Below are 144,179 nucleotides of genomic sequence, written 5' to 3' on the forward strand. Positions count from 1 at the left end.
ACAATCAGATTGGGATTTCCAGTGAAATGATGAACTCGTTTTACCAGGTGTATAAACAAAACATTTTGGATTGGTCTCCTAGTAGATTGTTACTGTTGTCATTTATATATTCATATTTGTCACCACACAGTGGTCACTGTTTTTTGTTGGGGTGCACTAATGGTCACTCACTTTTGTGCAAAAACATGATTTTTCGATTGAGGAGGGGCATATGCCTTAGGCAATGTCATCAAGATGTTAAGAGAAGTTTAATTATTTTTAAATGTTATGCTGTGTTATATGGTGTTTACATGTAAAACATAAATTGAAGAGAGAATTCTCCATTTATTGTTGCCATGCAATTGATTTGTGTGCTCTGACTGAACGTCATAGTCTGTATCTGTTTGAATGACTGATTAAGGAAATGGGTGAGGAACCTTTTGTGTATATGCTGCTAGAAAGTTGCCATTTTCTTGTCCTGATGATTTGGTGCCTGCTGCCTATGTCCTAGGTCACATGACTGTAAAATAGCTTAGCTGTTGGGCTTTGTGTATTCCTCCCAATCAGTGAGACAAATTGGGACCTGGTGCTGGCAACATGGTTGGGGCATACCTGTTCCATGCCATGCTTACATTTCTAAGTGCTATCTTTAGTCCGCACAAAAAGGAACCTGACACAATAATTTTGTCCAATTCAATTCAAAATACTTTATTTGGTTGTAAATCCATAAAGCACATATATCCTCACGAACAATACAAACATATAAATAACATGCATATTAAAAATAGAGAATAATACATAGTGTTTACAGAGTGACTTGTCCCGGGGACACCTGCCATGGAGATCCACAATCATTTTGTCACCCTAGCCTTCTCAGAGCCTTGGCAGGGGAAGGAATGAACTTTCCAGAACCAGATGTGGAGCTAGCCTAGAAAATTATCCTACTTCAAAGGCTGCCACCAGGTATAAATATTGGACCTCTTGAACCACTCATCAGTACACTTCGGGACCTGTGCACATTACAGAAGGACTGCCTTATTACCCAGAGGACTGCCCTGCTGCTTGAGGCCTCCCCTCGTCTCTGAGAAGGAAGACGGGACCTGCTTCCTTCATACCAGGCTAACCTGACGACTCCAAGGATCAAGTAGATGAAACCTGTTCTGAGCTACTGGGACACAATATGCTTCTGAGGCATCCCTGCAACTGCCCAGCTGACCTGGTGCAACAGGACCTGTGTGAGCCCTGCTGGCTTCTGCTAGAGTGCGCCCCTGATCCCCAAGGGATACCTGATACCTTAGCTGGCATCAGAGTGCACTCCTCTGGAAGAAAAGGAAAAATCCTGGCCCATTTTCATTGACAATCTACCACCCATGCTGCTCGCCAATGTGATGCTCCGGAGAACCTGACACTTCATGCTACAGTGACTGCCAGCGACAAATGGCAATGCCTGATCTGTACTTTGTGCAAAAACAGGAACAACCGTCCAAGGTGACCCCCAATGCGAAGCTCCGGCAACCATCATCCACAATGCCTGACTGGATCTTTGCAATGCAGCAACACCCGACCTTGTTGCTAGGCCTGCTATTTGCACTACAGTGATGACCATCCGCACACAGGACTAACCTGGTCCCTGTATTCTACCTGTGCTCTAATGTGATTAGCCTGAAGTTGTGACTTTCCTTGGTCTAGCTCGACCAGATGACTGTGAGTGGTGTGTTGCACTTTTAGGTGCTACTTCTACCTAAACGTTTGAGACTACATTTCTCTGGTTCTATTGGTTAGATTTTTGTTGTTCTGGTCCATTTTTTTTTTATTAAAATGTATTCTATTTTTGTAAGTTGGTTTGGGATTTTTCTTGGTTGGTGTTTTCACTTTATTATTGTTTGTGTGCTGCAACACTACTTTACTCTTTGCCTCTAAATAAAGCCTGACTGCTTGTGTGCCAAGCTACCAGAGGGTTAAGCACATGATAGTTTTGGGGATTTTTGTGGTTTACCCTGGCAATGATTGTGGTTGTTGCTTGAGAAGGGTATTCACTCAGCTCAATCAAAAACCTTATTTCTTACAGAAATATTTTCAAATGGCCTCCAATCAGCACCCAGAAAACAATCACACATGCCCTTGTCACAAGCAAGCTGCACTATGGGAACACTCTCTATGCCAGGATCAACAAAAAACTCACCTGGAGAGAACAGATCATTCACAACTCGGTGTCCAGAATCACTCTAAAACTCCCATGCTGCACTCACATCACACCAGAGGGAGCTCTGCGGGCTCCCCATACACAAATAAACACAATGCAGACTCCTCATCTATACTTTTAAGGCATTATAAACAAATGGCCCACCATGCCTCAACACCCACATTCGCCTTCACAAACCATCCAGACACCTTTGCTCATCTGGAGACCTACTTGCATACATACCATGCATACGGAAAACCAGATTAGGCGATTGAGCCTTCTCCTACATCACTCCTAAAGCGTGAAACTGCCTACTGTTACACCTAAGACCCTCCTCCTCACTTCTTGAAACCTGCAAGAAACTTAAGACCTGGCTTTTTGAGTAGTCCCACTAGGCACTAGGTTTGGTTAGATTCACACATGCTAAGCGCCAGGATACCCTGCCAGGGAATAGCACGCTCTACAACTCTGCATAACATTACATTTCTGCTGTTACTAGGGGTAGGCGCCTCATGCATTCTCACTGTGCACGTGACGCAGGTCTGGGGTTACATCTTACTTGTCCATTACGTCGTTTGGTCAACTTTCTAGGAATGAGGCAGCAAGTAACGTGTAGCAGCGTCATGTTCACATCCTGGAGCCTCGGGGATGGGCTGGTCCGTAGGCAGCTTCCGCGCTGCGTAGCAAAAAGGAGTGGCGTCACCGTACCCGCCTCGCCCTGGCCCCCTACATGTGCGGTGGGACTGGGCAGGGAACTCTAGGGAGCTTGAAAGGACATCCGACAACCCAGCCAACCCAATCCGGACATCAAACCAACGAGACCTGTCCCAGCAACGGGACGCCAGGAACCCCCGCGAAGCCAGCGTGAGCCCTGCAACGCACAACGACAGCACAATACTCACACTTCAACACAGTTAAACAAGAACTTGAGTAACCCAACGGTCCTGGCACTGACTTTTATACGCCCGCGAAAAAATCAGTAAATTAGCTGTGCGGACCTGACGGGAACCGGGAAGATCGCAGCAGTAGCAGCGTAAATAAACAGGAATTTAACCATCTAGAGCCGCCGGGGCTCGACGACGTCAGCGCCGGATAGGTAAGCCTACCATCTGGGTCGGATCGTTGGTTGTTTGCGGAGGTTAGGGACAGAGGTACGAAGAGAAGATAAAGGGACAAACATAGAAATGAGAGAAAAGATAAGGGGAGAAAAGGAAAATCGTACTCTACTACAGGTCTCCACCCTTTTAGTTTTGCAGGTTAAACCTTTTCTTTCTACAGCTTTCCCATGGACGTAATTTAGGGGTCGCAAGAGGTCGCAGCTGCGACCCTTGGCTTGCCCTTTGCGACACCTGGTACTGCCTGTGCTACCCCTGGCTTCAGAGGTAGCAAATTCAGTTCCAGGAACACAGAGGCAGCTCTGTCTTCGTGGCAGTCAGTTGGGGCTCACTCTGTTTGTTTTCTGTTAATTTTTATTACCCTAATAGCGAGTAATAGTATATTATTAACTATTAGGGTAATACAAATGGGATACAGTTAGCTGGCAAAATACCCTCCCACTTCCAGCTGGGGTAGGTGAAATGCGTTTAAATAGATGTGTGTGTGATTGCGGGAGAGAGTGTTCACGTGAGAGAGTGTGTGTAAGTGTCAGTGTGTGTGTAAGTATATGTGTGTAAGTGAAAGTGGGGGTCAAAGTGCGTGTGATGTCCCTTCCGCTACCCCTTGCAATTTGGTGAATTGACGTCGATGAGTTTTCCTTCGACATCTTGCTGTAAGTTTACATTCTTATGTGCATTACTATTGTAATGATGAATTGTTTGAGGGTTGAGCAAGGTTTGCTGGCAAGAGGTAGGATATTATAAGTCGCGTGAGCGTAGTTCGAGAGATTTGTCTTGTGTTACGTGAAAATACAGACCAAAAAACACAATTGCAGCAAAAACGTAGTGACATCCACATCTACTGACAAATTAACCACCATGCACAAATACATGCCTTCAAAAATGTCAACATGTTTGAAAGTCCTAAATTCAGGCACTTTGTGCCTATTGGAGGACTGGGTCAATTACTGTTCAAACTCACGTCATCTCATATTTGGGTCAGGTGCTTGCTATGGTTGTAAGGGCATGCCATGTTTGTGCTAGAAGAAATGTACGTAGAGTAGATATTTTGCTAGTAAATGGTTTTGAACCTGTTTTCAGGTGGCAGCCTAGTTTTTGCACCTTCTCTTTCTCATATCTGTGGATTTCTAGCTTGCACATGATACTCTCCACATAGTGGTCGGAGGTGTAGGTAGGTTTTGTGAAGCTGAGGTCTTTGTATAGGAAGTCAAATGTTTTGATGAAAATTAAAGCTGGACTGGAAACTAGAAGAGTGTGCTTTGTGCGTGCGTGTGTGTGGTTGGGTTTGATGAGCTTTTATTTGAAAAAATTGCTAATATTTTGAGGTGTGGCACGAAGAAGTCCCTTCATGGGGGAATGGGGAGAATTCTGACAGACATTAAAGAAGCAAGCTGCTGCCATCTGTTTTCAAGATAAGATCCTAGAGTTTGTGGTAAAAGTTGATCGGCGGAACATACAATTGTTTGAGCAAATCAGGTTGGTACAAATGGATTCATATCTGTGCAAACCCAAATAATTTGGCTCAGGTGTGAATGTGGATGACAAGTTGTTAAGTTTCTTGTTGACAAGCCACATGTAGATGGCCCGGGAGGAGGGTAGAATTAACTCCGTTTTTTGGGTCTGAGTTTGAGGTACCTTGAACACATCCCTGATTGAGTTGTGACAAGGAAGACATTAAGGTAATGTTGGGTTACATGTCTTGTGTGTCATCTTTTATTTAGAGGAGAATTTCTAAGCATTTCACGGAAACCATTACAAAACTGAGCAAGGCATAACGTTTCCTGTCACCACAATAACTAAACACGAGCAAAAGAGCATTGATTTCTGTAGTTCGATTGTTGGCCTTCCCAGAACTGTGTGATAGGTCACCGATACATAGATTTTGCTGTGATGCCAACATAATAGTAATTGGCTCTATAAAAATTAGAGTAATTTAAATTAACATATAGAAGTTGAAAACAAGATTGTGAAGTTAAATGTTAGTATGAAGCCAGTAATCCAGAAGTAATTGTTTGAGAGGGGAGGGAACTGGGATGTTCCCATTACAATGATTTGGGAGATTCCTTTGAGAAAAGAGGCAATCAAGGCTGATTCATTGTATATCCATACAGGCAGCAAGAGGTCTGTGAAAGAAGCAGTGGTCCACCATGTAGAAGTAATGTAAAACTGTATCAGGACAAGTGGGAATGGTTGGCTGTAGTGTTGCCTCTGGCACCTACTCATAATGCAAGAGGCTGTGTATGTCCTGGCGTGCTTGGATTTGATTAACAACTGCCTTTTCAGTTTTTTCGACATTGAATGGGAGATGAGTTATGGTATAGGAATTTCTGAGGTCAAAAGACTCAGACGTTGATTCTTTTAAGAGTGGGGAGATCTGGTTTGTGTCTGGACAAGAGTTGAAGGTGTCTGTTGAGGCATTAATGACGAGGAGTAGTGAGTTGATGGCTTCTCTGTGAGGATTAGATCACGGATGAAGAAAGACGTCATTCATATGACATGTCTTGACAGGAGAAAGTACGGAATAGTATAAGGTTTTGCTTTTACACTAGGGCCCTTTGGTGCTGGGAATTAAGAAGAGGAGTGGTGTTAAGATGGTTGCAAGAAGAGGAAAGTTTTGAGTTTCTTCATGAACAATAGTTGGAAGATGGTAATTTTCAGTTCAAGTTGCAGTTTTTTCCATGAATCAAGGTGGAAAACGCTTTTCCTTTGTATGAGATTTTTTTTGCGGTACTGAACAAGAAGATCATCAGAGGACGATAAGCTAATGCATGTGTGTGTGGGGCTAGAAACCTAAGGGCCAGATCTACAAGAAAGTGGCGCATCGATCCTGATGCTCCACATTTCTTGTGCCGCCCCACCTAACAACACCATGGGTGCACCGTATTTACAATATAGCACATCATGGCTCTCGTTTACACTATAGAGTAATAATTTATGAGGCTTTTGTGGTGCTTTGCTGGATTAGCGCCATAAATTATGGAGTTAGTGCAGCAAAGCACTAGGGAGGCCCATAGGCTACTATAGGCCCGTCTCTTTAACACCTGCCTGAGCAGGTGTATATGCAGTTTAAATTTGCTGGAATAGCGGATCCTCCAGTTGTGCTCGGCTCGTCTGTCTTTTTACTTTAGTTTTGAAAGTGTGTGTCTCTTTGATTTTGTTGACAAAGACATCAGCTTTCGGTATTGACCATAGCGTGTAATTTGAATAACTTGTTGCAGACAGTTGAACAAGGGGGAGAGGAGAAGACTTTTCACAGATGGCTGGGACCTACCCGCTGCCAAGGTCTTATAAGAGTATTGGTTTTAAGGGAAGGTTTAAGTTAAAAAGGTACATTTTTATAGTAGTTACAGCATTGAAGACAGGAGAGGGTGCAGAATGATACCTATAGAGGGGTAGAATAAAGGTTAATGGGGGCCTCAGCGTCTGAACTATGCCACAGATCTTATTGATTGTTTCAGTAAAGAATTTGTTGTTCACTATTGATCCTTCCTGTAGCGTGTAAGTTGGAGGGGATAGAATTCAAAATTAATTTGTGAGAGTTGGAGCTACTGGCATTGTCTTTTACCCGTGTATTTTGGTTTGGTCCCCTCCAACTCACAGGAATGACCATCGAGCCCCGCCTCCTGCCCCTGAATACTAGAGTGTAGTTGTGACTGTACACCCACTTTGTTGGAGATGCAGTAGCCCTGAATTGCCATCAAGGCTTCCCACTTTCCCCCACTGATGAGGTTGAGCCCACATTGTTGAGCCAGCATTGTGTGATGCACTCACTCAGCTAGACCCAAAAAGCCTGATCCTCAAGCATCCTGGGGTTGAAGCGCATGGTAGGGACACTAGGTCTAGGCAAGGACCACCTGAAGAAACACAATACAGGGGAATGATCGGAGTATGTTTTTCCCTGATACTTTACCCCCACCTCCCTGAAGTTCAGCACCCTGCAAATATAAATTCTGTCAAGTCGGACCTCAAAGTCGTGCAAGCCAGAGCGGTATGAATATACTCAAGCCTCGGTTGGGCCCCCTGCAGCAACCTACCAGATCCCATTGTACAACCCAGGAGTGGGCAGTGTCCACCAGCCTGCCCGCCTGTGCACCACTCAGGGGTGGATGTGATTTATCCAAGCTCAGGTCCACTAACAGTTAAAATTGCCCCCAATTACTCTTCTATATGGGACCATTAGCGACAGGAGAGGGACCAGTCCAGTGAGGAATGATGGCTGGTTTACTTTCAGGCCATAAATATACAGCGGGGCAATATCCCAACTGTCCAAAAAACCTAATACCACGACGTAATGCCCCCCAGGTCAGTAACTGCTCTGCAATTGAAAGGAGTCCCCAGGGCGGATCCAAATAAGAGCCCCCCGCGAAAAAGCGGGGTAAGAGGTAGCGTATAGTAAGCCTCACCAGTGCCCTCTGAAATCCGACCGTCAGTCCCTGTAAGATGTGTCTCCTGGAGGAATACAAGGTGCACTCCTCTAGGTTTCAAATAAGACAGGACATTATAACTTCTAGAGGGGGAAGAGAGGCTTTGCACATTCCACATGGGCAATTTAACTTGTGCTGTCATGGAAAATGAACTAAAAAGGGGGAACATATGAGTACTCCACACTCATCTGCCCCCAGTAAAGACAGTGGAACCTCACCATACCAAACATAGAAATTCCACAGCCATATTGGCTCCACAGACAAGAGATAAAAATGCAAAACAAAGCACAGTACTATAGAAAAAAATCCCCCCTACCCCCCTCTTCCCCCCCCCGGGACGGAGGCATACAACCATCCTGTCCAAACAGCACACCACACAAGGCACATCAAGGAGCCAATGAAGGGCTGAAAGGGAAACTAGTTCCTTAATGGAAGACTATGTGTAGGGAAGGAGCTGCCAGCTGGAGCGGAAAGACCAACACTCAAGCAGTCAAACAAATTCTATTGGACACATCCTGCAAGTCTCTTCCTGCCCACCTTCCCCCCCCACAGACCACCCAAACAGGAATAAACACATCAACACAGGAGAAATCAACCACACCTTCACCCCCTCCCTCATACTACAAAAAGGAAACCAGTGCAAGATATCCGTGGGATGCCAGGTTGGTAGCATCAGACAAGATCACCCACTGGCCCCATGGCGACCCCTAACAGAGTATTCTCAAGTCCTGGAGCAACTGAATCCTCCAAGTCAGAAGTAGAGCTGTACTGTTTCAGGGATGGGCACTGAGAGGAGCCCTCACTAACCCCAGTGGAGGTGGTGGTTTTAATTGCTTTTGTTTGCTCCACTGCCACCTGCGATTTAGTAATTTGAGATGCCTCCCTGCGCCGGGATCGTTGTCGCCTTGGGAGCAAAGCCGCCTCAGGCCTGGCACCTCAGGCTGCACAGTGCCCTTGTCATAGAGCTAAAGCCAGTACCATGCCGCAAACGGGTCAGTGAAGAACTGTACATTATCAGCAGCCTGAACTCTCAGCCAAGCAGGGATGAGCAAGGAGTAAAGCAGACCCAGGTCGCGCAGTTGATCCCCATGCAGCAAGTAAGGATCTGTGTAAATCCACCCTCGGACCATTGATTAGTTGAGAATATAGGCTCAACAGGCCAAATGCTGGCGTCCACGCCCCCGCAGGATCCCCACAGCCAGCGATACCTCCCCACAGCCCGCCGATACCTCCAATGTGGGCCAACCGCCCAGTCAAAAGTGCGTGGGTAGCTCTAACCCCCACCTTTTCTGCAGCCTCCCCTGGGGCCTGGGAACCTCCAACACAACTCGCCTCTGAATCCAGGAGAGGCGAGGCACCAACAGAAGAAGACGAGCTGGGGAAGCGAAATGCATTTGTAGCCACCACAGTCAGAGTGTGGCTGCCATCTTGGTTGAGGGCGGAGACTGGCTGCGGTTAATCCACACCACATGCTGGCTCTGTCGAAGTTTGTTGCGCCTTCCTAACCGCACACGTAGTTAAACTTTGCTGGAAAATGGCCTCTCTGAAGGTTCACGCCAAACTTTTTGCCTTCCTCCTTCTCTTTTTCTAACCTCATTTTTGTTGACTTTAGAACTCTGGACACTTTACCACTGCTAACCGGTACTAAAGTGCATGAGCTCTCTCCCTAAAACATGGTAACATCGGCTCATACCCATTGGCATAATTAATTTACTTGTAAGTCCCTAGTAAAGTGCACTACATGTGCCCAGGGCCTGTAAATTAAATGCTACTACTAGACTGCAGTACTGGTTGTGCCACCAACATAAGTAGCCCCTTAACCATGTCTTAGGCCTGCCTTTGCAAGGCGAGTGTGTGCAGTTTCACTACCACTTCGACTTGGCATTTACAACTACTTGCCAAGACTTAAACTCCCCTTTTTCTACATATAAGTACCCCCTAAAGTAGCCCCTAAGTAGCCCATATGGCAGGGAGCTATATAAGTATAAGGGAGGACATGTATTTATGTGTTTCACTGGTAGTGTAAAACTCAAAAATTTGTTTTCCTCTACTGTGAGGCCTGCTCCTCACATATACTAGCATTAGAAATGCCCTCATATACTTTTAAATGGTAGATTCTGATCTGGAAGGAGTAGCCCTGTCATTTTTAGTATGGCCAGAATGGTAATAGGAAATCCTGCTTGCTGGTGAAGCTGGATTTAATATTACTAATTTAGAAATGCCACTTTTAGAAAATGGACATTTCTCTGCACATACAGCCATCTGTGCCTTACAACCCGTCTCCAATCCACATCTGGTCTGTGCTGGTTGACAACTCCCCTTGTGCATTCCACACAGACAGCCATCATCACAGGACACTGTCACGTCTGCATTCATGTGCATACTGAATGCGTCTCCCTGGGCAGGAAGGGTGGAGGAGCTCTCTCTTACTCTTCAAAGGCCAGTGGTCTGCCCACACACAAAGGACTGATAACCACCCACAGAGATCCAGGCAGACAGGACTGGGCTGAAAGGAGAACTTGTGCACTTCAAAATCAGTCTTTGAACTTTCCCTTACTTCAAAGGCACTTTTGGGTATGTATAATAGGTCTTTGACCTCACCAAATCAGACACTTCTGGATCTAAACACAAACTCTGTTAAAGGATCTGCTTAGGTGCCCAAAGGACTCATCTTGACGGCTTTGCTGAGAATGACTGCTGGCCTGGTTGTTGCCCTGCTGCCTGCTGGCCGCTGACTTTGCTGGAAGGACTCTGCCTTCCCCAAAAGTGCTCTCCAAGGGCTTGGAGTGAGCTTCCCTCCTGTTGTGAAGTCTCAGAGCCGACAAAGGCTTCTAGCTAGTTCACCGACTTCAACTACGCCAGTACCGACTTCAGTGACTCCATCACCAACGCTGCTGCCTGATGCCACACTGCTGCCTGCTCCGGTTCCGTGGTCCTCACTGCACACAACGACTGCGGCTTGAAATGCAAGTCTGACGTCGCTGCGCCGCTGCTGACGGCCCGCATTGTGATCGGGACACTGTGAAGTCGACACATCACATCTTGACCAACTGGATCCATCGACCCCCCCCGCCCCCGGGTCACAAGGAACCAATGCCTCACCACCGACACAGCACCAGCTTCCCCTGCAACCAGACGGAACCACCACCTCGCCTCCTTTATCTCACAGTATGGAACCAATGCCTCACCTGCCAGGACGCCATAAGGGACTGATGCTGCACCGGCTCCAGCAATGCAACACCTCCACGACTGTGTGCAATGTCTTTGTTTCTTCGTTCTCAAAGGTACTGTGCCTGGGGGTCCGTGCAACTCCATGACTGGAGCCTGTGGTGTTGGACCATTGGGAACAAGTCTGTCAATGACGCCGTGATCGCCTCAGTTGGAGCTATTGTGTTTCTAAGTGCTTTAGTGGAATTTCATCTTTAAAAATTCATAACTTTGCTTGTGTACATTGGATTTTCATTGTTTTTACCATATTTTATTCAGATAAATATTATGTATTTTTGTAAACATGTGTGGTGTATTTTTGTGGTGTTTTCTCTGGGTTACTGTTGAGTTATTGCACAAATACTTTACAAATTGCCTTCTAAGTTAAGCCTGTCTGCTCTGTGCTAAGCTACCAGAGGGTGAGCAGAGGATAATTTGGGTTGTGTTGTGACTTACCATGACTAGGTTTGTGGTCCCGACTTGGACAAGGGTGCATGCCTCTGCTAACTAGAGATCCATTTTCTAACAATGTTTCATTGAGATAGCTAGATATAGGAACATTTGGTTGACATTTGACACAAGAGAGAGAGATTGAAGTCCATGATTACCCGTAGGATCCGTCCATGGGCCGAGTGGCTTGTTTGAGGCTATAATTCTTGTGGCCAGATGTTCAAGAAGTAGTAGTTGGTCGGATTTCCAGAAACAATATTTCGGTTTTGTACTTCTTTTGCTTGAGGTAGGTGGATAACATCAAATGGTCAGCTGCTTCAAGGTATTGATCAAAGTAACAGTAGTCAGGATTGGATGTATTTTCTAGCTTTGCTATGATTTGCTTATTATTTGTGTATTTAAAGCCTCGAGGTTGAAGGAAGAGTCAGACAGTGTCAGGATCTTACAATTGATGACTGAGTCAGAAGTTAGATAGTTCCAGCACCTGGGTTGCAGTTTGTTGCATTAGAATTTGAGCCTAAACAGGCAATTTAATGCAACTGAGGGAAAAGGAGGACATAGGGGGATACAACAAAAAAAGAACACTGCTACCAATGTGAGACGGCCTTATTCTGAGGTAGCCATTCTAAACCACAGATAAAAGCCAAGTTTAGCACACAGCAAGGCACAATTAATAATAACTAGTTAGGATATGTATTCTGTGCAGGAGCTCAACTGGTTCAATTAGGGAAGGCACAATGGTCATGGGAATCTCTTTGAAGATGAAGAGAAACCGTCATCAGAAAAAGTAAATGTCTGGGGGTATGGCTGACGCTGATGCTTGTGTGACGATTTGCACTAGGGTTGTGTTGCTGTCTGGACCTTTTTGACACCCGACATATAGCGGGCACGTCTGCCCCTTATCCGGGAGAATTGAAGGGGAATTGAATGAGCTAATAGTGCTGGAAAGTAAAATCGAGCTGACGCATGCTCAACTGTAGAATTGTAGTTAACTTGCTGAGGCAAAGGAAGCTGTGCCAGGCTTAGCAGGCAGCAACCTAGAGTGCGAGGAAGGCTACACTCACAGACATGTGACCTTATCAAGGGTAGAGTGACCAGGCTAAACTGGCGACTCTGCACAATACCAGGAGGCTATGAGCCACAGAGCACCACATAATTGGAATGGATAGCAGATGCAACTTAACGGTTAAGGTACACTTATTATGAGAGAGCTCAAACGTACTCTCAGAGACTCTTCTACTTTCACCAGTCATGGTTTGGAAACTACAGCCTAAGCAAGGGCTGGGCCTTTGCCCCTATGGGAACACAACCTTCTGTTAATCACAGGAGTAGCAGGATCATTAAGCCTACCCAAATTGTGAGACTGAGACGATCTGGCCCTGGAGGGAAAACATCAGAAAAGAATTGGAGGCCTGAGGAGGATCATTGTCAGTTCACTTTAAACTCTACACTAAGACCCACAAGGGGCAATGCGTCACATGAAGAAATCCGACATTTCTAAAAATGCATAGAGGCCTTCAAACCTGTTGGTACTCTGAAGAACCCAGAAGACATGCCGCATTTGTCAACAGGTCCACTATGGTGACATCCAAAGGAGGGAACAGCAACCACTGACCAAACAAGATTGCATGGCCTGCCTATCATAGACGCAAAAAACACAATGATGGACTCTTAGAAGCCCATATGTATACAGCCCAAAAAACGGAATGGACTTTATGTGAAACATTGACGAAAGAGATAGAGATGCAAGCCATTAGAAAAGGAGTGTGCGAACAAGGATGCAATTAGCTCATTACAATATAAACCAAAGAACCTCAGGTGGCTTTCTGGGTGCTAACAGAAGAAGTAGAAGTCATAAAAAGAAAATGTGATGACCTGAGGACAGAGCACGTCTAGGTAACAAAAGAATCCAGAACACCAGAGAAAACAAGGAAGGACCAGGTGTGAGACAATACTGTAAGGATCTTTTTAACTAAACTCTGGGTGCAGATACCACTAACAACAGTGAAATTGTGAGAGCATAAAGGGTGGATCTGTCAAGCTTGGAATCCTGAGGCCTCCCTTGCTACATTCTGGCCAAACCAGCTGGATTAGATGAAAAGGTTAAGATTGTACTAGCTGCCTGCAGGAAGCCATGACATATATTGGATGCACATTGCAACTATTCCAGGATATTTCCCTGGCTATCTTGGCCAGAAGAAGAGCCCTTAGAGACATTACAATGGAACTTAGAAACAGGTAAACTAAATACAGAAGGACCTACCCTTGTGTCTTACTTTGTACAATTGATGGCTAATTCAGGATGATTAGCCCTGTGAACAAAGAAGGAAGGATCTTGGGCACAAACACTACAATCTCAAGGCCACCAATCCCTTTAACGGCTCCACAAAGCCATTTGGACACTTCAAGTGGGCAAGGATGGCTAAACAAATGCAAAGAGGAAACCGGCGAGAACAAGTTAACCAAACAAAGTGTGCCCTATGAACATTTCAATATCAGAATCTAATACTTCATTGCCAAGTGGCCTTCATAATGACAGATTGAGACAGGCCTACGTGTAAGATGGTTGGGGGTACGGGTAACGGCCAGGGAGGAAGGTATTCCAACACCTCAAATGCATAATTCCTATTTGAAATTAGACATAACTTGTTACACATTAATGTTATGCTTATTTTGGGGTGAAGGGCCGGGGGAAGGGAGGAAATAGAAACCGTGGCTCCTAGATGAACAGGGAAAGGAAACATGCATGCACCAGCGGCAAATGTGAAGATACTCAACAACCTGCTAGAACTTCTTCAATAAGAGATTTTGTTTAGAATTCTGTCATGGAATGTGTGGGTTTCAGTTCACCCCTTAAGAGGCAAAAAGTGTGGAAGATCATAATGCAATAAGCACAAACATAATTTGTCTTCAAGAAACGCATCTTTTCTCTAGGGCACAAGACTCACAGACTATATTTAAAACAATACTTTGCCAATAATAAAGACATTAAACTCTAGTGAGTGCTTCTAGCATTGCAAAAACATATTCTAGAAGTGCTAGAAACGAATTCTGACACCAAGGAGATTGTAGTCCCATTTCCCACTAATAACAATCAGGAACTCGTATAACTAATCCTAGACCAGCTCTATAAGGAAGCTATAGGTGTGATCGCTTGGGCAGGATATTTTAATAAGGCACACAGCCCCATTTGAAACAACACCCGCTAGACATTTTTAGAAGAATTTGTATGGACACACTAAACAAAATGAAAATCTTAGGTCTAGCCGACCTCTGAAAAGAAATACCCGTCAGACAAGGGGTACACATTTTACTCACATAGGTATTGTTCATTAGGGAGAACCCCACAAGTGACAACCCATCATGAAATTCGACTATGCCACATTTAAAGAAGGATACATGAGAAAGTGCTAAAAAGGAAATTAGTTTCTCTTTTACCTAAATGAGAAAGGAGACACAAACCCAGCAAACAATTTGTTCACTTTTAAAGTAGTCATAAGGTGGAAAGCAATAGTGATAAAAACGCATGAGAGACAAATTTGACTAAACCAAAACTAGAAGCAGGTCTGAAAAACATGTAGCAACAAATACGGGGAGAAGAAAACCCTAACCCTAATGAGAGGGATAAATATGGTTGAATTTATAACTTTTCCAAAAATCTTAAAGTGCCCAATTATATACAAAACAAAATTATTTGAAAAAGCCAATAAGGCTGACAAAATGCTAGCCACAAGGCTGAGGTGTGCAAAAGAAAGTCATTTATTCCTGTCACAAGACAAGGGAATGGAACTTTAACAAATAGTGAAACTGCTAAATATGACACGTTCCTGGAATACTAATATAAACTCTATAAAAGCAAATCCCCAGAAGAGACTTAATAGAATAATTAAAGAATGGCCATCTTCCCACCTTACCATCATCTATGAAAGAGGACTTGGAACTTGAAATTACATGTCAAGAGGCCGAAAACATAATTAAAAATCTTCCATCTATGATAACAGTGTGCCCGAGATGACCAAATAGTTTCTACAAACGCCTGGAGTTTAGTTATATATTGAACAAAACTATTTAAGCCCTTCCGGGATGCGGGCACAGTTACTAAATACATGTGCGAAGCAGATATAGGGGGTCATTCTGACCCTGGCGGTCTCCGACCGCCAGGGCCACGAACGACTGAAGCACCGCCAACAGGCTGGCGGTGCTTCATTGCCCATTCCGACTGCGGCTGTAAAGCCGCAGTCGGAAAACCGGGTCCGGCGGTTTCCTGACGGATTAGCCCCGGCTGGGTGAATCCTCCATGGCGGCGCTGCAAGCAGCGCCGCCATGGGGATTCCGACCCCCTTCCCGCCAGCCTGTTTCTGGCGGTTCTCACTGCCAGAAACAGGATGGCGGGAAAGGGTGTCCTGGGGGCCCCTGCACTGCCCATGCCACTGGCATGGGCAGTGCAGGGGCCCCCTAACAGGGCCACAGTATGCTTTTCACTGTCTGCTTAGCAGACAGTGAAAAGCGCGATGGGTGCAACTGCACCCGTCGCACACCTGCAACACCGCCGGCTCCATTCGGAGCCGGCTTCAGTGTTGCAGGCCCTTTCCCGCTGGGCCGGCGGGCGCTCCCTTGGCGGGCGCCCGCCGGCCCAGCGGGAAAGTCAGAATGGCCCCCGCGGTCTTCTGACCGCGGAGCGGCCAATTGGCGGTTCCCGCTTGGCGGGCGGCAACCGCCACCCGCCAAACTCGGAATGACCCCCATAATCTTTAATCAGGGAAAGCTAAAGAACAATGGCCCTCATTAGGACCTTGTCGGTACATACATCCTACCGCCGCGGCGACGGCTGCCAAAAGACCATCACCGCGGCTAGCAGCTGTCCGCTGTATCATGACCACAGCCAGATTTCCGTCAGAAGGACGGCGGGAATCCGGCTGTGGCCATGCTGGCGGATGGCGGTAAGGCGGCGCTGCTCCCACCAGCAGCGCCATGCCAGTAGACCGCCGCCGGCCGTATTATGAGAATTAATAGAGCCTGGCTGTGTTCTGCTGGAGGACGCTGCTGCTGGCAGCAGTGCCTCATCCCGTCTCCTGCCGGAGGATCCCCTGGATCCAGGTAAGTGGGTGCTCCGATGGGGGGGCGGGGCGTGCTGTGTGTGGGGGGGGCGGTGTATGTCTGTGCGTGCGTGTTTGCGGGTGTGTGTTGCATGTTGTATGTGTGTGCATGTTTGGGGGTGTGCATGCGTGTATGTTGAGTTGTGTGAATGCGAGTATGTATGTAAGTGTGTGGATGTGTGTGTGAATGGATGTATACATGTGTGGATGAATGTTGGAATGGGTGTGTGTATGCGTGTGTGAAGGGAGGGGCGTGTATGAGGAGGGTCTGGAGAGGAAGTGGGGGGCGGGGAAGACACCTATCAGTGACCGGAAAGTGCTTCCCTGTCACTGATAGTGCCTACCGCCATGGTTTTCGTGGCGGTAAGGATGCCACGAAAATCATGGCGGTAGGTGGGGTCATAATCCCACAGGCGGGCAAGTGACAGCCACCGGGCTGGAGATTTAAATCTCCAGTCCGGCGGTCGTTACCGCCGTGGCAGTCGGTGTGGTACATTGGCGGTTTGGCTGCAGCCAATGTCATAATATGGAGGAAAGTACCGCCAGCCTGTTGGCAGTACTTTCCTTCATATTAACGCCGACCGCCGGGGTCGTAATGACCCCCAATGTGCCTCTTACAGGCCCACCAATTACTTAATGCAGATCTAGAAATCAATATGAATGTCTTGGCTAAAAGACACGGCAAAAATGCCTGTGAAGTAGACCCAGATCAGTCTGGATTATCCTGAGCAGCCAAATGTTTGATAAGAATGGAGAGTCCTACAATGAGCAGAGAAGGCAAATAGACAGTCAAACCCAGTGCTTGTATTAGTGATCAATCCTGAAATAAAACATTTGATCAGAGTGAATAGCCATTTCCCCAGTAGGTGCTTAAGGAGATGGGGCGAGCTTGTTTATGCAAAAAAATTATCTGGGCTAGCTACCAACAATAAGAAGCTAGGATAATGGTGAATAGGGCCAGGTTTTGAGGCTTTGCTCTCACAAGATGAATGCTTCAGGTGTGCCCCATGTCACCTCTCCTCTTTGCACTCTTCATTGAAGCTGTAACCCAATTGATACTCTTAGACCCGAGAGTGACAGGGATGACCTTTGGAGGACTCAACGTAACATTCACTGAATCGCAGATGATAGACTAATGACTGTATCCAAACCAGAGGAATCAACAGAAGCTGTCCCACTGTTACTTCAGCACTATATTTGGGCTTTGGGCTTTAAAATTAACTTCGCAAAATTGAAAATCATGGGGATCAAAATTGACCCTGTTGCTAGGGAAAGATTAAAGGAATCCTCCCCATTCAAGTGGTCGAAAAAGGCCTTGAAATATTTAGCCATCCACATTGCCCCATTTCTTAGGGATATTTATTACGCAATGATCTACCCCTAGTAATATTAAAAGTACACCATATGGGGTATTTTGAATATATCGTTCACATCCCTAGAGATTAATATACTGCTGAGACTTGTATTTATACAGACCCTTCCATTCATGATGCCTAAACAGGACTTGAAACAATTACAACAGGCCTCTGACCGATTTAAGTGGCTGAATAATCAAAGGTGGCTAGAACAATACCGTAATCCATTATGCTGTCAGAAGATGGGCCTCTCAGTCCTGGAGGTGTAGTTAATTGTGGCCCAAATATGAAGCACATGGGAATGGTCTCTAAGGAAAACAGAACAACATCGGCTTAATATGGAAATGCACTTGCCACTTATATGAACTCTTGCCCCCAAACATCATATACCAAAAATGGCATATGTGTCTGTTGTAACAAGACCACTGATGGAGACCTGTTGCTCACTCATCTAATCCACAGCAATCGTGACATTATCTTCACAATTTACACCCATATTAAATAATCTGGATTTCCCACTGGACTAAAAATAATTCACAATTTGGAGGGAGTGTGAATGAACTATGCTTCGAAATCTGTTCATAGACAAGATAAAAATAATTTTTTAGGTGTAAATTGAACTTTGAGTTTACAGACCTGAACAGGCTATTTGAGAACCTATTTCCCCAGTTATAAAACAACTAAAGGATTACTAGTGACCATTTACTCTTCACTCAAAATAGTACCACATAATCACGTTTTCATATATGCAGAAATTGAAAAGGGAGTAAGGATTTGAAATTAAAGAGGAAGCATGAACAAGATTATGGTGGGACATCCCAAAGCTGTCACACAATGCACAGGCAACAGAGACCTCGTACAAGATTAAATATGACTGATATTTCATGCCTCAAAATGTTAAATGGCTATTCCCAAGCATGGATAGGAAATTCTTGAGAGGGTGTGAGAATTATGGCTTGATGTTACATATATGGGGCTCCTGACCGACAATGAAAAAATTATGGAAAGGGAGATTAAACCATATTTGAAATACTACAATCTACCAATACCAAATGAGCCACTGGTGACAGTTCCAGGAGTGAGTCAGAGACAATGAGAGGGTCTAAGAAAATGCAACTGGCTGGTAGTGTCTCAAATGCTCCAGCCATGAAATAAGAAATAGCCACCCATTGGAAAAGGGCAAAAACGGGAGGAAGCAGTATCAGGGCCAAAAGACTATGGGATGTGATTGGAATAGAAATGATTACCTGGGAACTGCAAGCTGGATATAAAAATATGAACAAAGCTGAAAGCCAAAAATACACTATTTTCAGGAAGAATCATCTAATTTGAGAATGCTAAGAGCATTGACATTGTGTTGGAATCCTGAATTGTAACCTAGAAAAATGTAATTTTAGTTAATGATAATGTTAGGTGTTGTGAGGCTAAGGATGTAGTAGTAGATAAACGTTGGAGGGTGCACGGTGTTAGGGTGCGGGTATAATTCTTGCAGTATGCCCATTTCTCATGTTACCAGTACCACCTACAATGATCACAGGCTCTGACACACCCATCTGAACAGAGTTAATAACCCTCTACGTGCAGGAAAGAGTGCAGCCAAGATCTGTGGATATGAACACCACATTACTGTGTATGTCTGCAGCATGTATAGCTGTAGATCACATGCTTGGCAACATTGTACTGCCTAGTGTTGGGATTAGAATACAACAACCCGTTTTTCTTCATAGAAGGGTTTTCGAGGTGACTCATGGTACCTACTCTGAAACAAAAAATGCACCAAGGCACAGATTACGACTTAGATTGGGTTTTTTTCAGCCATCAGGTTCGAATGTCTTTCAGTGGCTCTGTTACCTATGTGTATGCGAGAAAAACTTCAGCATCAGAGAACAGAGAAAGCAAAACCATTGGACATGGCATTGAGAATTATAGAGTAACTGCGTAGGCTCAGGGAGGAGCCTGAGGCCAGTTATATGAGAATGAGTCATTGGTGTTGGAGAATATGACTTTTACATTTTTGCCCTTCCTTGTTAAAAGAGGTGCACATGATGTGACCAACAGTGGGTCTGTAATCTGTGTATTCCCAGAGACTATAGCCAAAGTGTGAAATGCCTACTGTTCAAAAAAGAGGGTTTGACACCTATGGGAGAGAAGGGCTCCCTACACAGAAATGCAGTGCCACGACTCTACAAAGTGCTTTACAAGCAGTAGCCAAGGACAGTGAGGGCTGTGATTCTGAGGAACAGCTTGGAGGTGGGGAGTGCATCTGGTACCACAGAGGTCCATGGGGAGCTACGTCCCGTTTCTTTCTTCCTTGATGACTGTGGACACGAAAGCCCTCTAGCTGCCTTATGACACTTAGGATGAAGATTATTCAAGGATTTTGGGGCTCAGTACAACGGAATAGTGACAACACACACAGCTTCAAACGGACACGCTAAATTTTCATACTGAGGATTTTCTCTCGGGTAATCAAACTGGAAAATACCTACAGGTCTACAGTAAGGAATGGCCTGACGACACCATGCCTAAAATGACCAGCCACCTCCAAAGAAAACTCAATAGCCGGCCACACTTTACTCAAGACCATTTACTGCTGAATAGCACTTTCGACATCAGAGGTTACTCTAGTAGATGAGATGGTCTTGTTGCACTTTCGACACTGAATATGGCGTTGACTTCAAAAGATAATTTTTTAACTCCAGGTAGAGAGTGAGCTACCCATATAGCCAGCTGTTCAACAAAGCGCTACATATGTGAGGTCGGGCGTGGGGCACATTGTTGCTCGACCGCCTAAATGTTGTCAGGTGATGCACAAGAAGCCTCACATTTGAGGAGGCATTGTTTGCCTATCTAGAAGTCTATAGCTGCTTTGCATCATAAGGTGCCGCTTCGTGTAGAGGAAGAGGAGTAGGGCTTCTTCATAAAACAGTTCACAGAAACAGACCCTAGCGGACAGCCTTTGCCTATGTTAAAGGCAATGTTAAAATATTCAGTGAGAAATTTTAAAGACATTGTTAGTGTGGGGGTTACAGCACCACAGGTGGAGAAAAAACTGTAAAACTTCAGAAAAGATAACATGTTAATCTGTGGCATATGCTTCCTGATTCCCTAGTAGTGCACGTAACACGTGGCACGTACAAAGGCATTAATGCAAAGGGGGACTCCCTGTCATACACTATCAGGATACCTCAACAAGTAAACTCAACCTGCACGACCAGAGCCCCTCCTTGAGGGGGACAGAGGGGCCGCTTCTTTAATGATTAGTATCCCTATTTGCCTGGACAGAGGAACACGCTAATCTGATAATGAAGATGCAAACCTAATGATAGTTCAAGTTAATGTACATATTACCACCACCTTACACACCACAATATTGAAGGCCAACATCACAAGATTACAAAGCGACGTATGCAGTATTAAGCCTTAGCTCAAGATGTTGTTAGCAGAATTGTGGAGATTTCACAAGTTGTCCCTATGTCGTTTAATGCTTTTATTTTTATTTTTAGAAGAGGGAAGACTCAGTATGGTCAACACGGAGCAAGAGGCAGATATTAACGGGGGGAGTAGAGGGAGAACGAATCCCTTATGTATATTTGTGGGGCTTTGGAGTATGGTCCCAAGGGAATGGAGGGGTAGACAACTGTCTGCCCCAATGTCAACTTCTGTGATAAGACTGTACCCCTGACATTATTATGGTAGTGACGCTGATTACTTGGAATATTAAAGAACTAACTCACCAGCGAAATGCCATAAAATGTGGAAATACTTAACGGACCAACACTATGATGAAATACCGCTGCATGAGAACCATCTTAGTTTGAGGGAGAATGGGGGGAGGACCATAGGCTCAAACATAAATAATACCCACAATTTTTTAAATCATCAGCCACGACTAAACATAATGGAGTGGCACTTACGTTTCATCAAGCTTTACAATTCCAACCCACCGGCCACCACACAGACAAAGAAGGGCGGTACATTATGGTGAAAGGGGAAATACGGGGACGCCAAGCCACTTTTGCCTCAGTATATATACCCAACACTAACCAAGAACGATTCCTATATGGGTGCTTAGAGGTACTGGGGGCCTTTGCGGAGGGAGATGTGTTTATGATGGGTGACTTTAACCTCACTTGGCACGCGATCCATGATAGCACACACCCTCACCACTCAACAACGGGGAACTTCTCACATGCACTGAAACAAGGAATGAAAGAGATAGGGCTGGTGGACTCCTGGAGGACACTCCACCCTAACAATAAAGACTACACATTTTTCTCACACACTCAGCGCACATATTCTAGGATTGACTATGTATTCTCTAGTCAGGGGGTGGTCCAGGAGCTTCATAAGGCAGGGATTCACTCTATCACCCTCTCAGACCATGTCCCAGTGGAGGTCACACTGGACTGGAGAGGAAACAGATCAAAAGCCCCGCGATGATACCTCCCCCTCCTCCCTAATAAGAGATAAGCCTTCCAGAAATGACATACGCAGCACCATCAGGGAATATTTTACACTCAACAACCCTGAGGACATTAACCTGAGCATAACATGGGATGCATTTAAAGCAGTGCTCTGAGGAAAATGTATTTCTCTAATGGCAGCACTGAACAAACAGAGGAAAGGGGAGGGCCGCGCATTAGAGGCGGAACTGTGCAGTGCCGAAGAAGCACACAAAACACGCCCAACCATACCCCTCCAACGCTCGGGAGGGCTGTAAGAGGCAAATTGAATGCTATATACACGATCAATGCAGAAATCACACTGCTGCGTCTACAGAGAATGTCTTGTGAGCAAGGGAATAAGGTGAGATCACATCTAGCTAGATTGCTACAGGCGGAAAGGGAAAGAATACATAGGTGAAAGATGACAACCTACCAATGAATTGACTAGTTCAGATGTGGAGACGGCTAACATATTTGACAGCGGCACCCTCCTCTGCTACTTCCCAAATAGAGTATGTAGGAAATATTGGCCTTCCCAAGGTCACGCCCATTGAGGAGACTGAGATACAGATGGGGATAAACCTCCTCAAACCACACATGTCACCTGAGCCAGATGGTCTTACAGCTCAGTTCTATAAAACCTATATCTCAGTGCTGATGCCCTACCTGACCGCCCTATTTAACCACATAAGCAGGTCAGGAGCCACCACAAATACAATAGGTGAGGCTCTTATCTCGGTGATTCCCAAACCGGGAAAATACCTTATGCCTGTAGCTCCTATAGACCCATAGCACTCCTGAATTTGGATGCAAAACTCTATGCTAGGATATTAACATCTCGACTCGAGGATTTGCTACCTGATTTGGTTCACCCGGACCAGTCAGAATTTGTAAAGGGTCGTCAGACACACAACAACATTCGCAGGATGATACACCTACTTGAAAAAACTCATAAGAAAAAGGACCTGGCCATTTTACTGAGTCTGAATGACAAAAAGACGTTTGATTGGGTAGACTGGGCCTTTATCGCCCATGTCCCTAGGACCTGTGGGTTCTGTGAGCGATTCATCAGGATGGTTAGGGCCAACTATGTAGCTCTACACTCCAGAGTTACGGTGAACGGTACCAGCTCAGGGCCAATGCGTTGACAAGGGGGACGAGACAAGGATGTCCTCTCTTCCCATTGTTGTTTGCCTTCAGTATAGAGCCTTTAGCTGCATGTATTCGTGCATCACCCACCATTCATAGGGTCACCTTTGGGACGACAGTATATAAAATATCGCTATGCGCGGATGATGTTCTTTTGACATCGAAAGATCCTGCATCCTCAAGCTCTTCCCTTCAGGAGGAACTTCAACTTTTCGAAGAGGTAGCAGGATTCAAAGTTAATCTTTCCAAGTCCTACATGATGAATCTGACCATGCCCCCATCGGAAATGGAAATGCCGGCAACCTCCACACCTTTCAAATGGGCAAAGAAGGAAATAACCCATCTAGGAATTAAAATCACACCAAATATAGCTGATCTCTACAAGGCAAATTATCCCCATGCTGACAAGCATATCGGAGGTCCTGAAACGGTGGGCACTGTCTTATCTCACATGTTTGGGGAGGATTAATGCCATAAAAATGACACTTTTGCCCAAGATACTTTACCTATTTCAGAACCTTCCACCAGACGTTGACCGTGCATTTTTCTCAACTCTCCGTACCCTTTTTGTACAGTTTATATGGCAAGGGAGACATGCCAGATTATCTTATAAAATGTTAGGCACGCCAAAGAAAATAGGTGGTCCTAGTCTACCAGACTTCCAGTGATATTACAAAGCAGCCCAACCTAGATTAATCATGGAATGGTCCCTTAGAGAGTCCGACAAACACTGGCTACACAGGGCCATAGTGAGGAAGGTAATCTGGGACTTACTGTGGAAGCCTAAGGTAGATCACCCCCATAATGCATATCTTAACACACCAATAAAAACCACGTTAAAGGTGTGGGACGAGGTGACAAAAACAAAAGGATGGATGACCTTCCCCTCCCCACAAACACCATTACATTACAACCCCGCTTTTCCCCCAGCCCTGCAACCGGGACCATTTGATAAGTGGAGGGAGGAAGGCTGCTTTGTGTTAGTGGACCTGTTCAACAATACTGACGTTTGAAAACTGCAAAAGAGAATTCAGTGTCCCACACACAGAAATCTATTGCTACGCACAACTGGGCACTAAAGCCAGAGAATCAGTTTGCTGCCACAAGGGATTTAACACCATTTGAACAATTCATTTGCCAGGCACGGCCCCCTAGTGGGACTATTGCCCACCTTTATGTCCTACTATTTACCACAGAGAGTTCGATACAACCACACCCTCTGGGGGCGTGAGCTGGGGGAAGACATTCCTGACACACAGTGGGACAGACTATATCGAGACATATGAAAATGTAATCGCTCTATGGCCTTGAGAGAAGCCCAATATAAGATTCTGTATGATTGGTACGTCTACCCTACCAAACTGACAAAAATATTCCTGGCTACATCGGATCTGTGTGGAGAGGGTGTGGGATCCGGGGTGACTTCAGACATATATGGTGGGATTGCCCTACGATTCGTCCCTTTTGGAATTACATTTTGGCTCACATCATAGACATACTGGGGTACCCCATTCCGAATATAGGGTGCTGCGTCCTCTTTGGAGTAAGAGATGAAACTCTCCAGTATCAAACGGGGTCAGATAGGTCAACCATGTGGATGTGTCTAGGTGCAGCCAAAATGGCGACAGCGGCAGCCTGGAAAAAGAAAGAAGCCCCAGCGCTTACTCTATGACATGCCCGCCTTTGGATAGCACTGACAATGGAAAGGATGGTGGACATTTTTTTTGGATGAGTTTAAAAACTTCGAATATAAATGTGGTCCCTTAGTGTCATATTTGTTCAGGGGTCTCCCATTGTTTGCTTGATCCACTAGAACTTGAGCACTGCACTTATTTCAAATTTAGAGGGGTGGACCACTCGTTGAGTGGTATCCCTCCGCCAGCCCGGATGACCATGAAGTATGAACTACGATCATCCCCAGAGTCTTTCTTAGAAGAGGACCTACATGACTACTTCGTCTGCCCTAGAACAATCAGATTCAGTACGTGGCCTTATTACTTCCCAACTCCATTTTATATTTTTATACTGTTATGTGTTCTATGGTTTTTCTTTCTTTCTTCTTGTTCTTATTAACTAATGGAAATGGTTGAAAACTCGATATATGACAATGTAGATGAGGATCGCTGTCTCGTAAAACACTGTATACTTCTACAGTAACTGCGTTCAGACAGGCCTCATAAAGTCAATTTTCTAATGTACCGCATGTACCAAATTTCAAACTAATTAAAACACGTTTGACCAACAAAAAAAACACACACACAGTCTCTCTCTCTCTCTCTCCCCCAACTGTCTTGACTTTCCCAGACAATTTAGTATTGGACATTGTGCCATCATACACACTTGTTGGCAGAACACCTCAAAAGGCTGGGCAGCGAATTGGCAGCTCTCCTGACCATGGCACAACAGGAAACATGTGAGTTGGAGATCAACTTCTAGGTTGTCAGTCAGTAAATTCAATGCTAGGAGAGACCAACAATAGACTTGTTCATCCCTCACAAGACTGCCAATGCCCAACCTTTGCATCCAGGCACCCACACCCACAGTCTCTGGGCATTGCTCTTCAGATTATCTGATGAACGATATTTGCTTATGCTTTTAACCAATTGCTGTTGATTCCAAATGTACTACTGCAATTGTGTCAGGCACCAAAGGAGCTAGTTCTTACCGACCCATAATGGACATGTCGTTCTTATTATCCTTCACTCAAGAGAGCTTTATTGTCATGCTTATGAAAAACTACAACTTTTCCCAAACCTGCTCAGTCAGCATCATGGGATACTACTACATTACAACCTTTAATTGCTATGTCTTGCACTTTGGTGCATGACATTGTAGAGATTGTATATTTGAAGTTGGTGATCGAAACTTTGTTAGTCTTAAAATAAGATTTATGTCCTGCTACTTGAATGTCTTATGTAGTTAAGTGGAAATGTTTTATCGTATATGTTCAAATCAATTGTACTACTGATTATTAACACCAACAATGTTGTGGTACAAGCATATTGAGGACAGAACATTAAGGGACAAAATATTGAAACATAAGTGTATATTGGGAAGTATAGATTTACTATTCCTGACTTCACATTTATGTACCTTGAAGATATATGTACCATGTAGCTACATATATGTGGATTTAGGTCTAGAAAATGTAGTCTTGCTTACTATCATTATTTTATTTTCGATATTCTGACCTCAATATTGTGCCCATCCATATTGTGGTTTTGATATTCAGGTCACACCATTCACAACTTCAGATATAATCTTTAGCAGCTACAGGTCAACATAATTTATGCAACATTTTATATTTACAAAAGGCTGGCTAAACCTGAACGTCCATACAAGTACATTTATCAACAATTGCTGCATACCTTCAAAATAGTGAACACATCTATTTTTAGAATGACTTCTTGGGATCTCATCTATGTCCTAACTTGAAATATGGAAACTCCCTATGAGCCATAACATTCATGCCCATTGCAGTTCTTATCTTGGAAAGGAGTTCTTTTTGTAGTCGTTACTTCTCGTAGATGATGGAAGGAACTTTATTAATGAAGGAACCATTTATAAAGGTTCACAAAACAGAGTTGTGCATTACCATTTACTTTTGTCAAAAAGTATATCGTCATTCCATGTCAATCAGCTTATAGAATTACATTGGAGGTCGGGGGATACCATGTACTATAATGACTGTACTTATTACAGTATTAAAACACCTTTTTATTGCATTTGCACAGTTTTATCGTGGCAACCTCATCGCACAGATAAGTTTAGCAAGATGGATTCTCAGATGCATTCAATTATGTTACACGAAAGCAAAATACACATTAAATTCTAAACCAAGCTAACATTTCACTCAAAGAAAGGTGCCAGAGTGGCCTTCCCAGAGATCATCTCTTTGGCAGATATTCATAAAGCTGCTAAATGGAGTTCTCCACTCACATATTTATTAAACATTACTGTATGCATATTCCGGATTCACAAGAGGCATTATTTGGAAAACAGTACCTAGAACACTGTTCCAAATTGCTTGCATTTCTGCTCTGCTCTGAAGCCACTGCGTTAATATTGTGGGCACTACTTTTCAGTCTTTGCAGAGCATGTGATCTGCAGCTACACACAGAAAGAGTAACATGCCAGTAGCAATCAGTTTGTGGTGCGGTAGCTTTCCATTAGCCCCACCCACTTCCCAGGAAGCACAGTGATAACACATTATAAGAAATATGGAAGCCACCATTTCAAACTACTTATCCAGTACATAGACCTTGTAGCATTCCACTTCTGCACATCTATATTACCCATGGGTAAAAACAATCTAAGATGGAGTAGCTGTTCTGGTGGATTGTGGATTTTAGGGGAGATACCACGAGTCACCTTAACATTGAAACCATTTCTTCAAAGGAAAATAAGTTAAGAGTTTAACCCTCCTAGGTGATGAGCATGTCATGTTGACATCCTCAGCACTGCAGTAGTGTTCTGGACGTTAATGGGTCATTCACAACCTTAATAAAAATGCATTGGTTTTTTAAATCAGAAACATTTTCTTCTTCCTTGCGTCTTGAGTTTGATTTTTGTTTTTGTTTTGATGTAACGCAAACGCATACGGTGAGCTCACGACACAGCAAAACAGAATGAAAGGAGACCATGCTAATGGCACACCCTGCTTTAACTTTTGATAAGTGCTAGAGGCATGACTCTGCTGCTGAGCACCAATTAGGGAGAAGTAGCTTTGGAAAAGGGACAAAGTTCCCTCTTCAGTGTGGCCTTTCCCTGCTGGATCCCTGCTTGGGGATTCCACTGGGCATGTAATCACCAAGCAGGAATCCATTCCACTTTACTCCAGGGTTCATGATTGTGGTTAGGAGTGTCCTCCCTGGGCATGGGCCTGTGCTTCCCCCCATGCCCAGGCCATGGTAATATTTCTGCCCCCTCTGGAGACAGATAGGGTGTCACCCCCAGTCTGCACCCCTGGGGGGCAGGAAGCCCAGTAGACAACAGGGATTTATAAACGTCAGTATTTTTGGGTGGCTAGAGAGAGGCCCCAGTAGCATGGTTTCTGCCTCTCCACCCCATGTATGGGATAAATCAGTCTTTATGCCTTCCTCCCCTTGGGGGGCGGATAGGGGGTGTTCACCCCCAGTCTGCTCACCTGGCTGGGGGGCGAAAGTCCCACTGGACACCAGAGATTTTTGCAAGACAGTATGTTTTGGAGAGGAGAAGCCTGCTATGTCATGCCCCAGGCCCAGGTAATCTTTATTTTCCCCAGAAAGATCAGTATTATTTTGGGTGGTGGAGCGACCCCCCCTTGCATGGGCCTGTGCTCTATCCCTAACTTGGGAAAAATCAGTCTTTCTACCCCCCTGTGGTGTGGATAGGGGGTGTTCACCCCCAGTCTGCTCCTCCCAGGACAGAAAGCCCTGTAAAGCCTGGGGATTGATAAGCATCTGTATTTTAGGGGTCGAGGAGTGCGCCATCCCACAGGCATCACCTGTGCTCCTCCTCTGCCCCAGCCACCGTAAATCTTTCTGTCCATTTGGGGGCAGATTGGGATGCTCCTGGTTTGCAGAAAGTCCACTGCTCACCAGGGATAAATAAACGTCAGCACTTTTTGTGGGAGGTAGGGCCCCCATGGCATGAGGCTGGGCTCCCCAACAGACAACAACTTCTGCCTGTCCCCAGAGGGGCCAGACAAGGTGGTGTTCACCCCAATCTGACCCACGGGGCAGCAGAAGGCCCACTAGCCAGCAGAGATTTTTGAAAAGCACACTTTTTTTTAGGTGGGCTGCCCCAGTGGACTGGCCCTGTGCTATGCCTCTGCACAAGGACCCAGTTAGTCTTTCAGCCCCCACGGGAGGGGGAGCACACATTGGTGTTTTCTCCAGTGCAACCCCTAGGATGGGCATAAAGCCCATTAGGCACCAGGGATTTACAGATTTCAGCATATTTGTACACAGGGGAGTGGCCCCAATGGTAGGCCCACTAAACGCCAGGAATTTGGAAACGTCAGCATTTTTGCAGGAATCGGCGGCCCACATGACATGGGCCTGTGCTCCCCGAGGCACAAAAAAGTATTTCTTTCCCCACAGGGGAAGGCAAGGGGTGTTCATCCCCAGTCTGACTCCCAGAGCAGGCAGAAAGCCCTCTAGATACAGATTTACAAACGTCAGTCTTTTGTTGTGAGGGCGAACTGCCTTAATGGCATGGGCATGTTCTCCCCACCAGACCCGGGGCCAGTTAGTCTTTCTGCCCCCCTTGGGACATGTATTGGAGTTTTCAACCCCATTCTGCCCCCCCGGATGGCATAAAGCCTATTGGACAACAGGGATTTATAAACATCAGCAGTATATGGGAGTGGGGAATCGCCTGTCCTCCCACCCTGCCCTGGGGCACATCAGTCTTTCTACCTGCCCCTGAGAGCAGGTAGTGGGTGATCACCCACAGTCTGCCACCAGGTTGGCAGAAAGCCATTCATTTTCAGCATTTTGTTGGTGGGTGGAGCGGCCCCCATGGCATGGGTCTTTGTCCTCCTCCATCCCCACCTGGGACAAATCAGTCTTTCTACCCCACCCTCCCCCGTGGGTGGATAATGGATGTTCACCCCAATCTACCAGTGCCAGGGAGATAGAAAGCCCGCTAGACAACAGTCATTTTTGAATGGCAGTATTTTTTTTTGGGGGGGGGGGAAGCGCCTCCCCGTAATATGGCCATGTGGCCGCCCTTCCCTTTGCCAAATGAGTCTTTCTACCCCACAAGTGGGATGAACATGGGGTGTTCACTCCCAGTCTGCCCCCATGAGGGGGTAGAAAGACCACTAGACACCAGAGATGTAGGAAAAACACTATTTTTGGGGGGAAGGTTAGAGCTTCCAAGGCATGGACCTGTGGTCCTGATGTCTTGTGCCCTATTAGTCTTTTGGCCCCACCTGGATGGCAGATGGAGGTGTTCAGCCCCAATATGCCTCCCCGTTTGAGCAGAAAGCTCGAAAGACACTAGCGTTTTTTGAAAGGTAGTATTTCTTTTGAGGTGTGAGCTGCTCTCAGTGCATGGGCCTGGGCTCCCAACACTCCCGCATAGCAGACTTTCTGCCCTCTTGTGGCAGATTTGGGGAGGTTACCCCCAATCTGCCCCGCAGTGGGCAGAAAGCCTGCTAGACTTCAAGGGGACATATAGTTATATCACATAAAAGGGTGAGGGACCCTTGTCCAGTCAGTGGGCTGTACCCATACCCCCGAATGGGTCCAATAGTCTTTTTGCCTCTTCTGGGTGTAGATGAGAGAGTTTATTTTCACTCGCCCCCTGAAAGACAAAAGCCCATTAGACACAAGGGAAATATTTTTTGTTGGAGAAGAAATGGCATGTGGGTGGACTATCCCAGGGTTGGTTCTTTCCTCAAATCCTAAACACCCAATAGCCTTTCTTCCCACCTCGTGTGCAGAGCATCCCCATTTCCATGGCAAGTAAAAGGAAATTATGACATTCTGGCCATAAATTTGGTATATGTACTGGCAGAGTTGGAGTGAATCCAAATTTCCTCCTACTTGCCATTGTGAATGGTTGTTGTATTGTGGCTAGCGGTCTGCCAACCAGGGAAACAAACTAAACCCAGAACATTTGAAAACAAGACACCCAGGGGTCTCCAGGGTGCTGTGCCTTGCATGGATCCCACAAGGTTTTCTTACCCACAATGCCCTGCACTGCAAATCTTAAACCTGGCCAAACATAAGGCATTTTCCTCTCATTTCTGTGAAGGAAAGGTTCGGAATCTATGGCTAATCACAAATCTATTGCCACCCAGAGTTCTCCCACTTGTCCCAGTAAAAATGGTACATCACCTGTGTGGCTGGACCTAGCACTCACAACACAAAATGACCCAAAGCCTAACATGGAGAAATCAGCAATTGGGATAGCAGCAGTAATAAGGCCCGGGCAGGGTGGCTACCCAGGGAAACCTACTAAACTCAAACATTTCTAGGCACCAGAGAGTCCAGAGTGTGCTGCCTCAAGTGGGTCCTGCAAGATATTCTTCCCCACAATGCCCTGCAAACCTCAACCATTACCTACAATTTCACATTTTCTTTCATTTCCATGGAGTAAACTTTCAGAATCTGCAGTGATCCACAAAGTTCCTACCACTGAGTATTTCCCTACCTGTCCTGATAAAAATACTACCCCACTAGGTGGCTAAGCCTAGTGTCTGAGACAGGAACAGATCAAACCAAGGTCAGTTGGAAGTCCCGCTTTCTCCTCCTGCGCATGTCCCATCTCTTCTTCCTGGAAGGTTTCTCCCACATCTCCTGCAAGTTCCCATCAAAACCTTTTCAGAGGTTTTCACCCCTTTTCGTTTTCTGCTGTTCTTGTTATATTTTCTCCAACTCCTCTTGAAGCTTTCTGGCCTCCTTCAGACGTTCGTCTTTTCCTTCCTGCACTTATCCATTCTCTCTCCTCAGATTTCCACACTTTCAATCCTGCAAGTTTCTTCCTCTTCGTTCTAGTGGTATTCTTGCTCTACCCACAGACTTCCATATTCCCCCACCTAGATCCTTCCATCTCTAGCGTTATGCCTCCTTCATTCTCCTGTTGGCATGCTGCCATCTCATCCTCTACACGTCCATTCCCAGTTCATGTTTCCATCATGTACATGTAGGTTTCCTGCCTTTTCCCAAGACTTGCTTCCTGTTATTCTTACATTTGTTGTTCAACTTTTCAGTAGGTTTCTGCCGACATCCACTCCATGAAAGTTCCATTCTTTTTACTCCTACAGGCACACATCTCTGTCCTGCACCTGCAGTTTTCCATCCCACTCCTACTATTCCATCCTCCTCTTTTTGTTGTAGGCCTTCATCCTTTTCCTCTGCAAGGTTTCATCACACTCTTTCGTACTAAATTGCTGTTATCTGCTCTCCTTCAATTTGCCTTCCCATCCTGTGGCACATTCCGACTCCTTTCCCTGTATTTTGCCACCCTGACTTCCATGTCTCCCTCCTCTTTTGTTTCTTTTTTAGATTGTTGTGCTTGAAGTCTGAAAATCCAAAGATCCAACAGAGGGAGTCAGAATGAAGGGAGAGGCTAAACATTACAATGGTGAGTTCCTCTGATTTTATTTTTATGTGCTACCCCTGTGCTACATTGTATTTGCCAAAAGAACCCATACAACGGGTGTCTTGAAGCTGGAAACTATACAAGCCCTCTAGAATTGTACCCTGACTGGATGTCTTGGAGCTGCTGCTTAAGTCCCTTGAAGATATAAGTTGGTTGAGTCTCTTGGGTAGTCTAAGTTGGCTGAATTTCTCAGCTGTGTATCTTGGTTGATATTCAAAAAAGCAACAAGAGGAGGGGCCAAAAAATGGGATATTTGGAGACAGAGCTCCTGGTCCCGTGTGTGAAGCTCCCAGAATAGTACGAATCAAAAATTGCACACACGATTCCAAAAAGAAAGTTTCTTTTAGACCGAAAGGTTCTGCATACCAAAGAAAACAAAATTTTTCTTTTTAAGCACGAGCCCTCACTCACCTACCGGTGACATGCTTCATCATAATAGGGCTGTGCTCCTCGTCAGGCTGGCGCTGCAATGCCTGACGGGCCCCACATGGGGGCTCTTTGCCGGAGATCTTTTAGAGGAAAATGCACAACCGGTCAGAAGAATTCTAGGATTGGTATAGTAATGGTTAAAAATGCCTAGAGGTAACATATGATCATAAATTTAATTCAATATTGGTACCTCTGGCAAGATTAAAAACAATAAATAGGGATATAGTGAAATAATGTCTACACTCCCCATAAAAAGAAGGATTTATTATTACAACTACTAACTCTCACATTGGGGAGTAGTAGGAACAAAACAAGGAAACACAGGGTCCCCTGTGTTACTCTACATCATAGGTCAACATGTTTCTCGCTAATTTATAGTCAATAAATGATCTTACGCGATTCGTCAGGACCTTAAAGGCGTACCTAATCCTTTACACACTTGGAACACCCATATTAGGGAGAGCAAAGCCTATAAGAGTAAAAGTAACATGTATCAAAAGAAATAATTGTTGATAAAGGTGACATGTGTTCGATGTCGCATACACTCGTGAGAAACCCCAAAGGTGCCATGTGCTTAACATCCAACAAGTGAAATGATGTAGCATTCCTATACATGTATATCACAATGCTTACCCACAAAAAATTATATGCAGGGCATCATCGGGAGAGCATCTATTTGAAGCAATCCACTCTAGTCTAGGATTACATATAAGAATACAAATTAAAATTGAAAATGAACAGACCTGACATTACACATTAGTATGGTTCGTAGTCAAGGTGTTATTCAAAGAAAATTATGTGAAAATGATGGCAAACAAAGTAAAACAAACCCTTTCTCCTATCCTAGAAGCAATCAGAAGTCATATCATAGTCACGTAGGACTGTGCCGCTCAAATCAGGAAAGTAATAAAGTAGCACTGGCGGGATAAGGTGCTTCACTGAGCTTATGTATGTATGTGTTAAGCAAAGTATAATCAGTATCCCACCTAGTCTCATATGAACATTTCTTGTAGTGACGGGATATTTGTCAAAAATGGTCGATAGAGAGATACTAGACGACGGTACTTAAAGGTCAAAATAATTATATGTAGTTAAATCTATTCGTCGATTACATGTGAAAAAACGCTCTGCTCGAGGGTTGATTGACACCCTTGGTTAGGGGACGGGAACTAACAGAGAGTATCGAGAAAAACATTTTAAGTTAGCAAAAAAGGAATGCGTCAGTGGGCGTGTCTGACATTTGTTATGGTGCAAGTCGCAACAATAGTCCTTCCACCGGCTCTGACCCGTGGATGGGTGTAGCCAAAGCCGGGACAGAGAATAAGTTCGGTGGAGAACGAAGTTCGTCTCTAATTGGCTCCGGTCCGCAACTGAAAGTCGGACGGAGCTCGGATATCCCGCGCTGAATAGCGCGGTATCGATCTTTCAACTGGCATATGACTAATTGCTTCAAAATTAAAAACAGGTACCGAGGCTCAGGTCTAGCGCGCTGAATAGCGCGGTATCGGTCTTTTGTCTGACGGTTTTCTGATTGCCTCAAAAATAAAAAAGATGCATAGGCAGTACAAATACCAGCCGTAGTAAAAAAACAACGCGCTAAATAGCGCGGTTCAGAGCGTCATAAAACTTGTCTCGAGGTAACGGTCCCCGGAGGCATAAAAAGGCCCTTAGAGAAGCACTTACTTGATGGTGGAACCGACCTCACTGGGTAACCTACTTTCAACGATGTTCCCCGGAACTCAGGGGAGTGAATTCAGTCGGGGTTATAAAAAGAGGAGAGAGTAACTAAAAGAGAAGAAGGACTCTCGTGAAAAATGTAAAGATACGGACAGAGTCGTGTCGGCCATTATTAAACAGGGAGTCAAAACAACAGATATGGATGTAATGGTTGACTCATAAGGGCTATAGGGATACAAATATGAACCCAGTCAGCGTATCTTAAACTAAAAAAGGGATATATTATTCAAAATCCGGACCCCAAGATGGTAGGTAGTGGAAAAAGAATAGAGACACCCACTGTATAAAATAATCAGTGGATGAAACTGGTCCATTGAATATCATAATTGAGTCCAGTGATATGGGTCTTAAGTCTAAAAACCCACCGCTGTTCCTTCTCAAAAAGTCTTGTAGTACAATCTCTATTGTCTTTAATGGTCTCAAGAACAATCCATTTAATGTCATCAGGAGTGTGTTGTTTATCAATATAGTGATTAGTCAGTTTTGTGGAGGACCTCTTACATCTGATAGTGCTGCGATGCTCATTAATGCGGATTTTCACCATTCTAGTTGTCATACCTATATACCTAAGGTCGCAAGGACATGTGATCATATAGATACAGTCTTTTGTGCGGCAATTGGTATGAGTTCTCAATTGCCAAGTCTTTGCTTCACCTAAATCCACCTCTTGTATATTGCTGGTCAAAGGGCAGATATTACACCCACCACAAGGGTGGTGTCCCTTAACTTTCAACCATTGGCTAGGGCCTGTGTTGTCCGGGTGGCGATACGTCATAGGTCTTGTGTGAACCACCAGATCTTTGATATTATGAGTCCTTTTAAATGCAAAAAGGGGACGTTCTAAAGTTTCGCCTGCACTTGTGAGGATCGGCCAGAGTTTGCAGACCACATTCTTAATCCGATTGCTTAGAGGAGTGAAAGTGGTCACGCAGGTAAGTCTAGATTGTGGTGTGCGGATGTTGTCAATCAGTAGCGACTCCCTGGGGATGTTACTAGCTCTTTTCTTAGCTTGTCTAATATTCCTTACCGGATAGTTGTGCTCAGAGAGTTTATGACACAGCATATCGGCTTGGGTATGGAAGTCACTGATATCAGAGCAATTACGTTGTATCCTAAGAAACTGGCCAACGGGTAAATTATCTCGCAAAGCCTTTGGGTGATGGCTGTTGTAAAGTAAAAGGCTATTTCTATCTGTGGGTTTATGGAACACAGAAGAGAGCAGATGCCCACCCTTAAGTATGATTCGTAAATCAAGAAAGGATACCTCACTGTCAGAGATGGTGGAGGTAAAACGTAGATGGGTGTCCAAAGTATTGACCCATTGTGCAAAGGCTTTAGCTTGGTCTGCATTGCCCTTCCAAATTACTAGTATGTTGTCAATGTAGCGACGCCATAATCTAATGTTAGAAAAGAATGGTTGGTCAGGAGTTAGAATATAACGGCGTTCAAAGTCAAACATGTATAAACAGGCCAGGCTTGGCGCAAAAGTACTGCCCATGGAAGTGCCCTGTATCTGATGATACAGACATTTTTCGAATTGGAAGAAGTTTTCTTTTAGGGCCATACTTGCACATTGCATGATAAAGCTCACGGGAGTGTTATGAGGCCAAGTGTCCATCAAAAGTATGTTTTCCACAGCAGCGAGAGTTGCTTCTTGGGGGATATTGGTATATAAAGACTCTACGTCTAGACAAATCAATATGTCAGTAGTACCAGAGTCGTTAATATTATCAAGTAAGACCAAAGTGTCCTTGGTGTCCTTTAGAAAGGTGGAGGTTGCCTGCACAATGGGTTGTAGAAAAAAATCACAAAACTTTGAGAGGGGTTCCAACAGAGAGCCGATACCAGAGACTATTGGGCGGCCCGGGGGAGGGATACCCTTGTGAATTTTCGGGAGACAGTAGAAGTATGGAGTCCTGGGGTTCTTTGTATCCAGGAACTCGGCTTCTTGGTGAGAGATCCAGCCAGCTGCCTCTGCTTCCAAAATCATTCCCCGTATTTCCCGTTGCAGGCGCGGAGTTGGGTCTATTGTGATCTGGTGATAGTAGGAAACGTCACTAAGTAACCTGAGGCACTCCTGTCTATAGTCAGTTGTATCCATCACCACTATGGCCCCTCCTTTGTCTGCAAGTTTTAAGGTGATGTCTTGATTATGTGATAAAGAATATAGGGCAGCTCGCTCTAATTTAGAGACATTCTGAAACGATCGGGGTGGTTCGAGGCGTTGGATTTCATGGCGAACCGCTTTCTCAAAAGTGAGGACCTCTAGTGGGACCGAGGTGGCAAGCGGTGTAAAAGTAGAGGGATTCCTTAGATTGGTATCACCTCTTAAATCTGGGTTGGGACGGTCTTTAAAGAAAAAGTGTAATCTGATCTTACGAAACAGTGCTGACAACTCGCAATTCAGCCTGAAACGGTCCTCCTTGGGAGTAGGTACAAACCCTAGGCCTTTCTCCAAAAATGCCCTTTCTAGGGGTGTGAGAGTAGATTTTGAAAGATTCACAACTAAGGTTTCTTTTGAATTGTCATGCTGCGACTCCTGGTCACCATCTGTGGCTCCTCCTGTGCCCAGTGGACGTTTCTTCCTCTCCTTCTGTTTCTGCCTCTGCCTCTGCCCCGGCCTCTTCCTAAAAAAGGATTGAAGTTATACTGTGGCTGTGGTTGAAAAAAAGGCATAGGCATAGGCATAGCCTGCTACGGTGGCATCTGTTGATATGGGAATGGATGGTTGTAATGGGTCGACGGGTTATAGCGATTGCGATTCTGTCTTTGTCCCTCATCGCTACTCCAATCATCAGAGCTAGAGCTATATTGTGGTGTGCGTGATTTGCGTTGAGGGGTATCAGAATCATCTGAAGTCTCTGAAACTCCTTCATATTGATAGTCATCTTTCGTGTAAGGGTAGATCTTTTCTCTGCTGAAACGTTTGATATCCTTTTGTAATTTGTTGATTTTCTGTCTTGTCAAGTATTCCTTTGTCTCATTGAGTTCCAAATTAATCTCAGCCAAACGGGATTTGAACTGAGACAATTGAATCGTGGTTTTCATGGCCGCTTCCGTGATAGAAATCTGGATAGTTATGGAGTCAGCCAACCGTTTGGAAGTGTTGATAATCAGGATCAACCAATCCCGGGTACACTTCCATGAGATTTGTGACCAATCAAGTCGGAATTGGAGATCCTGTAGAAAAATCCTAGGGACATTAGTGACAATTAGGCCATTAGGTGAAATGTTGGCCCTAAGATATTCTGTCATAATTGTCCCGTGTAGGACGGTCCTTATAAGTTCTTTCTTCAAGGTTGATAATTTTGTCCAATCTTCTTTAGCACCGCTAGAGGGACCACTGTTTTCATCTCCCAGGATGGATGGGGTTTGCAGTATGGCCTGTACCATGCTGTCATCATAACTGAGACCTTGTAGGTCCGACATGTTGACCTATGATGTAGAGTAACACAGGGGACCCTGTGTTTCCTTGTTTTGTTCCTACTACTCCCCAATGTGAGAGTTAGTAGTTGTAATAATAAATCCTTCTTTTTATGGGGAGTGTAGACATTATTTTACTATATCCCTATTTATTGTTTTTAATGTTGCCAGAGGTACCAATATTGAATTAAATTTATGATGTTACCTCTAGGCATTTTTAACCATTACTATACCAATCCTAGAATTCTTCTGACCGGTTGTGCATTTTCCTCTAAAAGATCTCCGGCAAAGAGCCCCCATGTGGGGACCGTCAGGCATTGCAGCGCCAGCCTGACGAGGAGCACAGCCCTATGATGAAGCATGTCACCGGTAGGTGAGTGAGGGCTCGTGCTTAAAAAGAAAAAAATTGTTTTCTTTGGTATGCAGAACCTTTCGGTCTAAAAGAAACTTTCTTTTTGGAATCGTGTGTGCAATTTTTGATTCGTACTATCTTGGTGGATACTCTTTGAGGTGTAAGTCCAAGTACTGACTTTAAGCTAAGTGTTATGAATGACTATGTTTGCTGTGTCTGTTGAATTTGTCTAGTCTAGGATGAATTTTCCTGGAGGTGTAAGTTGTGTGATTTCCCTGGGAAATGTTTGTTGACCCTCCTGAAGGTGTAAGCTGACACAGCCCATCAGCCTATACATTTCTAGTCTCTCTAATTCTTCAGAACACAACTAAGCTGATACCTATGCATCTTCGAATACAGGGGCTGTATATGTTTATCTTTATGGTTCATTTTGTAAGTGTTGGCATTTGCCTTGTGGCTATTTTTACTACACTTTTGACCTTGCACATCGTTTAAGTAGAACTCTGCAGAGCACTGTCATGCTGTGAAGGTCTTTCAGGTTCCCTTCATGATTGCCAGAAGAAATGGAAACTGCTTGCAATAGCCACGGGGTCACCCTGCATGCAAAAAACGAATAAAAAGGTAATAAGTGTTACTTCAGTAGGGTCCAGTAGGAGGAAAAACATAAAGGCAATAAACAATTCCATGGCAATCTTGATAGTTTTTGTGGGAAGATGATGACTATGGCAGGTGCAGATAAGCATGGCACCAAACCCTTCCTGAATCTGGTAGGGAAAAGAGCTTATCAAGGATCTTCTAGAAACAAAGAATCGACCTTCGCATGAGCTACTGGAGTCCATTAGAAATTATTTCTGATTGTTTGAAAGACTGCATATGGGACTCAAACTCGTTGTGGTTGGAGAGTCAGGAGGGTCTCCTTCTGTCTCTTGGATTTAAAGGGATTGTGGACTAGAGGGTACACCAGTGCATTTGTATAAAACACAAAAAATTCTCTTTGTTGCTTTGCTATATTGATGAATATAATATTAGTGAATATGTAAAAATTCTTCATTTTTCCAGAAACGAATTACACAGTGTTTGAAGATTTATTCATTTATGGAATTTGATCTGTGGTTAATTACAACATCAGTATTTAATATCGCTGAAATATTTGTGTTCAAATGATTCCTCAATGAACATTGTGTGCTTTACAGTTCCCTTCATTACAAGCCATCTTCACAGCTAATAGATCTCTTTAAAGGACAGAGGCGGTCATTCTGACCGCGGCGGGCGGCGGTTGCCGCCCGCCATGCGGTTACCGCCAAATGACCGCACCGCGGTCAAAAGACCGCGGCGGTCATTCCAACTTTCCCGCTGGGCCGACGGGCGACCGCCAAAAGGCCGTCCGCCGGCCCAGCGGGAAAGCCCCTGCAACGAGGAAGCCGGCTCCGAATGGAGCCGGCGGAGTTGCAGGGGTGCGACGGGTGCAGTGGCACCCGTCGCGATTTTCACTGTCTGCAAAGCAGACAGTGAAAATCTTTGTGGGGCCCTGTTAGGGGGCCCCTGCACTGCCCATGCCAGTGGCATGGGCAGTGCAGGGGCCCACAGGGGCCCCACGGCACCCGTTCCCGCCATCCTGGTTCTGGCGGTGGACACCGCCAGAAACAGGCTAGCGGGAAGGGGGTCGGAATCCCCATGGCGGTGCTGCAAGAAGCGCCGCCATGGCGGATTCCCTGGGCCAGGGGAAAACCGGCGGGAAACCACCGGTTCCCCTTTTCTGACCGCGGCTTTACCGCCGCGGTCAGAATAGCCCATGAAGCACCGCCAGCCTGTTGGCGGTGCTTCCGCCGCCCTTCGCCATGGCGGTCATGGACCGCCAGGGTCAGAATGACCCCCAGAATAATTCGAATAACTCTTTGGCAAAACAAACCTATCCCTGTGCTCTATCGGATTCACCACTCTACGATTAACTTCTCAAATTAATTTGGATGGCACAAAATCAGAATCTAAAGAAACATTCTTTTAATAACAATAAATTCCCTTTCAGCTCCAGCATTCCACCAAAAACCTATTTTCTTAATATCTTTTGGTAAAAATAAATTGATGTTAAAATGTGCAAAACCAAGGAAACGTATAGGGGAAGGCCATTCAAGGATGGCAGAAACCGTCTTTAGATTGATAGGGAGACAAGTGGCATTTGATCTAAATGCAAGGTACTCAATCTCCTCCACTTCTAACGCGCACTTTTCTCTCTTAATATATAAGTGAATGGTGTCCCTGTTATGAGGAAAAGCCACACATGGCAGAAAAAAATGTTTTAACAATGTTCATTGGTTTTGACAGATTATAATGAATAATGCAGATGGAGGTAAGCCAGGCACCAAAGCAGGGACGAGAAAAAAGCCTACCAGGTGTGCTCCAGAAAAAAGGAATCCAATTTAAATATAGCTGCAGAAAACGTGGAGCAAAAACCAGGGACAAAAGTGATAGCAAATGGTTGAGGATTGTGATGAAAAAGAAGGGAAATAATGCAATGTGACGCATCCCTCTCCCACCAATGACTCCTTCCATATGATCTAAAGCGGATATTGCATCGCAGCGAAAAGATTGTCTCTTAGTTTGGGAACTTCAGGCATCAATCTGGAGAAAAGCCACCATTTGGGAAATTGTCATAAACCGGGCTGCCAAGCCTAACTCTTTCGGAGCATGATGTCCTTTTGGCCTTAGAAGAGGAATCCAAGTTTGACATCTCCCTTTCATTGCAGCTGTTCTTTTTCAGCTGTCGCCCTTCAATGCATTAATTCCCCCCATGCTGTGGACCCACTCTCTCGGTAACCACGACCATATAAACACTGCCACAGTCTGTGCAGCTCAGACGCCTAACCGTGCACTGATTATGGCTTTCAAAGATCTGAAGGCTAACAAGATGGTGAGCGCAGAACCCATGAATGCGCTTTTTTCTTCGAAATGCACATCACTTGGAGTGAATACCCGGTACAGATGTAAAAGGGACTTTGTTTTTTGAGAGGAGAACATCAGTGTATTTTTATAGCCAATGAGGATTAACAAACCTACATTCTCTTTCGATTCTAGGTCTGCCTCCTTCTGACAAAGTCCCAGAAGATGACTGCTGGGACGGAGACTCAGTGCCAGAGGGCCTTGAAGACTTACTAAAGACAGATGTCACACTAGAAGCGCAGGTTGGTGTGCTCTCAGCTTTGCAGATTTCATTTTTTTCATTGTAAGTGCAAGACTACCAGCCTGAATAGCATGTGTCACTTTAATAAAAGCACTCCATTTCTTCTCCATTAGGTGCCACAGTAAAATCAGTCATATTAGTTTGCACTTTTGCCATTTTGTTCCCATGTTAATTTCTGCACCCGTTAGCCCTTGTCACAGCGATATTATCAGTCTTAGCCATAGTTAGCATGTAGCGGTGTAAGACAGTGCTGCAACACTGGCCTCCAGTTGTCACTGAAAGAGCATCAAGTCTGCCCTACAAGAGAACAAAGGTCCTGTGGGATGCCTTTTACCACACGACCTTTGCTTACATATGATTATGCTTACTCTGTCCAGGTGGGATGGAAGGGTTCGTCCTTGTTCACAATATAAAATGTGCTAGTAGTCCAGGGTCACAGGTTTCATTGTAAGAGCACTACTCACTGTCCTGTGCAATAGGTTGCGCTATAAGAGTAGCAGTTCTACTGCTGGTCAGCAGATGTCATTGCGGGAGCATCACTCCAAGACTGGGCTACAGATGTCACAGTTCGAGAGGTACGCTGTTTGGTGAAGTGGGGTACAAGGGAGGAGAAAACTCTATGAGGTGTAATGATTTTTGGCATTCTGATCCCTCTTACTGTCTAATGCTGCCACCATTTTCTGCCCCCAGCTCCTGAAGAGGGACATGCATGGTTTCCTGAGTGTGTACCACCATTTTCTGAAGCAGACTGAGCCGTCGCTACGGTGGGAGAAGATTCAGAGTCCTCCCGAAGAAAGGGTATGTACACAATTGCCACACACAGTAAAGCACCATGGACAATTTCAGGAACCTCAAAAGCTATTTTAAAAATGGTACCCTGCAGCATCTGTGCAGTGATGGTACCCTAGATCAGATGTAGCAGCCAATGAGTGCCGTAGTTCTGAAGTGAGTGGCTTGTAACAGCCACTTTATTCCTTAGAGTATGATTAAAGGAAAAGCCATCCGGAGCAATAAGGAAAAGATTTTCAGCCTTCAAATATAAGAAACTATAAGAAATATTTTAGCACTGAAGCATAAAGAACTCAATACCTCACACACTGAAAGCCAACTACATCACACCAGTTAATCAAGAGCTTAAAAGCTCAGGAAAACATATAGAAGACACACCACTGTCCTCACAAGCTCCTACCAAGCATGTTAGACTTGAACTGGAATGGTAACACTCAAAATGGCAAGCAATATCGTCATACTTATATTGAACAAATCATCTAATACTATAAACATTAATATCACGCTGCTCATAGGAAATTGAAAACTAGAAGAGTGCGAATTTTCTCTTCTTAATGCATCCAAAATGTAATTCCTCACATGTTGTGAGTGAATTCCCTTAATCTCAGTTGGGCACGGGATGTGGGAGTTATGCTGGACGGCAAGCTCACCCTGACACCACAAATTAATGTGGTTATTAAACCTTTTCAGCTTTTGAAACTAAGTTGCAGGGTATTCTTGTCATTCTCTGGCATGTTGAGGATACCCTTACTCTAATTATTTTGAGACTGGACCACGTAAAGAGATTTTGATACGCTAAAGGATATAAAACACTGCTTTGCGACAGATATTATTCCTACATGGTTGTAACTCTATCTTGTCATCGCTACAAACCCTGCATTGACTGCCAGGCACCAGTTTGATATTTGTATATCTTATTTTTAATCACACACCAGACATTGGTCGAATGGGACTGACCCATTGTATCTTCAAAATAAATTTCACTTGTATCAGCCCAGGAGAGCCTCATATCTAGAGTAAGGAGGACAAGAGGCAGTGGTATAACAGCACGTCAAAATCTTTGGCTGAGAGGAACATTTTTCTCCCTAAAGTTATCAAAATGAAGGACTCAATCGCAGTACCTGCCTGAAAGTTAACAGATGATCTTCAGCATCATCTTTTATAACTGTAGACTACACTGTTAGCGGTGAAGGCAATTTGTTTCTATTGAAGGGAAACACAATTCCAGAGCTTAAGCATCAAATAAGAAAAGACTCAAGCTGCTTGTCGTGCCATTTTTAGTTCTCAGTACTAATCTCAGTACTGTTATAAGTCTGGCAGATGCACATCTCGCAGCCTGGGCTCACTGAGTGAAAAGGTGTGTGAAAAAGGAAGAGCCATTAAGATAGATGGTGTTGTGGGAGATACACACCATCTTAAAGCTGGACCGCTTGGTCCTTGGGAGCCAATAGAGTTATACTGAGTGACCAGATATTAAGGGAGAGTGAGCAAGACCCAGCGGGTGTCCGACTGCAGCATGTTGAATTAGCTGTAATTGTTTAAGTAAATAAGCTGGAAGGCCAAGGTGTAGAGAGTTCCTTTAATCAAGGTGTGACTGCGAGTCCGCCACAGCCTCAATGACTGACCGACAATCCAGTGGAAGCAGAGGCAGTGCCCTCGTATGCATCTTGAGAAAAAAAGAAGCAGGTGGAAAATACAGTGTAAGTTTAGGGTACCAGAGAGAGTCTTTGATCAGATGAAACCCCTGAATACCGCACAGATCAGTTTGCTTTTGGGAGGACTAGCTTTAATAACTGATACTAACTTCCATCTAATGTCAATAATCTCCTACGGAAAGCACCTCAGTTTTAAATAATTGTGACTCATCCACAAAACAGTCTAACAGATCTGATTTATTTAACCGTTTTGGGGGTGCTTCCCAGTCTTAACCCCTTCGCTGCCAGGCCTTTTCCCCCCTCAGGTGCCAGGCCTGTTTTTGGCTATTTGGGGCAGTTCGAGCTTAGGCCCTCATAACGTTTTGTTCACATAAACTACCCACACCAAATTTGAGTCCTTTTTTTCCAACATCCTAGGGATTCTAGAGGTACCCAGAGTTTGCAGGTTCCCTTTCAGGAGACCAATAAATTAGCCAAAATACTGCAAAAATGTCGTTTTTAAAAGAAAAAGGGAAAAAGGGCTGCAGAAGAAGGCGTGTGTTTTTTTCCCCGAAAAAGGCATCAACATAAGGTTTGCGGTGCTAAAATCACCATCCTCCCAGCTTTCAGGAATAGGCAGACTTGAATCAGAAAACCCAATTTTTCAACACAATTTTGGCATTTTAGTGGGACATACCCCATATTTACTATTTTTTTGGGCTTTCAGCCTCCTTCCAGTTAGTGACCGAAATGCGTAACCATTGCTGGATCCCTGAAAGCTAAACATTTCCGAGAAGTAGACAAAATTCTGAATTCATCAAGGGGTAATGTGTGTAGATCCTAAAAGGGTTTCCTACAGAAAATAACTGCTGAAATGAAAAAATATTGAAATTGAGGTGAAAAAAACAGCCATTTTTCTCCATGTTTTACTCTGTAGCTTTTTCCTGCGATGTCAGGTTTTTGAAAGCAATATACCGTTACGTCTGCTGCACTCTTCTGGTTGCGGAGATATATAGGGCTTGTAGGTTCATCAACAACTCTAGGTACCCAGAGCCAATAAATGAGCTGCACCCTGCAATGGGTTTTGGTTTTCATCCTATACCGGGTATACAGCAAAGTGCCTACCTGTGGATTTTGGCCTCTAGCTCAGCCAGCATCTAGGGAAACCTACCAAACCTGTGCATTTTTGAAAACTCGACACCTATGGGAATCCAAGATGGGATGACTTGTGGGGCTCTCACCAGGTTCTGTTACCCAGAATCCTTTGCAAACCTTAAAATTTGGCTGAAAAAACACTTTTTCCTCACATTTTGGTGAAAGAAAGTTCTGGAATCTGAGAGGAGCCACAGATTTCCTTTCACCCAACGTTCCTCCAAGTCTCCCAATAAAAATGATACCTCACTTGTGTGGATAGGCCTAGTGCCCGTGACAAGAAATGCCCCAAAACACAATGTGGACACATAAAAATGATCAAATACAAAACAAACTGTTTTTTGGAAGGGGGGGCATCTGCGTTTTTGGTCCTGGGCTCAGTAGGCATATAGAGGAAACCTACCAAACCCAAACATTTATGAAAACTAGACACCTGAGGGAGTCCAGGGAGGTGTGGCTTGCGTTGATCCTCTAGTGTTTTCTTACCCAGAATCCATGCAAACCTCAAAATTTGACTACAAAAACACTTTTTCTTCACATTTCGGTGACAGAAAGTTCTGGATCCTGAGAGGAGCCACAAATTTCCTTCCGTCCAGCGTTCCTCCAAGTCTCCCGATAAAAATGATACCTCACTTGTGTGGGGGCCCAGGTGGCTGCAACAGAAAAAGGCCAAAAACATGTAGAGATTGAGGGGATAGCATAGCGAGTGTTGATAAGCATATATTTTTATTTTATACATCTTTAGGCTGACTCTGTTTTGGGGACCCACACAAGTGAGGTATCATTTTACTTTGGACACTGAGGGGAACGCTGGGGAATAGGAATTTTGTGCCAAAGCGGTGATCCTACAAAGAAAAGCCAGGAAAATATGTTTTTTTAAGTAAATTTTGAGGTTTGCAGAGGAGTCTGTGTAAGAAAATGTTGGGGGATCCAAGCAAGCCACACCTCCCTGGACTCCTTGGGGTGTCTAGTTTAAAAAAATGTCTGGGTTTGATAGCTTTCCCAAGATGAAGGCCGCACCCGGGACCAAAAACATAGGTGCCCTCCCCCCCCAACACAGGTAGTTTTGTAATGTATTATTTTGATGTGTCCACATAATTCTGTGATGTTCCAAACACTAAAATTGTGAAAAGAAACGCACTTAGGTTATGTTAAAAAGACCCCTCACCCACTAACCAAGTTGGTGGCATGCTTCATCATCGGGGTCCCACCTGAGACACCTAGCATGTCACAGGTGTGCTGCGACGCCTTATTACAGCGGAGCAGGTTTTATCATTTTTACCACACATACTGGTTGGATTTGGCATGAGGGTGAGTGATGGTTCAGAAGATCACATTTTATTAACAAGACATTTCACAAAAATGAAATGCATTGTTAATAACTGAAAGACCAAAAAACTGAACCAATGACTCACAGCTCGTGAGCTGTAAAGCCGCGTCAAGGCACCAACCTTTCTACAGTCCATTCACACACCTTTCATACATGACATGCACAAGTCCATTCACGCCGCCAGCACGGGCCCAGCACATTACAACACTCGCATCAAAAGACAGCACCACTCAATGGCCCATCACTTACATATGCCTAAATGCCTGATACAGAAATCACACTAGCTGATGGGAGTGGGTGGGCTGACGTTTGGCTGGCACCACCAGCCAAGCCCCACTCCACACACACTGCCAGACAAGCGCCACCCCACACACACCCCAGCCAAGCGCCACCCCACGCACACCGCAAGCCAAGCACCACCCCACACTCACCGCCAGCCAAGCGCCACCCCACGCACACTGCCATCACTTTTGTTTGTTGTTTTACAAACAACAAAGAAACCACTAATAATTATAAAATAAGTCAAAACTACAAACACAAAAGCTCTATCTGAAAACATGACAGAAATATGAAACTGAACATCTGAAAGTATAAAACAGGCAGTTTACGCTCATGGTATTTCCCCCAAAATGTTTTGGGTGTGGTAACTCCTGAAATAGCCAGCCACACAGCCCAGGCTTTGAAGGGCAATCAGGGCAGTACATTCGGCTCTCCCTCCGGATACCTCTTTGGGCACATACTGTACATTTCTTAGTGGGCAAGTCTTTTTTGGTAGTGGGAGGAATATGATCTGGAACGTGGCGATCTTTCAATCTAGCCACATTCTCCACCACTGCTACTCTAGGAACTCTTGCCCGTTCCACCACAATAAGGCTCTCTATCACTGACTCCTGAAATTTAACAAATTTCATCCTTGACTCAGGTGAACAATCCTTGAACACAATAAAAGCATTAAAAGTTGCCAAATAAAATAAATGTAGGGCCAACTTTTTATACCACACGTAAGACTTACGAAGAGCAGTGTAAGGTTTCAACCTCTGATCTACTCTATCAACACCACCCATGTGCTTATTGTAGTCCAAAATGCACTCTGGTTTGCGCACTTCGGCAACCTGACCCAAAACAGTCACAGGGGACGTACTCTCATCATGGGTGGGAGATAACATGTACACATCCCTCCTGCCTGAAAATTTCAGAGCTAGCAGCTCATTATTCCGTAAGGCACTGCACTGTCCCCTCTCAAGTTTTTTTACAGACATGCTTCCTTGGATAGTCTTTCCGGTTAGAAGGAATTGTGCCACAAGCAACAGTGTCCACTCTAAACAACTCCTTGAACTGCACTCCAGTGTAGAAATTATCTGCTTACAAATGGTGACCTTTGTTAAAGAGTCGTCTACCAAGTTCCCACACAATTTTCTTGCCAACTCCAAAAGTGGGCGGACAACCATAGGGGGTCAGTACTGGAATCCCTACCAGTGTAGACCCGGAAATTATACATGTATCCTGTACTACTTTCTGACAGCATATACAATTTCATTCAATATGGTGCCCTCTTACTAGGAATTTACTGCTTAAAAAACAAACGCCCCAAGACTCATCCACACTTATCTCTTTGCCTGGAACATACACCTTTGAAAACCGATCTACAAAATGATCAAGGACAGGCCTAATCTTAAAAATACGGTCACAATCAGGGTGATCTCGTGGAAAGGCTAAAGCATTGTCTACAAAATGCAGCATACGAAGAAGAGGCAAATAGTGATTACGAGTCATAGTTGCAGGAAATATAGCCATTGCCATCAAGGGACTAGTAGACCAATAAGAAGCCAGTGACAGCTTCCTTATCAACCCCATCAAAAAAGTCAAACCTAAAAACTTTTTCATCTCTTCCAGATTTGTGGGAACCCACTGCGAAGCTCTAGATTGAGGCCTGAGTCTGGCAGCGTTGTCCCTCAAATATTGCTCCACATACAAATTACTCTGCTCAACAGTATCTTCCAAAAATACATCGTCCATAAACAAGTGAAAGAAATTGACAGGCAAAAAGTTTTTCGTATTGACTCTACACCCTGGGAGACCAGTAAATGCAGGTAACTGTGGCACCTCCATGTTTGGGGCAATCCAGGTGTCATGTCTTCTAATGGGAAACCCTTTAGCCCCAGGCTGCTGCACTCTTGGCACATCAATGTCCTCCTCTAAAACAGGCCCTTCATCTGCACTGAGGGTGGCTTCTTCATCAGAAGAATCCTCTCGGACAGAAAACTCACTGTCAGAATCTCTCACTTCCTCCTCTGCCTCAGATGCAGAGTCAGTCTCATAATCATGGTCAGAAGACGACTCAAAAAGCATGCCAACAACCTGCTGAGCGGTCACTTTGCGGCTAGCCATGATCCTTTCTAACAACAAATGGATTGCCAACAACAACCAGCACTGTCTAAAATAAGTAATAAAGAAAGTGTAGCTTTATCACAAAGAGTTATGTACTAAAACACTATACCAATCCCTTGCCTAAAAAAGCTAGACTCGCCAGCAACTACTCTACACAGATACAGCAATCACCAATGATATCCCACTAAAAAGAAAAAAGAAAATTAGACATAAGACAACACAAATATCATTGTGCACAAATCTAAAGACAATTTCACACACAATCCTGCATTTAGTACACCACCTACAAACATGTTATTCATGCATGTCAACAATACTCCTTTGAAGTAAATTGCTTTTACTTACCTAAGACATGCAACTTTGCAAACCGCAGGACAACTACTGCCAAAACCGAAGGATCCACATCAAAGGAAGCAAAAGCTTTGAACTAGAACAAAAAGAAGAAATAAACTGTTATAATCACAAATACAAATACTTCGCCAGTTGACAAACACCCCGCCACCAAGAACTTAAAAATGTTCCCTGGTGCCTAAGTGGCTTCTGCCCCCCCTTGGGGGTGGATGGGCCTAAACAAAATAGGCAAGTCTGCCCGCAAGGGGGGCAGAAATAGCCATCAGTAATGTGTCCCCCTTTGGGGGGCGACCCTTGCCAAACGGGCCGCCCCCCCACACAAAACATGCACATTCAAGATCCCTGGTGCCTGAGTGTATTGGCCTAAAAAAAAATAGGCCAATCTGCCCCCAAGGGGAGCAGAAATGGCCAACAGCTCTGTGCCCCCTTTAGGGGGCGACCCTTGCCAAAGGGGACGAAAGGGGGCGTCCCCAGCACAAGAAACTAAGGGGAACAAAAAAAAAATCCCTGACGTCTTGGTGGCTTATGCCCCTCTTGGGGCAGATGGGCCTAAAAAAATAGGCCGATCTGCCCCCAAGGGGAGCAGAAATGGTCATCAGTAATGTGCACCCCTTTGGGGGGCGACCCTTGCCAAAGGGGCCACCACCACACAAAACACACACAAGAACCCTGGTGCCTAAGTGGATTCTGCCCCCTTTGGGGGCAGATGGGCCTAAAAAAATTAGGTCGATCTGCCCCCAAAGGGGGCAGAAATGGTCAACAGCTCTGTGCCCCGTTTGGGGGGGGATGACCCTTCCCAAAGGGGGTGCCCCAGCACAAAAAAACTAAGGGGAACAAAAATAAAATCCCTGACGTCTCGGTGGCTTCTGCCTCCCTGGGGGCAGATGGGCCTAAAAAAAATAGGCCGATCTACCTCCTAGGGGAGCAGAAAGGGCCATCAGTGATGTGCCCCCCTTTGGGGGGGGGACCCTTGCCAAAGGGGCCGCCCCCTCCACACAAAACACACAAACACACACAAAAGATCCCTGGTGCCATGGGCCTTAAAAATAGGCCGATCTATCACCAAGGGGTGCAGAAATGGCCAACAGCTCTATGCCCCCTTCGGGGGGCAACCCTTGCCAAAGGGGCACCCCCCAGCACAAAACAACAAAGGGAAACAAAACAAAAACCTCCCTGGTGTATTGGTGGCTTCTGCCCTCCTTGGGGGCAGATGGGCCTAAAAAACAATAGGCCAACACTAATTTCCCCCCTTTGGGGAGGCGACCCTTGCCCAAGGGGTGCCCCCAAGACCCAAAACACACACACACAACACACAATCCCTGGGGCCTAGTGGGTTTCGACCTCCTCCACAGGGCGAGATCGGGCAAAAACATGGCTGATCTAGCCCCGGGTGGGGGGGGGGGACATATAAAAAATTATTGTCCCCATGACAGCGACCCTTGCCTAAGGGGTCGCTTCCCGAAATTAATTCCTAACAATAAAATCCCTGGCTTCTTGTGGGTTTCGACCCCGAGGGGGCAGATCGCCCGGAAAAACTGCCGATCTGCCCCGGGGGGGGGGACGAAACATGGATGGTATAATGCCCCCAGGGGAATGACCCTTGCCCAAGTGGTCGCTCCCCCAAAAAACTAAACTAAAATCCCTGGTGCCTGAGGCCCGCGATCGAGGAGCAGGAATCCATTGAAAACAGGCTCAGGGGGAAAGGAAAAACTCTTTCGTTTCCCCCTGTGTCTGTTGCCCCCCCCCTCCCAAATCCCCCAAAAGAGAAGGACTCACCTTTTCGACGTCCTTTCTCTCAACGCACTGGAAGCAAATGGCTTCCAGCGCGTCCTCGGTGACATTTGATGACGTCGGTGCGCTGTGAGCGCGCGGATGTCATCTGATTGCTGGGGGTGGGGGGGTCCAGATGGAAGGCGAAAGCGATTCCCCTTCCATCCCTGACTGGAGGGTGTGGGCTGGGTGCAGGACGAGCTGGTCTCATCCCAGGCACACAGCAACCGTGTGCCTGGACAAGACCAGCTCGTCCCAGGCATGGCAGGGGTTAAAATGAAGTAGGTATCGAAGCTTATGACATAATTGAAAAGTCACTCAAATGAATCAAGCTAATAATACATATATTATGTCTTGCCAATTAAAACTACTGGTGGAATATCCAAACCATAGGTAAGTATTCAGGAGAGCATCATTTGTATGCTAAAATCAACATTTTTGGGGAAAGGGCACCATCAACAGAGCACATGAAGAAAGCTAAATAAAAACACATCAGACATATTCCTCATGCCAGAACTCACTATTAATTACTCAGGCAAGTAATCAACCCCAGTAATCAGAAACATAAAGTATTTATAATGAAATGGTCATTAGATATTTCTCTTCAATGGGAAAGAGTCAATAAGCCTGGACCCCTCAGCTGCCAGCAACTCTGAGTCTCCGGAAAGCCTGGTCGGTGCGCATAGTTGCTACCCATAGTGGGTGGAAATCATTCTTCAGTGCACCCCAATCCAATAAAGTCTCAAGCTTTGCAGGAGATTCTTTATAAAGATGCATATCGTACGTCAAATGGGTTCACAGATATCAAGTATGCTGGGGGAATACACATAGTCAGTCAGTATTGCAGATGCTAAGAAAGGAGATGAAAGCTAGTTGCACCAAGCGACGATCTTATTGTCTACAATGATGGCCAAATAGCCACGAAAAAGAGTCTCACGTGATGATGGAACCATTATTATGACATGTCTGTGGGGATTTTAACAATGTTCATTTATAGGCTGTTTGTTTCTATTTCTCCTTTAGATTCAGTCCTACGAGAGCATCAAGGCCCAACCTCTGCCAGGGGACATCACTGCTCTGCTCAACCAGCTAGTAGTTCTAAAGCTGAATGGTGGGTTGGGGACCAGCATGGGCTGCAGTGGTCCCAAAAGCCTAATAAGCGTCCGCAACGAAAACACCTTCCTGGACTTGACCATAAAACAGATCGAGGTGAGTGGGTGGTTTGCATGTCTCAGCCTTTAGTAAGAGAAGCTGATTTAGGCAGAGTCATCCGCTGTTTACATTTTCTAAAGCAGACCAAGTAAAAAAAAACCTTTCTTTTAGAATTTTCTGCAAGGGAATATCATTAATTAAAGATAGAAACTAAAATAAACAAGGTGAAAATATGACAAAAAGAAGACTTCAATGTAAACGGCAATACTTGGCTGGTTTCCAAAAGCAGATAATGTTGTCTTTTATAAAAAGAATCATATTTAATGCCATTTGTATATAACATAAGAACTTGGCTCAGCAAGTAAAGATACAGATGTACCGTTACATATAATAATATGGAGGGCTTTTGCAGATGGGAATGAATTAGCTAATTTATCACACATTTCCAGTCGTGGCTTCAGTCAAGAAGTAGTGTCTGTCGGTCAGCCTGTTCCTTTAGACATCTGTACTTATGAAGAAGGGATTCCTCACGGGGTGTGGCTGAGTGCTGGCTAAGATGTACGCAGCCTAGTGCAGCTCTGCGCTCCTTTTAACCCTATCTCTCACTATCCGTTCAAGATCTGAGCATCGGTACTGAACCGTAGTGCCAAAAAAAATGACAGACCCCCTGGGTGACAGGGGAACAGCTGGGCACAGCTTGATAGGGGCTGGAATCAGAGGAGCGCCGCGAGGCCTAGACTGCTGTGAAATGGACGATCGCGGCAAGCAACGACACCGGAGGTGGAAGGAGGGAATGTGTTGGCCTCCACCTGGTGAGAAAAAGAGCAGACCACATCAGCCAGACCCTTGCAGTAGTCCAACACCATATCATCTGTGATATTCACAAGAGCATTTGCAGACATTGTGGGCAATCTCATAGCTTGGCCCCTCAGAATTTCATGTGGGGATAGTCCTGTTTTCTTGTCAGGTGTGTTTCTCATTGACATCAGCACTAAGGGCAATGCATCTGGCCACTTCAGATTGGTAGCTGCACACATTTTTGCCATTCTCGATTTCAATGTACCATTCATCTGTTCCACTATTCCTGATGCTTCAGGGCGATAGCTACAATGCATCTTCTGCTCAATGTTCAGTGCGGCACACAAGAGCTTAATCACCTCATTGTCGAAGTGTCTGCCCCTATCTGATTCTGAAGAGATCGGGAATCCGAAACGTGGTATTAACTCCCTAAGCAGCAGCTTTGCTACTGTGAGACTGTCATTCCTACGTGTAGGGTAAGCTTCAATCCAGTGACTGAAAACACACACAATCACCAACACGTACCTCAAGCCTCCACACACAGGCATTTCAATGAAGTCCATCTGCAACCTGCTAAATGGACCGCCAGCTCTCCCAACGTGGCTCATATTCACCACCGTCCCTTTTCCTGCATTCATCTGTTGACAGATGATGCACCTGTGACATATAACCTCTGCAGCTTGTCTGAATTTTGGATTGAACCAATCTATCTTGAACAACCTGATCATTGCATCGCTCCCTAAATGGGCTTGGCCATGATAGAACCTCACAAACTGTGACAGAAGACTGTTTGGTAAAACCATTTTCCCCTACTCTGAGACCCATAAGTCATCAGCTCTTTGTACACAGTGCATTCTCTGCCAGGAACGTTTCTCTTCTCTGCCGACATGTCTCTGCAGTGATTTTAGCTCATCTAATGTATCGACCACTCTTAATGCAAAGTTCAAGCATGTTTCATTCTCAGTTTCAGGTAACAATTCCCACTGGTCTCGGAACGATATACAGTTCAATGCGCAAAACCTTGCGACTTGATCTGCATAGCCGTTTCCTATTGATACAAAGTCTTGTGATTTAACATGAGCATTGCATTTCACCACGGCAATTTCAAGAGGTAACTGAATTGCATGCAACAAATCCTTAATCTTTTCGCCATTTTTCACTGGTGAACCAAAAGAAGTCATGAAACCCCTCTGTGACCATAGTTGGCCAAAATCATGTACAATTCCGAATCCGTATCTGCTGTCAGTATAGATAGTGACTTTCAGGTTTTCAGCTGCGTGGCATGCCTTAGTAAGGGCAATTAATTCAGCCACTTGAGCAGAGTACATTCTCTCGAGCCAGAAAGCTTCTAAAATACTGGTGATTGTGCACACGGCATATCCAGCTCTCAGTACTCCCACTGAATCTCTCAAGCATGAACCAACAACAAACATAATGTAATCATTTTCTTCCAATTGAGTATCTTTGATGTCAGGTCTTGGTTTGGTGCACAGTTCTGTTACCTCAAGACAATCATGTTCCACTTCCTCAGTATAATTAATGTCTGCATTTTCAATAGGAAGTAAAGTTGCCGGGTTCAATACAGTTTATCTCTTGAGAGAAACATTCGGAGACCCCAATATAATGGTCTCATATTTAGTTAACCTAGCACTTGTCATGTGCTGCGTCTTGGTTCGGGTTAACAGAATTTCAACTGAATGAGGGACCATTACTGTTAAGGGATGTCCCATCACTATGCCTTCACACTGAGTGAGGCTTCGAGCAACTGCGCACAAACAACTTGGTAAGGCTGCTGCAACTGGGTCCAAAGTAGCTGAAAAATATGCTACTGGGCGGTTTGCACCTCCATGGACCTGTGTTAAGACAGACAAAGAACAAGCGTCACGTTCATGACAAAACAGTAGAAAAGGCTTAGTGCAATCAGGCATACCCTAAGCTGGTGCCCTGCACATGCTTTCCCTCAATTCCATGAATGCCTTCATCTCTTTCTCAGACAAGATTATGTTACCCGGGTCATCCTGAACTTCCTTGCCTGTTAGTTTCACCAACGGTTTAGAGATAATCGAGAAGTTGGGAATCCACTGGCGACAGTAGCCCACCATTCCCAAAAACATTCTGACATCTCTCTTTGTTGTCGGGGGATTCATCTGTAGTATGGCTGTCACTCTTTCTTTGGATATTTTCCTCGACCCTTCCTCAATCAAATGACCTAGGTACTTCACCTCTCTTTGACAGTATTGCAGCTTCTTTGGGGACACTTTATGTCCGTTCTTTCCCAAATGGTTCAGTAAGGCAATTGTGTCATACCTGCAGTCGTCTTTTGTTCTGGACGCAATTAACAAATCATCAATGTACTGGACTAGAGTCGAACTGAAGGGCAGTTCTAAGGACTCCAAGTCCTTTTTCAGTATCTGAATGAAGATGGAAGGTGATTCAGAAAACCCTTGAGGAATTCTGAACCAACTGTACACCTTGTCCAGGAATTTGAAACGGAAGAGAAATTGGCTGTCCTCATGAAGAGGCACTGAAAAGAATGCTTGAGACAGGTCCACGACTGTGAACCACTCTGCATCACACGGAACCTGAAACATGATCACAGCTGGATTTGGCACTATAGAGCAGCATTTTACCACAATCTCATTTATTTTTCTCAAATCCTGCACAATTCGAACTTTCCCACATGGCTTTTTCAACCCCATTATTGATGAATTACACGGGCTACTCAGCGCTTCTTTCAGAACCCCTTGCTTCACAAAGTCTGCATATATCTGTGCTACCTGAATTAGGACATCTTGTGCCATGTGATATTGCGGTACCTGAGGAAACACTGCATTAGGCTTCACCTGTACTTTGACCGGTTCTACTCCTTTTATCAGTCCCACATCCTTTCCTGTCAGATCCCACACTTTCTCTGTCACTGTCCCCTGCAACTCAGGTGGCAAGTTATTCACTGTAAGCATCGGGAATAAGGTTATCAAAGGGTATTCCTCATTTGCGGTATCCATTTCTAACTCTGGAAACTGACCATCGTCCCCTTCATCATCACTGTTTGTCTGCACCTCAATCCCTTCATTGAAACAGGTAATCGAACATCTCGTTTTGCACAGTAAGTCTCTTCCCAGTAGGGATACAGGACTAGAATCACAGACTACAAACTTGTGTAATCCCTGGAAGTTACCAATCTCAACTTGGACCGGATCTGTAATCGGATTTGTCAGGAACTGATTTGCCACTCCTACCACCCTTATGGTATGCCCCGAAAGTGGCAATTTCGGAACCTCTGCACTTCTGACTGTAGAGCGTGTAGCTCCTGTATCAGCTAGGAATGAAACCTTGTGACCCATCACCTTTCCTTCTACATACGGACCCCTCTGATCTACCTCTAGGGACGCTGCAAGCCTGCACTCCTCACCGTCTAATCCATTCTCACCACGCAATGGAAACTGCTGTACTGTGTTATTTTGACTCATTGTTTGGCCTTTGACCTGTTGAGGAAGCATTACCTGTTGCTGTCCCATTGGAGCTAATGGTAATTGCAATTGCTGTCTAGGTACCATGGGAATCTGCTGTTGTACCTGCTGCATTTGTGCTGGTTGAACATGCAGCATTTGCATTTGCTGCACGGGCTGTAACCCCTGCATCTGAACCATGTTATTCTGGAAATTCTGATTTTGGCCCCTCATCTTTGGACCCCTTACATTTTGGAATGTACCGACATCATTGCTTTGTTGAACAACACCATCCTGCACCACCATTGGGCATTCCCGCTTCCAATGCCCCACGCCCATGCCCCCGCACGCGTGGCATGGTGACACCTTTTTCATCCCCTGCACATCATTTTGAACCACAACAGTATTCAAGTCTGGACCGCGGTTCACAAAACCTTGACCTCTTGGTTGTGCCTGAAACATGCCATTTCCCTGCAGTTGCTGCTGTTTCACCTGCTGTACTCCATTTCTCTGCATCCCTGCTTGTGCTGCCTTAATTTGCATCACCATCACCTTCTCTTTCAATTTTCTCTGCTTCAACTCAATCTCATCACTACAGTATTTCGCATACTGCAATACCTCATCAATCGGCTTTGCTTGCCAACAGATCAAATGGTTCTTAATCATCTGACTAATCTCTGGTCTCAGCCCTTCAACAAACCTGAACACAAGATGATTCATGTCTTTCGGTTCTATGGTCTCAGTGCCACTATAATGTTTGAATTCCTTCAACAATCTTTCATAGTATGCATGAATCGATTCATTGGCCTCCTGTGATGTCCAATCGATTTTCTGCCAATCATCACTTTTGGTGACACTTTCTGCTTCAAAAACTCAATCACTTTATGATAATACTTCATCACCTCCTTAGATAGTGCTCCAGTCACCTTATCCCTTGCCAGCTCCTGTGTCGGCCAGTCCACACCTCTCTTGCACTCAAGCCATAAGTCGGGTGGAACTATAATCTCAAACGGGGTATTCAAGTCCTCCCAGAGACATTTTGCAAGCTTCACAAACCTGTCCGTCTGCTGGAACCATTCTATCGGCTTCTCCCTCAACCTGGGATAATCATTTGTGAATGACAGGATGTCTCCCCTAGACCATGGTACATGAACTAGCACCCCTCCAGCTGTCTCTCTCATTGGTAACATTTTTACTGTCCCTGTGTCCGGTGCGGCTTTAGCCTGCTTTGGTTCCGGACTTTCGCCCATCTCTTTATCTCTTTTCTTTGCCCATCTGCCTTCCCATTTCTCTAAGGCTCCCAAAAATTTGCGCACTTTGCAGTATCTCTTTAAGATGCGATTTCATTCCAGTAGACCTCATGTGATCAAAATCTTTAGAATCGAAGTCTAATCTGTAGCTTCTTTTCAAATGTTTAGTATTCTCAATATCAATGTTGTATTTGTCTGCCAACCTCTGATGCACCTTGCTCACTTCTTTAGTGATTTTGGGGCACAGATACCTAAATTCTGCTTCTGTGTATGATTCTAATCTGTTCACCCCCATTGTTCCTTCCACTAGTTCTGCAGCTTCTACACCCAGTCTCACAAAATTCAGGTATTCTTCCCTTTCTGATTTCTCTGCGGTCACTGTAGTAGTTGGTGAAGCGTTGATCTTCTCTAACCACTCATTCAGTTGTTGCACGGAAAAGCCTTGCAACAAAATATTTCCTGACTGTATCAATGGTGACTGTGTCGTATTTGTACTCAGTGTCTGTGGGGCTAGCACACCTAACCCTGCTTGCCTCATTGTCTCTAAAGGAGCCCCAATCGGACTGAGGTCTAGCAAAGACCTGAATCCTTCTGCTGCTTGTTCTCTTGGTGTCATTAGTTGGGGAGTTCCTGTGAACCCTCCTCTTATTGTTTCTTGGGTCATTACTCCCTGATCACACACGCCAGGCTTACCCTGCGCATACAGCGGTACTGGTGGACCAACAGTAATTGGTAATGATATGGCAGCTGGTGTCTGACCAGGTCCCAAACCCCGTGGAGCATTAACTCCCATAGCTTGACCCATCATGGGTGCTGTAGGTACTGAATGTGGTTTTTCAACTGGAGTGAAACTCTGAACCAGCTGTTGCTGCGGCTGGGGCAGCAATTGCGGAGTTGGCTCAATCTGCACTAGCTTTGATCTTGTATATATCGGATCAGGCGGCACCATCAGACTCGTATTTGTCTCTAGTACTGGGACATCTGGATAAATCCTTTGAATCTGTGGCGGAGGTTGCAACTGTATCTGCGCGTCTGGCGCAGTGGGTACACTGACACCATTTTGTATCAAAACTGTATCCCTTGTCTGCACTGTACTTGTAATTCCCTTACTCTGTGCCGGATCCTGAGGACCCGCACTAGTGCTCGGAGCAGTGTCATTTATAGCATATGGTGGCGGGCGATCATGTAACAACTGATTAAGAAACTCTTCATCGTCTGATTCATCTTCATCTACCCAAGACCTCTGAGTCTCCTTTGGCTTGCTAGAGCTCTTGTTGTCTTACAGGTGGCTTTCTTTCCCTGTGTCTCATCTTCCTGGGTTATTGCCGGAAACATTTTAAGTCCGTCAACTATTCCCCTTCTCCACATTCTGCTCTCATTGTCCCATCTAGCCTCAGCTAAAGTCTTCTCTGCCCTTTTTATTCTCCTTTCTAATTGTTGCTGTCTCTGTCATATGGCCATTAAATCCCAGACTGCTAATGCCTCATACTGAGCTGGTCTCGGAGGCGGCTTTTGCACACTTAACATCGACCTCAAATTCTCTAAGATTCTTGTATTGAATGTTCCATGCTCCGGAAACGCTAAACATCCCTCCTTCTCTGTCAATTTGCACCACTGCTTCATCCAAAGACATGGCGCGACTCCCTTTTCCTCCATTACAATATAAGCTGGAGTACCCTCAGGCGGAATAGGCTCCCCTTCACTCGCCATAATATATGCATCTCCTTTTAAGGCGCTCTTTAGAGCCTTGAAAAACTTCATTTTTGCGTTTTTTATTTTGTTTTGAATCTAATCAGAAAGTGACTTTAATTCCCAGAACACTCTTCACCCACCTTTCTCAACCTATTGCCTCTCACTGACGGCTGCCAATCCGTGCTCGACCCATCTCAGCAACTGACCTATCCCAGCACGGCACTGCTGACGTCACACTCACACACCCTGTAGCTGACAAAGTCTTGCGGCTTTTCCTCTCCACACAAAACTAATGCAATATATTGCAAGCACCTTTAACCACAAAAATCCAAATTTGCCAGTTTACTACAGGAAGGGTAAGACATTCGCTTCAGAACTTTACAGAGATTTCACTTGAAGCCTCGGCCGCTACTCTCTCCTTCTCAGCTCCCGCACTCGCAAGCAAAATTCGACCCGCAAATCCTACTCTCGACTTGTCAATGGTTCGTTCTAGTGCACTTTAGAACTTGCCAAATCTCCATTGAAGGTTTCACTCACACAATTTAACTCAAACTCGACTTGTCAACCACGCCCGATTGACCTATTAAACCGCACAAATTACAACATAAACCCAAGTGTCTCCTACACTTGTCAATATACTCCGGAGTCTTTAGACCACAACGGGTCCATACATCACCAACAACAACCACGTGGATAATTTTTGAGCACAAAGTGCCACACTCATATGAAGTTCACCGACTTCCCTACTCTCATACTGCGGAGTACGCCCACTCCTACTAAAACAACATTACCTGACCTGAACACACAAACTTCACAAATCACCTGCAATATGCATAAGCTGAACAAGTGCAAATTATATACCACACAAGCTAAAGCCCGAGAACATTCCCAACTCACTTAGGCAGGCTCTGAGATTCCAGGGAAGTCATGGGGAATTTAGAAACACATCATACCTCCAATTTGCATTACCTCAAAAAACTATTTAAAACAATAGTCCTCCGTCCTAGGGCCACAAAGAGCCTAAACCGTCGCTCTGCTACCAGAAACTGTTAACGCGTCCCTTTATGACTAATTTACTCACTTTGGGACTCGTTTTAGGCCAATGAATCTTTTGACCCTGATTGAAGACACCTTAGGACGAGATAGCTAATCATCATGTCAATCAATATGTCAATAACGTCATCAATATTCACCAGAATAAGAAAGTAAGATTTTGTGATATTTATTCCCTATTGATTACAATTCTATTAGCAAGTTTATTAGTCTCAAAACCAAGAAACACATTAGCATAGTCACAATATGGCAACTATGATAAGATTTCATCAAAGCAAGAATCACAAACATTAGAATATAACACGGCGTCAGCATACGTTATCCTTAGCAGAGTAACATTAGCGCATCATTCAACAAAGCATAGATTCAGTCATTTGTCTATTGCGTCAGTTTAGTGAACCCCTCTCCTAACCTCAAATTAGCATTGGCATGTTGGGCTTCATGCAAAACAATTTAGTAACACCAATTTAGAAAACATCTAGCTATGGTCCCTGTCAAAAGAGAAGCAGTTGGTACCTAGAAAGGAAAAGCAAACAGACAATCACAATTTCATTGTCATATAGTTACCCTCCGAATTTAGGTCAGCACTCAGGTTCGGTCTTCGTCGTCAGGACATCAGTTGATTCGCCATCAGTCAGGAACTCAGCTCCGGTAAAAAAGGGGGGCACTTCCTAAGGAGGTAAAGTTCAAGGCAATCTAAGGACAAGGATGGTTCTAAGTAAAATTAGCAAGTCACTAAGCAAAGTGACAAAGTGTCTGGATCATAACAAATCGCATCTCCCCTCGCTCTATCTAGTTCTCCTACTCCCTAGTTCTCCCTAGTCTCGCTTACTTCCTGGTGTCAAGGGTTTTCATCCCATTTTCGTTGTAAATTCCCCTAAAATCTGGTTGGACAAAAGGTTGCACCCCACTATCTTTAACCAATTAACTTCAAATTAGCTCATCAAATTTGTCACCCCATTCAGCTAAAACTGCTACACCGCACTTATTACAACAGAGCACTACTCCATTGCATGGGCTATTTAACCAGCAGTGCCTGTCCGCGCTGCGGCAACACGCCAGGGAATCTGCTACATACGTTCTCGGTTGTGGGATAGGCACGGGGTGTGGACTCCTGTATGGGGCTGGAAAGGCCCATATACTTAGTGCGGGGATGCACCAAGAAGTATATAAAAATATGCGGATGGGCAGAGGCGTGGGGGATTCTCCTAGAGCCGATTCCAGGTAGACCTTGGACGATTGATGCTTGTGATAGTCTTCCCATGAACGATGTCTGAATCGAAGGGTGTTTCCTCCCTGAGGGGTGAATGGAAAAAGAAATTGGCCTTGCAGACATTGCATATTCTAATGTATGTTTTTACTGCAAGAGAGGCCCTAACGTATACAGCTGCTGCTATATGTATTACTGACTATTTTGCTAATGAAAAATTACATAGCCATGATGTACTTGAAGCATAAAAATGAATAGGTTTTTTAAAAAAAAGAAGGGTTTCATCTCTGAACATTACAAATACAATCTAGAATATTCAAAGCCACAACACAACATACCCAAGGTTGGAGATTGGTCAAAAATAAAAGAAGCCAATGGGGCTTATTGGGCAGTATAGTGTTGTCCGCCCAGTCTATGGGTCATTCTGAAAAACATCAGCTCAATTGATGGATAATCCTATCAAGTAGCGGGGTGGAGGGAGTGGGAGCTATTGGCCCATTGTAAGCGAGCACCCAAGTCACACAGAACTGTATAAATCCAAGACAATAACCATATTGATACCCAGGGTTGGCTGACACTGAAGCATCTACGGTGGCCGGGTGTCTGACTTAGGTTCGTCTTTTAGACTCCACCACGGTCGTCCCAGTTTCTAGAGATTAGCTGTTTCCATGGGCCTCGAGTCGTCTCGCTATGCAGAGCTGTGCTTTCGACCTAGCCACACTTTTAGGCAGGCATGCTGCCTTGTCCTGAACTTTGGAAGAAGTAGTGCTTTCCTTTTCACAGTGACTGCTCACTTATCTACAGCAGCAATAGATCCATAATGTGAGCAACTGCCTTATTTTGTTTGGTTCTCTTATACAGTATGAAAGCGTAGACTTCACAGGAGTGTAAACTGGGCAGCTTCTTGATAGCATTCAGTTTTTCTGTCACCGCGAGCCAAAGTGCCACCAGGGTCGAGCAAACCCAAAGCATGTGGTGGAAGTTCGCGGAGGTAGCATGGCAGCGTGCACAGGCGTTAGTGTTAGGGTAGATTATATTAACAGTGTTTGGGGATAGCTAGGCTCTAAAATTGTATACATTTAAATGTAGCATTTCACAAGACAGTATGTTGATATGTCGCTGCCCAGGCACCACTCTTTCTCATAGACCACTCTCCCTTATTTTTACCCGTAATTGTGCCACAGGGGATGCAGGGATTTAAGTGTGCGGTGCTGAAGGAAACTGCATAGCCAACGAACCCGCTTCCTGCGGTTACCGTGAGAAATAGGGTCTGGATCATGGAATGAGTTCTGGCTTCTGTATCAGTAATCAACCATATAGTTCGAAGAATCTTTGTGTCAAGGATTGTCATGTTGCCTCCTGCTTCCCCCCCAGCGTCATAGGTGATCGTCAGGGGGCCTTCCCTGGTGTTTTAGAGACTCAAGCAGTGCTATTACAGGGACATAAGCGTAAACCTCTTTGGTGATGAACCTCTAGCATAATAGTGCAATGCAGTATACAAGTGAGGGTGGTCTTTCCCTAGCCTAGTGCTCAGAAGAAGGTGCTCATACGGGGCAGATGTACAAGCCCCTAACACCCCCTTGCTCCATAATAGCATTTTTTTTTTTAAAGTTAATGTGGTGTTAGGAATGCATTTTTGCCGCGCCAGATTTACAAAGTGGCGCAATGCATGCATTGTGCCACTTTGCACCCCCTTGTGCCACATTATGCCTGCCCCAGGCATATGTATGCAAGGGGGGCATTCTGGCATTATGAAGCTCGCAAAAGTTGCGCAGTGAAATCTACAAGATTTCACTGCACCATTTTTGGTATCATTTTTAACGCCTGCTTTGAGCAGTCGTTAAAATGACGCACCCATATTAATCTAAGGGCCTCCTTGCACATTGCTCCACTAGTATCAACATTATTTACGCTAGTGAAGCAAAACTCCACAATAACGTCACATATTTTGACTCTATCTGCCTAACATGTGCCATGGTGCACCGTATTCTAAATACAGCGCAACCATGATGTCATTAGGTGGGGTAGGGGCGACGCAAGAAAACTGGCGCACCAATGCTGATGCGCCAGTTTCTTGTGAATCTGCCCCATAGTTCTTCGAGCCGCAAAGGCCAGCTTGTAGTGCAGGTCTCAACCAGTGACAAACTGGACAGCCAGCAGCAAAGCCACTGGAGTTGGAACTCTGAATAGTAATGTTCGAAATTAAGAGCTCCAACTCCCCCTTATATGTCCGGAAGACGCAGTTTGACCAGCCCAACATTATGCTTGCCATTGTGTCATGCAAGCTCACCCAGCAGCATGTCTACCTATTGTAAAAAAAAACTCCTAGTGAGGAAGATGAGGACATTAGTGAAATAACATAGGATGTGGGACAACATCAACATATTAAATAGGGCAACACGTGCTATAGCCAAGAGCGAGAGAAGTGTGCCTTTAATGATCACATTTACCTTACATGAGAGGACAATAGGACGATGTATTAAAAAGAAAACTGCAAGGCACAATGCAAACATGCATGTGCCCCTAAAACGGTGCCTGAAAAAAACAGTAGGTTTATTATTTTTGATCTGTCACTCCAGTTTTAGGAAAACTGAAAAACATGTCCTTGAAACTCCTGTCGGACTTTGGTATAGACATTCTTCTTCCTCCCTGCTTGTGTGGTTGCAGAGAAATTTTGTTACACTTGCATCTTCTCTACAGAGTGCGTGGGGCCCTGAAATTGTCAAGCGCCACCAAGTAACAGAGGACCAAGAAGATGTCTGGGGAGCTGTGTAGCACCTAGGTTTCAGGTCTTGCAATACCTAGCGTCAGACAAAGCAGCAGCTGTCGGGTATACTCACCCATAACACAGGTCTGCTGAAAGGAAATTAATATTTTTGAAGTGCACTGTGACGAAAATATTTCCTGGCACTAAATGGTAGTTTCAAGCCACACAACGTGAAAATCGGTATTTATAACTTAAGCAGTCGAGTTTTAAGCTTTTATGAAACTCAAGTGTTTGTTATGAGCAAGAAAATATCTGACTTTGTGAAGGACACTGACATTTTTCACAACTTTTTTCAATACTCACTCACTGTAGTTAAATTGAATTTGTAAATGGCACTGTTTATGACCACCTTAACGCAGCAGAAGGCCTAAGGATGTTTATTAAAAATAGTAGCTGTTATGTTCAGTGTTATGATTATACGTATATCAAGGTCAAAATATGGAGCAGAGCATCAAACAAAAGCAAACATCAGGAAAGAGAAGGTTTCTGATGAAATCTCTCATGCGGGTGGCTCGGTGGGAGGAGGCAAGAACATGCACATCTCTCATCAGCGAGGTAGCTGTGCCACAGTATTGTGTTAGAATATCAGCTTTCATAAGTGTATTATTACAAACATCCTGTACAATGATAAAGCACCATTGGATTTAGTAATATAAAATCAACACCCAGTGGGACAATATTGTTTTTAACTGATATGTGCGTGACATGTTACTTATGTAAGTATGCTAAAATTACTCACCGGCAGGGAAGTAAAAGTAGAATTTGCACAGATGCACATTAACCTACTGGAGGACTATAATTAGTAGGAGGGGGATTGGACCATGTGTATCAGAGCTTGGTGGATTCTGGATTATTCATCCCCTCAGACATGTCCACCATTTTATCAACAGCACCTGAATGAAACACATGGCTGTGACGTTCCCCTCGTTCTGATGAACTCCTTTTACACTGACCAGGAGACAGAGGACATTCTGAAGAAGTATTCCCGACGCCGTGTGCAGATCCTCACCTTCACCCAAAGCAGGTAAGATGAGGTGCTACAGTGTTTTCAGGCCACGTAACTTTCCTATGTTTCCTACTGTGCATCTGTCGCACAAAAAACTTTGCAGTGTGGAAGAAGGTCAAGGCCAATTAGATGATATAGTAATGAGACAACCCGGAAATCCCTGAATGCTTCTAACTGTACTGGTCCTGTCTAAGATGGACAGACCATGTAGATTCCGGGTCTCCTGCAGTTCTGTAGTAGCATACCTGTGAGAGACACACTACGTGGGGCCTAGCATTTCTGTACCTCTGTGGCACCACACCTGTAAGTGAGGGACTGGCTCAGTTCTTGACCACTATATCTGATTGTTTACCTGGTAGGGATAGACCTGTTGTCCCTCTGTTCCCCATGGCTCTATGTTAGCATGCTTGGGAGGGAAAGGCTAGTTGAAATCTGCATCTCAGTATCTGAATGGGAAATGCATGAGAAAGGCATATTGGCTAGGCTAGGGTCCACTTTGTCTACATGGTATCACACGTGATGGAGAAGCTGAATCCTAGTTTTGCCCTGTCTATGCTCTACAACAACATGGAGTGTAAACCTGCAGGACAGGGATGTCTAGTGGAAGGAACCAGAATGGTTTGGTTAGCTGTAAATCAGGGTCACCTCCAGAAAGTTTGAGACTGTTGCACTAAAATGTACTCCCATCTTTCGTAAGTTGATGAATGCCTCACCGGAGTCAGCAACAGTGCCTAAGAGCTGGAAGCAGGCATTACTTCTTTCTTTACTGAAAAAAGCTAATGCGGACCCCAATGTGCATAGCAACTTCTTCCCCATTTACTTGCTACTGGCCGCCATTAAAATGTTGGGGAAGTGGGTGAACTGTCAAATCTCATGTTTCTTGGAGAACAACAACCTTCTCCATGACAGCCAGTCAGGTTTCAGTGCAGGTTATAGCACGGAAACTGCTCTCCTGGAGGTCGCTGACTTCATTTAGGACAATCTTGATCAGGGTTTAGTAGCCATCCTTGTCCTTCTTGATATGTCAGCGGCCTTCAATACTGTCTCCCACTCTAATATTTTGGATAGACTATGGGAAGTGGGCATTAAGGGTCCTGCTTGGGCTTGGTTGAAAACTTACCTGGAAGACTGATAACAAATGTTTTTTCTGCCCCCTTTACATCTTCTGTCACACAATTGGATTGTAGGGTCCCTCAAGGCTGAGCTCTGAGCCCAACACTCTTCAAAATCTACCTCACCCCTTTGGCCATTCTGGTGAAACATGGGGTATAAGAGTTATCTCCCATTCAGACAACACGCAGTTGACTATATCATTCCAGGAAAAGGAGTTAGGAGCATTGACTGTACTCAAGGATTGTTTGAGAGATTTGGGTGCCTGGATGAATGTGAATTGCCTTAAATAAAATTTGCATAAAACAGAGATTTCTTTTGGTTCAATTCTTCCTCCAGTTGGTGGCCTTCCGATTTAGGGCTTCTTCCCTCCCCGGCCTCAGTGGTACGAAACCTGGGGGCAAAATTTGATGCTAGTTTGCCTTTCGAACCCCAGGTTAGAGCTGTGTTGGGCAGTTGTTTCCTGATACTGAAAACAGCCAGGAACATGTTACATTTGAATCTGGAGGACTGCCGCAAATCTGTCATTCATGCCTTGATAATATCAAAATTAGACTATGCCAATACTCTGCATTTGGGCCTTTCATCGCCTACACATTATTCCACATGTGGCAGCTCGGCTGGTTTGGAAGCTTCCAGCTTGCGCTTCGGTTACGACCCCTCTGTAGACTGCACTTCTTACCCATTGGTAGCCGTATTAAATTTAAAGTCCTCTCCTTTGCTCACAGAGCTTGTGTACAGAAAGGACTTGGATATCTGAGGAGAAGATTATTGCTCTATTGGCAGGCAAGATTGCTTAAGTATAGTAGACAAAACCTGCTTCTTGTTTCGAGGGTTAACTTGGCAAGGAGAGGTGATGGATTGTTCTCTTAATTGACTGCAAAATTATGGAATTCCTTGCCTGCCTATCTCCGTCTGGCACCCTCTGAATCAATCTTTCAGAAACTTCTGAAGACCTACTTGTTTAATTAGGTATTGCCTTTCAGTGGTGTTTGAGCTGTCTGGGCATTTTTACGCTGCTAGCGTCGGGGCGCATCTTGGGAGGCAGCTGAGCGCTTTATTAATGCATTGCATTGTATTGTAAGGTCTGTAAGGTAATAAGATAGAGTTATATTTGTGTTCAGAAACCCCATATTTTTCCAGCCCTTGTTTTCAGAAATGCCCACTGTTTCAATGGGCTCTAAAGTAGATGTGAGGTAGTATGCCAGGGGCTTCAGAAATGTATCCTTGTGGTGCTGTGGACTTTTCCCTTCTTTCCTTACAGTTAAATCTTCTCACCTCTTCTTATTGAAAAGGTTTCCACGAATTAACAAAGAATCACGTATGCCATTAGCGCGTTCACTCTCAATGGATGGAGCCAATGCTGAGGCCTGGTACCCTCCAGGTCATGGGGACGTTTACGCTAGCCTGCATCGCTCTGGCCTGCTGCAACGCTTCCTGAGCCAGGGCCGGAAGTTTGTCTTCATCTCCAACATTGACAACTTGGGAGCCACTGTGGACCTGCACCTTCTGAGCCAACTGGCCAATGGTCGCCCTGACCACTCCGGTCCTCCCTTCGAATTCATCATGGAAGTGACTGACAAGACACAAGCTGATGTTAAGGTAGGCATTCTTGTTGATTTACTGACCGAAATGTGCCTCTGAAAAGCCCAGAGTTGTAGGGAAGAGTATGTCAAATGTATACCTGTTCCGAGAGGTGACTGTGTCTCTTCTTGTATTCAAAGGGAGGCACGTTGATTCAGTATGAGGGAAATCTCCGGCTCCTGGAGATCGCACAAGTGCCACGTGATCGTATTGATGAGTTCAAATCTGTCTCCAAGTTTAAGATCTTCAACACCAACAATCTGTGGATATCCCTGGAGGCCATCAGTAGGCTGCTAGAGGAAGAGAATGGCATCAACATGGAAGTCATAGTTAATTCCAAGGTACGAGAGAGTAAAGAATTGAGAACAAAGAAGTATGAAACCTACAAGGAGAGATGGAGTAAAAGTGATTGGTACAGACGTTATGATATTTTGCTTTGTACATGACAGGCATGCGATTACTCATCCCCGATGCTTGCAGCCTTTCAGAGTCAATCATAGAACCATATTGACCAGTTTCACTGTATCAAGATAAGAGTGGAAGAGAGATGGAAAAAGGGAGGATGAAAATTATGAAATGAAATGGAGTAAGAGTGAAAGATGATAAGGAACCCAGATTAGTTGCAGCAAGGGTACTAGCGAGAAGGCAAGTGAAGGTGGAGGAAAGCTGGGAGGGACAAAAGAGAGAGTGAGAGAGAGAGAGAAAGCGAAAGGGAGAGATAGACAGAACGAGGCAAATAGAGAGATAGGTTTGAATGACAGGAGCAACGCAAATATTGATGGACTGATCTCAAAGATGAGAGGATCAGGAGTCGTAGGTCACAAGGGATGTCATTACACAGAAATAGAACTATCGTGATGGCTTGTGGTAATTGAGAAAGGAGATGGGAAACAGTAGTGTGGGAAACCGAGGTTGAGGAGGCAGAGACAGGAATCAGATGGCAGATGGGAAGGTGAGGGAGAGTAACGTGGGAGCGGTGAGAAAGGATGAAGGAAATGGTGGAGAGCTCTGTCAGAGGCGCAGTGGCACATTTGTAGTTGCAGGAACAGGCTCTAAGGAAAAGTATAGGAGTCAATAAAAATAAGCAGAAATAGTGCCTTTCTCTCATCTTTTGTACTCTGTCTTTTCTAGACTCTAGATGGGGACTTAAAAGTGATCCAGCTGGAGACAGCGGTTGGCGCCGCCATCCAAAGCTTTGAACGTGCCATCGGTGTTAACGTGCCCCGCCGTCGCTTCCTGCCAGTAAAGACCACCTCAGACCTGCTTCTCGTCATGTCAAACCTCTTCTCCCTGACCCAAGGCCACCTATCCCTAAATGAGCATCGGCAGTTTAAGACTGTGCCTCTCGTCAAGCTCGGCAATGGCTTCACCAAGGTGGGTTGGATCTGTGACCGGGCCAAGTATACTTTGCTTACTACCTGCAGCATAAGGCACTGAGTGGAATGACATGTTCAGCAATATACATCACAGCCTGAAAAAGCTACTTCAATGTCTGTATTGAGCTCTATCACCATGCAACACCTTACAAAGCTAGCCTCAACAACTAACTAACATGTATTAATTCCTAATCTCCCACATCACATAAATTAACCACCTATCTATGCATATTGGTCAGTGTATCCCTTTCAGACCTACTGATCCCACTTGATGCTGGAAATGCAGGTCTTAAAGTTACTGCCCTTAATTTCTCCTTGATGTATTTCTTCTCTTGGGAGCCTTTTGCTTTTCCTCACGGTGTGGACTTATATAGTGGTTTTCCTCCTCTTCCTTAACCTGTCATTGTGAAACATTTATTTGTTTTTACTGTTTACAACAAACATTCTTATTTTATCAAGTGACATGAGGAAGCATTCAAGGATCCAGAGATATCATTTTATGCACTGCAGAGTCTTTTCGAGTTAGACCTTGAATCTCCTGGACCTGTGATCTTTCTCTGCCATCCTGGGACACTGGTCCTCCTAAATCCCTCTCGCCCTACTGGCCTTCCTCTGCATACTGGCTCACCGTTCTGTTTAGACTACTGAGCGGGTCTGTCCAGTCAGTGAGAAAGACCAGCCGACTACACTAAACTCATGTAGACACTCTTCAGGCATGAAAACTGCATCCAGGAAAACCGTAATTGGAATCCTGCACCTAAAGTGATAACAAATTATCCTGGTGGTTATCCAACATATATAGAACATTCCTAATTAAGGATACTTGCACACCATCTTCAATGAAAAAGGAAAAAAAACACATTAATTTCTGTTAAACAGCATAATTACCATATTAGTTTTCATCCTGTCGCTGTAATGTGTCTTGGCTTCAGGGCCTCCAGTGCTTCATTTGGTACATAGTAACAGCCAGGGTTCTTGTCAGGAGGCCACTGCTGCTTGCACTACCTATTGCCCCTACCAGTGACAGTACTAACACAACTAATAACTCTCAAGGCCCCACAGTGGCAATTGGAGCTATTCTAATTTCCCAATGCTATAAAAAAAAGGCTTGGCTGGCAGGTATTAGTCATTTTAAATGTATATTGATTTACTAGACAACAGTTGTTGTGCTCATTTCCAAATTACACAAACAGCACCACCATGTGCCAGACTGTCATAAGTGCTGGTGTGACAATTAAGTGATGGTACTGAGCACTGGAATTCACCGGCTCAAATTAAGGACTGAGGGCCTCCCTCTCCACCCTGCTGGGTGGGCAGCACCCACGTCCTCAATCTGTTTGGTTCACTCCAAAATCCAGACTTTGCATTTTATCCTGCCCCCTGTAACTTAGCTCCAGTCTACAGTACAGAGTTGAGTGAGAATTTCATGTCTTTTTGCAATTCCCTTGTCTGAGTGTGTCTTCTATATGCATCACTCCTGTGTTCTCAAAATCTAAAAACTGGCAGCAATGTATCTCAATTTGACTGCAGCTGTAGGGTTGCAAGGGATTGTTAGGCATCGCCCACTATAATTTTGTTTTCTCTTACCATCCAATGGGTGTTAGGCTTATAAACTCTGAGTAAACAAGTTACTCCTAAATTGCTTTTTCCTTTTAAGGTCCGTCTTCTGGCAATTTCAGCTGATTGGATGACCTGCTGTCATCAATTTGTCATAAAAAAACATTACAACGAAGTACAGAGAGAGTGGTTTGGGGGTCACCCTCCAGGAGCAATTGAGTTTCATGTGTGTTTCATGGTTTCCCATCGATTAGATGGGCTCTACACTGGGAATGGTTATGTTATTTCATTTGTGTTCCCATTAAGTTTTGATGATGGGGCATCAAGTATCTGCAATTGTAGATGCATTTGGATAGCACTTTGTACCCGTTGCAGCTGCCGAAGCTCATTGCGCAACAACTAGCATACTACACAGCAAGTAAGTGCCTGGTTAGAAGGAAGTTGAATTTGCAGTGTGGCCAATTTGGGGCACTTTTTGGTGTCAAGCATGAGTGAGGCAAATGAAAAGAGAACAGTGACAGAGAGCAGGCACCTTACAATAAATGGCTACTATGAGTTACTCTGCAGCTTTTTGTGTTTGCCACACCGTGACACTTGGGCCCATATTTATACTTTTTGATGCAAACCTGCGTTAGTGCAGGATTGCGTCAAAAAGTATAGCGCCAGCTAGCGCCATTCCAAGACGCCGGCCGGGGGCCATATTTATGAAATGGTGCTAGCCAGCGCTGAGGCCCTGTTAGCATCCAACAGGGCTGGGAAGGCTTAGGAGGAACCGAGGCTTGTGCACCAAATTATGACACTACACTGTTTAGAGGCAAAAAAATTGCCTCTAAGCAGTGTAGCGCCATATTTTGGCGCACAACCCCCATGGACATGGCTCCTGTCTTAGTAAAGACAGGCCCATGCCCACCACCCCAATGGCCGTGCCCAGGGGATTAATGTCCCCTGGATATGGCCATTGGGGCCTGAGTGGTACAAGGGGCCTTTAGGGCCTGTGCCGTATAGGGGGCACCTAGTTAGTGCCCACGAGCGGTGTTGTGTAAAAAAAAAAAAAGAAAAATACTCACCCAGACTTACCCGAGATAGGTCCCCATCTTTAGGTGACCTCCTGGTGTGGGTGTCCCTGGGGCCAGGGAAGGGCACCTGTAGGCAATTTCTATGGTCTCCGACCATGGAAATATGCCTACATGTCCCCTTATGTCTGTCAAGACCCAGGCATTAAATAATGGCGCTGATCAAGCTTAGTGCCATTATTTAAGGCCTCCATCCCCCTTGCTGGATTTTAGCACAGGGGATAAATATGGCGCAAAGGCCATATCGTCCTTTTCTGGACCGGAATGCCTACCTTGCCTCTAATTGACACAAAGTAGGTTTTCCCCTCCAGAAAATGACGTAAACTCTGTAACTTTAGTGCTAGACGTGTCTAGCGCAAAAGTATAAATATGGAGTTAGGTTTGCGCTCAATTAGCTTAAAAACAATGACACCAATTCAGCGCAAACCGAGTATAAATATGGGCCCTGCTGTGCTTGTTGCTACATTTAAAAGAAGCCATTTTGTTTGATGTTAGAGGGGACTAGAGAGAAAGATGAGAGAGCTTTACAGGCATGGTCTGCTGAAGAGACTCTCCCTAATGCAAGATTTTATTGCACTTCTAGAATTCAGTGTTTTAGAGTGTCAAAGCTCTAAGTACTTTTAATTTTGCCTGAAAGCTGCTGGTTGTACATGGAACTTTGCAGTGCTTTTAAAACTGCTGCACAAGTGAAGTAATAAATAGAAAAACACACTGGTGTTTCCTTCAAAAGGCCCCAGCTGGACGAGTACCTTCCTGCCATATATTTATATATATACATATACACTGCTGTGGACTGACATCGTACTGGAGCCAGCATATCAATTTTAATAAGTTATTTTACACCAAAACAACAAAAGTCTGATCAGTAGAACCAGAATTATGACTTTTAAAAGTTTTTAGTAAAAACTAGGACGTAAAAGAACCAGCGTCAACTATGGACATCTAGTCCTGTGAGACCAGGTCAAAGTCTAAAAATATGAACCCATGATGGAGGTCAGTTTGGATACAAGAAGTGGACTGGTCCAGTCGGTGTTTACCTTCAGACTTAAATGAATTTTCAAGAAAAAGGTTCTGAGAAGGTAAAGTTCAGTGGGGCAAGGCTGCCGGCAGTGTCCGAGGAGGGAGCATTGTTGTCGGGGAGCCTCGGGATGAAGTTGCGGTAAAGATTTCTCTATTAGGAATTAGTCACTTTTTTGGAAGTTGAATATCTCCAGCAGTATGAGGCAGGAGGCTGTAGCCGAAGACAGTTCCACGAGGCCAGATACCCCTTTGATGAAGGACTGCTGAAAAAGATTTTCTGCTGTGGAGAAGAACGTAGCGGGAGCAACCGCAAAGTCAGGCCCACTGGTGATGCGCTTTGGGCGGATTGAAGAGTAGGTTGTGATTGGTCATCCTTCGGTTTTCAGAGTGGATTTTAGACAACAATTTTCTAAATCCCAAGTTTTGGAATTGGCTATCTGAGCACCTTTAGCACCACAACCAAGGGCCCAGGACTGGTGGACGCTACTTGGAGGTTCAGTACACACTCGGCCTGGGCTCAGGTGTAGGTTCAAGATAGAGGGCACCTTTTACGTTTCAAGTGGCTCTGAACAGGAAAGCAGCAAACTATCCTATGGAGTCAATCTGGTTGCCCTGGTTTCAGGTGAAGATGCAGGGCTCAAACAGCAGGGTTGGCATCTGAGGGTTCAAGGCAAGCTCCAGTCAGCAAAGCAGTCCTTCTAGGTTCTGCCAAACACTGTTGTGGAGTAAACAGCAGGCCACAGGAGGAGGCAGTCCTCTGAGAGTCCTTCCCCAGGTACGGAAAAGGAACTGAAGGGTGGGTCTAAGGGCCTTATTTTTATATCTGGTGTCTCATTTGAAGTAGAAAGAAGTTTCTAGAGGTTTCTCTTTGAGTGCTTGGAATTTCCTGACTTCCCTGCTCTGGCTCCCAGCTAGCTGCAGGGACAATGTGGAGGTGACAAACCCTTTGTGGGAAGGCAGAGCACAGCCTATTCTTTTGCAAGTGAGACTGTGCACAACCTGCTCCCCGTCCTACCAGTGGATGGCCCATTCAGACACACCTAATCCCTCCACTGTGTGACTGGCTAGGAGGAATACACAAAGCCTGTCCTTTCCACCCAATCATGTGACTCAGGAGAAGCTGCAGACACCAAATGGCTAAGGGCAGGAAAATGCCAACTTTCTAAAAGAGGCATTGCCAAAATTGTAATTTAAAACCCAACTTTGCCATTAAAAGAAGATTTTTAGTTACATTTTTCATAGATACCAAACACTAATTGGTTATCTGGTCCCAATCAAAAAAGCTAACACTTATTAAATGCAATAAGGCAACAAAATTTTATCCTATAGGACCGGTAGACCTCACAGTAGTGAAAAACAAATGTAAGAGTTTTTCATTACCAGGACATGCAAAACTTAAAAATCATGTTCAACCTTTTAATTGGTTTTTAACAATCTGGCGGCCTGCATGGAAGAGGTGAGGAAATGGATGACAGCATCCTCATTAAAATTAAACGGGGATAAAACCGAGGTCATGCTCCACCCCTCCACCCTCACTGACTTCGACCGGCTATGGCCCCCTAGTTTAGGCCCACCACCTACTCCGCAGGAGAATATTAAAAGCCTGGGAGTGTGGCTTGACAACTCACTCACTCTGAACACCCAGGCCACTAAAACTTCAGCAACTTGTTTCGGCATCATCCGGATGCTGAAGAAAATTTTGCCTCTCCTACCTTTCGAAGCCCAACAGGTGGTTATTCAGGGCCTCATCCAGTCCCGGATAGACTTCAACAACGCTCTCTATCTGGGATCCCCTGAATTCGTGCTGCAAAAACTACAGCAAATCCAAAACTGTGCTGCACGTACGCTACTTAAGATACCGAGAAGAGAATCTGCCAAAACGGGAATTCGATCACTCCATTGGCTCCCGGTGAGGGATAGAATAAAATACAAAGCCCTATGCATATCCCATCAAGCATTTCACAGAGCAAACCCAGAGATCAATCATTCTCTTCTCACTCCCTATCTCCCCGGGAAAATGCTGCGCTCATCCAACGCATTTCTAGCCACCGTACCTAGAATTAGGAGGTCAAGAGCAGGAGGCAGGGCATTCACCCTCAACGCCGCCAAATTATGGAATTCACTTCCCCTATCCCTTAGATCCAATCCCATCCTCCCTTCCTTCCGCAAGGAATTAAAAACTTTCCTGTTCAGGAGCTAATTCCCCATTGACTCCCTCAGTGAACCGTTTTTTTCTACTTAGCGCTTGGACGCCTTAGGGCAGCAGTCGCGCTTTATAAATCCCCTTTCATTTCATTTCATTCATTTCATTTCATTTCAATTGCAATGCACCCCGTCCTATGGGCTGCCTATGAGCTACCTTAGGGGTGACTTATATTTAATAAAAGTGGAGGTTAGGCTTGGCTAGGTGGTTATATTGCCAAGTTGAATTGACAGTTTGAAACTGCATTCAGGCTGCAATGGCAGACCTGGGACCCAGTTTAGGGGGCTACTTAAGTGAGTGGTGCAATATGTACTACAGGCCCACTAGTAGCATTTAACTTACAGGACTTGGATATATGGTATACCACTCTACAAGGGACTTATGAGTAAATTAAATATGGTAATCAGGCGTATATCAATGTAACCATGTTTAGGAGAGTGAGCACAAGCACTTTAGCACTGGTAAGCAGTGGTAAAGTACAGAGACTGCTAAGGCCAAAAAAAAATGAATTCAGCAAAAGAAAAATGGAGGTTAGAAGCAAAATGTTTGGGGTTGGCCCTGCAGAGGGGGGCCAGTCTAACAAACACATAATTGTAACTTGTTAGGTTTACATCAAGAAAATTTCAAACAACCTGTGTACACCAACCATCCAACGCTCTGTTTCCTCCATGTGAAGACTATGGTTACCTTTCTCATATTGTGTATTATCCATATTAGTGTTCCTTACAGCATGTGTGTTTAGTAATATTCCCCATATCACCCTGAACATTTGTGTTCTGTGCGTTGTTCCCCCTCATCGGGACAGGTGGGTAGGTTCATATATGTTGTTGATTAGTACGTTCCTGATATATTATGCCAGATTGAGCTGACTGAGTTCCGTGTGCATTGTTCACTCAGTGTGCATTGTTCACTGGGACATGTTGTCAGGTTTAGCCTGTAGGGCCAAGAGTAATGTGTCCCAGCCAGTTGTGACAGATCCTTTCCTCACCTGTTGATAAACATATGTCATTACGTTTATCTCTGCTGTGCTCCATTTAATTAATTCTCATAAGCAGTGTGGTATCAATTGGGGCTTGGGTGCCTTTCAGCTGTTGCTCGCTTCCCAAGGAGCAGGACCAGATGTATGAACTTTTAGGTATTCTTGAATGCCTTTGGTATTAAAAATCGTCCCAGCAGGCACACAGCATCCATATTGTTCAGTGGTCTGCCTGTCAACTCAGTCAGCACTGTAAGGATACTAGTCAAATTTGGATGGGCAATCCCACACCATGTGGAGAAAATGCCGCCATCTCAGTCCAGCATCTTGGGCATTTGGATGAGAGTCACAGATATATGTAAGAGAGACGCTCCGGGGACAGATAGGTGCAGTGCAAATAGTTGAGTTGTGTGTATTTAAATTGTTGGTTCCTATTCACTTGTCTTGGTGTATTCCAGTATTTTCCCCCATTCATTGTCTGATATATCATTGCCAATTATTTGTTCCCAATTGAGTTTCAGGGGTTCCGGAGAAATTAACAAGTTGGGGGATAAGGCATTGATCAAGCATGTCACAGGCTTAAGTTGTATCCAATGTGCCAGGAATACGGTCAGCACCTGAGTGTGGTAGTTCTACTGCGTCTCCAACCCATATGCCTTGAAGCGCTCCACACAGTGGTTCGGAGGTTAGGAACTGCACTTTATGTAATCCAATGTTGTCCACTAGCACTTCAAATCAGAATAGTTTACCCTTGGTGTAAATGTCACCCAGTATGTCAGTGCCTTCCTGTGTCCACAGCTGCGTGGCTTGATGCCCCGCTACTTTCGATAATCCCGGTATCACCCACAGTGGAAGGTAGGGGGAGTTCGGAGAGTTCACTCCAAATATCTTGTTGTATGTGACCCAGCAGGACTTAATGACCCTTACTGCTCTAAGGTATGTGGGTCTCGAATTGGTCCTGTCATGGAATGATTGCAAGAGATTCCCTCCATGTAATAAGTGCTCCAGGTCCTGTCTTTCCGGATTGGTTTCTATCACTAGTCATCTCATCATCCACACTAGCTGAGCGGCTATAATAGATTCCGGGTTTGGCACCTCCATTCCTCCACTATCCGGGGACTCATGGCCTTGTCAAGTGCCAGGCACTTATGCAGTATCTTCCATATAAGTTATGAAAATAAGGATCTTATTTCCCGAAAAAATACTTTCAGTATAGTCGTAGGTAGCTCCATAAAGAAATATAGTAGACGGGGGACAACTACCATTTTTATAATTGCCACCTAGCCAAAGGGGAAATTTGCAACCAGTGCCAGAATGGGTGAAGGCTATGCATCCCAGCTACACTTTTATTGGGGTTACTCTCTATCAATTCCGAGTCAGTATCGTATATCTGGATCCCAATGTATTTGAAAGTGATGGATTGCCAATGTAATATGTCCTATAGGTATGCAGGTCTGTCTGCCGATAAGAGGCTTTTTTAGCGGGTTTAAACAGGACTGATCCCAACTAACCTTAGGTCATGATGCCTGCCCAAATTAGGTAAGTATTGGTTCATATAGGGGTATCATCCGCTCTGGGTCTCAGAAATATTAATGCATCGTCTGCATAACATTAAGCCACATGATGTTTGTCCACCAATGGAATTGCTCAGTCAGGGCCCCTTGTTTTCATTGAGCAGGTCAGTGGCTCCAGAGCAATAACAAAGAGAATCAGGGACAGGAGGCAACTTTGTCGGGTACCTCTTTGCAATTGCCATCTATCTGAGTTGACTCTGCCTGTGCGGAACCTGGCCAGAGACTATGCATATAGCAAGCGTATATACTTCAAAAAGCCATCACTGATCCCCATCGTAGATAGTACTCCAAACAGGCATGGCACTGTACGGTTTTGAAGGCCTTTTCAATATCTAGGGACAGCACAGATGGAGTCCCGTGGTCTTCGGTCACCTGTTCCTTTATGTGTAACAAGCAGATTATATTGACGTGTGTGTTGCACCCTGGGAGGGACCCTCCTTGATCTGGGTGCAGTAGCTGTGCTAAATTGAGTAAGAGTCTATTTGCAGTGACCTTCTCCAATATTTTATATTCCATAGTTAATACCAAGATCAGTCTGTAGGAATGGGCATTTAATAGGTCTCGTCTTGGCTTAGGTAATACCAAAATAACAGCCTCTGTTGAGGACTCTGGAGGCAAACCTATGTGCAATGCCTCTACATACATATGGTGTAATTTGGGTGCCATTTTGGAATGGGAGGTGGTGTAGAATTTTTGGGGTAAACCATTCCCCGGTGCTTTCCCCTTTGCTTATTGCCCTGTGGCAGCCTTCACTTCCTGTAATTCCAGGTCAGCCTCCAGAGCCCCTGCTTGTGCAGCTGTGAGCCTCGGGAACTGTACCCAGGATCTAAATCAGGAGATGTGAGCACTCTGTAGGGTCTCTGTGATTGTGTATAAAGTTTTGTAGCATTCAACAAATGCACTACTAATGTCTTTCTGTGTTGTGACAATGAAATCTGTGCATTTCGGTTGTGTCTCTGACCTCAGTAGCCATGCCAGTAGGCAGCCAGTTCAGTCTCCTGTTGTGCGAGGTATTCTTTGTAGTGTAAGCAGTGTGGACATTCTGTTAAGGATTGTTTTTTTTTTTTTTGTCAGTTCTAGCAATCGTTATCTGTCTTACATGTTCACTGCCTCCTAGTTCTAAGTGCCATTTTACATCTAGTATCTCCTTCATAAGTGATGTTGTGACCCCATTTACCCCATAAGAAATCTTAATGCATATCCCTTGTATGACAGATTTGAAGGTGTCCCATTCTATATTAAGCCGGGGCAGTGTTTTCATTCTCTAAAATAGTTGTCAGTTGACTCCCCTATTGTCTCTCCAAATAGAGGGGGTCTAACAGTGCATTTGGTGTAGTCACCAGTTGGGTGTGACTGTGGCTGTCCTTCGAACAGTAGTGTTGCAAGGAGGGGTTGTCGTCTGAGTCAGTGCAGCACAGATATTCAGAATTATAAGTTCATGATACCGGACGGTGGATCCCATTATTCTATCCAGGTGTGTGGTCCTGCACAGTCCAGTAGTGGGAGTATTCTTAGCTTGTAGGGCGGGTTTCATGCCATAGGTTCGCCAGTTCCAACCTAGTGATTCATTGTCTAAAATCTCTGGTCAGTGGTATATATGAGGCAGATGGAATGGGCAGTAACGAGTGGTTCAAGGAGCAATCGAGCACCAGGTTATAGACTCCTCCCCATATCCTATGCATACTTATGGTTCTGGTAAGATGAGGGGATATAGTATCTGGGACTGCAATTAGTCGGTATTGAGCACATAAATACTAGCTATCAAAAGATCTGGTCCCATCCAGCATCCCCTCCAGCATGAATCTACCCTCTCTGTCTATCACAGTCTGGTGTTTTAGGACTGGTGCCCTTGGTGCCACCCATATCAATGTGCCTCTTGCATACATGGAGTACTTCATTACATAAATTTGTACTCTCTAGCTCTTCCTTAGTTTCTGCAATTCCACAACTGTCAGGTGTGTTTCCTGCAGGAGGGCTATATGGGCATGTCAGTGTTTCAGAGAGACATGTATCTTGTGCCATTTTACTGAAGAGCCCAAGGCTCGAACATTCCACGGGGTAAAGTTATATGTGTGGGCCATTACTGTGAGACGCCTGAGAAGTGGGGGAAGTAATGCTATGCCGCTGTCCACTATTTGCAGGGACCAAGGATGTGTGCCATGTTGGGAGTGGTGGTCATGGTGAGCACTTTGGGTCAGAGCATATGTCAAGTATTCGCATGTGTGTGTAATTCCATACCCCGGTCCAAGCCAAACATGCTTTAATCATTGGACAGTAAAACGGACAACACAAAAACAACAATAACAGAACCATAACTTGAGTTTGCATGCTCATTGGCATCTCGTTGATGGGGAGTTCTTGTCGATGCTCACTGTCAACCTTACCTCCACCTTAACATTATCACTATCTGCATACCAGTGTCCTAGTAAAAAATTGCTTGTGGCAAATGGATCCGGGAGTACAGATCCCCTTGGCAATCAATAAAGTCAAATCAAGTCATCTGCCAATTGGGAGTAACCAGGTCTCCTTTTTTCAGTGAATTACTGCCATCCGAGAATGTCATTGTGAAACCCTCTGCATAGCTAGATCGCAATGGGGTGGCCGTCTCCCTCCTTGTGTGGGTATCCGTGATCAGAGATTCTCTTTCCGCTGCAGGCGTTGTTTAGGCCGGCTCCCTGGCTTAGGTCCTGTTGCAGTAGCGCATAGCCAAGAAACATTGTGTCCCTCTGACTCCAGCCATGTCCACACCGCATCAGGCGTTGTGAAATAAAGCAACTTATTGTTTAATGTGACTCTCAGCTTTGCAGGGTAAAGTGAACCCTAGGGTATCCCCAAGGCTCTTAGGGCCTGATTCTGACCCTGGCGGTTGACTACCGCCAGGGCAGAGTGCCGCGGATGCACCGCCAACAGGCTGGCGGTGCATCCCCGCGGTCAGAAACGGGAAACCGGCGGTGTCCCGCCGGTTTCCCGCTGCCCTAGGGAATCCTCCATGGCGGCGCTGCAGGCAGCGCCGCCATGGGGATTCCGACCCCCTTACCGCCAGCCTGGTTCTGGCGGTTTTGACCGCCAGAACCTGGCTGGCGGTAACGGGTGTCGTGGGGCCCCTGGGGGCCCCTGCAGTGCCCATGCCAATGGCATGGGCACTGCAGGGGCCCCCTTACAGGGCCCCACCAAGATTTTCAGTGTCTGCCAAGCAGACACTGAAAATCGCGACGGGTGCAACTGCACCCGTCGCACCCCTTCCACTCCGCCGGCTCCATTCGGAGCCGGCATCCTCATGGAAGGGGGTTTCCCGCTGGGCTGGCGGGCGGCCTTCTGGCGGTCGCCTGCCAGCCCAGCGGGAAACTCAGAATTACCGCGGCGGTCTTTTGACCGCGCAGCGGTATTCTGACGGTGGGACTTTGGCGGGCGGCCTCTGCTTGAGAACCAAGGTCACGTAGTCTGGGCCTGTGCCCCTTGGAGAATGCCATCTCTATCCCTGTAATTCAGCACCCTGACCCCCATTGGCCTCAGTGGGGCCCCGGCAGGGGAAGTCTGGATGGTACTCTATGCACACTTTCCACCGTGAAGAACGTGGACTGAGTATTCATATGCATTGTGTGGAGCAGCCAGGTCTCCATGAACAGTTCTTCTGAGTGGCCCTCTGCCCATATTTGTAGGCCCACCACTCTGTTATTGCGGGGGGGGTTCACCCTTCTAAGTCATCTGCCCTTTCCTGTTGAGTTTGTATGTCATGTCGCATTTTATTGAGCTGGAGTTGCAGTGTGGCCACCATTGGTCTCAGAGTGGCTAGAGTAAACTCTGTTTCCTCAACTTTATCTGTAAGTTTCCCGTGATCTGCAAGCATCAGGCCCACATCAATGGTTACTACATTTATTTTCTGCTCCAGGGCCGTTCAGGAGTTTTGATTGGCCGGCAGAATTGTAACAGAGCGTTCCTCAGTCGCTGGCTTAGCTTCCACCAGGTGAGTAGGAGTCACAGTCCCCCCTTGGCAGTGATTGCCTGGGGGTCCTTCCATTGCACCCCTGTTGCAGACAGCCTTGTGTGTAATTTTGCCCAAGCTGACCACTATGTGGTGTGGAGTCACCTCATGCCGGGGAGCTACGTCCACCCCTGTGCAGTGGTTACATCTATTTATAGGTGCGTGCTCTGCCACGGAGTTCCTTTGCGGCTTCTGGCCACCTTGAGCAGACACAGGTGCATGAAACCAGGGGCCTGACCAGGATGATTTCGGAGTCCACAGAAACAATGCAGCTTCCCACCATCCGGCCTGCACCCAACCCCCACTCTTTGGGTCTAGTCCACCTCTGTAGACTCAGTCTTGAAACACAGCAATTATAGGTGGGGGAGCACGGGCAGTCGCATTCTCTCCTGACCATGGTGCCAGAAGGAACCTCTTGCCCTTGGGGTGCAGCTCGGCGGCCCTTTTTAATATTGAAGTAAGTGTAGTAGCTCTATCCTCTGGGGCTGTGCCGGGCACACGCGATCTGTCCAGGTGCAGCTGTCCCCCGTCATTGCAGCATTCAGGACTGGGGCAGGAGAGCCGGGACCCAGGGGTCTACACTAGCTAGGAATCAGAGGAGTCCCCACGCTGCATTCTCCCACAGACCACAAGCCAGAGGTCATGCCCGGCACCTCAGCCTTTTGACTCATGTCGTAGTCACTAGCAAACTGGACTACAAAAAAGCCCTCTACTTCTGGATCATCAAACAGCTCATCAGATGATTCCAAATTATCCAGGACTCTGCTGCCAGACTCACACTCAATCTACCACACTATATGCATCTCAGAGAACTCCACTGGCTTCCACTAGCCAAACGGCCCAGTTCAAACTCCTCAGGTGCACCTGCACCCTCAATGCACCCCACAGTACAGGACCTAGCTCAACAGCTGCATCTCATTTCTCAAACCTACCAGGAACCCCCCATTGACTGGGTTCATACTTTGACACATCCTTTGCATATGCAGGACAGGATCTTGTGGCCAGGCCTTCTCACACATTGCTCCCAAGACCTGGAACACCCTGCTTTTACACATTCAAGCCAAGAAGCTGGGGAACTGCTCTTCAAAAAGCCCTCGGTAGGCCAGGACACACCTGCCTCATTGCTTGGATACCCTTCCTGGTCATAGTGTGCTCTATGTACTTTTAACATAATATAAACATAACATTACACCGCAAAAGAATGGTTCGGATAACTGGAGTCATAATTCGAACCATGAGACATACCATTATTTTACTGATTGGAACTTTGATTTGAGCGTGATGTTCTAGAATTCCATTGCTAACTCTTAAATAGGAGTTGAAATGCAATTCTGGACCTCAGTGCTTATGGTTTACATGAGCAGCAGCTGAAATCCGCCTGCAGTTGTGTCAGGGAACATTTCTGCTTCCATCTGCACTGCCTTGCAGCAGCTCTGTGCCTACCAGTACCACCGCAGAAGAATGGGACTTGTGGAAGGTACAACTCTGTTGATTTCTTGGTGAAAAAGAAAAAAGATGTTCTTCCAAATACGCCTGCCAAACCAGCAGATCCGCACCAGGTCGCACACTGTGCTGAGGACAGAAGGTGTGTTTTTCACAAAGTGCGCATGGGCACCTCGTTTTGAGAGCATGAAAATTGACTTGTGCACTACAACTATGAAACAATCTCATTTTTCCAATTGTGAAGCGAATAATTGCTCTTACAGTTAGGTCGAAAAGAGCATTGCAGTGGCTCAGTAAGAATAAATACATTTTCTTCCGTGGTTCACACTGCAAACTAAGGGCTCTATTTAGAGCATTGTAAAATGAGAACACTGACATATTTTGTCAGTGCTCTCGCCCCACCAGACTTGTGGTTCCTCTGCACTATTTAGAGTTGGAGACAACTTCAGATTTACATCAGCGGAGCCTCTGCTGGCTCTACCAGTGGAAACCTCTGATCTGATGGTCGTTTCCACCAAGAGGGCATCGGATCTCAGTGGCCGGGGTTGCACTGTACAGAGGGCGGGCAGCGGTGAGTTATTTTCTGTGCACGTGTCCGCTTTGTGGTGCATGGTGGGCTAGGAGTGGGGAAATGCATAATGGCGTCCGCACACAGAGAACACTACTCGATGTGGCCATTTGCAAACAAACAAACTCCCACTTTGTCGAGTTTGCCAAACAGGTGCTTCAAAGAAAGAGCCTGCTCTGCATACATTCAGTGCTCTGTCACAGCATATACCTGAACAGACAGAGGACTTTTCAAGGGTAAATTCTTAGTGAATAACTCTATTTTCTCACTGACGGTATATTTAGGAGTGTTATTTTCTGCTTAGAATTTTTTATGTAGCTTTAGCTTTTCATGAAACACTCTGTGCTGATTTGTGTACCTATCTCAACTCAGTTAAATGTTCTACTGAAAGAATCAATGTAGATAAAGACAAGTCTAAGGCAGTGTAGGTAAGGTGGACGGTTCTCAACCCATCCGCCTCTCCGCCAGGGTGTTAATGAGGCCAAATCGCTCCTCTCGCAGGTCACGTATTTCACTAGGGAACCACCAAGGCCAGCCCAGGTCTTCAACATTTAGAGCTCCACTTGGTGAGGTTTAGACGCTCAAGGAACAGTAGATGCAAACTCCTCCCGCTGAAGTTCTACACTGACTTTGCCACTTCATTCCTCTACCAAATCCTTGCCCTCTGATAAATAAGCAATGTAGAGGGTTTGGAATGAACTTTAAAAAATCAAATGAAATGATCACATTTATTGCAGATAAAAGTGCCCTGCAGTGGAGGTCAATTTGAAGGACAAAGGCTGGCATCTTTGTAGTCAAGGAATAGAGAGCGTAAACTCAATTACTATATTTTCTTTCATTGTGTGCATTGTAGATTAAAGCATTTCTAGATGTAACATGGACCTGAGGCGAAACTAACACAGTTTGATAAAAACGGGGAAGCAGCATTTGTCAAATGAATGTCAGGAACAGGTTTATGTTGACCCTGATCAGACGAAGTCATCTTGTAAACGTCTTTGCTTTTTCACCACTTCTCATCAGTATTGGCGATTATAGGTAAAATCTCCTGTTTGGGATTTTCTTGACTGAAATGTCTGATTAGATGCTGCACCACTAAGCCTGCAAGTTCTGCACACAAATAGCGGTTCGGAATATTAACTGGTAGGAGAAGCCCAGGCTTTAATAGGAAGGCTCTGTATTCAATGCAAAACAAGGACACAAGTGAAGGAGAGGTCAACTCAAAGGGAAATAACTGAAAAGTTGTGCCACAGTTCGCTACAAAGCTCTACTGACTATTGTAACTCTCCACAGGAGTGCTAAATGGGAACCAAGAGATCTGCTACTATGAATCAGAAAATACTTCCCTGTGTGCTTGAATCTACAATTGTCAAACCATCGGAGACAATTAGTGGTGTCAGCTACCGACAACAACCTCGCGCCATGGTTTGCCATCCTAGCGTGAGCCCAGAAACATCACGCTACCTCTACAGTCATCACAGGAATTCGCAACCTTAAGCTGGAATCCTGAAAAAAAGGAGCTGCTTGCACTTGTAAAGACAAACCTGGTGCAACTAGGAATTTTAACTGTCTGTGTCCTAAGAATAACTTCTGGAGTTAGTGCAATGATTATTTTCTGGAGTACAAGTATGGATGTCCAACACCTGACTGCAAGTGTGACTCCCACAAGAAAATGCAGGTGCTCCCTAGGGTCCGGGAAAAAGTATCCCTGGGTCTTAGGCCACTAATGTATACTGTGAACTCCATTATTCTGAAACTGTGGTGGCAAACAATAAGAGTAGAGCAATGATGAAGAGAGAGCCAGGAACCAGACTCAATGACATAGAGGGTTGCAGTTGAAACTCTGGGACAATTATTGAATGAAAACAAACTGCGTTTGTTCCACAGAACACAACAGGAATATGAACTACAGAAGGGTCCATTTCTGACTTTTCAAGCTTTAATAAAGAAATCCATGGATAATGAGACATAATTCGTGGCCATCCGCAAACACATACTGCTTTATCATTATTTTTAAGGATAGGGACAAAAATGTGGTTCAGGGACATGGAAGGTACAATTTACGAATGAAGAATGAGTGAAGATGGTGAGGTATCCGAAGAAGGCGTCTAGAAATGTGAGATTTCAGTTTATTAAATTATGTAATCTGCATAGTTTGTATCAGACAATGCACAAGATGTTTGTGGATTTAGCAGACAGTTGCCCAAGAGCTTAGACAGACACAAGGGGCAGACCTGATGTATATGTTCTGGTCATGTGCATCAATAAAGTTCTAATTCACATATGTTTTAACTTCTATAGAAAATGAGACAGAAAAGCTAAGTTAAGCATGACCTCAAAACATGTGTGCTAGGACTGATGAGCAGGTCATAAAAATATAGAAAGCTGTGTAGATGTGTGAATCTTGCACTTTTGCTGACAAAATACAGCCTACAATATAATGGAAGAAGGACAGTGCCTATAGAATGTATGGTGGGAGATGGAGTTAGTTCCTTATAAAGGAGAGGAGGTGGTCCAACAGTGGCACATGGTCCTGTCAAATTTGGCAAGGAAAAATTACGAAAGGCCACACTGAGACATGCTGATAGCACAGCAGATTAATATTAGTTGACTGGGTCTCCTGAAAAATGATAAGCACTTTATGAAAAAGGCATTTATTGGTCTAATTGCCTAACTGTGGGACAGGTGTGAGAAAAATAAGGAGTGATTCTAATGCAATGACGAGGGGGGTGGATCAGTGGCTTTTGATAATAGGCATCCTAATATTCGATGTACTGGTGAATGCTGATATGATGTATAGTTAATTTGACTATGCATGCAATATTGGTGGATACTCCACTTCGTGTGTATTGTAACATGAATATATGCTGTCTTAATGTTAAAGATCATATTGTCAAACACAAATCTAAGTAAAATCATTCAAAGAAGATAAGAACTGAGTGGGCCGGGTCAGTCCAGTGGGCATCAACAAGTTAATCACAAACACCCACTATTGCAGACTCCAACTCCTTTAGCATCTCTCATAATCCCCAGTGATCATTCTGTTTGTTCCTGTGTGCCAGCTTTAACTGCCTTCACTTAGTAAAATAAGCGTAGCCCTGTTTTTATCTTTCTGGTGCCCAAATGAACCACTTAAGCGATTGCCTGAAAGCTAAAGTATAATGCCATTTTTGCATTTTGTTTTGTTTTGGTGCATGAAACTATTTCACAAACTGCAATCTTGTACCATTCAGATAGTAGTATTCCTCCTTGAAACTTCCATCCCTGTAAACTTCCAATCAGTTACTCATTCAGTGTGTCTGGTCTTCTCATTCCAGGTGCACGACTTTCTCCGTCGCTTCCAGAACATCCCGGACCTGCTAGAGTTGGACCACCTGACTGTGTCAGGCGATGTCACTTTTGGAAAGGATGTCACACTGAAGGTAAGTCCCACAGACCTGGAGCGGCAAGGTGGGTAGGAGTTGAAGTAAAATTAGTATCTGGTTAGAAACAATTTTCTTTGAATCCTCTGAGCTCAACCGATTCTAAAGATATGGTAGGAAGCTGGCCTGGTGTTTGGTGGGTACCTAAGGTACTTATACCTTATACCAGGTACTTACACCTTATAATAGGTATCCCCTATTAGTGAATTGTAGGCAGTGTCTAGAAGCCAGTCTCTCCAGAGGTAGCTATGGATGAACAGCCAGGGCTTATCTAGGAGACATGCAAAGCTCCTGCAAAACCACTGTAGTCACACAGCACTTACACACATGAAATAAATCACTCAGTTGTACAAAAATAAAGGTACTTTATTTTTGGAACACAATACCACAAAATACTAGAAGGGTAACCCTCTAATAGGAGGTAAGTAATACACTAAATATATAAACTAGCAAACAGTAATAGGCATAGAAAAGGTTAGAAAACAGTGCAAATAGCAAGAACCAGTAGTGACCCTAGGGGGAGCCCAAACCATATACTAAAAAAAAGGGAATGCGAACACAGGACCCCCACCTAGATAAGTAGAATGTGGAGAGTGGAGCTGGGAGTACTAGAAAACCACAGAGGTGAGTAACACAGTACCCCCTCAGCGACCAGGAAAGCAGGAGTAAATCACAGGAATTTCCCCAAACCACCCAAAAGGAGGGAAAAAAGAAAAGAAGACATCCAGACAAGACTGCAAGAAACCAGCAGTGGATTTGTGGAAAAGAAGACCTGTGGGGAGAGGGGACCAAGTCCAAAAGTCACAGTCGAGTCCAGGAGGAGTAGGAGCTACTACCCACCCAGCTGTACTTGCATGATTTGGTCGACAGTAAGGAAGAGCAGGTCAGCACTGCAGCCCTGGAGCTGGAGAAGAATTTGTGAAGAATGCAGAAGATGTCCCATGCTGGAGTGAAGATTGCAGATGGGTGTCGGTGCAGGAATTCCACCATCAAGCCTTGGCAAAGGCAAACTTGCAGTTAATGGAAAAGTGGTGCTGCCTGGTACCAGCAAGGCTCAGGAACGACTCAACCCAGGAGGGGGAGTCACAGGGGACCCTCAGCGTCACAGGGTCCACAAGAGCAGAGGCATCACCCACAGGAGTCCCACAGGACGGGAACACAGAAGTTGCAGAAGGAGCCCATGCAGCACTACAGAAAGGGATCCCACGCCGCAGGAGAACCAGGCAGAGAGCTGTGCGTCATAGGAAGGAGTGCTGAGGACTTGAGCTACACATCGCCTGAAGATCCCTTGTGGAGATTCAAACAAGGCTTGACAGCTGCAAGAGACGCGGTGCACATGGGTACTGTCCTACTTAGGAAGGTAAAGGCTTACCTACACCAAAGTTGGACAGTTGGCAGAGAGGACCAAGAGGACTACTCTGGGCCACCACCCGTGATGCAGGATCCATGCAGCTCAGGATAAGAGGAGATCTACGCAGCCGGTAGTTGTTACAGCAGATGCCTGCAAATGCAGGGGAGTGCCTCCTTCACTCTAAGGGAGATTCCTTGTTCTTGTGCAGGATGAAAAGTTGCTGTCTTCTTAGGATGCACAGCCGGGGAAATGTTGCAAAGCTGGCAGGTGCCATGGAAACAAAGTTGCAGAAGAGTCTTCTTCGTGGATTGCAGCGTTGTCAGTTCCTGGAAGATCCAGTTGTGGTTCTAGTGTCCAGAAGTCGAAGTAGAGGTTGCAGAGAAGTCATGCTGGATGGCAGAACCCAGTGACCATCTGGAGGAGCTCAAAGCACCACCCCTTGGGTGGTGATGGACAAAGGGAGTTGTCACTCCCCTTTCCATTGTTCAGTTTCGCGCCAGAGCAGGAACTTGAGGGGTCCCTGAACCAGTGTGGACAGGCTTATGCACAGAGGGCAGCAAATATTCCCTTCAAAGCATACCAGTGGCTTGTGGAGGCTACCCCTCCCAAGCCAGTCACACCTATTTCCAAAGGGAGAGGGTGTCCCCTCCCTCTCCTAAAGGAAATCCTTTGTTCTGCCTTCCTGGGCTTGATCGGATCAAGCAGCAGGAGGTCAGAAACCTGTCTGAGGGGTGGCAGCAGCTTGGGCAGCCCTGAAAACCCCGTAAGACTGGAGGTAGTAATGTTGGGGGTCCTCTATGAAGCCCCCAGAATGCATGGAATCATACTTCCAATTCTTGCAACAGTATTGGGGTATGAGTCTGACATGTTTGATACCAAACATGCCCATGTTTGGAGTTACTATTATGTAACTGGACATTAGTAGGGACCTATGTCCAGTACACGCGTAAACATGGCATCCTCGCACTCACAAAGTCCAGGAAAATGGGCCTGGAGTTTGTGGGGGCTCCTCTGCTAATGCAGGAGTGCCCTCACACACAGGCACCTGCACCCAGCCCTCTGGGCTGAGAGGGCCTGCCATAGGAGTGACTTATAGTGACCTGGTGCAGTAACCTGTAGTGAAAACGGGTGCATGCACCCCTTTTACGCAGACTGCAGTGGCAGGCCTGCAGAACCCTTTGCATGGGCTCCCTATGGGTGGCAGAATAACTGATGCAGCCCATAGGGATCCCCTGGTACCCCAATGCCCTGGGTACCTAGGTACCAAATACTAAGGACTTATGCCAATTGTGGGATGAAAAAGGTTCCAGCAACCAAGTTTACAAGGAGAGAGCATAATCACTGGGGTCCTGGTAAGCAGGATCCCAGTGAGCACAGTCAAACACACTGACAGACAGGCAAAATGTGGGGGTAACCATGCTAGAAAGAGGCTACTTTCCTACAGATATTTTCTGTGACCTTATGTCTATTCCTGAGCCCATTCAGTCCTAGAGGTGGATGATGCCCCTGTCCTGCAGACATTGACTTTAAAGAGTGTTTGTTTCCCTCTGCCAATCCTGTGATTCCTTCTGCTACTTCGGGTATAAGGGTGCATATCCTAGAACCGACAGGCTGTGTATCCTTTGCCAATCCACTGAGCCCGTCCTGTGTTAATATTGAGAGTATCTGTAGCCATAAACAGGCAAAATAGGCCATCTGGTAAATGATCTCAAAATAGATTGCAGAACCCAAGCTGATATCATCAAACAAAAGAATGTTCTCAAGTGCCTATTGTTGGTATTTATTAGACATGTTGGGCTAGGTAATGAGAAGTTGTATTTTTTATACAACCAGTGGCCCCTCTAAGATTAGAGGCTAGACATCCCAGTCCATTCACAATAACTATTGATCCTAAAGATAAAACTCAACGAAATGTGTGATTTCTAAACATTCATGCTGAAACCATTTGTTTGGTTCTTTCCCCACATCTTTTTCTAGGGCACCGTGATCATCATTGCCAACCATGGTGACCGTATTGACATCCCTACTGGTACAGTCCTGGAGAACAAAATTGTATCAGGAAACCTGCGAATTCATGACCACTAACCCAGATTGGTTCAGCGAGACACAGGAGCCTTGAACAGGGGAGGAGTAGCACTAGTCGCCTCTGCCAAACTGGAGCCAACAGTGGTGTCTCATTGCTTGAGGCACTTCACAGCTTCTTCCTTCACCTGTGGCACAAGAGAGAATTTACCCTAACCCAGCTTAAGTGTTCCACGTTTTCTCAGTGACTTCAGTTGCCTACCACTGCCTCATTCTATCATTTCTGAATGAAAGCAGGAGTTGGAAATTAAAAGTAAAGCTACACATGGATTAAATCTACCTCAGATGACTTGGTGCACATCTGTGCTGAGTGGCAGTGAGCCACTGCTCCTCAGCTGCCTTTTCAGTTTTTGTTTCTCCCTACTGGCAGGTCTAAGCGGCAGACCTATGGGGCATATTTAAGAGCCCTTAATGCCATTTTAACGCCACATTATCGTCATTTTTTTAACGTTAAAGTGGTGTTAGAAGGCCAAAAAAAACAGTGCCATATTTACAAAGTGGCACAATGCTTGCACCAGGCATAATGTAGCACAAAGGGGATGTTTTCCCATTAGGGCGGGACATAAAAATGGCGCCAAGAAATCTAAGAGATTTGTTTGCGTCATTTATTCTGCACTTTTAGCAGGTGTTAAAAGAAGGCTTCCATTCATTACAATGGCCCTCTGAGTGCTTTGCAGGATTAGCGTCAACATTTTTTTACGCTAATCCTGCAAAGTGCTGGACTAGCGTAAAAAGGTCTGATGCTAGTCCCTTAACTACCGCTATGGTGCACCATATTTTAAATATAGCGCATACTTGGTGGCGTTAGGGGGATGCTAAGGTGCACAAGAAAAGTAGAGCTGCACTGCGTGCTGCCCCACTTTTCTTAGATATGCCCCCGTGTGAACTAATCTTTATCTAAGTTGTACCCCTAACTTGTTTATAATTCTACTATTCCTGTCAGTTTGCTTCAGTATTAGAAGCATCATATAATTGCTCTGCTATTTCTGTACACATGAGATCAACGATCATAGAACATCTCCTCAGAGTAGGCAATTGAGAAACAAGTTGTTCAGTCCTCTACGGATGGAACTTTTTAATAAGCAGCAGGGGAAGATTTTACATCCATTAAACGTGGAGAACTTTTACTAACAAGCATTGTGTAATTAGACAGGTAGATATTGCCAATAGTCACCAGTCTGATTTTAGGGAATTTAACCACCCTCAATTGAAGCTGTACAATCGGTAGATATTGGATTTTTATTCAGTACCTTCAATATATTACATCAACGAGGTTCAGGGATATTCTCAGATTCCACAAGAACAAATGAGTGAAATACCCCCACTTGCATTACATGTGATGTGTTAGATTTGTGAGGCTGAAAAAATAATGAGGGTCCCCTGGTCAGTGGTTGTCATTATCATTCAACCCCTTCTCCCATTTCCGTATTTCGACCATTTCTTTATATAGGTGTAACGACACTTAGATTTTATTTATGGTATCTTTGTACATTTGTAAAATATATATATTAATAAATGTGTGCAACTGCTCTTTGGCATTGACTTGAATATATGTGTCTATGGTATTATTCACAATATGTCGCAGTGTCGGTCTGAAATGTTTCTGAATGAACTGCAGGAGTGTGTGTGCATTACACTGCAGTGTTAGAGGTCTAGTCTGAGATGGTCGTGTAGCCTCTGTGATCCCTGTGGTGTGAGTGGCATTATTTTGTACAATTAGAGCTCTAGCCTGCGGTGGTTATTATAATTCGCAATCCCTCCGGTGTGAGTGGCTTTGTTACGTAATGTCAGTGAGATGGTCTGAAATGGGCCTGCCTGTGTGAGTTGCGGTCTGGGGGGCTAGGAGTGGCATTGCATTGAACTGCATTATCAGAGCTGACCTGAGACGGGTCTGTGTGAACTAGAGTCACTGTAGTGTGCTTGACATTAAATTGTCAGAGAGCTGGAATCATGGGTCTTAAAGACTGCATTCTTGGTGCTGGTAGTGGCATTATCCATCTTGTCAGAATTCACCTTGAGTGTTTTGTTTATGGCTGGCATGCCCTGTACTGTGAGCACAGCCTCTCCTCTCACAGCTGCTCCGAAGACATACTGTGCGGACTCCAGGCCCTTATTCGAGGAGCTTTGTTCAGCCCTCTCAAAGCTGGGTATTGATGGGATCACAGCAGACCGTCTCCATTACAGTGAAAAGAGGCTCCAAAGACAGCAGTTTTTATTAAGCTTTTGTCTTCTGTGAAATCCAAGTGAATCACTACTGGAAACCGGGGACACCCACCTAATCAATTTCTACAACTTGAACCTCAAAACAATACACAAAAACACAGAAACGGGGGTACTGTAAACAAGTACAGTTATGAAATATTTTATTTAATTCACAAACAAAAACATGCAAAAATCGAAAGTTTACTCTGAAAGTTGAAGTGCCATGCTGAGCTAGTTTTGAAACACAGGGCTGCGTCGTATTCACAAGAATATGGCGCAGCCCTGTAATTTCCCCTGCGCCGGCACTAAATTAAGCTGCCTGCGCCAATGCAGGCATCCTTGCAACATTGTGGAAGGGTGACTGCGTTGAGGGGAGTGATTGTTTATGTGCAAGATGGTGTCCCTTCCAGCACATAAACAATCATCAATGGCATTTTGCTTCTTCTGCAGCACACATAAAAAAAGCAAAAAACGAGGTGGAATAAAAGCATTCCTCCTTGTTTTGCCATGCTAACACCACTCCAGGGGTGGTGATAGTTTTTGGCGCTGGCAGAGATTTACGAAAAGTAGTGGTTCAAAAGTAATGGGTGTTGCAGTCAAATGCCCCCTGCAACACCCATTCCACGCCCATCTAATGCAGAAAACTGCACCGGAGGTGCCCATATTTACAAGGAGGCGTAATGCCACAAGTGGCGTTACACCTCCTTGTAAATATGGAGCAGTGCTTAGCACCACAGGAGCGTTGCAAAAAGTGACGCTTCAGTGGCAATAGGGTCTTGTATATCTGGCGCATAATTACTTTATAAATGACTGATTGATAAACTGTTTGTTAAGATGCCCTTTGTCTTTTTTACTATAATGCACACTATCTTTTCGTGGGCCCATACCAGTGCTTCATTTGAGGTCACCAGACGTCCATCCTATATTCCTTTTGCTGTATTTGCGCTGCTCCCACAAATCAAGATAAGAACACCATCTTAATATTTAGCATCCAGTTTCAAATTCCTCCATACTTACAAAGTGTTTTAGTGTTTTCAGTGTTGCTTTCTTGGCTACCTTTACTTTAGCAACTGCTGCTGAGCCACTGAGTAGACATCGGGGTCTGCGGCCTACAGGTTAAGAATCATTGGTCTAGGAGAACCCTATGGTGCAAGTACAGCAGGTAGGAGGCAGGGGGACAGCCAGATGCTAAGAATTGAAGGGTCGGATATATCATTGACCATGTCACAAATCAGTACTGGTTGCACATTATCTGCAATAAGACCAGGCCTATTTTTTCATTTTTGGTTGTGTTGGATTTGTCAGTTTGGCACGGTGCTCAAAGTAGGTTGCAATGATTTGTTGAACTGTTACCTCATTAAATATTCATGATGCAGGGGGCTCAAAGTATTAATAGGTTTTCGACTTTATGAAGCCTTGTACGCGCAGTGATAGGCTTTTCAATAGTGAAAAAAAGTAACGCAACTGATCAAAATTACATTGTGTCTGAAAACCTGTAATGGAAACGTTGTGATTCCTTGTTAATTGTAAGGAAAAGGCGTGAACGTGAAAGAGTTGCTCTCCATTTTTTGCATTTGATTATTCATAAGTAAGAACTTTTGTGAATCTTCCTGTTAGCCGATTTGCTCTGTACTGGATTGGTATATCCGCAGAGCTGAAAGAACTGGCCAGATCGCATTGCAGACCTGTGAAAACACTGCACTGCCTGGCAACGTCGCCACTGATAGATACATTTGACCAAAAGTCTTTAGATTGTGATTTGCTTGATGGGATGTGGTATCAAAGTGTATTCTTCGATCTTGTGCCACCACATACGGGTTTCATGACTGGTTGCTGAGCTTATGGCCTTTGCAATAAAAACCATAAAGGTAATCTCACTGTACTGATTTATAATTGTGTTGTATGGTATCAACAGGAAATCTATTACTGTAATTTCATTTTAGGTTTCACCTAAGAAAGTGCATGCGCTGTCATTGCGAAATGTATTGTAAACAAAAACCTAACCCTTACTTATTATTGGTTGGCGTCAATGTCAATCTCATTTCCTTGCTTCTTATTGGTCAGCACCTCCTGCTTCCACTTTCTCTTTGTGTCTTCCTGTCTTCCATGGAGTATGGACCAAGTACTGTTTCCTGTCTGTGGCCTCTGTTCTTCCACCGGCCACCTGCTTGCAGAGGTACTCTTTTTTTTACTTTTGATCTAGCACTTTATAAAGGTGCATGCGTTTGCAGGCCCTCTCTACCGCTTTTCGTCCCCACCACCCCTCTCCCATCCTTATTTCTTTGTCCCGTCCCTCCAACACCTCCTGCATCCCTCCTGCCCCTCCCACTCCCTCCCCATTCATCCATGCTTGCCCCTGCCCACCCTCCCAACTCTCCTGCTCTTCCTGCATTCTTCTTTCTTGCTTCCCCGCCCATCGGAAAAAAAGTGCTTTGATAGAAAATGGTTAAGTGTAAAAAAGTGTAATTTGCGTATGCAAAGTGGAAGTGATCCAGGAGCAGTCAATGAGACATAACATAAATGGGAAAAAATAACAACAAAAGTGGAAGTTGCTCTAAAATGTTTTGTTGAGTCACGAAACAGGAGTAAATGATTTGTGCTTGTTTACCGTCATCAACTCTTGTCCCTTTTCCATTCAACCTAAGGCAAATGTTCTACAGAAGAAACTGTTATTTCATGTTTTGTCAAAGTGGGTCACTTAAAGGGATTTAGGGTAGTCTTAATTGTAGAATTGCAATGTTTTTAGAGATTTCTGGGACAGCAGTACATTGTCCCACTTGTCCATGCTTTTGAAATATCTGTACAGCAAAATGTAATACACAGACCCCGGTAAGAGGGACTGTGTCCCACCGCCTGTTGCTGCACCTGTGTTCACCCACAAGCAATGCTGACTTTTGCCTTGTGTGCCCCCGTGCATTGGCATTTTGTTATTACACCTGTGATCTCCCTCCTTGAGTGACATTGACTGTTGTAGTAGGTCCTGATATGATCTGGTGCCTCCTCATCATGGCCACAGTGGTTGGATATCTAACCATCGGTGCAAGGACTTAGTTAATGCAGCAATTTGAATTAGAAATCCAATTGGACTGCAACTCATACACAACCCACTGAGCAATTTTGTGCAGGAAATGTTTACTGATCAAGATGAGTTAAGTGCCACAGTGGAATTCCTAATCCTCTTTCCTAATTGAATAACATGCAAAATAGCACTAAGAAACCGAATATGTAACTTAGAACGTTTATTTTATAATTCTAACCTAGTGCGTAAAGTATGAATGGTAACCACAGAGAATATGAAGGGACTGCAATGAAGCATGTTATCCTCAGCAAAACCCTAAGGAACATTTCTAACATGGGTATTGAGGGGCATATTTATGAGAGTGTTGCGTCACGTTTGCACCACGCAATGTGGTACATGCATTATTCAAACCTCTAAGTCAGATTTTTGAAGCCATGCAAAGCCGCTTTGTGTGGCTTAAAAAATCTGGGGTAAAGCAGCACAAATCACTGTGGTGCGTCACTCGGCCGTGGGAAGGCATTCCATGGGCGTTGTGTGGGTGTTCCCAAGTAACTCCGATTTGTTTTTATGCAGTCCCAGATTTACAAGACCTTGTATACCTGGGAACATGCCAAAAAGATACACCTTCCAAGGAGAAGGGTGACAAGGAGAAATATGTGCTGCATTTTGCAGCACACATAGATAAAAGAATATGCTCCTCAGGATTATTATTGTGCAGGAAAGTGTCCCTTCCTGCCCAGAAACAATCTTGCGTGCAACACAGACACCCTTGCACCATGGTGCAATGGTCCCTGCTTTGGGGCTAGGCAACACATTGTGCGCCAGCGCAGGTGGAAAAGTCAGAAATGCGCCATATGTCTTAAAAACGGCCCATTCCTGTCCTTTCCCTGTCACGCAGCGCAGCTAGCTGACTTGATGCGCTGCACTTTGTGACTTGGCTGCATAGATGGCCCTGAGTTTATTTTATTCTCACACCCTCAGGCTATTTATAACCTCTATGCTAAGTTTTAATTAAAGCAGTAAATAGCAAGCATATGCTTGTTTTTTTTTAGGTTGATTGTATAGTATATCTGTGTTTTCAATGTGAAATAACAATTCAGATATTTAGTATGTGAGCTTGTTCAGGCCGGAAAATAAACATTGACAAGCTGAAGGCCAATTCTCTGTGCTGTCCCCTGTGTTGCCTCAGGCTGATGCTGGTTGCCGCTGCAAAACCAGCATGACCTCAGGCGTGATAATCCTAGCACAAAGTCCCTCTCTGTCTATTGTTCCATACTTGAGATTTTATAGTATGTGATCGCCAATTTTATCTTAGAATTTGAAAACAAGACACGGTTTGCAGACACTAAAATACAAAACAACCATGTCGATCAACATGCCATCTCGATTATCATATGTATTATAGGTAACCAGCAGTATAAACATAAAAAACGTGTCATCCTAGACAGTAAGCAACACAATGCAAACATTTCTACACGTCTTGAAACCATCACACTTTCTCTGAAAAAGATATTTGCATCTGAGAACAGACAGAGGCAGAAAAAGTAGAGTGTGATGGAACCAAATGATGGAAGTAGAACATTTTGAAAAGCAACTGTCTCAGTGTTCATGACAGCCCTTGGCCTTCCTCATTTCATTTGTGGCCTCTCCAGAGGCATGATGACAACCCCAGACTGAAGGCCCTATTGTGTCTATGTTCACTGCAGCTTCTTATTATTTTCCCTGTTGAGTAGCATCTGCTTTCACTCTTGCAAATTAGCTAAACTGGTAGATCTGCATACACTGTTCTTTTGAAGCTCGCAGTAAAGGAAAAAGCTCAGCACAGAAGGTGTTGGGATATTTCTGTCCCAAGATGTGGTTCATTCGATGACATGTCTGCTCCTACAACTGAGGAAGCTTTTGAACTGGAAGACTAAGCCATTGCAACCCAACACTTCACTTTGGTTGTAGCCCAAAGCTGCACTTGAAACTGTGGCCTTTATTTATACTTTTTTACACAAAACCGCTCAAACTCAGTCTTGCGTCAAAAAGTATAGCGCCGTCTTGCTTCATTCCAGAGCGCCAGCCGGGTGCCAAATTTATGGAATCCCGTAAGCTGGTGTTAAGGAAGGGCTAGCATCTGGTAAAATGACGTTAGCCAGGTGGGAGAGGTGGTACGGGGAAGGCGGTTTTGCCTCAAAAAATGATGCTAAGCTTGTTAGAGGCAAAAAATGCCGTTAACCAGCCTAATGTCATTTCCTGATGCAAAACCAGCCATACCACATGCCACCTGTCTTATAAAAGACAGGAGTCATGCCCACCACCCCAGTGGCCAGCACAGGGGACCAGTGTCCCCTGGGCATGGCCATTGCACCCAGTGCCATGTAGGGGGGCCTATTTCAGGGCCCCTAATAGCACTTAAAAATATATTTGAAAATACTTACCTATACCTACCCTACTTACCTGGGATGGTGGTTCCCCATCCTGTATTGTCCCATGGGTGGGGGTGTTCCTGGGGATTGGGGTGGGCACCTGTGGGCCCTTTCAATGGTGTTTGACCATGGAAATGGAGTCAGGTGCCATTATTTAGGCACGCCTCCCACTCGTGCACCTTTTGTGCATGGGAGGAAAAATAAGGCGCTAGGGGCTTTGAGTAATTTTTGGGACTGGAACACCTACCTTGCATCTCATTGACGCAAGGTGGTTTCAGGCATCTAAAAAATGACTTTAACTCCAATATTTTTATGCTAGACAGGTCTAGCGTCAAAATATAAATATGGAGTTAAGTTTGCGCTGAATTTGTGTAAAAAAAAATGACACTAATTCAGCGGAAACAGAGTATAAATATGCCCCTGTATCTTTCCACATACCATGATAATGGCTGCAGAATAACTGCAATACTTACTTAATAATAGAAGTTAGTTCCATAAAACATCCCCAGGTCCTCAGCATATTTACCCTAACTTAAATAAATGTTTGTAGGGTGAGTTATGGTAGATTCACATACTCTACATGCTCATGCCAACTAGTGTTGGGCTTGGACATCTGAAAATTGTTTTCGAAGTCTCTCGAGTTACTCCTCCGTTGGCTGGTAATGTGCATGGGTACTGGCTCCAGTGTTAGATTTTGTTCTGCACAGCTTATGAGTGTAAAGATGGAGCATAAGACAGAAGTGTATAGTGACCATGCAAAAGGTAACAATCTTAGAAGTGAGATAATAGAGCATGAATCTGCAGTAGCCAACAGTTTCTGAGGAGGTAGGTGTAGGCATGTGAATCTACAGCACTACATACGAATAACAGATATTTACAACATAAGCAACAGATTCTGCTCATAGCATGTGTGGCTGTAGATACACATGGTCTGCATAGCCTGTAAAGCAATCCTCCTTTAAGCGGTGGTTATCTGGAGGATGTTACAGAAGACTGAAAAAGAATCCTTAAGACAGTCTGGCCAACTTGTGCTTGTTAGTATGCTAAGACATCTGCCCAGTAATGTTTAGTTAATGTCTGTGGAGTAAACCAGGCAGCTGCTTTACAGATGTCAGTTGTGGTTATTTTACTTAAACAAACTGTAGAGGCTCCTTTCTTGCGAGTGGAATGAGGCCTGGGTGGGACAGACAGATTTTGTTTAGCTTTAAAATAGCAACTCTGTATGCATTTGAGAAGCCGCCAAGCTATTACCACCTTTGAAAGTGCAGAACCCTGGTGCGATTTGGCAAAGAGACAAATAGTTGTTGAGTTTTGTGAAATGGTTTCGTTCTATCCATATAGTACATGAGAGCATGTCTAATATCAAGAATGAAAAGAACCCTGTCTGCTGCAGAGTCTGGTTATTGTAAAAACACTGGATACTCAGATAAAAAAATATACCACTTTCGGAAGGAACCTGAAAGAAAGGGTCCTCCAGAGTGAAACCCTATCTCACTCACATGTCATATTAATCAATCAATTGGGTTTTGTACTGCATGGCTAATCACCCGAGAGGTTATCAAGGTACTTGCAGGTTCCTGAAGCTCATTCAAACAGCCAGGTCTTGAGGGCCTTTCGGAAATCTGGGAGTGAGGTAATGGTCTGGAGTTACGTGGGAAGGCTGTTCCAGGTCTTGGCTGCAATGTGGAGAAGGAGCAATCTCCACTTATGTTTCTGTGTATGCAGGGGTTGTGTGCCAGTGATAGTGAGGCGGAGCGCAGTCTTCTCACCAGTCGGTGGAAGTTCAGGCAGTGTTTAAGGTAGGCAGGTCCTTTGTTTGTGTAGAGCTTTGTGTCCGTGTGTCAGCAGCTTGAATTGGCATCTCTTCTGTATGGGGAGTCTCTGGTGTTGCCTGAGGTGGGGTGTGATTTGGGTTTGTTGGGGGAGGTCGAGTATAGCAGCAGCGTTCTGTATTGTTTGAAGTCTTTGTTGGAGGTGTGTGGAGATTCCTACGTAGAGAGTGTTGCTGTAGTTCAGTCTACTGGTGATGAGGGCCTGTAACATGGTGTGCCTTGTGTGCAGTGGTAGCAGGCGGAGGAGACGGTGCTGATTTAAGACTTCACAGTGAGGTTTTTGGTTCAGGTCGTAGTTGTGATGTCCACCAGGAGTTGTTGCTGTTGTTGCCGAAGGTGAGTACTTCCGTCTTGTTTGTGTTCAGCTGCAGGCAGTTATTCTTCATCCAGTCGGCAATGCTCATCATGCATCAGTTGAAATTGGTCCTGATGGTCAGTCAGTGAGTGAGAGGATGAGCTGAGTGTTGTCTGCGTAGGAGGTTATGTTGAGACCATGCGATCTGACTATGTTGAAAAGCGTTATCATGTATACTTTGAAGAGCATAGGGCTGAAGAATGAGCCCTGGGGGACAGCGCAGGTGATGTTCTTGGGCTTCGAGGTGGGAGGTGGATCCTCTGTGTTCTTCTGGTTAGGAAGGAGATGATTCATCCAGCTCGTCTCCTTGGATTCTGATGTGGTGGAGTCTTGCTATCAGCATTTGGTGGGATACAGTGTCAAAAGCTGCCATGGGGTAGGTGAGGAGCAGAGCTGCTGTTTCTCCTTAGTCTAGGAGGGTTCAGATGTCATCAGTGGCTGCGATCAGGGTGATCTTGGTGCAGTGATTGCTGTAGAAGCCGGGTTGGGAGGCATCAAGTATATGGTTCTGCTCCAGCTTGTGTCATGAGTTGCTTGTTGATGATCTTTTGCTGGCAAATGGAGCAGGGAGATTGTCTGGTATTTTTATTTTTTTTGCTGTGGTCGACGGAGGCTTTTTTCAGTAGTTGTCTGACTTCTGCATGATTCCAAGCTTTGGGAAATGTTGCGGTGACAAATGAGGCTTTGACCAGAATGGTGAGTTCCTGGCCGATCCTCTGGTTTCCGAGATTGAAGATGTGGGTTGGCATGGATCCATGGGAGCTCCTGAGTGGATGGATTTCATGTTGGAAGTGGTGTCCTGGATGGATAGGAGTTTCCAGGTGATCAGTTTGTGGTTTGTGTCGGTTGCGATGGTGGCATATCTGTCGCAAAAACTCAGAGGTGTAGGTTGGGGTTCGAAGATTCTGTGTATGGTGGAGATCTTGTCATGGAAGAAGTTGGTGAGCTTGTCGCATAGCTCTTGCGAGAGTGTGATGTTGTTTTTGCTGGCAGCCGGATTGGAGAATTACTTAACGATGTTGAAAAGTTCCTTGGTGTTGTTGGTGCTGGTGGCAATACGTGTGGCTAGGGTTGTCTTCTTTGTTGCTCTCAGCAGGTGGTGGTAGAGGTTGAAAGAGGTCTTGAAGGCTGCCCTGTCGGAGTTGTCCTTACTGTTGCGCCATCTCTCGCCATCAGTCTGCTGTTTCGTTTTATTGTTCTGAGTTCTTGGGTGTACGAGCTGACTCTTTTAGAGGATTTTTTTAGGTCATTGCTTTTGATGTGGAGGATGCTGTCATCACAGTTGGTGATTAAAGTCCTTAACTCTTTGTTTGAGGTTTGTGGTGGTGGAAGATTTGACGGTGTTGAGGGTGTTCGTCCAGCGGGTCTCTGAGATTTTGTTCCAGCTAAGTCTGGAGGCGCTGGTCATCTTGGAGATGGCGATAATAGAGCTGGCGATGCTGGATTAGACAATGGAATGGTCGGTTCATATGAGTTCTGTGATCTGACTGTATTTGATGGGTTTGCTGGGTGTGAAGATGGGGTCCAACATGCGTCCTGTGGTGTGCATGGGGTCGTGGACGATCTGGGTCAATCCGAAGCTGCTCATCCTTTTGAAGAAGTATATGGTGTTGTAGTTTGGGTCGTTGTTGTGGAAATTTAGAACACCAAGGAAGATGTAGTCCGAGTGCAAGGCCAGGGGTGCAATATGTCTTTGATGGTGTTGCAGAAGCTGGTGCGCGGGCCAGAGGTTAGGATGCGAGGGTGTCTCTGATGATTGTCTTGTGGTCTGTGTGAAGCTTAAAGCTGAGGGGATGCATGGGGTGGTGGTGTTGTCGAAGGTGTTGGTGCACTGTAAGGTTTCTATGTGAATAATGGCTATTCCTCCTCTCGGCTTGTTGGTGTGGTCCTTTTATATCCGCCGGGGATTGGTGTGGCAATGTCTGAAGGTTGAGCTAGGTCTCTATGAGGGAGGCGATGTCAGGTGCAAGGGTGGCCAAGAGGTTCCAGAGTTCAGTGGATTGCTTTCACATAGAACGGGTTTTGAGGAGTAGGCAGTGGAGTTGGTGTGTTGCTTCTGGTGTGGTGTGGCAATAGGTTGGCGGACTGCTTTGTGGTGTGGTGGAGCTCATGGTGGTGTAGGAGTGCAGTGCGGCATGGCAGCAGTGTTTGCTTGATCACCCAGTGTTCAGGGCATGAAAGATGGCGGCATTGTATCTGTGGGTGGGGCAGCAACCACGGGTCCTGGCGATGGGCACAGTCTAGGCATGGATGGGCTCAGATGGGCTTGCCTTTGTCATGCCAGTGGTGCACCAGCACGCCTGTTGCACGCATCTGCTGCTCGTCTGCACTGTGGTCTCTATTAAGTACGTCCTGGGAGGTTGGAGGGACACTGGGAGGCGGTGGCGTGGCGAGGTGAGAAATGGGTGGCAGGCAGGAGTGGGCAATGAATAACGACGAGGATGGGAGAAAAAGCAATCATCACAAAAACGTGGGGCAACAAGGCAAAAACAGGCAGAGAAACGAGGGAAAAACAAGTGAAACAAGCTAAAAACAAGTTGAAAAACGAGGGGCAGCAAGGGAAAAGTGGGCAGAGAAACGAGGGAAAAAATAAGTGAAACAAGCAGAAAAACCAGCAGAGAAACAAGGGACAACAAGGGAAAAACAGGCAGAGAAACATGGGAAAAACAAGTGCAGAGCAAGGAGAAAAACGAGGGACAACAAGGGAAAAGCAAGCCAAAAAATAAAGAAAAAGCAAGCAGAGAAGGTGAAACGAGGGGCAGAGTAGAAGCAAGAGTAATGCAGCAGCACTGTGGGAGAACTTGGTCAGGGACATAAATTGCTTACCTTCAAGGCGCTAGCCCTAGCCCAGTTCATTGCACATCATAAGGATGTGATAGCGACAGGGAGATGAACTGCAAAGGGCATGAATATATTCAAAAGGAGGACCTACAAATCTGGTAAGGACAACATTAAGGTTCCAAAGTGTGGCGGGGGTTATTCTGGGAGGTGTAATTAAAGCAAAGCCACTACTCTCTTTTAAAATAAACTTCCTAACTTGCAACATTTAACGAATATGGACTCAATAGCTCCAGACCCTGTGGTTTGAGTAAATTGTACCTATTGTAGTGCTGCTGGCAAGTTACGATTCTATTTGCATTATTTTCCCTGCTTTGGTGCTACTCGGTCTGTACAATAAAGGTTATGTACACATCATTGAAATCTAAAACGGATTAACACAATAGTTATTCGTCTGTCACATTTTGATGGCAATGAAATGCAAGCTTTTCTTTCTGTGCCCTACTCTTCTTTTCCTGTGCTATATTTTCCAGAAATGAAAAACATGCTCACTGCGTTTCGTACCCTGCTTATATTCACTTATTTTGGTAGCTATCTTAATATTGAAAAGCAGAAGGAACGTGTTATTTAATAAAGTAATCAATAAATATGATTTTCCTAAAATCCAAATACCTATTGCAACAGAACAATAATAGAAAACAACGTAGCAGATTATTGCTTTCTTATAACAATGGTGAATGCTTCTCCGTACATTATGCAGTGAATTAAATGTATTCCAGGTTATCCCTACTTTTTTATAATTGGCATCAGCCTAGAACTAAACCACCGATGACCTAATTTCAGCTGGTTGCGAAATGAAGGATTCCAAAGCTTTTCAGATCTGCAGCATGGCACCGGCGCTGGCATACAGGTGACCTCATTTTCAAATTGGAGCAAGGGCCTAAAGTAATGCCTAATAAAATATTCATTTATAGTTTATGGTTAGCTGCTCGACTGTAATGTACTAAGTGAACTACAATGATCTCACAATAGTTCCCATTCCCTTTAAGCAGGCTTAATTTCATTGATATCTAACAAACACTCATATAGGGACTACATGAAATTGAAAGACTGCAATTCCACTGAGTGGCAAGAGGCGCCCAAAGAAAAATTCCATGCACAGCAAGCCATCTGTTTCAGTTTTCTTACAGTTCTCTTAATAGAGATTACACAGCAGCCATGGTCACATTTGTTGTGAGAGGAAGCAGGTGATCTCATGAAGATGGTATCTAAACGATATAGTATCACATTCGGGAATTAGATGCCCTTGTAGAGATGATAAAAAAAACAAAGGTTGCAGTTCTCGTAGGGATGGCACACATACTGTGTGCAATACCGCTGCCAGCATGTATGTGTCCTTGCAGACAATCACTCACTGAAGTGACAACAGTCTTAGTTATGACACGATTGGATCACTGCAGTCCCAGCAGTGCTGGCATTTCAGAGTTACAAATCCAGACATCGCAAAGAATATAAAATCAGGTGCCTAGTTTGTGATTAGATCTAAGAGCACTGGGCCATCTTTTGTGCCCTAAAGTGCCTTCATTGTACCTTTCTACAGCAAAGAATCATAGTTAAAGTAGCAGACAGCATTTACTTTACTGAAGACACTACAAAGGAAATATCCTCAAAGTCTGTGAAATCTGGTTTTCAACATCTCCCCATGAGGATTCTGAGATCTTCTCGTGCTTCACACCATGAAGCAAGATTCCTTCAAGTCCTCTGCCCTCGTCTCCAGAATTAACTTGAGTGATTCATAACAGGTCAACTGAACTATTACAGTTGTAAGGAATTCCCTCAAACATACCACTTAAAAGACATTTTCAGCAGCCAGTGCGTTCTTGGGACCACCCTCTTCCTAGCTCAGCTACCAAGGTATAATCACTTTAACCTGTCCAAAGTTCAGACTTTTCCTAAATACCAGACACTGTTGGCTTTTCACTTCCTGAGACATTATTTGCAACTAAGTTATTTTCATCATCTCGTGTTCTGAAGTGACCTTAATGCTATAGATTAGCGCTATAAAAAAAACTAAGGGGCAGATGAAAGAAAAGTAGCCTTGCATCCATTGTAGCGCCACTTTTCTTGCACCCCTTAGCGCCCCCCCCAACATCACCATGTGTGCGCCATATTAAATATACATCGCACCATGGCAGTAGTTGGGGAACTAGTGTCAAAATGTTTGATGTTAGTTTGGCACTTTGCAGGATTAGCGTAAAAAATGTTGACGCCAATCCTGCAAAACACATTGAGGCCCATTATAAATAACGGTGTGCCTCCTTTTAACGCCTGCTCTGTGCAGGTGTTGAAAATGCTGCAAAAAATGATGCAAATAAATCTTTTAGATTAACTTGCACCATTTTTTCACCCCCCCCCCCCCCCCCCACCAAATAGGGTAGTGCCCCCCTTGAATACAATATGCCTGGCGCAGGCATAATTTGGATCGGTGTTGCAAAGTGGCGCAATGCATGTCATGCACCATTTTGTAAACCTGGCGCAGCGATTTTGAGCTTATTGGGCCACATTAGTGTAAAAAGAATTATGCTAATGTGGCGCAAGGAGGTGCTATGCCCTCTTAAATCTGGGTCTAACTACATAAGTACAATAGGTGATATAGAGAAGAAAGAATGCTGCTGTTCCAATCACAAGAGATTGCCTCACCTACTTTATGTGCCCGTGTAAGCCTGCAGTGTCAATCCTGGCCACTAGGGGCCTGATGTACTACTCTGATTTGCAAACCAGACTTGTGCAATTTGTGATCATGTGGCCTACGAACTACTAGGTCACATAGGAAATTATGCATTACCAAGGTGTCGTAAAAGAACCTGCTCAATGGATATTAATTAGGTAGCCGTAATTTACGACTCCCTCTGTATAGCTGCAGAGAAGAAGGTCTGCACGGGACAGCAGACTTTCGCCCCTTTGTTTGCATTCTTAAATGGGAAACACTTTTTTTTAAATGTAACTATGTCCACCAAGGGGACCAGTGCTTCTTTTAACAAAAAAGTTTCCTATATGAGAAGACTATGGGGCGAGCAGGCGGTGTCCCCCTGGGCCCATGCCTGCTTGTCCCTTGGTCACCAACATCATTCCTAAAAGGAAAGACTTCCCGTAGGTATGCCTTTCTCTTTGGAAATCAGATACCACCGTCATTTAGGTGTTGGTATCTAATCAATGGTTTGCAAATGCAATTGAGATCATAAGTCATGGATACATTCCTCTCAAAATCGAAGATAGGAGGAGGTGGGGAACCTTTCATGCAGATTCTAGTGTGCAGTTCGGACAGGGTAAAAATAAAAACCTTTTACACGTTGGAAATACTTTTCTAAATAATAAAAATACTTTTGTAATGAATAAAAAGGTTCTTGCTTTAGCAAACCAAGTAGCAAACCCTGTGATCTTGTGAGTCGTGGGCTTTGCAACAACAAAATACCTTTGTGCTTCAGGCCCTAGATGTCCTCTCGGTGATTATAAAAGGCAGAAAACTTGATACTGTGACACTCACAAGTAATGAATATATCATCAACCACAGCTGTGAGTCAGCAGTAAGACTGCCAGCATTTGTTGATAAAGAAAAGGTAGAAAATACACAGAATATATGTCCTCATAGAGATTTCATGGGCATTATATGCTATAGCAACATAACGTTCTCACATACATCATGTAGAATCATGTAGAGAGGAGCGGAAAGGCGGCATAATCGTTCACAGTTAACAGATTCACAACTACACCTAGGATGGAAAACAAGACTTTCCATTGCTGACACATTGATGAGAAAATAGATTTTATGTCTGGACCGGAGGCTTCGGATTATGCTTCTCTTATTTTACTGTCTATGAAACAGCAGCCAATAAACTTACTGAAAAACAAAACTACATTTCCCAAGAGTATCAGTAGTCCAACCTGGCCAATCCCAGGCTTGCTCCTCCTATAAGAGTCACCATAACAAAAGTTCTTCCTCTTTCTTTGCTGCTGTGCAGCCGAAGATAAGTGCTTTCTCACCTTGGTATTTTGAGTGTTTAAATTGTTTTGTTTATACTGTATGGGCCCATGGAGCGGGAGCGGGGCTGAGCAGTGCTTGTGTGAGGGCTTTAAACTTTTGGGATACGCTTTGCGATCCCTGCCCTGGTTCCCCGCTCGCACGATCGGAGTGTCTGACTCTTCGTATCCGATTGCGCGAGGCGGGACAGAAGAGTCCGATTAGTGTGTTTTGGCCGCCCGCGCGATGGGAGGATTTTCTTTTCCTCTTCCGTTGTGCGCAGCAAGCCTGCCTTGGAACTCTGAATTGCGGGTCTCCCTTGGAGACCCGCCGAGCGCTGCCACGAGAGCTAGTCCGCTCTCTATTTCAGTTTTTTTGCCCTGCGCATGCACGCACGGCGATTTTTCCAATCATTCGAATCGGATTTTGTTGTGCGCCCTCTGCATCGGAAATTACTCATATTAGCCTCTTGAACGCCCGACGGGGCGCAAAAATGTTTGAAAGCTTTACTTAGGAGGTTATACAGGTGCTCCCTCCACATTGATCTGGGCCTATTAAGCGAGACAGTGTCTCTATACGTTTTTTGGACATACACCTGCCGTTATTTGACCTGTAGGGGTTTTTTCCTCCCCCCTTGAACTCCTTGTGGCTTCCTATTATGGCTTATTTTGCCGAAGAGGACGAATATTATCAGGAAGAGGTGGAAGGACCGTTCCAAGATCAGATGGAGGAAAGATTGGTTCAAGCCTTGGGCCACCATGTGCAAAACTCAGTCAGTCAAGCTTTGATTAAAGCCTTAAAACCTTTTGCAATGCCCTTGGACAGGTTTGGACAGAGAGAATTGATGGGACCCTCACTCTCTCGGTCAAGAGTTACATAACGTCAGGTTGATGAGGGATGTTTGAATCCTAGAGCGTCCTTAGGATCTTTATCTTCAGCAGAGATTCTCTCGCAGATGGCATCGGCAGTCCTTAAGGATGATGAGTATGGTCCTGGTCTGACGAATGTACCTGATGTTTTTCCACCTCCCTCAGGTTCTCGGAAAGAGTTGTCTCAGTCCTCTGACTCTCATTCTGATTCTAAATTCTTTGCACCTAAGCAAGCGGGCAAAAGTAAAGAAGTTTACAAAAGATCCCAAGAAGGGACTGGATCATGCCTGGAAAGGTTGTCAGGACAAGATGTTGGATCTTTCAGGTCCTATAACCAAAATTCTAGAATTAGCAGTTTAAGCAAAGGAGTCCGGTACGCCCTTAGATCCGAGGGCCGTTCTCAAGTGGGCTCAGAGAGCCATCTGTCTTTTAGGAAATGCCAATTGTGTTATGTCCACAGAATGACAAAAGTCGTTTCTGATGCGCATTGATCCCAAATTGGCGGAGCTTGCCCCTACAGAACCGGGTTCTCTTGCTAATGGCCTCCTCTTTGGAGACAGGTTCGTTAAGGACCTGGGAAAATATGTTTCTACCTTTTCAGCTCTAGACAAGGCCCAGACTTCAATGAAACAAATGTCCAGTGGGGGCCTTTTTACCAGGGCCGGGCACTATTGGGGTCAGGCGTCAGGCTGAGGCTTTCACCATACCTCCCCCAACTACGTCCCTAGAGGTCGAGGCTACTACCAGGCCTCCTCAGGATTCTATGGTCTAGGGCCAGGAGAGGTCGCGGTTATAGAGGAAAAGGATCCGACCGCAGTTCAGACCCTTCCGGTTCAGGTGAGAATTATTCCTTTTAGAGAGGTACCCCTTGGCGGGAGGTTGGAGAGTCATGTTCAGAATTTGGAGCGCATCACACAAGATCCTTGGGTCCTTCAGACAGCACGGGGTTACAGACTAGAGTTTTACTCCACCCCATTTCAAAATCACCCTCCTCTTCCTCTCCTTTTTTCCCATCAAGAGAGTATTTTCATAGACACAGAGGTCAGAAAACTTCTTCGCAAGCAAGCGATAGTACGTTCATCTCCACATCCAAACGGTTTTGCAAGCACAATTTTCTTGGTGCAAAAGAAAGGAGGAGGTTTTCGCCTGGTACAAAATTTAAAAGATTTCAATTCTTGGATAATTTATAGTCATTTCAAAATGGAAGGTATCCATTTATTGAGAGATCTTCTGCAAGAGGGGGATTGGTTAGTGCGTCTAGACCTCAAAGATGCATATCTAACAGTACCAATTTTTTGTCCACACCAGCTTTTTTTTCAGTTTCTCTGGAGACACCAATGGTACGAGTTCAAGGTTCTCCCCTTCGGTCTGTCCTCGGCCCCTTGGTGCTTCACCAAACTGTTACGACCTGTGGCGCAATTCCTTCGAGAAAGAGGCATTCGCCTTATCATTTATCTTGACAACATGTTAATCATGGCCCAGACCAGGAGCTTAGTTTTAATTCATCTGACCTGGGCAATTCAAACCCTTCAAGATCTGGGTTTCTTGATTAACAGAGAAAAATTAGTAACGTCCCCTTCGCAATGTATAGAATTCTTAGGCTTTCAGGTGGATTCTGTGCAGGCCCAGCTCAGGTTACCGCTGTCAAAACGGGCCTCGATCATGAAAGAGTTACGGAAAGCCCTTGCCTCTCCAACTATATCATTATGGATCTTAGCCCGGCTGGTGGGACTACTTGCTTTGTCAATTCAGGCAATCTTTCTGGGGCCGTTACATTATTGAGCCCTCCAATGCCTGAAGATCATGCACCTCCGCAAAGGCCTGGCTTATACAGAACAGATTCTGTTATCAGAGGAAGCGAAGTTGGAGATTGCATGGTGGCTGGATCACATGGAAGCGTGGAACTGCAGGGCCATATTTGCTTCCTTGCCGGAAATGGTGATAGAATGAGATGCCAGTCATTGGGGTTTGGGAGCTTGTTGTGGCTCTGTGGCGACGGGAGGACGGTGGTCCTCGGAGGAATTGAATCTTCACATCAACTGTTAGGAGTTGCTAGCGCGAGCCTTTGCGACTCGCTTAGTTTCCCCAGTCAAGGCCAGTTGTTGCATTCTGTTGCGGATGGACAACATTTCGGCAGTGAGATATTTAAACTGACTGGGTGGAACCAGATCTCGCGTTCTGGTGTAGATTGCCAAGGAATTTGGCACTATTGTCTGCAGAACCAAATTCATGTGATAGCAGAATACATTCTGGGCCGCTCCAGTGTGGTAGCAGATTGGAATTCTCGCTTTCTGAGAGGCAGCAGCGATTGGAAGCTCCATCAATCGATTTTTTAGATACTCACAGGGCAATGAGATTCATGCTCGATAGACCTGTTTGCATTGCAGCTCAACTCCCAACTTCCTTTTCAGTTGGAGACCAGATCCTTTAGCGATGGCATCGGATGCTTTCCTTCAGGACTGGCCTCAGGATCTCCTGTATGCCTTTCCCCCATTTTCAATGATTCAGAGGGTCCTAGTTCAAGTCAACTGACAGTTGGTCGAGATCATTCTAGTAACACCTCTCTGGAAGGCTAAGGCTTGGTTTCCAGTTGCGATGGCCCTATCATGTACCCCTCCAGTTCTAATTCCATTGTTTCCGTCATTGCTCTTGGAGCCATTGGATCTTCCTCGTCCTCTGATAATTCAGGACCAATTACATCTCATGACATGGAGACTTTAAGGAGACGTTGGCAAATGCCTGGCGTTTCAGGAGAAGCTATGTTTTTCCTTTCCGAATCCTGGGCTCCCTTCACCCATAAACGTTATGAGGCCTCTTGGAGGAGATGGGTGGGTTGGTGCAGTGAACGGAGTATTGATCCGTTGGGGGCCCAGATTTCCATGATTGCCAATTTTCTTTTGGAATTGGCAACTCAGGGTCTTGCCTATAGAACTATTAATAATTTCAGATCTGCAGTTTCGGCAGGTCATCCGCACATAGACGGTAAACCTGTGGGTGAACATCCTTTGATATCTAAGATTCTTTGTGGTATTTGAATGGTTAAACCTCCTCAAGCACGATATTCGGTTCTTTGGGATGTGGATGTCGTCCTGCGTTTTATTAGATCCTGGCAGTGTAATGAGGATTTGTCACGTAAGCAATTGTCTGCCAAGCTTACGATCCTACTATGTCTTATTTCATGTAGACTGGTATCAGATGTGAAAGCTCTGGATTTGACAGGTAGAGTATTTACTCCTTCGGGTGTTTCCTTCATGATTTTGAGACAAACAAAGACAGCATCTAAATGTATTTCTTACCCAGCTTTTCCCCATAACCAGGTGTGTGTTGTACAATGTTTAAAGGCTTATGAGTTGAGGAGGTTATATCTGCGATTGCTCGCTTGCAGATCGGGAAGTCACCTGGCCCCAATGTTTTTTCTGCGCTTTTCTATAAATCCTTCTGCGCGGAACCTGTTCCCGTCCTTGTGCGACTTTTCAACTCTTTTCGGCAGACGGGTGCGCTTTCGCCTAGTATGTTAGACGCCACTATCATCGTTATCCCAAAACCGGGGAAGGATCCCAAGGAATGCGCCTCGTATAGGCCGATCTCCCTCCTGAATATTGATGCCAAACTGTTTACCGGCATTTTGGCACACCGTCTCAACTATTATATGCCGGGGCTTGTGGACCCCGACCAGTCGGGATTTATACTTCATAGGCAGTGCAGCGATAATACCAAGCGATTGCTCCATCTCTTGGATAAAACTGAACGTTCCCGAAGGGCAGCGCTCTTCCTGTCTGTTGACGCTGAGAAAGCCTTTGATAGGGTCCACTGGCCATACCTGTTCAGGGTGCTCGAACGCTATGGGCTGGGTTCAGGTTTTCTAACATGGATTCGATTCATTTATCAAGAACCTCGGGCAGCGGTCCGGGTTAATGGGACTCTTTCTTTGCCATTCGCCATCCAAAGAGGCACCAGGCAGGGGTGTCCTCTTTCACCCCTCCTGTTTGTGCTTTACATGGAGCCACTGGCGCAGAGGCTCCGGGACAATCCTATGATTACGGGCATGAGGTTCGGGGGGGATGAACACCTCATCTCGCTATATGCGGACAACGTTATTTTTACTCTGGCGGAGCCCATGATCTCACTGCCGGCACTAATGGGTGTTATGGAGGAATTTGGGCAGGTTTCAGGGTTCCGAATGAACATGTTTAACTCGCAGGCCCTGGGCAGGTTTATCCCTGCGGAGCACGAAAGGGACCTGAGGGCCTGGTTCCATTTTACATGGACCTCTTCGGGGCTCCCATATCTGGGGATTGAGCTGGGCGTCACGGTTGCTAGTACGGTAAAGTTAAACTACTCGAAACTAACGCGGGAGGTGCAGCGCGACTTGGAGTCATGGGGAGGCTTAAACTTTCCTGGCTGGGCAGGGTAGCGGCGGTGAAGATGACCATCCTCCCGCGTATACTTTATCTGTTCCAGGTGCTCCCGCTGGAACCTCCCCCGAGAACGATAGCCTCCCTTCAAACAGCAGTCTTAAGATTTATTTGGGAAGGGAAGACGGCGCGGATATCACGGCAGGTTCTGTACCGTCCTAAGAGGGAGGGGGGGCTGGCGGTCCCCTGCCTCCTTCGATACTTTCAGGCAGCACAGCTGCGCTTTCTTTTGGAATGGAGCCGGCCAGCTTCGGAGAAGCACTGGTGCTTCATGGACCAAGCAGTGGCGGGCTCTCACATATGAAAGGAACCCTGGCTTAGGCGCCGTCACAGGGCGCAGGGGCTGTATATATACCTGATTACGGAGGTTACGATGAGAGTGTGGGATCGGGTGGCCGGCAGGGCGGGTTTGACGACTTTCCCGTCCCCACTGACTCCACTGGGCGCGAACCCTGATTTTGGCCCGGGCTTACAGCCGGAGGCATTGCGTCGGTGGTATGAAGGGGGGATGCAAAAGGGCAGGATATTTATTCGATGAGCATGGGGTTATCCCCTTTGACCAATTGAGGGAGCAATATGGCCTGACTGAGGCCGATAGGATGATGTACTACCATTTAAGACATTGGGCGCTGCTTCCGGACAATAGGATATTAATCGACAGGCCGTTAACCCCATTTGAAAAATTGATTCTAATGAAAAAGGACGACAAGCGCGTGGTTTCAGAACTCTATGCCCTCTTGCGGGGAGAGACCCGTCCAATCAAAACTGGGGGTCAATTGAGATGGGAGAAGGAGCTTGAGAGGGAACTATCTGAGGATGAGTGGGAGAGTGTTTTTTATAGGGTGCACCATACAGCTTATAACGCAGCAGGTACAGAGACAGCTTATAAAGTAGCCTCCTACTGGTATTACACCCCTAACAGGATCCATGCTTGGAATCATGATAAACCTAGTAGCTGTTGAAGGGGGTGTGGGGGGCGGGGCACGCCTGTGCACCTATTATGGCATTGCCCCAAGTTGCCCAGGTATTGGAAGGACATAATAGACACCGTGGACAGGGCTTTTGATACCCAGATCCCTAGATTCCCTGTGTATATTTTGCTTGGTCTCCCCAACCCGCTCACTTATCCCCTAAGATCTTTGAAGGGTCGGCAGATGGCCTTGGCCTTGAATGCGGCCGTACAACTTTTGCTATCAGTGTGGGGGACAGAGCAGATCCCGTCAACAGTCTCTTGCTGCACAAGCTATGGTTTATTCTCGCCATGGAAAAGCTATCCCTGGCTTCACAGCTGCGGGGCGGGGACTTTAGGGAACTTTGGCAACCGTTTCTACTGTACGTATTCTATCTGGGGAGTTTTCAGAGTTAACATGCCCAACCTATCTGAGGGTTCTGAACTTGAATTGATTGCCTGGGAGGTCATCTTCGAATAGAGGTTAATTCTGGACTTGCACCACATGGCATTAGAGCCTGAGATTGTTTGATTAATGTATATCCAACTAGCAGTGGGGAAACATAGTTGTGTTAATTGTATAATCTTTTTTTATTTTTTTCATTGTTTCGCATGTAATAAGCTAACGTTGCGCCTGTTCGCAATATAGTGATGTAGTATATACATATGTGCGATGTTCTAAAATTGAAAACTTAATAAACAGATTTGATCTATAAAGGCTTATGAGAGTTGGATGCAAGAGTTTCACAGAGACGTAGGAGGTCAACTGTTGATTGCTTTGCAAAAACCACAAGGTCTAGTATCATCAGCTACTTTAGCTAGATGGGTTAAATGGCTTTTGGGGGAAGCTGGTATAGGCATTTCTATGTTTGGTGCTCATTCAGTTCGTGGAGCCATGGCCTCCAAATATTTTGGTGCTGGGTCTAGATTAGAGGATATCATGGCAGCGGCAGGCTGGTTATCAGATAATACGTTTAAAGTGTTTTATCATAAACCTATTGTTGATATAGCGTCGACAGTGGTGGATGGGCTTTAAACTAGCATAATCCGAAGCCTCCGGTCCTGACATCGTATATAAAATTTTCTAGCTATATCGTCAAGAATTTTCAATTCTATTAAGGACACAGAGGCGAGGATTATCCCACCCAGAAAATTTCGTTTTGGTGCAAAGAAAGAGGAAGGACCTTTGTTATGGTGACTTCTATAAGGGGAGCAAGCCTGGGATTGGTCAGGTTGAACCTACTGATACTCTTGGTTAATGTAGTTTTGTTTTTCTGTAAGTTTATTGGCTGTTGTTTCATAGACAGTAAAGAAAGAGAAGCATAATCCTCACCTCCATGTCTTTAATAGAACTGAAAATTCTTGATGCGATAGCTAGAACATTTTATGCTATTGTGCGTCCCTTCAAAGTTGTTTTCAAAGTTGTCACTGGTGATAGCACGTGTGAGGTCATTAGCGGTGCATTGGAAGTTCGCTGTATAGATTAGAATAATCGAGGAATTTCACTGGTGTTAGTGACTGGATTTTAGCTGTAACTTCTTTTCACATTGTGTTTTTTCAGAGAATGTTTGAGGTAACATGTCTAGTTACTGATAGTCAGGGCCACTGGAATTGTGTGATTGTGCTGCTTTGGTGTTTTTGCATAATTGTAGGTTTTCTGCATTTGACATATAATCCATCATCTACAAACATGATCTACAGATTTTAACAAAAAAAAAAATTCTAGCTCAAACGGTTCAAAAGTTATTAAAGACGCAGCAGCATGTGTTGCTGAACAGTGGAAGGCCATTTCGAAAGGTTGACTGTCACCTTTCGGTAGCTTATTGGTATATTTCGGTGTTTAACTGGTACTAATGTTGTGCAACTAATGCCCACACAGTGTTAACAAGTTTAAAAATTACAAAATAATAAAGTAATACTATCACAAAATATGTCGCATAATGCTGCATAATTTGTCTTTATTAGCTGCATTATTTACTCAACTGTGGTGCATAATGTGGCACTCCCTCTGCCCCATAATTCTAGTGGCCCTGCTGATACTGCATTTTGGGTAAACAGGTTAAAGATTTAAATGGCCAAAAAACAATTCTCTCTTGGATTTACAATCTTAAGATGTGTATACACTCAATTATGTATTCCCTGATAAACCTTTATTGAAAAGGACACTATTGTTACAAATCAAACCTTAACCACCTACAATCTACCTTTGATGGTAGCTGAGCAACATAACTATCTCCACTGCACTGGTCGTGACCTCACTCGTGATACAAAGAATGACATCATCAATGACATCACATATTCAATCACTACTGATTTTGTGGTATCAAATGGGGCTCTTCACCCCAGAGTTCACTAAGCTCAACCTTTTTCCCTTCCCACCACACTGTGTATGCTTGGCCTGCTGTCAACACCCCCTGTTCTTAGCCCATAGCCTAATCGTTGACTGAGTTCAATAGAGTCTGGACACCCATCCTCCAGAGCCCAATGGGCTTTGATGGAGCAGATATGTTAAATAAAGAAATTGTTAATGATTAATGTGTGTTTTATTAATGAGAAAAATGCATAGAGAAATTAATTTGAGAAAATAACGTGCGTAGTTGAAAATGTGCCCTCGGAGAGTGGTCACCATGTGTATTAACAGATGCTAAATAACAGAAAAATGTATAAGAAAACGCACTAATATATCATAGCTGAATGTATAACCTATGTTTTATGTGAATTCATATTCTTAAATTAGCCGGACTAGAGGCCTGGTTTCGCTGGGCCTTGCTTGCTCATAACGTGCAGACTTCGGAAAGCTTTATGAGGACTGGTAACTGGAAGGAGAAACCTTGAACTATTCAGAGTTCAGACGGCTTAGCTGTAACATTCTGCAAATGTACCAACGGACAGGAGATGATGAAGACAATTTGATACAATTATGTATAGTGTAGGCTAAATGTCCTTTCCCAGGACTTGAACAACAGAGGCACTGACTAGAGACTCGTATGCAACAATTTCATTACCTGAAGAGCCAGATGATGTTCTCGTCGCAAGGAGAACCAATCAGTTTTATGGGACACATATGCAAAATTAAAGATTTGGTAAACAAAAACTATAGATTAGAGTCATAACTTCCGACGGACTGACCAATTAGCAATTAGTGGGATGGACTGGGAAACCCTAATAAAAAGTCATGACAAGGGGTGAGAAATCAGAACTGCGAGGAGAAAGTTGATGACGTCAGGAGACGCTGTCCAAGGTGCTGATATTGGGCTTATACTCTGTTGAGCCTTGTACGTAGCTGACCATTGATGACCTGAAGACGAAGATTGACTTGTTGCTGATCAACCTTGGATAGGTAACTATGAAAATGTGACTGACAATTTTATGCCTTTTCTTCTAGGTACCAACTGCGCTGTTTTTATAGAAATTCTCTCTCAGGTAGATTTTTCCAAATGAATGTTTCTCTCTAAATTGTTTTTGCATAAAGACCCACTTGCTAATGCTAATTTTGGTTATGTAGGCTGTTAGGAGTGACGTGGATAGTGACAAATGACTGACAAACTTTATTGCTGAATTACATTGTTAATGCTGATACTCATAGCTTTTGTGTTGCTTAGTTGCATATGTTTTCTTCAAGAGATAATGTCTTCTAATTGATGAATTAATAAAGAGTTGATTTGAATAAACTTTGAACTAACAGATGACTTAGGCGGTCATTACAACATTGGCGGTAAAAGCCGCGTACCGCCGTGGAGAAGACCACCAACAAACCGCTGCGGCCGCGGAAAACCGCCACAGCTATTATGACCCACAGCACGGAATCCGCCAAAATTCAGACACCCACACAAGTCCGCCACACCAAAGGCCAGTGATAAACTGGCGAAAACAAAACCTCCATCGTCACGCCAACAGAAATATGCCCACACTATCACGACACACGAATCCATGCGGCGGTCTTTCAACCGCAGTATTCCATTGGCGGTACACACCGCCGCGCTCAAAATACACACACATATACAAAACACAGCCACATTGGACAATTCGAAATACACATACCTGATACACATACACACACCACTCCCACACACCCAATACTATATAAAACACACACCCACATCACCCACAAACCCTTATGACAACAAATCATGAACGAAGGCCAGAGAGAGACACCACCATAAACAATTCAAGCATCCACAGGCACACAACACCATCACCCACATAACTTCCACGCACCGCACACTACACACCACTACATATCAGCACACTTATCACCCCACACATCACTTACACCACTCCATGGCACGGCAACGACACCCCAGGTTCACGGAGGAGGAGCTCAGGGTCATCCTGGAGGAAATCATCCGGGTAGAGCCAACAGCTATTCGGAGCACAGGTGCAGCACACCTCAATTGCAAGGAAGATGGAGCTATGGCGAAGAATAGTGGACAGGGTCAACGCAGTGGGACAGCACCCAAGAAATCGGGAGGACATCAGGAAGAGGTGGAACGACCTACGGGGGAAGGCGCGTTCCGTGGTCTCAAGACACCACCTGGCGGTTCAGCGGACTGGCGGCGGATCCCCACCTCCTCCCACAACTAACAACATGGGAGGAGCAGGTCTTGGCGATTCTGCATCCTGAGGGCCTCGCAGGAGTAGGTGGAGGAATGGACTCTGGTAAGTCAAATCTTAACTATTGCATCCCCCACCCTACCTGCATGCCAGCACATACCCCGACCCTCACCCCCATCACTCTAACTCCTCACAAATGTCCCAACATCACAAACCACACATCCTAACCCCAAGCCCTGCATGCAACAACAAAGCATGGACACCCATCACTAAAACATGCCCACTGCACATACCCATACACCCCCCTAAACCATCATCACAAAAGGTCCCACACAGGAATTCAAGCACTGGGGTACATGGTCACCCACCCATTGCACACCATGCCACACACAGATGTAATAAACATCCTTTTATACCCTGCAGGACCCCTACCCAACGTGACCGGACAGGAGGGTCCACACATGTCCACACCACCAACCGAAGAGGCCCACAGTGATGACAGCACTTCTGTCCAGCTGGATCTAGATGACCTGCCCGGCCCATCGGGGACCTCAGGACAGTCGGTTCCCCACACCCAGTCACAGGCCACGACAGAGCTTTGCCCCTCTGGAAACACCAGCACAGCACCCAACCAGCGGGCCCATACCTCCGTCCCCAGGACACGTCAATCAGCAGTGTGTCCACCACTACAGGGAACCCAGGCTAACCCACCTCCCCAACAACAACAGGGACCTGGGGGCAGTGGTAGAGGGCACACGGTCCAGGGGACGGAGGCCCAGGAACACAGGGGAACTGGGAGGGCTGCTGTGCGACCGGGGGCGGACAGGCCCAGGGAACCCACTCTCCACAAGGCCCTCTACTCCATCATGGGAGCCTACCACCACTCCCAGGAGACGATAGCAACAGTACTGGCCAAGTTTCAGGAGACCCAGCGCCTGCAGGAGGAACAGTATATGAGCTTCAGAGAGGAACTCAGAACCATCAATTCCACCCTGGGCACCATCGTAGGGGTGCTGAAGGAAGTACTCAACACCAGGAGGGACACTGTGGCACTACAAGGGGCCCCTGACACTAGCCTGGACGATGAACTGCCCACAACCTCCGCTGGCGCTAGTGGACAGGAGGCACCACCACAGGACCACCACACCGGCACCCCACCCCCTGCAGAGGGAGAACCACCTCGCAAACGGTCCCTGAGATCCAGGAGCAAGACCGAGAACGATGCCAAGACCCCCGCCAAGAAATGAGACCACCCTGATTGTCATCCTACTGTCCCACTTTGTCACCCTGTCCATCCTTAAACTGCCCCAGCTCCACTTCCTATGCCCATTTGGGCAATGCACCTGTGAGACTAATAGACTGGACTCTGCCATGGACATTCCTCCGCCATCACCCCTCACCATTTTGTTACCCCCTCCAATTTTGAGCACTAAAATAAACACCCTTAAAGCACAAAACAATCTTGAGTCAATCTGTGATTTCGGAATACTGTATTAGCAATAACTGTGGCAAAAATCTCTTTCATTTGTAATGTCAACATACCTATGTCACACCGCTCTAGTCCATGAGGAAACAAAGCAGATGTCACACTGTGGGACCCAGATCGGTGAAATCGTATGGGAAAGTGACAACTCAGTGACCATACACTGGGTGAAGATGACAAACAGTAGAGAGGCAGTAGTGTTTAAGTACATGTAGTAGCAGTGCTTTAAATGGGCCGGTACTCTCCGGTACTGAGTACCAGCACTTTTTTATTTTGAGAGGGAGAGTACCGGCATATCTCAAGAAAAACGTAATACTTTGAAATGGAGATTACCGGCACTTCTCAGAAACAAGCAGGTACTCTAGTACAGAGTACCTGCACTTCTATTTTTCCATTTAAAGCACTGTGTAGTAGGTAGGTTTGTATTCTTACCTGTGTTTCACTGGAAATATTGCTGGATCACTAAGTCCCTGTTGTCCAGGTCTTCTTCCTCTGCTTCCTCGTCTTCACTGTCCACAGGCTCCACAGCTGCAACAAAACCGCCATCTGGACCATCCTCCTGCAGAAAAGGCACCTGTCGTCACAAAGCCAAGTTGTGAAGCATACAGCAGGCCACGATGATCTGGCACACCTTCTTTGGTGAGTAGAATAGGGATCCACCTGTCATATGGAGGCACCTGAACCTGGCCTTCAGGAGGCCGAAGGCCTGCTCGATCACCCTCCTAGTTCGCCTATGGGCCTCATTGTAGCGTTCCTCTGCCCTTGTCCAGGGATTCGTCACTGGGGTCAGTAGCCATGACAGGTTGGGGTAACCAGAGTCACCTACAAATGGCAAGGGACAACTGTTAGACACACACTAACCTGGAGGGATATCCCCAGACAACCATTCCCACTGACTAGCTTCCAGGTGCTCACCTAATAGCCACACACGGTGCCTCTGGAGTTGACCCATCACATAAGGGATGCTGCTACTCCGCAGGATGTAGGCGTCATGCACTGAGCCAGGGAACATGGCATTCACATGGGAGATGTACTGGTCTGCCAAACATACCATCTGTACATTCATGGAATGATAACTCTTCCTGTTCCTGTACACCTGTTCACTCCTGTCCCCCCCGTACCAAAGCCACATGTGTCCCATCAATGGCACCTATGATGTTGGGGATATGTCCCAGGGCATAGAAATCACCTTTCACTGTAGGCAAATCCTCCACCTGAGGGAAAACGATGTAGCTCCGCATGTGTTTCAGCAGGGCAGACAACACTCTGGACAACACATTGGAAAACATAGGCTGGGACATCCCTGATGCGATGGCCACTGTAGTTTGAAATGACCCACTTGCAAGGAAATGGAGCACTGACAGCACCTGCACTTGAGGGGGGATTCCTGTGGGATGGCGGATAGCTGACATCAGGTCTGGCTCCAACTGGGTACACAGTTCCTGGACTGTGGCACGGTCAAGCCTGTAGGTGATGATCACATGTCTTTCCTCCATTGTCGACAGGTCCACCAACGGTCGGTACACCGGAGGATGCCACCATCGCCTCACATGTCTCAGCGGACGGTGCCTATGAAGTACAACAGCGAGCACAGAGTCAAACAACTCAGAGGTACATACCCACAGCTTACACAGAACACCATTCATAATCTAAAAAGTGGCTTGTATGTGTGTTGAGTCTAGGCCTCGGTATGTGTGACGCAGTTGAAAATGAAGCCATGTGGGCCCCTGAAATGGTGGCTGCCTGACCTGTAAAGTGGGGCAATGGGACGTGAGGTAACTGCGCTGGCATTGTACACCGTCGCGGTAGGCGGTCGAAGACCGCAGCGCAATGCTGCATTGGTTAACATTGGACCCTATGGGTCCCAGGAGCCAATGACGATGTACGCCGGCGGTGACGGTACGCACTGCCGCGGACGTGACCGCCATTTTCGACAGGAGAGGACCTACACTGCAAGTGCTGCTGTGACCTCGGTCTGGAAGAGGCAATGGCTCGAGTGTCTGGGGAAAGGGCCCCTGCCTTCACATCGGAGGAGTTGGAGAAACTTGTGGATGGGGTCCTCCCCCAGTACACGCTACTCTACGGTCCTCCAGACAAACAGGTAAGTACACTGGGAGCATGCTGTATGGGCCATGCCTGTGTGGAGAGGGGTGGATGTAAGAAGGAAGGGGGGAGAGTGCGGCATGCATGAAACGACGGTGAGTGCATGTGCCACATGGCAAGGGTAGGGATGGGGGCCAATCACTTTGATGGTGCAGTTGGTAATAACTTTCTCTTCCCCCTGTACAATTCATGTAGGTCAGCGCCCACCAGAAAAAATATATTTGGCGTGCCATCGCCAAGGACGTCCGGACCCTGGGGGTCTACCACAGACGGAGCACCCACTGCCAGAAAAGATGGGAGGACATTTGCCGCTGGAGCAAGAAGACGGCGGAGGCTCAGCTGGGGATGGCCTCCCAACGTGGGAGTGGTGCCCGTCGCACCATGACCCCCTGATGTTTAGGATCCTGGCGGTGGCGTACCCGGAGTTGGATGGGTGCTTGAGGGCATCACAGCAGCCACAAGTGGGTGAGTACACTCTCATTCTGCTGATTTTGCGCGCAGTGGAGGGGTCTGGGTGGGGGAGGTGGGCTGTGGTTTTCCCTAGGCCAGGGCGAGTTCCGTAGGCAAGGTCCCTCCGTAAGGCAGGCGATGTGGCACCCCACCACACCTCTGTAGAGTGCCAAGTACACCTAGTCATGCCCCTGTGTCATCCATGTGTGCAGATGTCATCCATAACCTAGTAGGCCATTTCCCAGGAATTGAACAGTGGAGCCCAATAGCGCGGCGTAGTGCAGGGGGCTTCTGTGTCTGTCGTGTCCGCCAACCGTAGCGGTAATGCATGCACTCAAAATGTCTTTCTTCTGTCGTCCCCCCCACCCTTTTTGTGGTCTCCCTGTTCTTGTGTGCATTAGCATCACCAGGCGAAGGAGCAGTGGCACCGGAGCACGAGGGGACTGCATCCCACATGGCCATGGAGGGCCACACTACGGAATCGGACTTCACCAGTGGGACGGAGGGCGAGGGGAGCTCCACGGCAGGAGCTGAGACCAGTGACACGGACTCGTCCTCTGATGGGAGCTCCCTTGTGGTGGTGGCAACACCTGTGCCCCCCCCATCTACAGGTACAGCCGCCACCCCCCCTTCCAGCACCACCCTCCCAGCAGCCCCTCAGCCTTTGCCCCGTGCCTGCTCACCCGGGAGGGTGGGCATCACCTTCGCCCCAGGCACCTCAGGCCCTGCCCAAGTCACCCCTGCTGCCGTCAGTGAGGAGGCCATTGACCTCCTCAGGTCCCTCACTGTTGGGCAGTCTACCATTTTGAATGCCATCCAGGGTGTAGAATGGCAGTTGCAACAAACAAATGCATTCCTGGAGGGTATTCATTCTGGTCAGGCGGCCCTTCAGCGAGCTTTTCAGACTCTGGCCTCAGCACTGATGCCAGCCATTGTCCCTGTGTCTAGCCTCCCCCGTCCAACTTCCTCCACCCAGACCCAATCCCCTGTACCCCACCCTATCACAAGCACACCTACAGACCAGCATGCACACACGTCAACACACAAGGGAAGCTCAGGCAAACATAAGCACCACACATCCCACAGGCACTCACGCAAGCATCACACACATGCAGACACACCAACATCCACTGCCTCCACTGTGTCCCCCTCCTCCTCGTCTCCCTCCTCCCTCCCAGTCTCGTCTACACTCACACCTGCATGCACTACCTCTACATCCACTACTACCATCACCAGCACACCCACCACCACACCCCGCTCACGTGCAGTCACCACCCCCACTACCATTCACACGTCCCCTGTGTCCTCTCCCAGTGTGTCTGTGACGCCCCCTCCCAAGATACACAAACGCAGGCACACACCCACCCAACAGCGATCTACCTCCAGCCCATGCACCTTCACCCAAAGTCAGCAAACAAACACCTCCTACAACCACAACCTCTTCCTCCACTCCCAAACCCCCTCCAGCTACCCGTCCCAGTGTCTCCCAAAAACTTTTCCCGTCCAACCTTGACCTCTTTCCCACACCTCCCCCATCCCGTCCGTCTCCTAGGTCCCGAACTAGCACCTCAGCCACAACATCTCCGGGACCAGTGGTGCCTGTAGTTACCGGAATCTGCAGTGCACCGGCCACCAGGGCAGCCAGTGTGGCACGGAGCCACAGCACAGACAGTCCCCCACCTGTGAAGCATCAGAAGTTGGCCAGTGTCCAAATTTTGCTGAAATTGCCAAACCCTTACAGCAATTGACATATAAGGGAGTTACAGATCCCGTTACCCTAGATGAGGACCAGATGAAAGCATTCACCGAATTGAGAGAGATTTTGTGCAGAGCTCCAGCGGTGGGAATGCCTGATTACACAAAGCCTTTCACATTGTTTTGTCATGAAAGTGATGCTTGTTCTTTGTCTGTCTTAACACAGGTCCAAGGAGGTGCTTATCGCCCGGTAGCCTATTTTTCAGCTACCTTGGACCCGGTTGCAGCAGCTTTACCAGGTTGTCTGCGCGCAGTAGCCGCAGTTGGTTAAAGCCTTTCCCAATGTGAAGGGGTAGTCATGGGGTACCCTTTGACAGTGATGGTACCACATTCTGTTGAGATTTTACTGACAAGGACGAAAACTCAATATTTGACGGGTGCAAGACTGACAAGGTATGAGACGAGCATCTTGGGTGCTCCAAATGTAACGTTCTTGATGGTTCGTGTCTCAGGGATGGAACAGGCATACTGAGAGCAGGATATGGTGTGTGCACAATTACAGGCACATTAGAAGCTTCATGGCTTCCAGGTGTATACTCTGCACAAGTGGCAGAATTAGTAGCTCTTACTAGGGCCTGCTATGTTTCTGCAAGGTTAAAAGTCACAATTTATACCGATAGTCAATATGGATTTGGAATTGTTCATGATTTTGGCCAGTTGTGGTCGCAGCGAGGTTTTATGGACTCGACTGGAACTCCAGTGAGAAATAGCGACCGGTTAAAAGAGTTGTTGTATGCAATTCAGTTACCTGAAGAAATTGCTGCGATAAAATGCAGTGCACATCAAAAGACACAGGATTATATTTCCTTGGGAAATGGATATGCTGATCAAGTCGCAAGGTTTTGCTCATTGATCTGTATATCATTTAAGGACAAGTGGGAACTAATGCCTGAAGAAGAAAATAATTGTGCAAGTTTTGCTTTGAAAATAATTGACACACTAGAGGAATTGAAAACGATGCAGGAAAATGCAGACAAGGAAGAGAAAAAGCTTTGGGTGAAACTTAAATGTATTCAAAGACCAGATGAGATTTGGGTTTCTGAGGAGGGTCAAATGGTACTACCAAACAGTTTGTTGACTCAGATAACCCGTTATTATCATGGCCAAGCACATTTTGGAAGAGATGCCATGGTTAGATTGTTCAAGGTTGATTGGTTTAATCCAAAGTTCAGGCAAGCAGCAGAGGCAGTATGTCATCGGTGTGTAATCTGTCAACAATTAAATGTGGGAAAAGGGACAGTGGTGAATTTGAGTCACATTGGAAGAGCAGGAGGACCATTCAGCAGAATGCAGTTGGACTTCTTTGAGATGCCTGCCTGTGGTGGATTGAAGTACGTGTTGGTGATTGTGTGTGTGTTCAGCCATTGGATTGAAGCATACCCCATACAGTAGCTAAGCTGTTGCTTATAGAGTTAATACCAAGGTTCGGATTTCCGATCTCTTTAGAATCAGATAGGGGAACACACCTAAATAACAAAGTGATCAAACTCTTATGTGCAGCATTAAACATTGAGCAGAAGCTGCATTGCAGTTATCTCCCAGAAGCATCAGGACTTGTAGAGCAAATGAATGGTACACTGAAATCAAGAATTGCCAAAATGTGTGCTGCAACAAATCTGAAATGGCCAGATGCATTACCTTTGGTGCTGATGTCAATATGAAATATACCTGACAGAAAGACAGGACTGTCATCTCACGAGATTCTCATGGGCAGAGCAATGAGGTTGCCAGCAATTGCAGCAAATGCTCTTGTCAATATTACAGATGATATGGTGTCTGTCTGATGTGGTTTGATCTTTCTCTCAGCAGGTGTAGGCTGCTACCCTGCTGCCCATCCATGACACAGGTCACAATCTGAGAGCTTGAGATTGGGTCGTCCTCAAAAAGCATGTTCGAAATACTTGCATAGAGCTGCGTTGGAAGTGCCCTTATCAGGTGGTGCTGACAACTACGACAGCTGTGAAGTGTGCAGGACTACCTAACTGGATACACGCAAGCCATACCAAGAGAGTGGTGAGTCCGCAAGATCATGAAGAAGTGTTGTTGAGAGCACCAACAGCAGCGAAACAAGTGGCTCTTCATGAGCCAGAACCGGAGCAAACTGAACCTGAAATTGACCCAGAACTTGTGGAAAAAGGGTCAGTCACACCAGTAAGGGACGAAGGTGCAGAAATACAAGAGAGTGAGCAAGAGTCTAACTCAACAGAGACAACTGGAGAACCAAGCACAGGAAGTGTTCTCCCAGAAGTAGACGGTGCTGAAGCACAAGCAGAGCAAGTGCCAGATCAAGAGGGGGAAAGAGTTGAGATGGATCAAAGCCAAAGTGGTCCGACTCCTCCTGAACCCGTTGCAGGTCCATCAAGAGAAAGCACCATAGAAAGAGGAAAAGAGAAGAGTCCAATTTTGAAAAGATTATTGACAGAAGGATCAAGGAAAGGAGACGATTGGCCTGAATCGCAAATTGGAAAGAAGAAAGAATTGGTCATAAATGAGCCAATAGAGGAAGAAGTAGACACTACAAGAAAAGACAAACTAAGTGAAGGAGAATTAGCTGGAGAACGAAGGTTGAAAAGGAAAACAGTAGCAAGTTGAAGATATGCAGGTTCTGAGTGGGCATATGCAGCAACCAGTGAGTGGCAAAACAAGTTTATGTCCTTCTGCTTTGACAGAGAAGTTTTGAATCAGTACTTTGATGCAACCTGAAGGGAATCAATAGACTGAGTTGCTGAGCTAATCTGAAGAAGAATGAATAGAGACTGTTGAAATAAAAACCAGAGAAGACATTGATAACCTGATATGAAATTTGAAAACCTGGATGTGACAAGCTGCTAACTGATTTTGACAAAGGAGAAAAGGGTTCTTGTGTGTGAAGTTGAATTGCAAGAAAGAAGTATTTTTGATTTTTCAGTTTTTGATTTTTCCTGTTGTGCTTTAATTAGTAGTTATTTTCAGATCATGGCTGAATTAAATAATCACGTTAGAAATATTAGATATTGCAGATATTCTAGTATTGGAGTGGCAATTATGTGTGGAATAATGTTTATAATAATGATTGTGGGAATGTCCATTCATGAAATGAAGGAAGCTGCTATTGCTCCTGTTCTTGAGACTACTACACTAACAGCTTTAGATAAAAAATATTTGCATGACTATACTAATGTTTTCTATTGGTTATTGAGTGAGTATGGGGAGACAATGGATGCAAGGAATTGTCTTATGTGTAAGCAAATTCCTTCCTCTGTGGAAGAAGGGGTTACGTACCATAGCTTGCCATTAACGTACGGCATAACTTGTAGTTTGCTATTAACCAGATTCTATAACCAAGAATATATTCAGTATTTCTACTCCAATCACGATTTAGTGTTTTCTTTTGTACCCATCATTAGATATTTGAGTAAAATAGCTAAGGAGCATGATATAGTATTAGTTAGGGGATTCTTTGAACCGACACTAACATTTGGAACTGCTTATGCTCACCGTAACAATTTAACCTGTTTATTAACTCTGTTAGAAAAGAGCTTTATGGGGCATACTGATGATAGAAGGAAGGCACTGAAGGTGAAATTAGAGAAAGGGCTGGAGAAAAGGACTTATAACAATGACTATGCTTACACTGCTAATAAAACACAAGGGAGATTAGCCTTACATGCATTACACGTAGGCAAGCTTTGTATATATAGGCCAAAATCACGCACTGACACTCTGTTTGTGGGAACGAGTGAATGTAGGCATGTTTTTTTGTTTCAGAGTAAATGGACTTTTATGTTGAATGGTGCGGACCTTGTGATTCCTGGAATTTATTATATCTGTGGACTTAATGCTTATTACCGTCTTCCTAGAGGATTGTATGGGACATGCTATTTAGGGATAGTTCTCCCTCAGATATATCAGAGAGATGACCTAAAGAAGATACCGAAAGTGACTGAATTACATCATAAACGACAGAGGAGGGAAACCTCTTGTGCAATTATAGGGGATATTTTTGGTGCAATAATTTCTTCTGTAGGAGTTATTTTGAATGCAAACAAGGTATGTAAATTGTCTACTATTGAGGATAATATGCTGACCAACTTTACAGAGGCACTACTCCTGTTAAATACTGAAATGGCTGCGGATTGAGCTATGACGCTTCAAAATAGGCTTGCTTTAGGCATAATTTTGGTGAAAGACGGCGGATTCTGTAAAATGATTAATGCTAGGCATTGTTGTTCGTTTATACCTGAGAGTGATAAGGAGATAAGAGACTTACTTACTAATTTAACTAATTCAAGCAAGGATTTGAAAGAATTGAAGGAACCAAGGGTTTGGGAGAAGGTTGGAAATGGATTTGCCTCTGTGGGAAATTGGTTTAGTCAAATTTGGAATAGGGCATTATGGAAGATCGTCCAGAGAATATTAATTGTAATTGTTTCCATGTTAGGATTATGGGCTGCATGCAAATTATGGCAGAAAATAAGATTAAGAAAATCTAAGAATGATCGGAGGAGGGTAGAACCACCTAGGAGTCAAAATAATAGGTAAAATTCAAGAAGAAGGCAAAATTCATCAGAGACAAATTTGTAAAGTATTGACAAGAAAGGTGTGATGACATATTTAGTCATCAGAGGAGGGACTGATGGAGCAGATGTGTTAATGAAAGAAATTGCTAATGATTAATGTGTGTTTTATTAATGAGAAAAATGCAAAGAGAAATTAATTTTAGAAAATAACATGCGTAATTGAAAATGTGCACTTGGAGAGTGGCCACCATGTGTATTAGCAGATGCTAAATAACAGATAGAAGTATAAGAAAACGCACTAATATATCATAACTGGATGTATAACCTATGTTTTATATTCATTCATATTCTTAAATTAGCCGGACTTGAGGCCTGGTTTCGCTGGGCCTTGCTTGCTCATAACGTGGAGACTTCAGAAAGCTTTGCGAGGACTGGTAACTGGAAGGAGAAACCTTGAACTATTCAGATTTCAGACGGCTTAGCTGGAACATTCTGCAAATGTACCAACGGACAGGAGATGATGAAGGCAATTTGATACAATGATGTGTAGTGTAGGCTAAATGTCCTTTCCCAGGACTTGAACAATAGAGGCACTGACTAGAGACTTGTATGCAACAATTTTGTTACGTGAAGAGCCAGGTGATATTTTCATCGCAAGGAGAACCAATCAGTTTTATGGGACATAAGACATATGCAAAATTAAAGATTTGGTAAACAAAAACTATAGGTTAGAGTCATAACTTCTGACGGACTGACCAATTAACAATTAGTGGGATGGACTGGGAGACCCTAATAAAAAGTCATGACAAAGGGGTGAGAAATCAGAACAGCGAGGACAAAGTTGATGACGTCAGGAGACGCTGTCTGAGGTGCTGATATTGGGCTTATACTCTGTGGAGCCTGATACGTAGCTGACCATTGAAGACGAAGACTGACTTGTTGCTGATTCACCTTGGATGGGTAGCTATGAAAATGTGACTGACAGTTTTATGCCTTTTCTTCTAGGTACCAACTGCGCTGTTTTTATAAAAATTCTATCTCGGGTAGATTTTTCCAAATTAATGTTTTTCTCTAAATTGTTCTCGCATGAAGACCCACATTCTAATGCTAATCTTTCACCGCCGACCGTCTGCTTTCCTTTTCTGCGCTCTCGGGCGCCTGAACTGGTCGCCGCTGCCCCTTTAACCCCAGAAGTCCAAGGGGACTGGTTGCTCCGTCCTCCAGTTCCGGGTTGGAGGCGGCAGCGACAGCACATGCTGCCATCACGGACGGGCCTGGCAGCGTCGGCCTGTCACAGACACTTCCCCTAGTGAGCGGCTGATAGAGACGCTCTGAACCTGGATACTGAGACAGGTAATCGGCATTCATCATGAGTGCACCAGGGGAATGACAAATTTGGAAAGAAAAAGGCTGGAGTGAGAGAAACCACCGGAGTACTCGAGCGTTTATGTCTTTGTGTTGGGCAAGCCGGGTTAATGGAGCATGGTCTGTCAATAGTGTGAAATTTCTTCCTGCCAAATAATTCCCTAGGGATTCCACTGCACATTTGATTGCCAAACGTTCCTTTTCCAGGGCGGGGTAGTACTGCTCCTGAGGAAGGAGCTTACGACTAATGTAGACAATGGGATGCAAAGCCCCATCCCCTTTTTCTTGTGATAGCACCGCCCCCAGTCCCACATCCGAGGCATCGGTCTGTACCACAAAAGGCTTGGTGAAGTCGGGACAACTTAGAATCCGTCCGGACGTCAGGAAGTGTTTCAAAGTCTCAAAACTCTTTACTTCAGCAGCAGAGAGGGTAGGTAACTTTGTAGGACATGTTTTCTTCAATAAGTCCGTAAGGGGCCCTGCTATATTGGAAAATTGGGGTATGAACCTACGATAATAACCTACAAGGCCCGTACACCCTTTTTTGTACGGGGAAGGGGTATTTGGGTGATCGCTTGGATTTTCTCTATCTGCGGTTTTACGTGTCCCTCTCCTAGTACATAGCCCAAGTACTTAATTACAGTGTGGCCTAACTTGCATTTCTCCGGATTAGCTGTGAAGTTGGCTTCCCTCAGGGCCTGTAATATGTATCTTAGGTGTTCTAAATGTTCCTCCCAAGTAGTGCTATAGACCACTATATCATCCAGATATGCTGCAGCATAAAGGTGGTATGGCGTGAGTATCTTATCAATAAGCCGTTGGAAGGTGGCAGGAGCTCCATGGAGCCCAAACGGAAGAACCGTGAAGTGATAAAGGCCAGAGGGAGTAGAAACGCATTTTTTTCCTTATCTTCTGGGCGTAACAGAATCTGCCAATACCCTTTCGTTAAGTCCAGGGTAGACATATATCGGGCTTGGCCTAACCGATCTAAAAGTTCGTCTATGCGTGGCATGGGGTAGGAGTCAAACTGTGATAATGAGTTGACACTTCTGAAATCAACACAGAATCTGGTGCTTCCATCCGGTTTTGGTACTAGTATTACCTGGGAACACCAAGGGCTGGTAGATGGCTCAATTATACAACTTTCTAACATAGCATTGACTTCTTGTTCTATGACCTGTTTTTTAGCCTCAGGGATGCGGTATGGACGTTGTCGGGATACAGTGTTTGTATTGGTGTGAATGGAGTGTTGGACTAATGAAGTTTGTCCCGGAGCTTTTGAAAATACGTCTAGATTGTCACTGACAAAGATTTTAAGCTGGTTAAGTTTGGATTCAGAGAGGGCTGTATTTACCTGAGGGGTAGGACTGTTAGTCCATGAACTAGTTGGGAGGGGGTGAAGGGGGATGTCTTCTTCAGGTTCTTTTGCTATGTACAGAGCGGGGTGTTCGTCTGTTGACTCACACCACTTCTTCAGAAGATTAACATGATAAATTTGTTCCCGGCCGGTACCCGGGGGTATTGCAAGTTTATACGTGGTAGGATTGATTTGTTCTATTACCTCGTAGAGTCCTTGCCATCGGGCAAGTAATATGTTTTCACAAGTGGGCAACAATACCAATGCTTTGTCTCCCACCCTCAGACTACGGAAGGAGCTTTTGGAGTCATGTAGCCTTTTCTGTTTGTTTTTGCCCTCTCTTAAAGCGGTGTGTGCTTCCTCCCATACTGTATGTAGGTTTTCCCTCAACTCTCTGGTGTACGTAAGGATATTTTTGACCTCTTCCTCCGATTCCTTCCAATGTTCGGCCAACATTTCTAAAAGTGTACGGGTTGTCTCCCAAACAACAGCTCAATAGGGCTATGTCGTGTGGATGCCTGGAGATGTGTGTTTATGGCATACAGAACCAATGGTAGCTTCTTTTCCCAATCTTTGCCTGCTTCAGAAATGACTTTTCGGAGTAGTGTTTTGATAGTCTTATTATACTGTTCTACTAAACCGTCTGTTTGAGGATGATGTACCGAGGTTCTTATCTGTTTGACCCCTAGGGAGTGGCATATTTTGGCCATAAGTCGTGACATAAATGGAGTTCCCTGGTCTGTAAGTATTCACTGTGGAAAACCTACGCGGGAGAAAAACTCGATCATGGCCTGTGATATGGTTTTAGTATGCATACTGGATATAGGTATAGCCTCTGGATACCGGGTCGCGTAATCGACCAGGACTAGGAGGTACTGGCGTCCTTTGACCGACTGGGTTAAGGGCCCTACAATGTCTAGTCCGACCTGAGAAAAAGGGGTTTCAATAATTGGGAGTGGTTGTAGAGGGGCTGGCCCATGAGGGGATAGATTAATTAGTTGATACTTTGGGCATTCATAACAGTGTTTCCTAATATCCCCATATACCCCCGGCCAATAAAACCTCCGTAATACCAGTTCCTCAGTTTTTTCTCTCCCCATATGTCCCTCCCCATTATCGTTAGGTGTAGGACCTGTTGTCTGTGTGTTTGGGGAACTACCAGTTGAGAGGATCTTCCTGCTGTGTTGGGTGTACATCTATACAATAAGTTGTTTTCTATTATAAAGGTAGGACCTACCGATCGTCCGTCTGGGTGTAGGGCCTGCTGCCAGGCGTTTTTCAGGGTGGAGTCCTCTTGTTGTGCTTGTCTAAAACTTCCTACGGTTGTTAGAACCGTGGCGGTCTGTGGGACGGGTTCAGGAGTTAAGGTGGTTTGGTATTGCTTTCGTTGTTCCCTCTTTTGTTTTCGGCTGTGTTTCTTTCTCAGGGGTCTTGCTTCTATCTTGGTTGTCCCAAATGGTGCTTCTTCCCACCAGGTGTTGGTTATATGTTCTTGGCAGCCCTTTTCTAAGAGAGGGGTGAAGTCCACTTAGTCAGTACCAAGGATTAGATCCTCCCCCAGATTTGGGATCATTCCCACGGTGATAGTTTCCTCGGTCCCTCTCCAATTGAGAAGGACCATAGCCACCGGATGCAGCCGTTGGTCTCTATGGACGCATGTGATCAGGACTTGGGTTTGAGGCATCCATTGTTCAGGTGTCACCAGACCCTGTCTAACTACTCTCTAGCTACACCCTGAATCTACTAGAGCTTTCCTCTCTATGCCATTAAGACAAACTGTTAGAGTATATTTGGGCTTCTTATTGCCAGACCATAATACTCAACCTTTCATCATTCCGATCTCCATGGGCTCCTCCGTTTCTTTCTTTAATGGACAGTTACGGGCAATGTGTCCCCATTCTGAACAGTGGAAACACTGGGGTCCGGTTGTGGGATGATTTGGAGCAGAGGAAGAGGTAGGGATTGCCCGGTCTGAGCCATGTAACGTCATGGTACGTGGAGGTATGGGTTTCACTGGCCCTGAACGTGGGGTGGGGGTGGTCGTTGGTTTAGAGGGGACACTGTGAAAATCCGGGGCCCGGTTGTAGGCACAAGCAAGGTGTATTGCAGTATGATTGGTTAAACCAGGGTGATGTCGGACCTAATATCGGGTGCTGGGAGGGAGGGCTCCAAATACTGTTCGAGTACGATAGGATCGAACATCTCCTCTTTTGTGGTCACTGTGGGATGCAACCATTTTCCCCCAGCATGGTGTACCCGGTAGTACAAAGTGCGTGGATTCTTCTGGTGTATCCACTTAGTCTGTCTAAACTTAGCCCTATAACTTTCTTTGTCTAATCCTATACGCTCTAGGATTGCCTTCTTTATCTCAGTGTAGGGGGTAATCCCTCTGGGATTTACCGCTTGATAGGCGGCTTGTAATTGACCAGTTAGCAAGGGTGCTATGTATTGCCCCCATTTATCCTCAGGCCAATTGGCAGTACTTGCTACCCTATCAAAATTCATAAAAAATGAATCGGGGTCCTCCTGTTCTTGGTACTTCTGAAGGACACTGCTAGGCACGTTGGGATGCACTTTGGTGTGCGCAATGGTGTTAGTCAATTTTCCCAAGGCAGTCTCATGGACCAATTGGTTGTTGGCAATGATGGTGGCCTGGCTTTTCAGAGCAGTTTGCAGTTCCTCTCGCTTTTGTTTGGCTTCCTTGAGTTGTTGTTCCCAGACCAATTGTAAGTGGCGCTGACCCTCAGCCAGTTGTGCTATCATGTCCGCCAGTATGGGTTTCTCCTCCATGGCGTCGGGTTTCGTACGACAAAAATCCCACTGGTGCCACCACTTGTCACCGGGTATGGCAGTGACGACACGAAGGCAGTGGGATATGAGTTCAGATGAGTTTTATTTATTCTTTTGAGTCTGGCATGACATATAAGTTACATATGCTGTACTGTTCACTCTTCGTCTGTCCTCCGCTGGATTTCAAGTCTCCTTCCCTTTTCTTTTCTTCAAGGGCTCCCAGGAGGCGCATGTAGGGAAGAACAAGATAAAGCATCTGTAAGTTCCTTTCCTTTATTTCCCTGTTCTTTATTTTGCTATTCTTCCCTATTCCCTATCTCTGTTGTCTGAAGGGTTTTCCTCTCCTTCTTCTATAGAACTTTTCTGTTCTTTGTCATCTATTTAGTTCTTATCTGTAGTTTGCTGCTGGCTCCTGGGTTTGTCTTTCTCTCTGTTCACAACTTCCTGTTTTATTGCTTTATTTCTTTTTCTTGCCCCTCTTGGGTTATCCTTCTTCTCTATCTTTTTAACCCCTTGGGTCTTTCTCTCTCTCTCTGACCCCTTTTGGCTGCCTGTCTCTCATAAGTTCTTCTGCTTGTTGGTTTCCTTTCTACTCTCCTGTTGTCTCTTGTCTCTTTAGCGTTGTCCTCGGTTGTTCTCTTTTACCTTTCCCCCCCTTGGTTTCCCCTTGATTTCCTTCCCGCTCCCCCCCTCCTTTTCTTCCTGCTCCTCCTCGTCTTTCTTCTTCCCGCTTCTCCTCCCAGCAGCCCTTGTTTTTCCCTAGGCCAGTCTATGGATGCACCTGGGATTGCCACGCTTCTCCTGAAGCGTAGCTGGAAGCTTCGCGTGCGCCTCCTGCATCGCTGTCAGTGTTGCGGATACCTCCGGGGTACATTCCGGCTGGTTCCCGCCTTCGTTCGCGTCCTGGCTCCCCACCGATTGCCATGTCTGCCGTCCGTCTTCTCTCCTCGGTACTCCGGCTTCTTCCGCTCTCTTCACTTTCACCGCCGACCGCCTGCTTTCCTTTTCTGCACTCTCGGGCGCGCAAACTGGTCGCCGCTGCCTCTTTAACCCCGGAAGTCCAAGGGGACTGGTTGCTCCGTCCTCCAGTTCTGGATTGGATGCGGCAGCGACAGCACATGCTGCCGTCACGGACGGGCCTGGCAGCGTCGGCCCGTCACAGGAGTATTATGCTTTTCTTTTCTTGCTTAAATTTAATAGCGGCAGTCAAGAACAACAAATAAACTAGAAATCCCAGATGGCAAACGTTATAACCCAATGGGAAGAGAAACATAGTACATGAATGGTAACCAGTCAAAAACATCATACGCTGTATTATGACATCACTTGACTGCAAATACCCTTCTCTTCTTGCTCGAGAAGTTAATAAGAACGAAATAACTGCAAAATAGACAATAAAATAAGTAGAGCCATATTGAGAGAAAGAAGTTTGTGACAAAAGTTCATAAATCCAGGAAACGGTAAGTTGTCTGGAAAGACAGAACCAACAGGATTCCCAAGGAGACTTGAACAAAGAGAATCATCGTTTTTGGAATTGACGAAATTGCCAGTAGGGTTATGAGGCAGGTTGAGAAGGTGTCGGTATTGCTGTCAAGGTGGGAAAAAACAAGAGGTTAATCATTGTGGTAGGATAATATTTGCCTCTGTGTCTTTAATAAAATGAAGACTTTCCTTCATAAACAACGAGGAAAATCTACATTTTATGTCAAGACGGGAGGCTCCTATTATGCTTGTTTAAAGCAAATTAATCACAGTTGTAGAAGCATTGTCAACAGGTTTACAATAAAATACTCTGAACAGATTGTCATTAGACCAATCAGCTGATCTAAGAATTTCCTCCAAATGGGAACCAGCCCAGAATGCTTTGGAAGCCATCGCTCCTCTGGAAAAATAGGCCACAAATAGGGAAGTATCAATATCAGCAAAGGGCATGATCCATTTTACCCAACGAGCCAGTGTAGGGGAAGACTCTGGTTTGTAGGGTTTTCTAAAGGAGATAAGAAGTGGAGACATAGAGGGTGTTCTAAAATCAGCAGTATTCTGTTCATAAATCTTTAAACATTGTGCAACACACAGTTTGGCACGATCAGGAAAATAAGGGTAAAAAACCAATGTGAGGTTAGTTTTGGTACGTCGAACCACTGTGAACAAAACACCTGTTGGAGTAAATTGACAAGAAGAAATGTCTAAGGCTCTAACATCAGACAATCTTTTAATAGAAATGAGGCTTAACAACATTGTTAATTTTGCAGATAACAATTTAGAGAGAATAGAATTATCAGGCCATGACAAAAACAAATTTAAAACAAGGTTTACGTTCCACAATTGACTGTATTTAGGAAGAGGGGAATTAGAGAATTTTACTCCCTTCAAAAGTCGACACACGAGAGAATGTTCTCCCACTGGTTTTCCATTGATGTAGGGATAATTAAAAGGAATTGCTGACCTGGAAAGGTTGATAGTGCGATAACATTTCCCTTTGCTAGCTTCTGCCGCTAGGAAGTTTATAATAAAGACTACATGTGCTGGAAGGGGATAAATGTATTTTCCCACGCACCAGCTGTGCCATAAAGACCAAGCTGACTTGTAAGCTTTTGTAGTTCCTGGGGCCCAGGATTGTTTGATATATTCTGAAGCCTCTGGTGAAATGAGTAGGAAAGGTTGAGGATTCCCAAAAGTTTCCAAACAGAAAGAGTAAAAGGATTGTCTAAGATTAGGTTGTGAGGATTCTTCAGAGGGTCCAACAGAAGGTTTGGAAATGAAGGTAGAAGAAAGGGAAGGTCTATGGACAATTCCAGATGGGTGGAAACAATACCTGGTATTGCCAGAACAGAGCAATGAGTACCAGGGTAGCTGTTGCCGCCTTACCTGTGCGAGTAACCTGCTGATCATGAGGAAAGGAGGAAAGGTGTAATTCAGAGAAGTTGACCAATCCTGTAAAAAGGCATCTGAGGCTAATGCTAGGCTAATGCTAATGGATCTGGGTGCCAGCTGTAAAATTGAGGAAGCTGGGAGTTGAGCTCAGAAGCCAAAAGACCTATTATCAAAGGACCCCACTTGTTCTGAATTGACTGCAAAATCGAGAGATGAAGTTTCCAGTCGCTTGAGTCTCACAGATTATGTGAGTTCCAATCCGCTACAGAATTGAGATCGCCTGGAAGATATTCTACATGAACCGACATTTTTTTGAAAGGCAAAATTCCCAAAAGCCTTTTGCTAGTTCCGCTAGGAGTTCAGATTTTGTTCCTCCTAAGTGGTTTATATACCTTACTGCTGAAATGTTGTCCATCCTGAGAAGTATAGCACAGCGTACTCTGCCGGCAAGCATCTCTAAACAATTGATATGCAATCTGGAATCCTCTAGAGACCATGTAACTCCAGTCGATATTAACCCCTTCTGTGCCGAGGACGTAATGGGTACTTACGTCCTGCGGCACAGTGCTGCTGTGCCCAGGACGTAACCATTACGTCCTGGGCACCCAGCCCAGAGGGAACGCTAGCGCTCCCTCTGTGGGGTTCCCACCACCCCCCAAAGTCAGGGATGGAAGGGGAAGCCCTTCCCCTTCCACCCCCGAGCCCCCCCACCCCCCTGTGATGTCAGCGCGCGAGCGCGCGCTGTTTGTCACATGGCCTCCTCCCATCGCGCTGGAAGCTCAGCTTCCAGCGTGATGATCGGAAGAGAAATGCTTTGCATTTCTCTTTCGATCACGGGGAGGAGGCAGAGAGGCTTCAAAGGGAAGGGAAGGAAAGTTATTTTCTTCCCTTTGAAGTCTCTCTCTGCGTTTTGGCAGCCGGATTGTAAAGCAATCCGGCTGTCAAACGCCCACTAGATACCAGGGATGTCTTTTTGTTTTATGAAAGTGACTCAAGAGTGCGACCCCTTGGGCAAGGGTCGCTCCCAGGGGGGGGGGCATTTTTTTTAAGGCCTTTTCTGCCCCCCCTGGGGGCAGATCGGCCTATTATTAGGCCGATCTGCCCCCAGGGGGGGTAGAAACCTCTAGGCACCAGGGATACATTTTTTTTTTTTGTTTGTTTGTTTTTTGTTCAGTTTTTGTTTTTTGAGGTGGGGAGCGACCCCTTAGGCAAGGGTCGCTCCCCTAGGGGGCAAATTATATTTAGGCCATTTCTGCCCCCCTTGGGGGCAGATTGGCCTATTTTTATGAGGCCAATCTGCCCCCAAGGGGGGCAGAAACCACTAGACACCAGGGAGTTTTTTTTGTTTGTTTGTTTTTCACGTAAGGGGAGCGACCCCTTAGGCAAGGGTCGTTCCCCAGGGGGGCAAATTTATTTTAGGCCATTTCTGCCCCCTATGGGGGCAGATCAGCCTATTTTTATTAGGCCGGTCTGCCTAGGCACCAGGGATTTTTGTTGTTGTTGTGTTTTACAGATGGGGAGCGTCCCCATAGGCAAGGGTCGCTCCCCTGGAGGGGCAAATTGTATTTAGGCCATTTCTGCCCGCTTTGGGGGCAGATCGGCCGATTTTAGGTCAATCTGCCCCAAGGGGGGCAGAAACCACTAGGCACCAGGGATCTTTTTTTTGCGCCGTCACGCAAGGGGAGTGACCTTGTAGGCAAGGGTCACTCCCTGGGGGTGGGGGGGCAAATTTATTTTAGGCCATTTCTGCCCCCAATGGGGGCACAAACCTCTAGGCGCCAGGGCAAATTGTTTTTTTGTGGTTTTTTTTTTGTTTGTTTGTTTTTTTAGAGATGGGGAGCGACCCATTAGGCAAGGGTCGCTCCCCTGGGAGGCAAATTGCATTTAGACCATTTCTGCCCCCCTTGGGGGCAAATTGGCCGATTGTAGGTCAATCTGCCCCCAAGTGGGGCAGAAACCACTAGGCACCAGGGATCTTTTTTTTGCGCCGTCACGCAAGGGGAGCGACCTTGTAGGCAAGGGTCGCTCCCCGGAGGGGTGGGGGGGCAAATTTATTTTAGGCCAATTCTGCCCCCCCGGGGGCAGATCGGCCTATTGATATTAGGCCGATCTGCCCCCAAGGGGGGCAGAAACCTCTAGGCGCCAGGGCAAATTGTTTTTTTGTGTTTTTTTTTTGTTTGTTTGTTTTTTTAGGCAAGGGTCGCTCCCCTGGGGGGCAAATTGTATTTAGACCATTTCTGCCTCCCTTGGGGGCAGATTGGCCGATTGTAGGTCAATCTGCCCCCAAGGGGGCAGAAACCACTAGGCACCGTTTTTTTTTTTTTGGGCGCCAATGTCACGCAGGGGGAGCGACCCCATATGCAAGGGCCATTTCTGCCCCCCCCTGGGGCAGGCTGAGCTAGAGCTAAAATCCACAGGTAGGCACTGTTTTCTATGAAAAAATGTGATGTGTCCACGTTGTGTTTTAGGCCATTTTCTGTCATGGGCGCTAGGCCTACCCACACAAGTGAGGTATCATTTTTATCGGGAGACTTGGGGAAACGCTAGGTGGAAGGAAATTTGTGGCTCCTCTCAGATTCCAGAACTTTCTGTCACCGAAATGTGAGGAAAACGTGTTTTTTAGCCAAATGTTGAGGTTTGCAAAGGATTCTGGGTAACAGAACCTGGTCAGAGCCCCACAATTCACCCCATCTTGGATTCCCCTGGGTTTCTAGTTTTCAAAAATGCGCTGGTTTGCTAGGTTTCCCCAGGTGCCGGCTGAGCTAGAGGCCAAAATCCACAGGTAGGCATGTTTTCTATGAAAAAATGTGATGTGTCCACGTTGTGTTTTGGGCCATTTCCTGTCGCGGGCGCTAGGCCTACTCACACAAGTGAGGTACCATTTTTATCGGGAGACTTGGGGGAACGCTGGGTGGAAATAAATTTGTGGCTCCTCTCAGATTCCAGAACTTTCTGTCACCGAAATGTGAGGAAAATATTTTTTTTAGCCAAATTTTGAGGTTTGCAAAGGATTCTGGGTAACAGAACCTGGTCAGAGCCCCACAAGTCACCCCAACTTGGATTCCCCTAGGTCTCTAGTTTTCATAAATGCGCAGGTTTGGTAGGTTTCCCTAGGTGCCGGCTGAGCTAGAGGCCAAAATCTACAGGTAGGCACTTTGCAAAAAACAGCTCTGTTTTCTGTAAAAAAATGGGATGTGCCCACTTTGTGTTTTGGGTCATTTCCTGTCGCGGGCGCTAGGACTACCCACACAAGTGAGGTATCATTTTTATCGGGAGACTTGGGGGAACGCTGGGTGGAAGGAAATTTGTGGCTCCTCTCAGATTCCCAAACTTTCTGTCACCGAAATGTGAGGAAAATGTGTTTTTTTAGCCAAATTTTGAGGTTTGCAAAGGATTCTGGGTAACAGAACCTGGTCAGAGCCCCACAAGTCACCCCATCTTGGATTCCCCTAGGTCTCTAGTTTTCAAAAATGCACAGGTTTGTAGGTTTCCCTAAGTGCCGGCTGAGCTAGAGGCCAAAATCTACAGGTAGGCACTTTGCAAAAAACAGCTCTGTTTACTGTCAAAAAATGGGATGTGCCCACTTTGTGTTTTGGGACATTTCCTGTCGCGGGCGCTAGGACTACCCACACAAGTGAGGTATCATTTTTATCGGGAGACTTGGGGGAACGCTGGGTGGAAGGAAATTCGTGGCTCCTCTCAGATTCCAGAACTTTCTGTCACCGAAATGTGAGGAAAATGTTTTTTTTTAGCCAGATTTTGAGGTTTGCAAAGGATTCTGGGTAACAGAACCTGGTCAGAGCCCCACAAGTCACCCCATCTTGGATTCCCCTAGGTCTCTAGTTTTCAAAAATGCACAGGTTTGGTAAGTTTCCCTAGGTGCCGGCTGAGCTAGAGGTCAAAATCTACAGGTAGGCACTTTGCAAAAAACTGCTCTGTTTTCTGTGATGTGTCCATGTTGTGTTTTGGGGCATATCCTGTCGCGGGCGCTAGGCCTACCCACACAAGTGAGGTACCATTTTTATCGGGAGACTTGGGGGAACGCTGGGTGGAAGGAAATTTGTGGCTCCTCTTAGATTCCAGAACTTTCTGTCACCGAAATGTGAGGAAAATATGTTTTTGTAGCCAATTTTTGAGGTTTGTAAAGGATTCTGGGTAACAGAACCTGGTCAGAGCCCCACAAGTCACCCCATCTTGGATTCCCTAGGTCTCTAGTTTTCAAAAATGCCCAGGTTTGGTAGGTTTCCCTGGGTGCCGGCTGAGCTAGAGGCCAAAATCTACAGGTAGGCACTTTGCAAAAAACAGCTCTGTTTTCTATCAAAAAATGGGATGAGCCCACTTTGTGTTTTGGGACATTTCCTGTCGCGGGCGCTAGGACTACCCACACAAGTGAGGTATCATTTTTATCGGGAGACTTGGGGGAACGCTGGGTGGAAGGAAATTTGTGGCTCCTCTCAGATTCCAGAACTTTCTGTCACTGAAATGTGAGGAAAATGTGTTTATTTAGCCACATTTTGAGGTTTGCAAAGGATTCTGGGTAACAGAACCTGGTCAGAGCCCCACAAGTCACCCCATCTTGGATTCCCTAGGTCTCTAGTTTTCAAAAATGCACAGGTTTGGTAGGTTTCCAAAGGTGCCGGCTGAGCTAGAGGCCAAAATCTACAGGTAGGCACTTTGCAAAAAACAGCTCTGTTTTCTGTCAAAAAATGGGATGTGCCCACTTTGTGTTTTGGGACATTTCCTGTCGCGGGCGCTAGGACTACCCACACAAGTGAGGTATCATTTTTATCGGGAGACTTGGGGGAACGATGGGTGGAAGGAAATGTGTGGCTCCTCTCAGATTCCAGAACTTTCTGTCACCGAAATGTGAGGAAAATGTGTTTTTTAGCCAAATTTTGAGGTTTGCAAAGGATTCTGGGTAACAGAACCTGGTCAGAGCCCCACAAGTCACCCCATCTTGGTTTCCCCTAGGTCTCTAGTTTTCAAAAATGCACAGGTTTGGAGGTTTCCGTAGGTGCCGGCTGAGCTAGAGGCCAAAATCTACAGGTAGGCACTTTGCAAAAAACAGCTCTGTTTTCTGTGTTGTGTCCACGTTGTGTTTTGGGGCATATCCTGTCGCAGGCGCTAGGTCTACCCACACAAGTGAGGTATCATTTTTATCGGGAGACTTGGGGGAACATAGAATAGCAAAACAAGTGTTATTGCCCCTTGTCTTTCTCTACATTTTTCCCTTCCAAATGTAAGACAGTGTGTAAAAAAGACGTCTATTTGATAAATGCCCTGTAATTCACATGCTAGTATGGGCACCCCGGAATTCAGAGATGTGCAAATAACCACTGCTTCTCAACACCTTATCTTGTGCCCATTTTGGAAATACAAAGGTTTTCTTGATAGCTATTTTTTACTCTTTATATTTCAGCAAATGAATTGCTGTATACCCAGTATAGAATGAAAACCCACTGCAGGGTGCAGGTCATTTATTGGCTCTGGGTACCTAGAGTTCTTGTTGAACCTACAAGCCCTATATATCCCCGCAACCAGAAGAGTCCAGCAGACGTAACGGTATATTGTAGGAAGAAGTTACAGAGTAAAACGTAGAGAAAAATTGATGTTTTTTTCACCTCAATTTCAATATTTGTCTTTTTCAGTTGTTATTTTCTGTAGGAAACCCTTGTAGGATCTACACAAATTACCCCTTGCTAAATTGAGAATTTTGTCTACTTTTCAGAAATGTTGCGGTTTCTGGGATCCAGCGTTGGTTTCATGCCCATTTCTGTCACTGACTGGAAGGAGGCTGAAAGCACAAAAAATCGTAAAAATGGGGTATGTCCCAGTAAAATGCCAAAATTGTGTTGAAAAATTGGGTTTTCTGATTCAAGTCTGCCTGTTCCTGAAAGCTGGGAAGCTGGTGATTTTAGCACCGCAAACCCTTTGTTGATGCCCTTTTCAGAGAAAAAACCACAAGCCTTCTTCTGCAGCCCCTTTTTCCAATTTTTTGTGAAAAAAAAATTTTTTCACTGTATTTTGGCTAATTTCTTGGCCTCCTTCTATGGAACCCACAAAGTCTGGGTACCTCTAGAATCCCTAGGGTGTTGGAAAACAAGGACGCAAATTTGGCTTGGCTAGCTTATGTGGACAAAAAGTTATGAGGGCCTAAGCGCGAACTGCCCCAAATAGCCAAAAAAGGGCTCAGCACAGGAGGGGGAAAAGGCCTGGCAGCGAAGGGGTTACACCACAGTAGACCCCCCAACCCTTGTGGCTTGCATATGATTCTAATACAAGAACTGGGGCTGATGCAAAGATAGTTCTGCCGTTCCAGGCATCTAAATGGTCTATCCACCATTGAAGTTCTATACGAGAGACCTGATCTAGGGAAATAGTGTCTGACTATATTAGACCTTTTCTTAAGTGTTGGATTGTTAGTCTTTGCAATGCCCGGGAATGCAGGGGGTCTGGGAAGATGGATAGAGGAGGAAAGAAGACCTACTATTCTAGCTAGCGATCTCAGATTAATCAAAGAGCTGCAAAGAATTTGAAGAATTTGAGATTTTATGGGTTTTACTTTTGCCAATGGGAGATGAAGAGTGGCCGATACTGAATTTATCTCAAAACTCATAAATTCTATATGCTGTGTTGGAGACAAAAAAGGACTTCTCTTTGTTAAGTATTGATCCTTGGTGTGGTAAGAGTGAGCATGTTGGAGTGATGTGAGATTGAAGGGAAAGAGGACTCTGGTTCATTATAAGGATATTGTCTAGATAGATTATAAGTCTGACTCCTTGAGCTCTGAGAAGAGCTACCACCTGTTTCATTAACTTGGTGAAGCACCACGGGGCTGACGAAAGACCGAAGGGAAGGGAGGTAAGGTGGAGCAATTGGTTTAACCAATAAATTGTAGGAATTTCCTGTAATCTGAATGTATAGGAACAGTGAGGTGTGCATCTTGCAAATCCAAACAAACCATCCAATCGTTTTGGAGCAGAGTGTCTCTGAGATGAAGAATCGTTTTGAAATGTTGATGGACTACAAAATGATTGAAGTGTTTGAGGTTGATTACTGGACGCATCTTTTTGTTTTTCTTCTGAAATAGGAAGATGGAACTGGTGAAACCTGACGAGTCAGGTTGACAAAGGGCAATTGCTTGTTTTTGGAGAAGTGACTGTACTTCTAAGGAAATAAGATTGAACATTTCTGTTGAAAAATGTGGAAGAAGAGGTAGGGAAGACTGAAAAGGTTTTGAGTAAAGCTTGATCAGATTACCTTGTACTGTGATAACACCCAAGGATCTACGGGGATTGACAACCATTTTGGAAGAAAAAAACGAAGACAGCCCCCAACAGGAGGAAGGCCAGAAGGTAGACTCACCTGTTTG

General features: G+C 45.4%; 1 protein-coding gene across 1 annotated transcript; it reads left to right on the plus strand.

Moving 5' to 3' along the window:
* Positions 1 to 2,839: 2,839 nt before the first annotated feature.
* LOC138259915 (UTP--glucose-1-phosphate uridylyltransferase-like) lies at positions 2,840 to 92,277 on the plus strand. The gene is made up of 11 exons (XM_069207895.1): positions 2,840 to 3,257; positions 32,405 to 32,483; positions 41,515 to 41,621; positions 42,311 to 42,418; positions 52,058 to 52,243; positions 65,296 to 65,429; positions 67,817 to 68,123; positions 68,246 to 68,446; positions 69,237 to 69,479; positions 87,192 to 87,296; positions 90,625 to 92,277. Exons 2-11 carry the CDS (start codon positions 32,456 to 32,458, stop codon positions 90,730 to 90,732), a joined length of 1,527 nt encoding a protein of 508 aa, XP_069063996.1. The 5' UTR covers positions 2,840 to 3,257; positions 32,405 to 32,455; the 3' UTR covers positions 90,733 to 92,277.
* The last annotated feature ends 51,902 nt before the right edge of the window (positions 92,278 to 144,179 follow it).

This window comes from Pleurodeles waltl, chromosome 9, assembly GCF_031143425.1.
Source record: "Pleurodeles waltl isolate 20211129_DDA chromosome 9, aPleWal1.hap1.20221129, whole genome shotgun sequence".
NCBI classification, from domain to species: Eukaryota; Metazoa; Chordata; class Amphibia; order Caudata; family Salamandridae; genus Pleurodeles; species Pleurodeles waltl.

What these genes read in the sequence shown, in the direction of transcription:
- LOC138259915 (XM_069207895.1), top strand. Translation starts at nt 32,456, where the DNA reads ATGAAGGGAGAGGCTAAACATTACAATG. An exon ending in CTCACCTTCACCCAAAGCAG is followed by an intron (nt 65,430 to 67,816) that starts GTAAGATGAGGT and finishes CTTATTGAAAAG; the next exon opens with GTTTCCACGAATTAACAAAG. An exon ending in GAAAGGATGTCACACTGAAG is followed by an intron (nt 87,297 to 90,624) that starts GTAAGTCCCACA and finishes ATCTTTTTCTAG; the next exon opens with GGCACCGTGATCATCATTGC.